The sequence below is a fragment of the Bufo gargarizans genome, chromosome 3 (assembly GCF_014858855.1).
Source record: "Bufo gargarizans isolate SCDJY-AF-19 chromosome 3, ASM1485885v1, whole genome shotgun sequence".
Lineage (NCBI taxonomy): Eukaryota > Metazoa > Chordata > Amphibia > Anura > Bufonidae > Bufo > Bufo gargarizans.
Window position 1 is genome coordinate 206,817,694 of NC_058082.1, and position 144,179 is coordinate 206,961,872.

The following is a 144,179-nucleotide window of genomic DNA, read 5'->3' on the forward strand; positions in this document are numbered from 1 at the left end:
ACACTAGACACGGAGGGAGTTAGGGTCACCTGGGATCCAGCAAACAGAGAATCACAAATAAATGTACAGCACTTATCTTGTAGAAGGCTGGAAAATAGGATCAGCATGCACACACACTCCAAGAAGTTGTATAAGCCGCACACTAATGCATTATGGGGAGGAATTTAAAGGGATGCAATCAGTCCAACTACATGACAGCTGAGAGAGGCTAACGAGATGAGGAACTGAAATTCAAAACAAAGAAAACTCAAGGAGGAGGTTCTGAAAGGCTTCTGTCAGAGCTTCTCAGCTGTCTGGTTGTGACAGTACCCCTCCCTCTACGAGTGGACTCCGGACACTCAGAGCCCACCTTCTCAGGATGGGACCTATGGAAAGCCCTGATGAGACGAGTGGCCTTAATGTCCGTCACTGGGACCCACATCCTCTCCTCAGGACCATAACCCTCCCAATGAATGAGGTACTGGAGAGAACCGCGGACAAGACGAGAATCCACAATCCTAGAGACCTGAAATTCAAGATTCCCATCAACCATAATCGGAGGAGGAGGCAAAGGCGAGGGTACAATGGGTTGAACATAAGGTTTCAATAAGGACTTATGAAAAACATTATGGATCTTCCAAGTCTGAGGAAGATCAAGACGGTAGGCAACAGGATTGATGACAGACAGGATTTTGTAAGGCTCAATAAACCTAGGACCCAACTTCCAGGAGGGAACCTTCAATTTGATATTCTTGGTAGACAACCACACCAGATCACCAACATTCAGGTCCGGACCAGGCACACGTCTCTTATCTGCCACACGCTTATATCTCTCACTCATGCTCTTTAGATTATCCTGAATCTTTTGCCAAATAGAAGACAAAGACGAGGAGAATCTGTCCTCATCAGGTAAACCAGAAGACCCCTCTCCCGAGAAAGTCCCAAACTGCGGATGAAACCCATATGCACCAAAAAATGGTGACTTATCAGAGGACTCCCGACGACGGTTATTTAAAGCAAACTCAGCAAGGGACAAAAAAGAACACCAATCCTCCTGATTCTCCGCCACAAAACAGCGCAGATATGTCTCCAGATTCTTATTGACGCGCTCTGTCTGGCCATTCGACTGAGGGTGGAAAGCAGAAGAGAATGACAACCGAACCCCCAAGCGAGAACAGAAAGCCTTCCAGAATCTGGAAACAAACTGTGTGCCCCTATTAGAGACTATGTCTGAAGGAATACCATGCAATTTGACAATGTGATCAATAAATGCCTGCGCCAGCGTCTTAGCATTGGGCAAACCAGGAAAAGGGATGAAATGCACCATTTTGCTAAAACGGTCCACCACCACCAGAATCACAGTCTTCCCCGAGGAACGAGGCAGGTCCGTTATGAAGTCCATGGACAGATGTGTCCAAGGACGGGAAGGAATGGGTAAGGGAAGGAGAGGACCTGATGGCCGTGAATGAGGGACTTTGGCATGAGAGCAAGTCTCGCAGGCTGCCACAAAACCCTCAACCGACTTACGAAGCGCAGGCCACCAGAATCTCCGAGCGATGAGATCCACTGTGGCTCTTGCCCCCGGGTGCCCAGCAAGGACCGTATCGTGGTGTTCCTTAAAAATCTTGTGTCTTAAAGCGAGAGGCACAAACAACCTCCCAGGAGGACAAAGATCAGGAGCCTCTGACTGGGCTGCCTGCACCTCTGCCTCCAATTCAGGAAAAAGAGCAGAGACCACCACACCTTCAGCCAAAATGGGACCCAGGTCTTCAAAATTCCCACCTCCAGGAAAACAACGTGACAGGGCATCTGCCTTCACATTCTTAACCCCAGGGCGGAACGTGACAACAAAATTAAACCTTGAAAAGAACAAAGACCATCTGGTCTGTCTCGGGTTCAGACGCTTGGCTGACTCCAAGTAGGCCAGATTTTTATGGTCAGTAAACACGGTAATAGGGTGTCTGGCTCCCTCTAGTCAATGGCGCCATTCCTCAAAAGCCAACTTGATGGCCAACAGTTCCCTATCTCTCACATCGTAATTTCTCTCTGCGGAGGAGAGTTTCTTCGAGAAAAAGGCACACGGTCGCCATTTGGCAGGAGAGGAACCCTGAGACAAGACCGCACCCACACCCACCTCAGAAGCATCAACCTCAACTATGAAGGGTAGAGAAATATCAGGTTGTACCAAGATGGGAGCGGAAGCAAAACTCTCCTTGATATTAGAAAAGGCCTTACGCGCCTCTACCGACCAGGAAGAAAAATCTACCCCCTTTCTGGTCATATCAGTGAGTGGTTTAACAATAGAGGAATAATTCAAAATAAACTTCCTGTAATAATTGGCAAAGCCCAAAAAATGCATCAGCGCCTTCTGATTCTCAGGAAGCTCCCACTCAAGCACAGCGCGGACCTTCTCGGGGTCCATGCGAAAACCAGAAGCGGAGAGAAGAAACCCCAGAAATTGAATTTCTGGAACCGCAAACACACATTTTTCCAGTTTCGCGTATAATTTATTCTCCCGCAGGATGAGCAAGACCTGACGTAAGTGTTCCTTATGAGTTTTGAAATCAGGAGAAAAAATCAAAATGTCATCCAAATACACTAATACAAATTTTCCCATTAAATGCTGAAAAACGGCTCAGGCATTCATCAAACCAATAGGCATAACCAAATTCTCAAAATGGCCCTCAGGGGTATTGAAGGTCGTCTTCCATTCGTCTCCTTCTCTGACCCTGACCAGGTTGTATGCCCCTCTTAGATCTAACTTGGAAAATACTTTAGCCCCAACAATCTGGTTAAACAGGTCTGGGATCAGAGGAAGCGGATAAGGGTCACGAATAGTGATACTGTTCAGCTCCCTGAAATCCAGATAAGGTCTTAAAGAACCATCTTTTTTCTTAACAAAGAAAAAACCAGCGGCAACAGGTGACTTCGAGGGTCGTATGTGTCCTTTTCTCAGACTCTCAGAGATATAAGCACGCATAGCGACCCTTTCAGGTTGGGAGAGGTTGTATAAACGAGATTTAGGCAGCTTGGCGCCTGGGATGAGATTAATAGGGCAATCATACTCCCTGTGCGGGGGCAAATCCTGAACTCCACTCTCAGAGAAGACATCCGAAAATTCAGAGAGAAAAGATGGTACAGTCTTAGTAGAAACCTCAGAAACAGATGTCGTGAGGCAATTCTCTCTGCAAAAGTCACTCCAACCATTTATTTGCCTCGCTTGCCAATCAATGGTGGGGTTATGTTTAGTGAGCCAGGGTAGCCCCAACACAAGAGGAGTAGGTAATCCGCTAAGGACGAAACATGACACATCCTCAACATGAGCATCACTCACAATTAAACGAATATTGTGAACTATGCCCTTTAATGATTTCTGAGAAAGTGGAGCGGAATCAATAGCAAAAACAGGAATATCCTTTCCCAAAGTGCACACCTGGAAACCATGAGTTATCGCAAAATGATTATCAATGAGATTGACAGCTGCTCCACAATCTACAAAAATCTCACAAAAAATGTTCTTGCTCTCTAGCGCCACCCTGGCAGGCAGGACAAAACGGGAACTACAAGCAAACGGAAAACCTTCAATTTCCGCCTCAACCCTGCCAATAGTAACAGATGGAACATTTTTAAAAGATTTTTTCCTTTTTGTTTCTTTATTACTCCCAGAAAACTGCCTGAATCTCCTAGAGGGACAAACATTTGCCAAATGGTTTATACCTCCACAACAAAAACAAACCTTCCCATGCGGGCTGAATCTTCTATTGTCAGAGGCAATCAACCCCAGCTGCATGGGCTCCTGCTCAGAAGGGGCTGACAGCGACTGAGACCCCTGCGCATAGAATGAGACCGCTGCACTGTCCTGGGACTGAGTATGACAGGAAGGAGAGATCTCTCCTCTCTCTCTAAGACGCCTGTCAATACGAACGGCCTGAGACATAGCACAGTCCAAGGAGATAGGCCTCTCATGAAAGGCAAATGCATCTTTCAATCCCTCTGAAAGACCATGGCAAAATTGACTTCGGAGTGCAGCATCATTCCAACCAGTATCAGCTGCCCATCTCCGAAATTCTGAGCAGTATATCTCTGCGGATTGTTTACCCTGGCATAACAGACGTATTCTAGACTCAGCCAAAGCAACACGATCCGGATCATCATATATCTGACCCAGGGCTAAAAAGAAATCATCCACTGAACGGAGGGGCCGTGCCCCCACCGGCAGCGAAAAGGCCCACGACTGAGAGTTACCCCTGAGCAGCGATATAATGATCCCCACCCTCCGTTCCTCATCACCAGAGGAATGGGGAAGAAGGCGAAAATGGAGTTTGCAAGCCTCTCTGAAACGCACAAAATTCTCACTACCCCCAGAGAACGTATTCGGGAGCGAGATCTTAGGCTCAGAACAAACTCCATGAACGCAAGCTGAACTGGTCACTAGAAACTGAGAAAGAGTCTTACGGAGATCAGCTACCTCCAATGAAAGACCCTGGAAACGTTCAGTCAAAAGTGAAACCGGATCCATGCTTGAGACGGTTTTGGCGGCTTATAATGTCACGGAAGGTGTACAGGAAACAAGACAATGCAAAATGAATATATGACTCACTGGAAATAAAACTAAGGAACAAAAGGGAGACCCCTACATCAGACCTGGCTCTCTCCCTGTCTGCTCAGCCTATGCGAAAATCCCAATGGTGGATGATCGCATATCCACGTACCTCGACTATATACCACCTGAACACCCTACAATAGTGAGGGGACATGACCACCGGCTCCCTACACTAGACACGGAGGGAGTCAGGGTCACCTGGGATCCAGCAAACAGAGAATCACAAATAAATGTACAGCACTTATCTTGTAGAAGGCTGGAAAATAGGATCAGCATGCACACACACTCCAAGAAGTTGTATAAGCCGCACACTAATGCATTATGGGGAGGAATTTAAAGGGATGCAATCAGTCCAACTACATGACAGCTGAGAGAGGCTAACGAGATGAGGAACTGAAATTCAAAACAAAGAAAACTCAAGGAGGAGGTTCTGAAAGGCTTCTGTCAGAGCTTCTCAGCTGTCTGGTTGTGACACCTGCCTTTTGACGCCACACCATTTTTTGTAGTTTGCTGCTAGATTGCACCATAACTTGGCAACACAGCATGTCAAGGGTATGAAAAAAATATGGGCTCTAGGGTGTAAATTCATTGTCCATTTCTTATTTCTAAATTGAGACTCACTAAATATTATTCAAGATTTTATTTTTGATATGTACATTGAACCCCTTTTGTCACCTTTCCTCCTTTCTACAATACAACAAAGGTAATATGATTGCACAAAAAGCATCTGTTCACAGGAGAACTCATTAGTGTCCATGACTGAAGAAAAGGCGGCATATATTGGAATCTGATTATCATTTATATCTACACTGTACCACAAACCTTGCACTCATTGCCTTTACTAAAGGAGAGTTTACACTGGCCAAGGAACAGCCAATTGTCGGGAAGGAAGCGTTCTAAAAGAGCTCTGTTGCAGACATAATAGCTGTCTGTATGGTCCACATGAGCCTGTTTAGATCAACCATCCAGATAGTCATATTGGTCTGACTGGCCTAAAACCCTTCATGTGTTTACGTAGCTTTATATACTGTGTTTCATGTAATAAATAGTACAGTACCGAAGCAACTATGGTTAAAGGGGTTATCCAATGTCTAAAACATGCCCCTCAATATAGATTATACCTACCAAGGGCATCAAAACATCCGGCGACGGGGACGAGCCTCCCTAGCATCACCCGTGATGCCATTGCACCCTATTATTGTTTTCATTATTTCCCTTTTTTCAACCTATCCATATTCTCTTCTGTGTACTGCAATGTAATAGTCAAGTCTCCCACATATAAGCATGTAGGCTTGTGTGAAATCAAATCAATATGTTAAGAGTACATACTAGCCTTGAATTTTTCATGTACCATGCAGGTAATTTAAAGAAAAAGTTTAATGTGTTAAAGTGTCAATCCATCTCTGGGTTTGGATTTGTTCATACAATTTCCTTTAGGGGTTTTTCCAGGACTTACCGTACATATTGATGACCTATCCTAAGGATAAGTTATTAATATCTGATTGGTAGCAGAGGCAGATGGCCCAAAGGACCTGGGCTGTTCTTCAAGTTCGGGCCCCACAAGTGTAAAAAAAAAAAGTGTACTGCACAGTATACCCCCCTCCCAGGCCCAATGCTAAAGACATATTTAGATGGACATTACATTCGGCACTACCAAACATACAGGAGAATACAACACTGCATATATATTACATCCAGTGACATCTCTAATATAGACATTGTTTCCTCATTTTCTCCAGAATGAAATCTTTCCGCCATGTCTCATCTCTGTACAGTTTGCCACAAGGAACTCCTAGATTTCTTACTTTTCTATCATCTTCCTTGTCCTGGTGCCCCACAAGTGGTGCCCCTACATTGCGACCAATAATGATAATGCTCCCAGAGGCTGCAATTAGTAGCAGTGCCCACTAATAATAATGCTTCTCACAGTACCCCTGGTAGTAATAATGCACCCAGAGTGCCCCCAGTAGTAACAAAGCCTCCCTACAGTGACCCTAGTAGTAATAAAGCCCTTTTATAAGGCATTGCTATAGAGCCGCAATAGTGATAAGGCCCCTCTATAGTGGCCACAGTACTAGTACAATAATGCCATCCATTGTGCCCCCAGCAGTTATAATGCTCCAAGAGTTATAATGCCCTATGCCCCCTGTAGTGCATCTAGTATTCATTATGCCCCTATGTACTACCCTCAGTAGCTTTAATGCCCCCATGTACTACCCTCAGTAGCTATAATGTCCCCCTATAAAGCTCCCGTATTTAAAATGCCCCCCTTATAGTGCCCCAGTAGCTATAGTGCCCTCAGTAGTTGTAAAAAATAATAATAACTCACTGCCTCTGTCTTCCGGCCTGTGGCTTGACATACCTGCATAGTGGCTTAGGCAGTCCCAATTACTTCAAGAGTAATAAGGCCCCTCTACAGTGGCCACAGTACTAATTATGCCATCCATTGTGCCGCCTGCAGTTATAATGCCCCCAAGAGTTATAATGCCCTCTAGCAACTCCAGTAGTTATGTGCCCCAGTATTTTTAATATGCACCATTACTTATAATTGGCCCCCTGTAGTGCATCTAGTATTGATAATGCCCCCATGTACAACCTTCAGTAGCTATAATGTCCCCCTATAAAGCTCCCGTATTTAAAATGCCCCCCTTATAGTGGCCTAGTAGCTAAGATGCCATCACTAGTTGTAAAAAATCATAATAACTCACTGCCTCTGTCTTCTGGCCTGTGGCTTGACATACCTGCAAACTGGCTCAGGTGGTCCCAACTCCTTCATAATGGCCTGTGAACGGTGGTGACAGGAGCCTTCAGCTCCCATACCCTGCCTCAGTATTCAAAAGCTGGGCATATGGGTAAAACATCCAGGGCCCAAGCCCCAGATATTTTAGCCTAGTGATGCCCAAAAACATTGATAGGAGTTCTTGTAATCTGCCTTGATTGGTGGGGGTCTGAATCTCTGCACCCTCGCAAGATTAATTGTTTGAAGGGGCACAGTACCAAGCACAAGGGACTGAGCTGCACAAAGGCCACATTATCAATGAACATGACAATCAAGGAAAGGCTGCAGAGCTTATTTGAGTACCACGGCCCCGTCCAGCAGCTAATAAGCTGTGGTGGCGGCTGTCAGAACCCCACTAATCCTAAAGGTAAGTCATGAATATTCAGTGCAAGTCCCAGAAAACCCTGATTTTAACTAGCATTCTGCATGTAAATATTTAAAAAAATGAATTAATCATGTAATGTTTTTGTCATGATGACATTCTAAGAAGCACTTTTGAGCCTGTTTACATACATAGAGTATACATACATAGAATTAAACTGTACACCTTTTCTCAGATTTACTAATGTGTCTGCACCAAAAATCTGTCTAAAAAAAGGGGCGCATATTGGCACAACTAGTGTTTCTACACTTTTTCCCAACATGCTCATCAAGGAGTGTGGCTTAGCAGACAATGAGTTGTACTTCAGGGAATAGGAGTGAACCTATTATGCACCATTTTGTGCCAAAATTTTGCTGCAATTTTGGCATAAAAAACTGTGTCAAAGTAAGTCAACCAATGGTTGGTGTAGTCAGAGGAAAGTGTGTATCCCTGCACCAGATTAATCATCCAGCCTGAGACCCTGTGATAGATCTGTTGCAGGTCTAGACGGTCTAAGCTTATGGCTTCTTTAAAGTGTAATGTATAGGGGCAATGATACTGACCATTTTTGTAAAATACTTTAATTACTGAAAACATACATTTCTATCAGAAAAATAGCACTAAAGTGTCTTCTGTTTACATAACACAGTCAGTGTTGGCAAGTCTCCACAGTTATGTAAACAGAAGAAAGAGGAGAGTTGCTAAGGCTCAAAATGGGCCACTTTAGTGCTATTTTTCTAATAGAAATGTACAATTTCAGTAATAAAGTAGATTATAAAAATGGTCAGTATCACTGCCCCTATACATTACACAAATAAAAATAGAATGGCAGTTACACTTTAAGATAAGTAAATTCAGGCCTTTGTTGTTTAGGTAGACTACAAGCAGACACTGGTATCTGCACAATGGAATGAAAAACACATAAAGAAACACAAAATGACAAACTATCAAATAAAAATTAACATAAAGGTTGGTGATAGTTAAAGCTGAATCTTATTCCAGTTATTTTTTGTAGTAGCAGAAATGCATGAAGTCAGCTAATTTCGAAGAAATGCACATAAAGCACTGTAAGAATTGTGTTCTGTGTAGTCCAAATAACGCAGTCCGATAGATTTGGTTATGATTTGGTGTCTATCTATGTAATTCATGTATTAGGGGAATAAACCTGGTATTTAAGTGCCCTCTCATGGGCATATTGTTAACTGCAGCTCAAAAGATTGAGATTTCTAAAGTCAAATGACAATCTACACAATAAGTTAGGGTCCAAAACAGAGGCATAGCTAGTGTAGGTGCCTTGACCCTGGGCCCGCTTGCATAGTGGGGCCTATCAGGGCAAGCACATCTCCCAACTTTATTGGCATCCACAAGATGCTGATACAGTTGAAGCCTTTGGTAGAACAGCTTCCATACCCAACCATTCTCCGTCTTGTAAGCCGCAAGGATGTCTATGAAAAGGATGTCAATTAGTGTTGATCGAGCATGCTCGGCCGAACACCAGTTCGGCTCGAGCATCGCAATGCTCGGCACATCGCTGTGTTCGGCCGAATACCGCGTGTGCTCGAGCTCGAGTCTCCTCTCCGCACGTTTGTTGGCTGCTACTCAGTGTAATGCTGTAGCCATGTTGGTTACTGGCATTACAGTGATTGGCTGGCCGGAACGCGTCATCGGGTGCTATAAAGCACCCGATGACACATGGTTCGGCTAGTCTTAGTCAGGGAGAGCTGTGTTTTAAGGACTTTTGTTGTATCAGGCAGCAATATATATGTTATTACCGTGACATCCAGTGTACTTTTTCCGTAGACGGTGTCCGCTGCAGACAGTGACATCACCTGCGCTACATCTCCTGTATAACGTTTGCGCATCCTAAAAATATCTGTGACATCCAGTGTACTTTTTCCGTAGATGCTGCGTCAGCGACATTATCTGCACTACATTTCCTGTATAATGTTTGCACATTTCAAATAGCTGTGACATTCCTTGTAATTTTTAATTAGTCGCTGGTGACAGCAGCAACATCACCTGCGCTACATCTCCTGTATAACATTTGCGCATACACTTACAAAACCTGCACTAGTGTACGTGTGACATACTTGCAAGCATATATATCATTTAATATGCACAAGGCGAGCAGTAAGGGACAGTGAAGTGGCCGTGCTGCTGATGGTGCACACAGAGGCCGTGGCCCTGGGCGCAGTGAAACTGTGCCTGCTGCCAGAGCACAATAAACACACTCATCCACAATACCTAGCTTCTTGTCCCAGTTTGCAGGGCGGTGCAGGACACCACTCTCGAGGTCTGACCAGTGCGACCAGGTGGTTGGTTGGATTGCAGCAGATAATGCTTCGAGTTGGTTAAGCAACACCCTGTCTTCCACAAAGTCCAGTCTCAGTAGCCAAGAGTCTGGTCAACACAATCCTCACCCTGATCCTCCTTCCTCCCACCATAGAGAGTCTTGCCAAACAAGTGATCCCACACTTGGATATTCCGAGGACATATTTCAACCTTCTCCATTAAATCTTATATAAATTGCAATACCACTGGGGTAATTTATGTTATCAGATGTACTCAGTGTGACCTCCTTTATGTGGGAAGTACTATAAGAAGGTTGAAGAATAGAATCCTCGAACATTTGAATTATGTCACAAATTCTTCTTATGTTAATATTTTCGAATGCTGCCAGACACTTTGTTTCGATGCATGGTAGGAGCTTACAAACTTTTTCTGCCTTTGGAATCGAGCGAGTTTTCCTTCTATTCGAGGGGGCGATTTCCAAAGGCGATTAATACAAAGGGAAGCCTTTCGGATTTTACTATTAAAAACAAGACATCCGAATGGTTTGAACTTAAGAAAGGAACTCATGTATCTCTATTAGGATTGGGTCCATTCCTGGTGTGCTTTTTCATATATAAATATATCATATACTTTGTGCTGTTTCATCCAGATCAGCAGCTATGAGGATACTTTCGCCATGCTTGATTTGCATTTTTCTGTTTTTAACATTGTGAAACACTATTCAGACCATGCGGTTTTTTCAAGAATTCGCACATTTTGTGTGTTTTTTATTAATGTCTCGTTCATCACTTAATTTTTCGGAGACTGGCACATTTTGTTATTCCTGATATAGAAGTCTGAATAGTATATATCTTATGTGCACTCACTTGGTTTTAAAGATGTTAAACTTGCACTAATGTTAATTTTAGTTGTTCGCATTGGCTGTGTTTTGGGCGTGCTGCAATCAGCTCCTTCCAGCTCTCACCTGGAGGTGGGAGGAGAGGTAGCAGCTAGCCTATATAAACATGGCCAGTTGGATATCTGATCGGTCACGACTAAGAACATGTTTGTTCGAAACGCTTAGACGTTCATTTGGAACATTGAGGTGATGCTGTCACTGAATGGATTTGTACTATACTAAATAAAGGAACCCACAATATTTTCTAAACTTCGATGCTGGATCCATCGCTTCATTTCTACTATTTCACGGTCTTACCAAGGTTTCCGTGCATCCAGGAAGTTGATACAAGAGATAGAGACAGCAGGTGAGCTGGACATTGTTTACAACAAGATATTCCGAGGAGCTCTTTTCATCGCCATTCCTTGATTTGGGCCTCTCGCCAAGCCCGCTTTAAGAGGGACTTGAGGAGATCGAGTGCACCGATGCCCAACTCTTGAGCATCCACAGTCACAAGAAGATAACAGTAGGGAACGGCAATTAGTGTTTCACGAGGTGGATGATAATGATGAGACACAGTTGCCAATAAGTCAACGGCAATTAATGTCTCAAGAGGTTATCAAAAAGTAAAGTTGTTCGGTCAACAAGTCAGGAGGATGACCAGAGTGAGGAAGTGGAAGAGGAGGTGGTGGACGATGAAATCACTAACCCAACCTGGAAAGGTGGCAAGCCGAGCGAGGACAGCAGTACAGAGGGGGAGGGATCCGCAGCACAGCAACAGGCTAGAAGAAGCAGTGGGGTGGCAAAAGGGAGAAGGAAGGCCACACCAAACAGGCCCACAACTGTTCTCCGGAGCACCCCCTTGCGGCAATCTCCCTTGCCAAGAGGTAGGTGTTCCGCAGTCTGGCGCTTTTTTGAGGAAAGTGCGGACGATAAAAGAATTGTCATTTGCAACCTGTGCCATACCAAAATGAGCAGGGGCATGAACACTAGCAACTTCACCACCACCATCATGATCCGCCACTTGGCATCAAAGCACCCTAAGAGGTGGGCAGAACGCCTGGGTCAACAATCAGTGTCTTTGGCTCCCACCACTGCCTCATTTTCCCCTGTGTTACGTGCTGGCCAATCCCCTGGCCAAGACGCAGGCCCGGATGCCTCCCACTCTACACCTGGATCTTCACAAGCACCATCAGCTAGCACATCCACTTCTGTGTCCAAGCTCAAAGTACAGATGTACATACCCCAGGCCTTAGAACGAAAGCGCAAATACCCAGCCACCCACCCACAGGCCATAGCACTAAATGCGCACCAAATTGCTGGCCCTGGAAATGTTGCCTTTAGGCTTGTGGACACTGAGGGTTTCCGCAGCCTGATGGCGGCGCAGGTCCCTCGTTACTCAGTCCCAAGCCGCCACTATTTTTACCAGTGTGCCGTCCCCGCCTTACACCAGCATGTGTCCCGTAACATCACCTGTGCCCTGACCAACACAGTTATTGGAAAGGTCCATTTGACGACTGACACATGGACAAGTGCTTGTGCCCAGGGATGCTAAATTTACCTTACGGCACAATGGGTGAACATTGTGGAGGCCGGGAGCGAGTCGTACCCTGGGATGGCACAGGTGCTACCGACGCCAACGATTGCGGGCCCTACTTCCATCAGGATTTTTCTGCTACCACCTACATTAGTGGCTGCAACCACGCCTTCTCCTCCTCCACCTCCACTTCCACCTCTGAATTCTCATCTTGCAGCATCAGTCAGCCATCAGTCAGTGGCTGAAAGCAGTGTAGCACTGCAGTGGGGAAGCGGAAACAGGCCGCGCTAAAAAGAATATGTTTAGGTGACAAACAGCACACCGCCGCAGATGGTGAGCGGCGATGCCGCTATTATCAGCTTAACGATCCCACTTCTGTGTCTACTGAAACGCTAGCTGCTCATAATGAAGGCGGACACTTTGCATGTGGAAGAGGTGGAATTGGGGGAAGATAGACCACCCTCAGTTCGTCTTCTCAGCGCAAATTGGATGAGGATGAGGAGGAGGAGGAGCAGGAGACGGTTGCCTCCGCTACAGAGGGTAGTACCCACAGCAGGTTTATTCCATCTGTTCAGTGTGGATGGGCCGAAGAGGAGGAAGAGGACGAGGAGATTAAAAGTCATCCTCCTGATGAGGACAGCAAAGTCTTGTCTGTTAGGACTCTGGCACAGATGGCTGACTTTATGTTATGCTGCCTTTCCCGTGACCCTCGCGTTATACGCATTTTGGCCAACACCGATTACTGGTTGTTTACACTTCTCGACCCCCGCTACAAAGACAACTTCTCATCTCTCATTCCTGTGGTGGAGAGGACAAGCAAAATGGTGCAATACCAGAAGGTCCTTGTAGAAAAATTGCTCAAAAAATTTCCAGCTGATAACGCTGGCAGCAGAGTACGTAGTTCCTTGGGCAACTGAGGAGGGGAGACAAGGGGAACACACAGCAGTTCCAGCAGAGGCAAGGCAACACTCTCCAAGGCCTGGGACAGTTTCATGACACCCTGCCAGAAACCTACCCCTGATGCGCGGCCTAGAGTCACAAGGACAGAAAAGTTTTGGAAGATGGTGAAGGAGTACGTAGCAGACTGTGTCAGCATCCTCAATGATCCCTCTGTGCCTTACAACTATTGGGTGTCCAAGCTGGACACGTGGCACGAACTGGCGCTCTTAGCCTTGGAGGTGCTGGCCTGCCGCCAGCGTTTTGTCAGAGCGGGTACTTAGTGCTGCTGGGGGCATAATAAATGATAAGTGCATCCGACTGTCAACTGAAAATGCTGACAGGTTGACTCTTATCAAAATGAACAAGGCCTGGATTGCCCCTGACCTCTACTCCACCAGAGGAAAGCGGCTGAACATAAAGGCACTTTAAATGTGGCTTTTATGGTGTATTGAATACACTGTATTTCCATGCACCCCTTCCACCACAAAAAATCCTTTTCTTGTCCTCCTCCTCCATCATATCAACATGCTTATTAGGCTGCCCTCGCTCCTAATGTTTTAGAGGGTCAGCTCAGCAGCAGGCCCTCAACCATCATTTTTTCAATGGTCAGCTCAGCAGCAGGCCCTCAACCATAATTTTTTCGATGGTCAGCTCAGCAGCAGGCCCTCAACCATAGTTTTTTCCATGGTCAGATCATCAGCAGGCCCTCGCCCCTAATGTTTTAGAGAGTCAGCTCACCAGCAGACCCTCAACCATAATTTTTTCGATAGTCAGCTCAGCAGCAGGTCTTCACCCCTAATACTTTAGATGGTCAGCTCAGCAGCAGACCCTCACCCCTAATGTTTTAGATGGTCAGATCAGCAGCAGGCCCTCGCCCTTAAAGTTTTAAAGGGTCACAAGCAGGCCCTTGCTCGTAATGTTTTTAAAGGGTCAACAGCAGGCCATCAATCATAATTTTACAAGGGTGTGTATGATTCCATCCTTTATGTGTAACAAAGGGTGTATTGTAGTGCCACTTCCTTGTAATTTTTGGCAGCCCTTTCACTTAGTGCATAGGCTTTATGAGTGTAGGAGTCCCACTACCTGAACAATTGTACCACAATGTGAATGAGGCCTTCCTTTATGTGATATACAGGTTGTATCGGAGGGCCTCTTCCTTGTAATTTTTGGCAGCACTTGCACTTTACATACAAGTAAATATACAGGAAAGAATGTTTCCTAACAATTTTTCCTCTAAAATCTATTTTATCTTTGGTTTTGTGCATATTATTGTCAGTCTGTAAAAATGGCATACTACTCGGACAACATCGTTCCCAGCAGTGACCTGGGAGTCCAAGATGCATGCAGACATCCTCCCCATGCTGTTCCTGAACCATTTCAGTGGTGTTTCCATCAATTTCTAATCTTTTCATGTGAACCAGACACCCTCCCCTCTTCAGAGCAGGGGGTGCCTGGTTTAAAGCTGGGGTTCTCCCAATGACTTCCATTGTGCTCGGGTGCTCGGTAGAGCACCCGAGCATCCCGATGTGTTCTACTCGAGCACCCGAGCACTTTGCTGCTCGATCCACACTAATGTCAATTTCTCAGTGCAGGCGGTGCAATAATGTCACAGCTTCCATACCCTACCATTCTCCGTCTTGTAAGCTGCAAGATTGTTCATGAAAAGGATATCAATGGCTCAGTACAGGCGGTGTAATAATGTCACTGCATCGCAACTGCCTCTGGGCTTGGATGATAACTATGCAAAAAAGGACTTATGGAGCTTGTTGGAGGATAGAGGTAAGGTAAGTGCAAGGTGTTTTTGTTTTTGTGGCAGTTGTAGCTTTATTATTTATTTAGAGTGACTGGGACATTATAATTTGTTCTGGGGTTACAGTGGGCATTAGTGTTTATTCAGGGGCCACAGGGGTCATTATTATATATTCAGGGTGCATAAAGGACATTACTGTTTATTCAGGAGGCATTTTTATTCATGGGGCACAGGCTCATTATTTATTCAGCATGTACAATGGGCATTTTTATTTTTTCAGGGGGCACAGTGGGCATTACTGTTTATTCAGGGGGTACAGAGTCATTATTATTTATTCAGGGAGCACAGGGACATTATTATTTCTTTAGAAGGCATAATTATTAAGGACACACATGGGGCATTATTACTTTTTGTGGGGAACTCAGGAGAGCATTATTACTTTGAAGTCGGCATTAAGGGGGGCATTATTTTTAGGACACACTCTTGGGACATTATTGCTTTGAAGGGGTATACATTGGGCATTTTAAATGTCTAGGAGGGAAAAGAAGGATCCATTACTTTCTAGGGCACTCACAGGATTTATTAGTGGATACAAAATGGTCATTATTACTAAGGGCACATAGTGGGTGTGAATACTATGTATAAGATATTGGTAGTGGTCCTGGTCTGGCATTACCTGGGTTGGAGGCTCGCTCAGGTAACGGATGTGTTATTTTCCACAAGAATCAAACCTAAAAATAGACTGTGCTGGACACTTTGACATATAATACATGTGTAGAATAAGGTGTAAATGTGGGGATTTTTGCAAATAAAAAGAAAATAAGTCAACAGAAGAGAATAGCACCTGTCAAATATCAAATGTTTAAGCATAAGTGAAAACTTGAAAATAGGATATTGGAGGAGATTTATCAAAACTGGCTTAGTTGCCCATAGCAACTAATCAGTCTCCACTTTTCATTATTCAGAGAACTTTTGGAAAATGTAAGGTGGAATCTGATTGGTTGCTATGGACCACTAAACCAGTTTTTCTTTACACCAGTTTTGATAAATCTTCCCCTTTGTGTATGAAGTTGCAGACTGACATACAGTCTAGACTCAAGACATGACTTAGTGCTTAAAAAAGGACATCTTTTCACATTGACAGTCACCTTTACATGGCTGTAGCCGCTCCACATATTTCAGAGATGTTCTTTTCTCTCCTAGTCCCCCAGTTTCTGTGCAATTGGTGTCATTAGTTTCAGCTCCTGATACTCTATTGTAACCATGTACTGTGAAAGGGATGCGATTCTCAATGGGCAGTGAAACAGAGCTCTGGTATGATGCTGGCTGCTCTGACTTGGCAGCGCGACAGCTCTGGGTCACTCCCTGTGGAGAATCACACACCCTTGACAGTGCATGGCCACAATAGCATATCAGTAAAACTAATGGCAAATAGGGTGCAAGAGAAGCCTGGGAAAAATAAAAAAAACAATGAGGGAGCCTGTGTATCCATAGCTATAGCCAGATGAAGGTGACTGTCGTCGTAAATCAGGTTGGTAACTGCAAAATTCATCTCTCCAAATGACTTGTGAACTGTGGACCTCTCATTCTGCATTGCTTAATCCACTTAGCTGGTTTAACAAAGTATCTGAATTTTTTTTATTTTTACAGAGTTTGTCATGTTTGGACAACCATTTGCCATATGTTGTGTTATGGGGCATATAAATGTAATAGAGGCGTGTCCCCTGCTTATGGTGATGGCACACAGTGAAGTTCTGACATGCATTCAGGATGCAGTTTTCAATTTAGCCAGTTTAGCAGCCTCATTAAACCCTGGTGTTCTGCATAGTGGAGTCATTTTCATTGTCCCATTGTGAGGCTAGGATACAGGTAAATTTCAACTTAAAATGGAAAATTTGCCAAATAATTGCTGTTTTGGCAGTTTTTATTACATTTTTTGGACCGTGTTCATCTGAGGGGTTAGTTCATGGGGTATTTTTATAGAGCAGATTCTTACGAACGCGGTGATACATAATATGTCTACTTTTTAAAACATTGGGAAATATAACCTGTGATAACCCCCTCCAGTCGTGCTAAACTCACTTCAAGATCTAAATAGTAGGCTGCGGATGCGATAGACGACTTGGGCATACGATATGCATGCGGTTGGATGACTAGTCTTTTCATTTTTGATGCAGGCTTTCTGGTGTGGTGCGGCTCTGGGGGTGGGGGAGGGGGAGGGTAACGTTTACCTGTTTATTGTTTTCCTATGCATCTCAGTCAGAGTACAATGCGATGTGGATGCTGTCTTCTAAGATACATGACTGTAATGTATTTGTAACACATGCACTATATCCTGTACAAGCTTGATTCATGGATTTTGTACTCCTTGTTTATTCCTTTTTTTTAAAGAAAAATTCATAATAAAAATGATTTGATTTAAAAAAAAAAATACGCTGAGAGGCTGATGAAAAAGATCCTGGTTCTCTTTGGAATGATTGGGTGCAGTCGGAGAAAGCCTGCATGTCAGTCCACTTGGTATATCTGATGTGCCTGTAGAGCAAAAGCACCTGGGTGAGCACAACTGGCTGATGTAAATGTGGCATAGGGAAAGGTGGATTGTGCAGAATGACTTTACTGTCATTACTGGTGAACTTCCCAGGGTGGAGATGAAGCCCCGGGAAGGAAGATTGAGCTTTTGGGAGGAATATGAAGCCCACTGTGGGGTAACTAGCCTACCACCGAGTCCTTGAGGGCCAGGCAGAAAGTTGGGTATCCCGGCCAATGGTCTTCAAATGAATTGAGATGGTAAGCTTAATAAATGTTTGCAAGACCCATTTAAACACAGTTTTAAACCTCTGGCCCAGGATGTATGGCCCCTGCTGGGATGGATCGGCAGTCTACCAACTGCTTTTTCCTTCCACAAACTCTAGGAGCCAAGATCCAGGCATTGGTAAAACCTCAGTTTGGAACCCGAGGCTGCAAAACTCTGGCCTAGACACAGCATCTGCTGATGCTCCATAAGGGAGCAATTTAAGATTTCCTCCTCCGATGGAAAATTCAAACCTTACCTCTTTGAGCTTGCTTTAAAAATCAACATGTGCCCTGCTATGAGGAGACGGTTCCCAAGCACCGTCCCCCTCCATGGTCCAATCCCCACCCGTTCGGGGTCAATGGGGGGAAAAGAGCCACTGGTTTCCGGAGACAAGGAACTCTGGTGTGGGCTCAGCGACTGCTAGGGTCCCATTACATTTCCAGGAGAAGATTACAGAGTTTGTGCAGAAGGAATATATTGATGACCTATCCTCAGGACAGGTCATTAATAACTGATGGGCGGGGTCTGACAACCCAGCTGATCAGCGGTTTGAAGAGGTAATGCTCCATGCGAGAGCTGCTTCCTCTTCATTACACTCAGCGGCGTCTCCTTTGCAGTGGTGGCATTCAAGTGAATAGAGCGAGTACTTGTGATTACACTTTACTTCCGAGACCACGGGTAGTGGAGCACCGTCTCCTCTTCAAACAGCTGATCGGTCGGGGTGTCTGGTGTCGGACCCCCACCGCTCAGATAGTGATGACCTATTCTGTGGTTAACTCATCAATGTATAGCACCTACTGCAGTACGCAGCCCTGGAGGGTGAGCGATGGTGAGGTCACAGGGTTAGTTACTAACCAAGGGAGTTTTTGGTACTCACAGTTTTTCATATACCCTGGGCAGGCGTACAGCAGTGATGGAGAGGCTGGCACAGGGATCCTCTGGGGAACTCTCTATGTATAGGGACCAGGCCAGGTGGTAGGTGAGGTGCCCTGGGTGTTGCAGGTTTAATGTGCCGGCGGCAAGATCCCTTTCAGTTCGTGACGCCAGTGCCGGAAACGGTGGCACACCGATTTATTGTAGTAATAATTGAGTTGGTTCCACATGTATAAGAGTGTAACAGGCAGGCTTTATATAAACGGCAGGCAAAGTCCTTGCAAGATACTCAGAGGGAATAACACTTACAGATCAGGCTGTATTGTCCTCAGTTCCTGTCTGGCTTTCTCCAAGGCCCGTATGCCCTATTGCTGGCTTTATCCTTGGGTAGGGAAACCTTCCTCTGGTATATGTCTCCTTGCTGTAGAATATCCTTCTGCCCTTCAGCTCTCTGTTTGGCTGGAATAAACTTGGCTCTGCACTGTACTTTTATATTAACCTCAGAAGGCAAACTCTTCCCCTGGATGCAACTTCTGAGCTTCTCTTGCTCAGGAAACTCAGGCAGGCTAGACTGCACTAACTAGCCTCCTGGACTATACTGCACTGCCTCTTTCCTGTCTGGGCCTAACTATATATACTAGGGGTTCCCTAGCTCCCTCTACTGTCTAGGAGGAGGAACTACCCCTAACAGGCCTGATACATGAGATAACAGGAAAAACACATAAAAACATCATATAAAATACAATGACAATGTTCCATAGGAGGTGGAGAATAACGTGGCCATATTGACCCTTGTGTAGTGCCACATTTACCTACACTACACAAACCCTTTAAGCCCCAGGTTGGAGAATGAAGCAGTCCTCTCGGCATGACTGACCTCTTTTGAGTTGGAGCTAACATCCTTTCACACCTCCAGTACCTGAGGTCCACGCAACAAGAGAATGGGAGGTCGGTACCTGGGGCCCTGGAACTGTGGTCAGGACACAATGAGCAGCCATGTCCGTTCAACTACCAGGGTTGATCATTATGCACTTACCTGGAAAATTAAGCCAAAGGCTCACAGTGTCAGGCACCTTGAGGACCACAGCCATCCTCACTACTCTCTCCTCTCTCCTCACCTGGTGCCTTTCCTATGAGCCAGGGCGCTGCTGAACTTTATCATGACACGAGTTTCTTTTTGATAAATTTGCCATCACTGAAAAGCTTGTCATCTCTGCTCCATCCTCTTGCTGCACAGGTTTAAAAACGCACCCCTGCATATCTGGCTTTGTCGCTATGCAATATTTAATGGACGCTCACTCCCAAGCAATACCACCCAAACCAAAGATTATGAAAGAAATGCACAAAACACTTAAATTGGGTGTTAAATAGAGAGAATTTATTTAACATCAAATGACTGTATTTTTATTCAGTGCCTCCAATTTATTTTCAGGCCAATCGTTATGAATAGGGCACCGAACATGGCACACCCCCGACTCACGAAGAGTCACCCTCCCCACACACACACTCAGGAGAGGAAAACCCCCTGTGGGGGAAACCTCTAGGGAACCATGGCTGGAGGGTTGCCCTTCCCTTGGGCATAGAAGGTTAATGCCAAAATGGAACAAGATATTTTATCAGAAGGTGTACATTTTCAATGAGACATGATAGAAGTTCATTAAAGATATGACAGAAAGGACATAAAATAGTCATACATGTTAAAGAGTTAAAGAAACAGATTAGTATGCAGTTACACAATATTAAACACTCTGTGCCAGCCTCTTACGGAGATAGCCAAATTCGACCACTCCTGGCCTTACACGTAAATTTTCAGCAGCTGGCGCTGGATGTGAGGGAGATCTGGCTGCAGCATCTGTCGACCCATTGATGGCTAGGGCTAATTTGGATGATCTGGCTGGCTAGGTGGATAGGGCTGATCTGACTGGCTAGGTGGATAGGGCTGATCTGACTGGCTAGGTGATAGGCCTGATCTGGCTGGCTAGGCGGGCGTCCCCTTCCTCCCTCTACAGATGGTAAAGCTCCAGGTCTCCAGACACATCAAGAATTGCTCTGCAAATGGCTGTTTGTCCATCTGACATGGAACCTTCATCTGTGGGTTCTTTATGTCATAGACTTATGCATCTATGACATCAGCAGCACAGTTGCCATAGTTACTACAGGGAGTTATTATTGATACCTACCTCATGCACTTTAACTGTGAAGTCAGCCACAGTGGTCCCAAGTATTAACCCTTTCTTGACTGACGACTCTACAATGTATTTGTCATTAGAAAGGCTCCTAATCACTATGGCATTTAAAAGCTGCCTAACAATAGTAAGTTAGGGAGTGTAATGACAGATTTGAGGTGTAATATGCACATCCATGCCCTCAAGTCCATTTGCTACATTTCCCTGCAACAGGTAAGGCAGTTAACACCTCCCATCCCTTTTATAAACCACCCAGTTCCACCCCCCCCTCCCCTTTAACTTAAACAGCTGGAAAAGAAGGGTGCAAATCCTCCAATCACCTTCTTTCCTTCTCCCCTGTAGTCCCTGGCCCTTTCATTAACCATATTATGGCCTTCTAGACTTTTCTTTTGGTGCCAATAAGTAGCGATCTACCAAACTATCACATTAACAAGATTTTAGTATAACCAGTTTCATATACATTGTCTTTGAAATGACCAATACCTCATCTAAGAAAAATCAGCATGGAAGCTTCCACAAAGAGTACACATTCAAAACGAACAGGAATCATGATTGGTACAGAGAAGAATTAAGGGGGTCATTTATCAAACTGGTGTAAAGTAGAACTGGCTTAGTTGCCCATAGCAACCAACCAGATTCCTCATTTCATTTTCCAAAAGAGTTGTCCAAAATAAAAGATAGAATCTAATTGGTTTAATTTATGCTACAGATTTCCACTGTATATTTCACCGTTTGCAATGCATAGAGTTAGATCTTTGGTAAATCCGCACCGAAATCCACTGTCGAATGTCAGCAAAATCTGCAGTAAAGTTTCCATGTTGGGCAATCTTCCCCATGTGTGTAATCTTCCCTCTCTCCTTTCACTTTAGTGGGGCTTAAGAAAATAGCCAAGTAGGCGAGCTCCGCTCTTTTCGGATGTGACATTTTATATATGGATATGCCGTTAATTATATTTTACCCCCCAGGGCAGGTTTTGTCTATCAATCTGAAACAGTTGGTTTCCAACCACATATTTACTGTGCTTTGAAAATGTAAATGGGCCGTTAGGGCTGTTCTCTTCCATGGACAGGACAGGAGGGGCGGAGCTTCTCCCTGGCTGCAGGCTGAAGGATGGCGATGACGGCCTGCTGCACATCTCCCCTCGCACCACAGCAGCCCCGTGACTCTCGGCGACTTGATCACGCGGGGGGACACCTTCCTCCCCAGGACAAGGTAAGGTGCACGCCGATCCTGGCCCGCATCCCTGCCAAATTCGAATGAAGTAGGTGACCAGGCCCGGCCACATCGTGGGCCCCGCCTGCAGGCTGGATTCCTCTCACGCCGGGTGGGTACGGGAGGAGGCTTTCCCTGCCGGCCCCCAATGTGAAGGGTCTTTGGAAGGGCTCTGTAGTTGGCGCTGAGCCCGGAGGGGAAGGGAACTGTGGGATAAAGCGCGCCGGCGGCCTGGTTCGCCGCGGCCGAGACACTAAGGGCTGAAGCGGTGTTGAGACCTCAGCCACCCCCCTGACGATCTGCTGCAGCTGCTCCTGGATCCAGCTGGGACCCCGAACCTACGCAGCCTCCCGCAGTCACCTGATGGTGTCCGCCAGCTGCTCCATCTGTAAGACTTAGCGTGGGCTGCTGACACTCTTGCTTCCCACCTAAAATGGCGCCCTTCTAATCTCTCTAGACCGCTCCCCTTTTACCAACTAACTTATCACCACCTCCAGGGGTCTCCCTGAGCCAACCCCCGTCATGCTGGCCTCCCCTAAGCTTTGCTCCCAGTCTGGCCATATTTTAAGAAAGCTACTGCTCAGACTAGGCTTGTAATATTATGAAAGTCTTACACTGGTCAAAACTCCGGCCTGATCCTAATCCTTGCTTAAAGGTGCTTTTCTGAATCCTGAAACTTCTATTCCAATGTTGTTCTGACAGTTGGCCTAACTGTCCTCAGGATTTGAACTGGAGGTGTGGATGCTTCATGCGGTCTCCTACACCTAGTACAAAGGTGCCTAATAAGTCCTCAGGTAATGACTAGCTTGCTAATCCTTTGTCTTGCATAAACGTAATAATTCCTTAAATACTTGGCTGCATCCAGTTTAGACATTGGTCACCCTGGAAGAGCGATCTATAGTAGTGGATTGCTCACCTCTAGGTAGAATAATTGCAGGCTTTAACCCTGGACTGTGAAGCCGACAGGGACAGAGCACAGAGGCTAGGAATATGCCTCCCTCCAGATATTCAGCTACATTGCTGTTTCTTTCTTGTAGGCGCATGAGAGAACTGCTTTGAACTGAACTCTCACTTGGATTGACCTGAGCTCATCTGAACTGGTTTGGATTGACCTCAACCAGCTACCAACTGAATTCAACTGGATAGAACTGCCTAACTTAGGTCTGAGCTGAGCTATTTATACACACTGCTCAATCTTGTGGAGAAACAAGTGTAGTGCACCCTGACTAGGCCTGTGTAAAGGATATTTGCATATAGAATCACATTGTGACATGGAGAATATGACAGGAGATAAAATACAAAATACAGGCATATCACATGACATTGATACATAATTTAAATACGTTTGCGGGGCCCACGGTCACGTGAGTGGGACACTGCATATGTAGATCGCTGAGTTAGATTCCAGTTATGAACAAAGATTCTCTCCTATTCTCTCCCTGGAATCACCAGCAGCATCCTCTCCCTACACTAGTAACAGCAGAGTGACGTGCAGCGCGTGTTCAGCCCAGGGGAATTGAGCATTAGACGAGATTTCACTTTTAACTGTAGATGGAATGTTTAGGCTAAGCATTTGTGATTTAAGCTGCATTACTGCAATTCCTTTTAATTTGCATTACTGAAATAAATGGACTTTTTCACGATATTAAATTTTTGGGAGTTTCACCTGTACATCCGTATATGTAGCATGGGGGAGTGTAGTGATGATCAGTTTCTGGAGGAATTTGGCCAAGTTGGGTGGTGATACGAATTTCGGAATGCTGCGGAATTTTACATTATTGCGGCGGTTGCGGTCTTTTAGGTCCGCCATTTTGGATTTGATGACCTCCATTTCCCCTGATAGGGTATTGTGAGCATCAACTAGTTAGTTGTGTGCCCCCATTTTTGTTTCTACAGTATATGGTCAATACGTTATACCAAGCCATCTACAGTGGCTGAGATGTTGGTGAGTGTTTGTGTAATGTCTTTTTGGATAGATTGCCTTAACGCTCTCATTGCGTTTATCGTGAAGGCCTCGGTGGCAGCCTGATTAGTAGTAGTAAAGGTGAGTTCATCCTCCTGCGTTTCAGTAGAGGCCCCCTCCTGATTACCTGTCACAGCAGAGAAGGATAATGTAGTCTCCCACCGTGCTTTTCTGTTTGATAGGGCTGGCGGTGGCCGGGGCAGGGGTAGGCGAGTCTTGCAATATAGCAAATCTGGACTCCTGTGACTCTAGCTGAGAAGATGGTGGACTGTTGGCACGTCTTCTGCTCCTTTTATGCCCCGTAGCAGGGGCCCTCACGGAGGAAGAGCAAGGAGAGGATCCCGGGCTTTGTATCCCTGAGCTGTGATCTGACCTTATGGGAGAAGAGGTACCGCATTGTTCTGTAGGACTGAGCTGTGCTTTCTCCCTCCTCTCTTGTTGCGGCTCGTCTCCATCGGGAGCGGCCTTTCTCGCGGTGGCGGGATTGCGAGCACCATTGTTCGCCGTCGGAAAAAAAGCTGTAAGAAGCTTAGGAGCTTCTTTCTTACACCGCTTGGGCATCTTTTGTGGAGTGGGGGCTTTTACAGGGGTTGATGTTTGCCAAGTTTTTGGTGAGCCACTGCTTTTTTGCAGGATGCCTGAAGGGAGCTCTTGAGCTAAGCAGCCATTGCGCTCCCAGTCTAGGCCCCCCCCATAAACATATATATATATAGAAAAAAAGTCCAGCTTCGTTTTTATATATATATATATATATATATATATATATCGTGTATAAATATATACTGTATATTTATAGTTCATGTGTATAAATATATACGTAGTATAAAATAATGGACTGTAAACTTTGTATTGTTTTAATAAATGTATTTAATCAAAATACGGTATACAGAGTTTTCAGTCACCGCCACTATAGTTTAGTACAGACACACAGTTCAGGAAGGTAAAGAAACAGAGAGATAGAGATAGGAAGTAGGCCGAGTCAGTAGTAATTGCCTATTTATTAATATTAATTATTAATATTAAATCACAAATATTAATAATTGATATGTCCTTTAACAGGGGCACTGGAGAGGGCTCTATTACTAATGAAGGAAATATTATTGGTGGCGCTTTGAGGAGCACAATTACTATAGGGGGAACTATCTCTTTGGCACTATTATTTCTTCTGGATAGTATTTGGGGGTATTGGGGAGCACAGAGAGCAGCAGGATAATACTTGTGGGACTTCAGGATGGGGAGAATAATAGAAAAGTGAGGAACCTAAGACGTCCATGTGTTAATCTCTGCAGAGATGAGGCACGGCTGAAATAAGTTGTCTAGGAGAAGATGAAAGAAAACATCTACATCAGAGTAGACGTCACCTGGGGGGCTCTGGAAGTGAGAAGTATGTGCTGCTGTATAGTCCTGTATGTTTGCAAGTAAAGCAATTGTGGTAGAAGGGTCCGGCAGGCTGTTCCAGCGGGGGAACAGCTTGCCGGATCCGTGCTAACACTAGGCCACCAAGTCTGCTCCGGCCCCAATCACTATAAAGCCTGCTGGACCCTGCTACCGCAAGTGTGAAAGTAGCCTAAAATGTCTTTAGTGCTAGTGCGAGCGGTGGGGTGTCAACTGGAGCCATATGTATTGGGGCTTGGGCCCTGGATCTTTTGAGACTCCAGCAATGCCCCTGATTGGTGGTGTTTTATAATTTGTATAAAATGTTTTATTTATTTTTTTACATTTCTTTCAATTGCTGATTTCTCCTGTAACAGAGGCCAACATATTAGCCCAACTAAGGGGGAATACTGCTTCTGCAGCTGCATGATGTCCTTGCAACTGCTAAGGCTACTTTCACATCTGCATTTTTGCTGGATCCGTCATGGATCAGCAAAAACGCTTCCGTCATGATAATACAACCTTCTGCATCCATTACGAACGGATCAGATTCTATTATCTCTAAAATAGCCATGACGGATCCGTCTCTAAAATCATTGTAAGTCAGTGGGGAACGGATCTTTTTTTTTTTTGTGTCAGAGAAAACGAATCTGTCACAATTGTGAGTCATGACAGATCCGTCTTGCTCTGCATCCCAGGACGCACTCAAAAGCTCTGCTTGCAGTGTTTTTGTGTGCGTCATTGGAACACAATGAAACGGAACGGATTGCATTTTGGTGCACTCTGTTACCTTCAGTTCTGTTTTGTCCCTATTGACAATGAATGGGGACAAAACTGAAGCGTTTTCCCCACTTTTGAGATCCTATGACGGATCTCAATAGCTGAAAGTGAAAGCGCAGATGTGAAAGTATCCTAACTCTGCAAGGATACTCAGAAATGTCCTTGTGGAGTTAAATGCAACACCCTCCCAGATGTATATAAATGGGCAGTCAACAACTGGTTAACATTGCCCAGTTTAATGAAGGCATTCTTCATAAGACAATTAACGCAATCATCTAGTTCAGGTAGAATTGCCTCTCCACTCATTTTAAGGGTCCCCGCAGGGGATTACATTAAAGTAATATGACAATATATTGTAAGATTACAATATAGTCACATACAGCATGCAAAGAGCATGTAGTATTGAACATGGTAAACAACTAATTAGAATGCGAGCAGTCATATTCCAGAGATATGTGTCCTTGTCTTCTGTCTTCTTGGAATATGGGGGTGTTGATGGTAGGCTTGATGGGTCCTCAAGATATGAGGTCTTCTTGTTTAAAAAGTTTTTATGCGTATATAAGTACAATTTTCTCAAGCACAACAGAATATATTATTGATATGAATGAAATTAGATTACAGGCAGGCAGGGTATCAGAAATAATTTATTTCTTTAATGTTTTTCACCATTTTGATCATTACATTATCACACATATGTTTTTTTCATTGATTTATTAGCTAACTATCTATCCTACCTGTCTAGAAAAGGCCCCTCAGACTGCCTGTACTGCATGAAGTATACAGATAAGCTGCATAGATCATGGGATGTTAGACATCCATTCCTGGCTGCCTCATAGTAGCCATTTCATCTGAACATACACACATCATTATAGAGTTGTTGACAACACACACACACACACACACACATAATTATCTACCTAAAAGGATGACGACAGCCAGCCAGAGGTGCATCCCAACACAAGGACCACCCCGGAGTAATCCCCGGTGAAATCACGCTTTTAGGGCATTGACTCTTCTTGTAAGAGTGGTGCTCAAACTGCTAGGGTGCATCTGTGGGACCCTCTTTCAGAGATGATGTCCTCCACCCAACTCTCAAAAAGCTGAGGGGTCTTCAGGAGAGATGGGCAGTCGAGCTGGGCTATCAGACGGTCAACTCTGTAGCTGTGATGTCATCCTTCCTACAAAATGAGCATATCCACGCCCTCAACAATATATAACATATTAATCATTTCCAGTCAATAATTGAATGTTATATCAATAGAGGAGAAGCAGGAAAGTGGAAAGAAACCAGACATGAGCCAAAACTCTGATAATGATGATACAAGAAATCAGAGTTAATTCTTTCACATTTTCTTCTCTTTTGATCATTACATTATCACTCATATATGCATTTCTCATTGATTTGTTAGCTAACTATGTGTCCTAGCTGTTTATAAAAGGCCCCTTAAATTGCATGTACTGCATAAAGTATCTAGATAAGCTGAATACATCATGGGATGTTAGATATCCCTTCCTGACCACCTCATAGTTGCCATTTCATCTGAACATTCCCGCTTCTTTATGGGGTTATTGACAGCACTCACTTCATTATCTACCTAAAAGGATGACGACAGCCAGCCAGAGGTGCATCCCAACACAAGGACCACCCTGGAGTAATCCCCGGTGAAATCACGCTTTTAGGGCATTGACTCTTCTTGTAAGAGTGGTGCTCAAACTGCTAGGGTGCATCTATGGGACCCTCTTTCAGAGATGATGTCCTCCACCCAACTCTCAAAAATCTGAGGGGTCTTCAGGAGAGGTGGGCAGTCGAGCTGGGCTATCAGACGGTCAACTCTGTAGCTGTGATGTCATCCTTCCTACAAAATGGACATATCCACGCCCTCAACTAGGAATATAACATATTAATCATTTCCAGTCAATAATTGATTGTTATATCAATAGAGGAGAAGCAGGAAAGTGGGAAAAAAAACAGACATAAACCAAAACTCTAATAATGATTTATACAAGAAATCAGAGTTAATTCTTTCCTGCCTCATTTTCTCCTCTTTTGATCATTACATTATCACTCATATATGCATTTCTCATTGATTTATTAGCTAACTATCTGTCCTAGCTGTCTAGAAAAGGCCCCTTAAACTGCATGTACTGCATGAAGTATTTAGGTAAGCTGTATACATCATGGGATGTTAGATATCCCTTCCTGACCACCTCATAGATGCCATTTCATCTGAACATTCCTGCTTCTTTATGGGGTTAGTGACAGCACTCACTTCATTATCTACCTAAAAGGATGACGACAGCCAGCCAGAGGTGCATCCCAACACAAGGACCACCCTGGAGTAATCCCCGGTGAAATCACGCTTTTAGGGCATTGACTCTTCTTGTAAGAGTGGTGCTCAAACTGCTAGGGTGCATCTGTGGGACCCTCTTTCAGAGATGATGTCCTCCACCCAACTCTCAAAAAGCTGAGGGGTCTTCAGGAGAGGTGGGCAGTCGAGCTGGGCTATCAGACGGTCAACTCTGTAGCTGTGATGTCATCCTTCCTACAAAATGGACATATCCACGCCCTCAACTAGGAATATAACATATTAATCATTTCCAGTCAATAATTGAATGTTATATCAATAGAGGAGAAGCAGGAAATTGGAAAGAAACCAGACATGAACCAAAACTCTGATAATGATTGATACAAGAAATTTCCTGCCACATTTTTCCTCTTTGAACATTACATAATCACTCATATATGCATTTCTCATTTGTTAGCTAACTATCTTTCCTACCTGTCCATAAATGGCCACTTAGACTTCCCGTACTGCATGAAGTATCCAGATAAGCTGCATAAATCATGGGATGTTAGACATCCATTCCTGGTTGTCTGATAGTAGCCATTTAATCTAAACATTCACAAATCTTTCCTATCTTATAGAATGATAATAGTCAGCCAGAGGTGCATCCCAACACAAGTACCACCCTGGAGTAATTCCCCAGTGAAATCACTCAGGGCATTGCCTCTTGTAGGAGTGGTGCTCAAACTGCTAGGATGCATCTGTGGGACCCTCTTTCAGAGATGATGTCCTCCACTCGACTGAGGGGGTCTTCAGGAGAGGTGGGCAGTCGAGCTAGGCTATCAGACGGTCGACTCTGTAGCTGTGATGTCATCCTTCCTACAAAATGGACATGTGCACACCTGCAAGGAAGAATACAACATATAAATAATTTCCAGGCAATTGTGGAGGCAATAGTGGAGAAATATAAAATTTTATGTAAACTAGAAATAAACCAAAACCCTGATAACTATCGATGCAAGAAATTATTGCAACTTCTAGAACAATGGTCTCCAACCTCTGGCTCAGCAAGTGCTGCTGTACAAATACAACTCCCATCATCCCATAATAGCCAGCAACTGTCAGAACATGTTTGAAGTTGTTTTCCACTCACCAAACATCTCAGGGGAAATGTATCAAGAGCAGAGGGGATGCATTTAATTTATCATGAAGTTCATGCCTGGTTACAAATTAAGTGCATCCTCTGACAGTCTATGCGCCCTGAATGAATTCCTAGCCAGCTCACAGCTGCCATAGATTTCGGTCATCATTTACAGCAGAAAACTGGCATACATTAAGTAAATCTTCTGGGGCTGATTTCCAAGCCCACCCCACCCCACCAACTACCAAAAGCAGTGGACTTAATAATTAGGCTACTTTTACACTCGGGTTTGGAGCGGATCCGTCATGGATCTGAATGAATAGATCCGTTCAGATAATACAACAGTCTGCATCCGTTCTGAACGGATCCGTTTGTATTATCTTTAACATAACCAAGGCCGATCCGTCTTGAACACCATTGAAAGTCAGTGGAGGATGAATCCATTTTCTATTGTGCCAGATTGTGTCATAGAAAATGGATCCGTCCCAATTGACTTACATTGTGGCTCAGTTTCGTCAGACGGACACCAAAGCGGAATGGAGACGCAACGAAGGAAAGCTGAGGCATACTGATGCATTCTGATCGGATCCTTTTCCATTCAGAATGCATTAGGGCAAAACTGATCAGTTTTGGACCGCTTGTGAGAGCCCACGGATCTCACAAACGGAAAGCCAAAACGCCAGTTTGAAAGTAGCCTTTATCATCGCCTCTCCTTACCTTGGTGTTATCATGGTTGCTGTTGTTTTTTTGATACCTTTTCTTCGCTCCAAAGAACCTGGCTGTTTGTGGTATTCATCATGAGTAGTAATAGGAGATGGCTGGATCCCGCAGCAGTGAATTAAGGGGTGGGGGGGGGGGGGTATAATGGGGTTAACTATGTGGATTGATGTATGATTATCTGTTATCTTTAAACTATGTGTAATGGAATTCACATTTTTTGGCTCAGAAAAACAATAAAGAAATTATATTAAAAAAAAAATAAAAAAAAGGGTGTTCATCCAAACTGGAAAACTCCCAACCACTCCAGGACCGCCGTACGCAGGATTGCGTCCTGCCGGCGGCCCTGCTCTTCTGGGTGGACGCATATACGCGTCCTCCCGCGAGAGCCGAGATTTCCTGTGAACGGAAGGTAAGAGAGTGGATCTCCAGCCTGCCAGCGGCGATCGTTCGCTGGCAGGCTGGAGATGTGATTTTTTAACCCCTAACAGGTATATTAGACGCTGTTTTGATAACAGCGTCTAATATACCTGCTACCTGGTCCTCTGGTGGTCTCTTTTGTTTGGATCGACCACCAGAGGACTCAGGCAGCTCACTAAAGTAGCACCAAACACCACTACACTACACCCCCCCCTGTCACTTATCAACCCTTTATGAACCACTGATCACCCCATATAGACTCCCTGATCACTTCCCTGTCATTGATCACCCCCCTGTCATTGATCACCCCCCTGTAAGGCTCCATTCAGACGTCCGTATGATTTTTACGGATCCACGGATACATGGATCGGATCCGCAAAGCGCATACGGACGTCTGAATGGAGCCTTACAGGTGGGTGATCAATGACAAGGGCGTGATCACCCATATAGACTTCCTGATCACCCCCCTGTCATTGATCACCCCCCTGTAAGGCTCCATTTAGACGTCCGCATGATTTTTACGGATCCATGGATACATGGATCGGATCCGCAAAACACATGCGGACGTCTGAATGGAGCCTTACAGGGGGGTGATCAATGACAGGGGGGTGATCACCCATATACACTCCCTGATCACCCCCTGTAAGGCTCCATTCAGATGTCCGCATGATTTTTACGGATCCATGGATACATGGATCGGATCCGCAAAACACATGCGGACGTCTGAATGGAGCCTTACAGGGGGGTGATCAATGACAGAGGGGTGATCACCCATATACACTCCCTGATCACCCCCTGTCATTGATCACCCCCTGTAAGGCTCCATTCAGACGTCCGCATGATTTTTACGGATCCATGGATCCATGGATCGGATCCGCAAAACACATGCGGACGTCTGAATGGAGCCTTACAGGGGGGTGATCAATGACAGAGGGGTGATCACCCATATACACTCCCTGATCACCCCCTGTCATTGATCACCCCCTGTAAAGCTCCATTCAGACGTCCGCATGATTTTTACGGATCCATGGATACATGGATCGGATCCGCAAAACACATGCGGACGTCTGAATGGAGCCTTACAGGGGGGTGATCAATGACAGGGGGGTGATCAATGACAGAGGGGTGATCACCCATATACACTCCCTGATCACCCCCTGTCATTGATCACCCCCCTGTAAGGCTCCATTCAGACGTCCGCATGTGTTTTGCGGATCCGATCCATGTATCCATGGATCCGTAAAAATCATACGGACGTCTGAATGGAGCCTTACAGGGGGGTGATCAATGACAGGGGGGTGATCAGGGAGTCTATATGGGTGATCACCCCCCTGTCATTGATCACCCCCCTGTCATTGATCACCCCCCCCCCCCCCCCTGTAAGGCTCCATTCAGACATTTTTTTGACCCAAGTTAGCGGAAATATATATATTTTTTTTGTTTGTTTTTTCTTACAAAGTCTCATATTCCACTAACTTGTGTCAAAAAATAAAATCTCACATGAACTCACCATACCCCTCACGGAATCCAAATGCGTAAAAATTTTTAGACATTTATATTCCAGACTTCTTCTCACGCTTTAGGGCCCCTAAAAAGCCAGGGCAGTATAAATACCCCACATGTGACCCCATTTCGGAAAGAAGACACCCCAAGGTATTCGCTGAGGGGCATATTGAGTCCATGAAAGATTGAAATTTTTGTCCTAAGTTAGCGGAAAGTGAGACTTTGTGAGAAAAAAACAAAAAAAAAAAATCAATTTCCGCTAACTTATGCAAAAAAAAAAAAAATTCTATGAACTCGCCAGGCCCCTCATTAAATACCTTGGGGTGTCTTCTTTCCAAAATGGGGTCATATGTGGGGTATTTATACTGCCCTGGCTTTTTAGGGGCCCTAAAGCGTGAGAAGAAGTCTGGGATCCAAATGTCAAAAAATGCCCTCCTAAAAGGAATTTGGGTTGCTTTGCGCATCTAGGCTACAAAAAAGTGTCACACATCTGGTATCGCCGTACTCAGGAGAAGTTGGGGAATGTGTTTTGGGCTGTCATTTTACATATACCCATGCTGGGTGAGAGAAATATCTTGGTCAAATGCCAACTTTGTATAAAAAAATTGGAAAAGTTGTCTTTTGCCAAGATATTTCTCTCACCCAGCATGGTTATATGTAAAATGACACCCCAAAACACATTCCCCAACTTCTTCTGAGTACGGCGATACCAGATGTGTGACACTTTTTTGCAGCCAAGGTGGGCAAAGGGGCACATATTCCAAAGTGCATCTTTCGGATTTCGCAGGCCATTTTTTACACATTTTGATTGCAAAGTACTTCTCACACATTTGGGTCCCTAGAATGCCAGGGCAGTATAACTACCCCACAAGTGACCCCATTTTGGAAAGAAGACACCCCAAGGTATTCCGTGAGGGGCATGGCAAGTTCCTCGAATTTTTTATTTTTTGTCGCAAATTAGTGGAATATGAGACTTTGTAAGAAAAAAAATAAATAAATAAAAATCATCATTTTCCGCTAACTTGTGACAAAAAATAAAAAGTTCTATGAACTCACTATGCCCATCAGCGAATACCTTAGGGTGTCTACTTTCCGAAATGGGGTCATTTGTGGGGTTTTTCTACTGTTTGGGCATTGTAGAACCTCAGGAAACATGACAGGTGCTCAGAAAGTCAGAGCTGCTTCAAAAAGCGGAAATTCAAATTTTTGTACCATAGTTTGTAAACGCTATAACTTTTACCCAAACCATATTTTTTGCCCAAATATTTTTTTTTTATCAAAGACATGTAGAACAATAAATTTAGCGAAAAATTTATATATGGATGTCGTTTTTTTTGCAAAATTTTACAGCTGAAAGTGAAAAATGTCATTTGTTTGCAAAAAAAACGTTACATTTCGATTAATAACAAAAAAAGTAAAAATGTCAGCAGCAATGAAATACCACCAAATGAAAGCTCTATTAGTGAGAAGAAAAGGAGGTAAAATTCATTTGGGTGGTAAGTTGCATGACCGAGCGATAAACGGTGAAAGGAGTGTAGTGCCGAAGTGTAAAAAGTGCTCTGGTCATGAAGGGGGTTTCAGCTAGCGGGGATGAAGTGGTTAAAGTAAATCTTCTTATTTTAACACTAACATTCTGTGATGATTGATTTCTTAACATGCTGAGGCATACTGATGCATTCTGATCGGATCCTTTTCCATTCAGAATGCATTAGGGCAAAATTGATCAGTTTTGGACCGCTTGTGAGAGCCCACGGATCTCACAAACGGAAAGCCAAAACGCCAGTTTGAAAGTAGCCTTTATCATCGCCTCTCCCTACCTTGGTGTTATCATGGTTGCTGTTGTTTTTTTTATACCTTTTGTGATGATTGATTTCTTAACATGCAGTTCTATAGCGGTTACAGCTCCGTTTTCCTGATACAGAACTCCAAACATAGAGTTAAATAATACAATTCTGACTGACTTCAGCCACCACTAGAGGGAGCTGACTGCATGCTGTTTATACAACTCAGTTGTGTAGATATATGCAGTAAGCTTCTAAGCTCCCTCTGGTGTTGGCTATAGGTAGTCAGAATTTTAGAATTGGAGCTCTGTTTCACAAAAGTGGATATCTGACTGGTATAAATATACATTACAAAATGAATTAACACATAACTTATTTCAATTTTAAAAAGCAAAAAGGTATTCAGGGTTTAGGGGTGGACATTCCCTTTAATTGCTGCAGATGCCTAATCAGGGCCTCAGGCTCAGATGCCAGTATCAATGACAGATGCCCCACTATTACAAACTCTCATAAGTCTCTGATGCAAAATCCCTGAAAATGCCTCAGGTTGAGATGCCTTGAGAGTGCCAGCCATAGAGGTACCCACATAGTGCCTATACTCCCAAAAAAAAGATAAGGCAGTGATCTGTAAATTAGGGTGGGAAGTGACCAGTATGATGAAGGGGGCAGTGAATAGATGAACCAAAGGCACTTTCCAAATGGTCTGAAAGCTGAAATCTTATTGGTTGCTATGAACAAGCTCCGCTTGTCTTATGCAGTGGTTTAGATGAACCTCTTCATACACATAAATCATCCCATACAGCTCCCTTGTACAGTAATGATCCCCCTCCTGCGATGTCTGACTGAGAACTTACCATGATCTAAAGAGGGGTCGCAGACGTCACTACAGACACACGGCTGCTTCTCTCTTGCAGACAGAGGGGGTGATGCAGCAAAGCTGGGAGACATCTTCCTCCTCCTGCAGCCGGCAACCAGGAATGACAGTTTGTAACAGCAGTTATCATTCATGTTTCTGAGGGGAAGTGCTGATTGGTTGATCAGATTCTAATCCACCAATCAGCAGCTCTCTGTTCTCTACAGCCTGGGACTGGAGGAGCATACAACAGCCCGAGCCCTGAGTGCAGCACAACTGATGTGTGCGACTGCCAGGTGGACTGCATTTTCTTGATTAAAGGACCAATTATTACCCCCATAGCAAAGTGATGGTAGGGTTGATGCAAATTACCTTTCTCATTAGTGTCCATACTTTTGCTCTTTTTCCCCTGAAATACTTCAACTTTTTTGTTTATAGCAGGGTACATATGGTTAAGGGAAAACATTTTTTATTTATTTCACTATGCCGTAAATAAGCATTATTATTAATCCCACTAGATGGGGTTTATCCCGTTATTTTTCACTTTCCTGACAGAGCCTAGTTTTAAAAATCTGTAACTTTGGGATGCTTTAATTATCCAAGCCTTTAAAAAAACTCTTTTTCAAAATTTTCAAATTTTTTATTTCTCTGCTTTTGTATTTCACTTTTTTTGCGATATGTTTAATTTAATTCTGTATTTGAGATAAAAGCGAAAATAAAAGAAAAAAGAAGAATATCCAGGAGGCTTCTGAAAAATGGAGAGATCTATTGCATGAGTTGGCAAATCTCCTGGGCATCACGGAAGCATTCTGGCACTTCCCGTACTACAGTCCTCCATGAACCTGTGTGTGGGATCAGATGCAGCTCTGGCACCCAAATGTACACTGAGGGGGCACATCAGGTATGTGACTCTGTTTCAGAGTACACCAGCCCCACTCCCGCTTATCTTGCGCTGCAAAGACATCACTGGTGTGATTCCGCTTGTGCCACATGTCTCTGCCGTCCTACATTACATTGGATCATGTATGCCCGCCCCTCTCTCTCTCCCCCACCGAAGTGTTCATAAGAATATAATGTGTAAATTACACAAACCTGCTATCTGACACTGTGTCACCATGTGTTCAATTATGAATTTAATCTGCCATTATTACTGCCTCGAATGGAACCATTCTTTATATAATCATGCATTACCAATTTTTTATATAATCTACCCAAATCATGTACTACCTAAATTATGTCTCAATCAGATTGCCGTCTAATCATGTGTCACGTGCTGTTATCTAATCATGTTTTATCTGTCATGAATTATGAACTGTTATTTCTCATGAGTTTTGCTTCAATCATGCTTGTTTTTTCTGATGCACATATGCGCAGGGAATAAATCCCCGTTCCCGCAACTCCTTTTCATGAATTGATGTATGCGGGCATTTCTCATATAGTCGTTTAATCATGCTAGTAATCTAGTACTTACATATGAACGATAGTCCTTTGAAGGATATGAATTATAAACGATTTATTGAGAAAATAGTGATACCATGGATGAAATTTCCATCTACTAATGAGCAATAATACAATATGATTCATGTGAATTGAGATGTATGTGTGTGTGTGTGTGTATGTATATATATATATGTATATGTGTGTGTATGTATGTATGTATATATATATGTTCTGAATTGTGAAGATATGAATTTTCTTCCTTTTGTTTTTAATATTGTCCTGTGTTTATTATTTTTTGCATTTATAGCTTGACAAAGGGCACCAAATGGGCCCGAAACGTTGCAGACAGCAATAAATGTCATTAAATAACTAGAGAATATACCACTGGTAAATAAAGATTGAATTGCAAACTACATTGGTGTGCTGTCTCTGAAAAATTCATTTAAAGCCATAATCTCACTCCGCGGGTGGAAGGGTAACAGGAGACGAGCACCCACAAAAGCCACTCAAGACGTGTGCTGAGGTGTCAGTACGACTAAGAACACTGAGGGGGCAGTGCCATGTCATGAAAAGGATGTGTGGCCTATTAGAATTGGGCATGGTCTGCAGAAAGGGGCTGTGCATTGTGCCTGTGTATACTATGAAGGGGGACATGGCAGACTCCAAGAAGTCAAGCACTGATGGCCTGACCTAAGGAAATGGCATCAGAATTAAAGTTGCAATGAAAACTTGCTCTGCTATATGGCTGCCCAACTGCGGTGCACAGTACATTACACACCAATCAGCCATAACATTGGAACCACATACCATAGGTGAACTGAATAACATTATATTGTGTCAATGTCAATTGTGGATTATACATATAAGGTGACAAGGGAACATTCAGTTCCTGAAGTTCCTCTGAATTAATTCAGAGCCAAACCAAGCGAAAAAATGTATTCTAACCTCTGACCAGAACCCTAAATTATTTCAGACCTCGTAGCAAACCCCTAAGTTAAAGGAGCTGTCACTCCTTCACTCCTTGTTCACTGAAAATGTGGCCGCTGGAGTCATCAGCTGATGTTCTCTCAACATCTCCAGAAAACAGCTGATTTTGCTGGGGGAGCCTTGACCATCCACATCCAGCCATGTATTTCATTTCAGATGAAAGGCTGTCCCTGTAATAGAAGGGTGACCTAAGTCTGACTGAGTCAGGGATGCTCATACAAAGCAGCTCTCAGTTTTAGCTCTTAGAGGGGAGTCCCAAGCCCTAATACAATGTCCTGATGCCAGATTTCTTTGCTACTCCAGAAGAACAGGAATTCCAGTCCCAAATACAACGTTCTGATACCAGTTTTTTTTTATAGTCAGGAAGACCGAACTGCAGCGTGTAACACCTATTAGTTGTGAGACACTGAGTAAGAGGATGGAATGCTGGCAGGGAGTGGGCCCCTGTGTTAGGTGTCAAGGTTGGGCTCCATCAAGCCTGGGAATTTAGGTGCGGGGCTATGCAGTGAACTGAATCTTTGTAAAGGAAAGCCTAATTATGATTCTGGAGTCTTGGATGAGGGTGACAGGGCAGACACGCATCTCTAGGCATGTTACTATACAAATCAGCATTGAAAACTATTGGTAGAACGATGGTTCTGCTGTCCTGTGGCCAAATGTGCTTGAAGTTTATAGTCAGGGAACAGCTCCTTCTGCTTACAGAGAAATGCCATTTTCTTTAGTTTTCAATCTTCTCTAAGTAAATGACACTGTTTATTGACTAATTCAAGACCGTTTACCCCCCTCCCTTCCCTAACAGACACATCTTTTAATTATTTAGTACATGTGTCTTTAAATGCCATAACTTTTCTTTTCCTATTTGGTCATTTAGATAATGTCTGCGTTTTTTTTAATGTTTTTTGTGGTAAGTGAGACATTTTATGCAATTTTTTGTTTTTGGGAAAATGAAGAAAGAAAAAAATAGTCTGTTTTCATATTTTCTTAAGTGTTTCTGTAAGTATTCCCAAGGTCCCAACCACCAGAGAGGCTGACACATTTCTTTGTTTGACTCCTGGGTCCCGCCGCCTATTAGGGCAGTGCCACTTTGTCACGCATTGTGCTGGGCCTTTTTGTCAGAGTAGTTCCCACTCAAAGAGGCGACCTTGGTGTGGTGAGTGGGCTTATGCTTTTTGATCAAAATGTACACTAATGCCTCTTGTACAGCATGTAGTATGGGGGCTGTACACTTCAATATGGTGCTGAGTAGCGAGTTTATTTAGATCAAAGCATAGCATTGTGGATGTGCGATATAGTTCTGTTTTCTCCCCCTGATATATTTATTATTTTTGTTTTTGGGAAAATGAAAAAAGATAAAATAGTCTGTTTTTATATTTTCTTAAGTGTTTCTGTAAGTATTTCCATGGTCCCAACCACCAGAGAGGCTGACACTTTTTCCTATGGTGTGCAAGCACGACCACCGCTGATGAATTGCAGGGTAGTCATGACGCCTTGATATGAGCAGTGTATAATGTGATTGAAACTTGAATCAAGCCAGCAAAGGAAACAATATAGACAATCACAATACACTAGTAAGTGCCTTTCAATAATTTTGTTTATGTGATATATGACATTTGTCATATTGAATAAAAAAACGTGAAAACAGACTATTTTTTTCTTTTTCCCCCTTTAACCCCTTATGGACCGGGCTTATTTTCACAGGCCATTTTTTGCAAATCTGACCAGTGTCACTTTATGTGTGAATAACTTTAAAACGCTTTTACTTATACAGGCCGCTCTGAGATTGTTTTTTCATCACATATTGTACTTTATGAAACTGGTAAAATGGAGTGAAAAAAAGACATAATTATTTTTTTTAAATAATCCAAAATTTACCCAAAAATTAAAAAAATTAGCTAATTTCCAAATTTCTATTTCTGTACTTCTATAATACATAGTAATACCTCCAAAATAGTTTTTAATTTACAATCCCCATATGTCTACTTTATGTTTGGATCATTTTGGGAATGCCATTTTATTTTTTGGGGACGTTACAAGGCTTAGAAGTTTAGAAGCAAATCTTGAAATTTTAACTTTTCAGGAACAGTTCAGGTCTGAAGTCACTTTGTGAGGCTTACATAATAAAAACCACCCAATAATGACCTCATTTAACAATCTATACCCCTCAAGGTATTCAAAACTGGTTTTACAAACTTTGTTAACCCTTTAGGTGTTCCACAAGAATTAATGGAAAACAGAGTTAACATTTTAAAATTTCACTTTTTTGGCAGATTTTCCATTTGAATCCATTTTTTCCAGTTATAAAGCAAGGGTTAACAGCCCAAAAAAATCTATATTTATGGCCCTGATTCTGTCGTTTACAGAAACACGCCATATGTGGTCGTAAACTGCTGTACGGGCACACGGCAGGACGCAGAAGGAAAGGAATGACATATGGTTTTTGGAAGGCAGATTTCACTGGACTAGTTTTTTGACACCATGTCCCATTTGAAGCCCCCCTGATGCACCCCTAGAGTAGAAACTCCAAAAAAGTGACCATATTTTGGAAACTACGGAATAGGGTGACAGTTATGTTGGTACTATTTTAGGGTAAATATGATTTTTGGTTGCTCTATATTACACTTTTTGTGAGGCAAGGTAACAAGAAATAGCTGTTTTGGCACTGTTTTTATTTTTTGTTATTTACAACATTCATCTGACAGGTTAGATCATGTGGTATTTTTATAGAGCAGGTTATTTCGAACGTGGCGATACCGAATATGTCTACATTTTTTCATTTATGTACGTCTTACACAATAATTTCATTTTTCAAACAAAATAAATCACGTTTTAGTGTCTCCATAGTCCGAGAGCCATATATTTTTAAGTTTTGGGGTGATAATCTTGAGTAGGGTATGATTTTTGCGCGATGAGATGACGGTTTTATTGGCACTATTTTGGGGTGCGTATGACTTTTTGATTGCTTGCTATTACACTTTTTGTGATGTAAGGTGACAAAAAAAGGCTTTTTTTACACTTTTTTTTAGGTCATGTGATATTTTTATAGAGCAGGTTATTACGGACGTGGCAATACCAAATATGTGCAGTGCATTTTATTTTTAGATCATTTTTAATCAGTAATAAATGTGTTTTGCATAGTAAACAGACTGCTGACGTGGAGGGGGGGGGGCTAAGCAGACAGATCGCTGATGGGGGGCGTGTCAGGGGTGGGATTAAAATTTTTAAGAACAGGTTCCCTACTCAACGGCGGACGCGGCGGCGTCATGACCCATACACCATATATAGCCAATACACATAAATACACCATATACATGGTACACATACATAAATACACTAAATATACAGCCCCAATGAATATGGCCCAATTCTATAAGTCCCCCCCCCCCTCATTTTGCTGTACTTGATATACAGCAGCACGTACCTCTCACATCCGGTGCCTCCCAGGTGATGTCTCCTCTAATGTAGATCTTCTCTGTCATCATCTTCTCCATTTGGTCCAGACACTTCTTTCAGCCGCTCCTCGTCTCTGCAGAGTGTGACACACAGACATCTTAGTGTCATCACTTTTCTATCAACATCCCCCAACCTGGAGTCCCATCCGTTCAGGATGCATCAGGATGTCTTCAGTTCAGTCTTTTTGACTGATCAGGCTTTTCAGGCGCCGTGTGTTCAGTCAAACCGGATCCGGCTTTTGCATGTTAAACCCGAAAAATTTGAAAAAAAGTTAAAGTCCATAAATGGCGGATCTGTTTTTTCCAATGCATTTTTTCATTGTGATCAAAATCTTGATCAGGATTCAAATGTAATCCGTTTTCACACGTTTTTCCGGATCCGGCGGGCAGTTGGGGTGTCGCAATTGAACGCCGAATTTAAACAACGCTAGTGTGAAAGTAGCCTTAGTGTAAAAAAAACCTGCCACAGTGCATTACACACACCGCTGATTTTGTCCCTCCCCTTTTCAAAAGTTGGGAGGTATGTGTCTGTAAACTTATAACCTGATCTGTACTTTATGGATTTGGTACAGAACTTTCTTTACTACACATTGGATATTGCGTAGTACATTCATAGGTCATGTTTAATTCTCTAGGGGTAAATTTCATCAGGGTGGTTTTGCTTGTACCACACAAAAGTATTTGTTTAGTTTTTCTTGGTATTTTGGATATGCTTCAGGGAACTAATCTTGCACTGCATTCTAAAAGAAAATGTTGTATTCCCACTTCACAGAGCCTCTCCCACATACACTGCTGCCCCTTTTATAGAGCACCTGTCATCTACTGTGCCCCCAACAGAGCTGCTTGCAGTTTGTGTCTCCGCTCACAGAACCCCTGCCGTGTTGTCTCAGCTCTCACCTGCCGTAGACCTCCCATGTCCCTTCTCCCCCCCCCCATCAAAGAACCCTAATATCATGTGTCCCCTCCCTGTCCTCACAGAGATAATTGCCACCTTGTGTCTCCCTACCTTACTAACAAGATCATCGATTACCAAGAGGAGGAAAATTTGTGGCACAGGAAACCATAGGAGAGAAACAGGCTGCATATTTATTTTATAACATTTACTGGGAACAGGGGAGTTTTTACTTAACTGAACAACCCCTTTATGGAAAAATGGTGGAAAGTCCTACCACATACAAGCCTCAGAATGCTCATGTACAGTAAATGTAGTACTATACTTAACCCCTCCCACACTGCGCCATATACGTATGGCACAGAAGGCATTTGTGCGACGAAAAATGAATTAATCACAGTGATAATATACAAAACTGGACAACACACTGTATATGAGAAATAATGTGCACAGCGCTGTGAAATACGTATGTCAGCACCATATACAAGCAACATGAGTACATGTGTTTTTATACTGAAGATTTCCCTGTAGCAAGGCTGGACATGGCACACGGCACATTATATAAGTGTCATTTTTTTAGTTTACAAATGAGGCTCTACAAAAAAATATATAATAATAATGGAAAACTATTTTTTTCTTTTATGAATAATATTTTATTCAATGATTTATAATCATAACCAGTTTTGACATTTATTTGACCACAGACATTATTTTTTAACAAACATATAATGAGACCATGATGAATACATTTACTACATTTTCTTGCTGGGAAAAAAAAATCCAATGAGAAAAATGCAATGCTACACTGATGAATGACATGGCCACCTTACAAGCTGTCAGCAGTGATTTCCTGTGTTTTCCAGGCTACACGGCAGACTCTGCTAAACCATGACCCAAACTCTCAGGACAAGGTCTTGCTGCTTCTTTATTTAAAGGGGATCTCCAGGAGTAAGATATTGATGATCTATCCTCAGGTTAGGTCATCAATATCTGGTTGACGGGGGTCGGACTCCCAGCAGCACTGCCGTTCAGCTGTTTGAAGAGTCTGCACTCACCGCACTCTTCCTAGGCTAGTGATTGCGTTCATTGGTCACAAGCCCTAAGCGCAGCTCAGTCCCATTTAAGAGAATGGGCCTGAGCTGTAATACCAAGCACAGCTGCCATACAATGAATGTAACAGTGCTTGGTATACTGTGAAGAGACCCCAGCTCTTACTGGAGTGCTGTGGCCTCTTAAATTGCGGATCTGTGGTGGTGCTGGGTGTCCGAACCCCACCAATCAGATATAGATGACCTATCATAAGGATAGGTGTTAAATATCATAAGGTGGCTTTAAACGGCCCAGACCAGGCGATTGTCGGGACGGAAGCGTTCCTTCCCTACAATTGCCTGCTCGTCAGTGGAGGTCAAGCACTGCATTTACATGCAGCTATCGCATCCACTGATGGCTACTACTATCGCTTGCCCCCATACTGATTCATTGTTCTGGGAAGCAGAAATCATGATAATGTGTCTGCACCAACAATCATTTCACCGAATGAATGAGCATTTTGCTCATCCATCAGGTTATCTGCAGCACCTTTACATTATCTGGAAAGAGCATTTATCCAAACGTTCATTCCAGACAATTTGCCCAAACATTGGGCTGTGTAAACCCACCTTTACACCTGGAAAACCATTTTAACTGCTGCATTTTGGAGGGTTCCCTTAATACTCTAGCAACACTGCAATGTAGGACGATACTTGCTGGGGCAATATCTGAAAAAGTGTGTGGTATAGCCTAAGGCCTATTGCACACGACCGTATGGCTTTTTCAGTGTTTTGCGGTCCGTTTTTCATGGATCCGTTGTTCCGTTTTTTGTTTCAGTTGTGTTTCTGTTTCTGTTCCGTTTTTCCGTATGGCATATACAGTATACAGTAAGTAAATAGATAAAATTGGGCTGGGCATAACATTTTCAATAGATGGTTCAGGAAAAAACGGAACGGAAACGGAAGACATACGGATGCATTTCCGTATGTGTTCCGTTTTTTTTGCGGATCCATTGACTTGAATGGAGCCACGGACTGTGATTTGCGGGCAATAATAGGACATGTTCTATGTTAAAACGGAACGGAAAAACGGAAATACGGAAAGCATACGGAGTACATTCCGTTTTTTTTTGCGGAACCATTGAAATGAATGGTTCCGTATACGGACCGTATACGGAACGCAAAAAACGGCCAGTAAACGGGAAAAAAAAACGGCCGTGTGCAATAGGCCTAAGCCTAAGTATGCAGTATCTCAGTGATCAATGCTGTAAGTTCACCATGTACCTCCATAATATAGTTGGGTTCCACCTGCAATTTTGCTGCAACTTATGGGATGCCAGGATCCTGTGACGCCAAAACCCAAAGCTCAATGTAACCAGTCGGGGAGGCTGTAAGATGTAAATGCTGGAGTCAACATCTAACATTAGATACCGGCTCAAGCGGTGACCAGCAAGTAAATGAACTATATTTTTGACATCTCATAGAAAAACCACATTGCATAAAAAGGTTGTATCTTCTAATCCTCCAAAGAAGGAATGTTCAAGAGCGTGATCCAACACGTGGACTACTGAGAATCAATACCTCTGTTAGGAGAAGCCCAAGTAGAATTATTCTTGATATAATAAATCGGACCCAAATTATGGAGTTTGCATAAACTGACATTTTTTTCCCCCCAAGAAATTAATTCCCCCCAAAAATGCTTTAGAAATGCAACCCTGAAAATTAACATAATTTCTGCTGACATAGGTGCGCAGTAAACATTGCGCTGTGCAAACGCTGGTGGAGTCTGGCTTGGTCTCACACTGCAGTCTGCATAAAAAAATAAAATTAAAGCAGCAGCCCAAAAATTGATAAAGCTCATCATCCACACAGGATGGAAACTGCAGATTTTTTTGCAGCAAATCCACAGTTTTTTACAGTACCCAAGTGTATTAAATGTGAAAAAATGTCATCCACATGCAGTGGAAAAAAACTGCAGCGCAATTTGACCTGCGGTGCAGATTTTAAATCAGTGGCATGTTAATTTAAAGGGTTTCTGTCATGGGAAAAATCATTATGTATCTGGCTGACATTAGTGATGGGCTGATGTCCGCAGTAAATAACAGTGCGCTTTATAACTCCCTGCCTGCCGCCGGTCTATAAAAAAATGACTTTTATAATATGCTAATGAAGCCTCTAGGTTGCTGCAGCACCTAGAGACTCGGTCTACTTACCTTTTGGCACACCCAGGTCCACTTGATTGACGCCCTTCTTCTCCGCATCGTCCTCATAATCCCGCGCCGTCCCGTTTAGTATTCGGCGCAGTGAGTGAAGGACACTCGGCTGCTGCCAGCTTCCTCACTGCGCCGATTACGTCACAGGCCTGCCGGGGAGGCCTGTGACGTAATCGGCGCACGCAGGAAGCTGGCAGTCAGCTACATAACGATTTTTCCCATGACAGAAACTCTTTAAATTGCGGATTTCCACAGTGAATGACACCTTTGTAATGCAGAGGGTCAAATCTATAGCAAATTCGCAATAAAATCTGCTTTAGGCTACTTTCACATCTGCGTTTTTGCTGGATCTGCCATGGGTTCAGCAAATACACATTTGGTATATAATACAACCATCTGCATCCGTTCAGAACGGATCCGGTTCTATTATATGCCAAATGAACAAGACGGATCTGTCACTAAATTCATTGTAAATTAATGGACGTCGGATTTGTTTTTTTTGTGTCAGAAAAAATGCATCCGTCACCATTGACTCACATTGTGTTTCATGACGGATCCATCTTGATCAGTATCCCATGGCGCACTCAAAAATGTTGCTTGCAGCGCTTTTGTGTGCATCATGGAAACGCAACGGGACAGAATGTATTCTGGTGCACTCCGTTCCATTCAGTTCTGTCACCATTCACTAAACTGAAGCGTTTTCCTCCACTTTTGAGATCCTATGACGTATCTCAATACCAGATAAGGCTACTTTCACACCTGCGTTTATGTGCCGATCCGTCTGGTATCTGCACAGACGGATCCGCACCTATAATGCAAACGCTGGTATCCGTTCAGAACGGATCCGTCTGCATTACTATGTAAAAAAAAAGTCAGTCAAATGGATCAAGTCAAATGGATCCGTCCTGACTTACACTGAAAGTCAATGGGGGACGGATCCGTTTACAATTGCACCATATTGTGTCAATGTAAACGGATCCGTCCCCATTGACTTACATTGTAAGTCAGGACGGATCCGTTTGGCTCCGCACGGCCAGGCGGACACCAAAACGATGCAAGCAGCGTTTTGGTGTCCGCCTCCAGAGAGGAATGGAGGCGGAACGGAGCCAAACATGCCTTCTGAACGGATCCTTATCCATTCAGAATGCATTGGGGCTAAACTGATCCGTTTGGGGCCTTGTGAGAGCCCTGAAACTGATCTCACAAGCAGACCCAGAAACGCTAGTGTGAAAGTAGCCTAAGAAAAACACCGATGTGAAAGAGGCCTGATTACATCCCATGGGGCCTTACCTCAACACAAGCTTTCTCCAATATCTTTTCCGATAGAAATAAATTTTCCCCATGCATACTAATTCAACTTGGATGTGACACTCATACCAGTTATGGTCAATTTAATGGTCAATGAATTAACATAGTTTGTAGGAGATTAGAAGAACAGGGCTGCTTTCTATCACAAACAGCCAACAGCTCTTGTTTATGGGCTGTGGACAGAGTTGAGCTGCAACACACAGACTATGGAAGAGGTGGTCATACAACACCATTTACATGCATGATTTAAACAGAAGCTTCAGTTAGAACTATCTCTTCACACCCTATCGTGCTGTTGATGCATGACAACTTATTTCTCTGCAGAGTAAGCTGCACCTTTAATTGGACCAGAAGCATTTGCAGTCCACAAACCGCGGATCCATGAAGTCATCTGTGTGCTTTCCGCTTCCATATTATGTCCTGCAAAAGACAGAACATGCCCTATACACCTGCACCAAGGCAGAGCTGTTCTCTTGTTAATGTAAAACGATTTTCTAGTCTGATGGGATGTATATCCATGACACATTATATGGACAAAAGTATTGAGAGATTCCATTGCCACAGGTGTATAAAATCCAGCTCCTAGCAATGCAGTCTGCCTTTACTAACATTTGGGAAAGAATGACTTGTTCTAAAGAGCTCAAGCGTAGTACTGTAATAGGATGCCTCTACTACAAGTCAATTCCTAAAATTTCTTCCCTGCTATATATCATGCATGCATTATTGCAAAGTGGAAGCATTTAACAATTACAGCAACTCAGCTTCAAAACAGCAGACCATGTAACGTTATAGAGGGGTCACCGAGTGCCGAGGTGCATAGCGCATAAAAGTCACCAACACTCTTCTGACTAAATGAGAAAAAGGTTACAGAGGCTCTACTGACAGCACAACACGGATTGGTGCTCTCTCCAATATGGCAGTACCAATTGCCATAATGTTAGATATAGTATAAATTTCACGGAATGGAGGGCACTCAAATGACTGGGTATATAGAAAAAACTGATTGCATATAAGGAATAACCTGTTTCTTTATTGTTTATAAAATTATACCCTTCAATGTGTCATTAAATCAATAAAATTCAATAAAATTCCACCATTCAATATGTCAATGGTATAATATAACTAGGATATTATGATATAGTGAATCAATGAAATTGCATCATACAGTGATATAATATATCGAGGATGGTATGATCCCTCTCAATATATCAAGTTATATCAAAATGAAGGTCCTTGTATAACTGAAGACATCCTAAAGTAAAAGAAAAAGAAAGGAGACCTACTTATGCATATAGGAAGACTGATCGCCTGCATAAGTAGGTCTCCTTTCTTTTTCTTTTACTTTAGGATGTCTTCAGTTATACAAGGACCTTCATTTTGATATAACTTGATATATTGAGAGGGATCATACCATCCTCGATATATTATATCACTGTATGATGCAATTTCATTGATTCACTATATCATAATATCCTAGTTATATTATACCATTGACATATTGAATGGTGGAATTTTATTGAATTTTATTGATTTAATGACACATTGAAAGGTATAATTTTATAAACAATAAAGAAACAGGTTATACCTTATATGCAATCAGTTTTTTCTATATACCCAGTCATTTGAGTGCCCTCCATTCCGTGAAATTTATACTCTTCTGACTAAATAACAGCAGATTATCAAACCTCATTAACATCAGCACAGAAACTGTATGCCGGGAGCTTCATGGCATGGGTTTCTATGGCCGATCATCTGCATGCAAGCCTTCCATCATCAAGCTCAATGTCAAGTGTTAGATAGAATGATGTAAAGCACACCACCACTGGACTCTGGATCAGGGAGCGACCAATCACACTCTATTTGGCAGTCTGATAGACGAGTCTGAGTTTGGCAAATGCCAGCTGTAAACTTTGGTGGAAGGTATTGGGTTGTTTTTCAGGGGTTGGCCTAGGCCCTTTATTTCCAGCGATGGGAAATCTTCATACTTCAGCATACAAAGACATTTTGGATAATTGTGTTTCCAAATTTAAGGGAACAGTTTGGGGAAGGCCTTTTTCTGTTTCATCATGACTGTGCCCCAGAGCACAAAGCAAAGTCCATAAACGCATGGTTGGCTGAGCTGTGGTGTGGAAGAACTTGACTGGCCCTCACAGAGCCCTGACCTCAACCAGATTACGAGCCAGGCCCTCTCGTCCAAAATCAGTGTCTGACCCCACAAATGCTCTTCAGGATGAATGGGGAAGAATTTCCCAGAGATACACTCCAAACTCTTGTAGAAAGCCTTCTCAGTAGAGGGGGAACCAACTCCATATTAATTCCTCTGGATTTAGAAGAGGATGTCATAAAAGCTCCCGTAAGGTGTAGGAGTCCCAATACTTTGGTCCATATAGTGCACATTTAAACATAAAATAGATTTTTTTTGTTTCATCCAAAGCACACAGCAGAGAAAACAAGATGAGGTCCAAGTACCGCACCAGAGCCATTGCTGTGGAAAACATCCACTCCAAGTGGAATACCTTGTCAGTGTCTTTCAGCATGAGTAACAATTTTCTCTAACATTGAAGGAAGTAAAACCAATGACAACCTACACAGTTCCTATTTTGCTCTTCTCTCTGAATATATGACTTGGAAGAAAACACAAATACATATTCCTACAGTACAGACATGGACGGAGGCTCAATCAACTTCAGCACAGGCACAGAGTGTGGTAAAATGCTGGTTTTCAGAAAGTACTTGAAGATTCTTTAGTCTTATAACACACCATCATCTTCAATGAAAAAACCTATTCAAAATCTAGAAAAGAAAATGGACACTACATCTTAAATTATAACATATGAATTAAGACACAAATGTGTTGTAAACTGAAGCAGTCAGTAGGTGTCATCCGTTCATCAGTGTGGCACGTCTGACCCTTTGTTGCGGATTACAGTAGTCAAACATGACCCAGAGCGCCAGTTTGTCATTGCTCCAATACTTCCAAATCTGTTCATGTGAGGCCGGATTCACATGAGTGCAGGCTGGATGGATTACCTGTGTGTGTCACCACTGGACCACAGGTTTAACTGACTCAAACTCACATTAACGTAGGGAACTACGATGCTATGAGTTCTGATCCATGACACACGTTATACAGTCAGTTAAAGGGGTTTTCTCATCTTAGACAATGGGGGCATATCGCTAGGATATGACCCCATTGTCTGATAGGTGCGGGTCCCACCACCTATATCGAGAATGGAGCCCCGAAAGTGAAGGAGGGCACACTGCGCATGCGCAGCCGACCTCCATTTATTTCTATGGGGCTGCCGAAAATAGCAGAGCCCTGGCTCGGCTATTTCCGTGGGCCTCATAGAAATGAATGGGAGCATGGGCCGCGCATGCGCGGTACGCTCCCATTCACTTCTATAGGAGAGGCGGGGATTAGCGCTTGGTGGTGGACGGACCCCGGGAAATCTGGGGTCCTCCAACCACAGCGCTCCCCACTCAGTTCTCGATATAGGTGCCTTTCCCAGCGGTGGGACCCGCACCTATCAGGAAATGGTGGCATATGCTAGCGATATGTCCCCATTGTCTATGATGGGAATACCCCTTTAATACATCCGGTATATACTCGTGTGAATCTAGCCATAAAGGGGTTTCCAGGATTTTGATATTGATAGTCTATCCTCAGGATTGGTCATCAATATCTGATTGGTGGTGGTGTTGGGAGTCGGCCCGTCGCCAGTCAACTGTTTGAAGAGGCCATGGCGCTCTGGTGAGAGCTGCAGCCTCTTCCTAGGCCATGTGACGTCACTTCCATCGGTCACATGGCAGCTCAGTTCCATTCAATTGAATGGACCTGAGCTGCAATACAAAGTACAGCTCCTATACAATGAATGGAGCCGTGCTTGGTAAGCTGCAGCCTCTTCAAACAGCTGATCAGGGATGCCCAGACCCACACCATTTAGTTATTGATGACCTATGCTAAGAATAGGCCATCAGTATCAAAATCCCAGATAACCCCTTTAAGGGAATGTCTATTTCAGAGGGAAATTTGCAGTGGTGGTTGGTAACACTGTAGCCATCAGGGGTCTTTATGAGTAGCCACTGGATGATTTGCTTTGGTGTAAAGTGTGCCTCCAGCTATAGACCTCTATTTTTTTAGGGGTAAGAGATTCATTATATTTAGACAAAGCACTAATAACACCTTCACAAATAACTTCACAAATAACAAAAAAAAATTGTCTGTCCGTCATCTCTAAGATTGTTGGTCCATATCAATGGAAGCAGTATACGATCCGCCTGCCAACATCCTACTGAATTAAATTCAGATCAGTGCCCCTATTTGCTATATGTGAAGGGAACTAAGGCAACAAAGCTTCGCATAAGCATAACTGACCCCTCACACCTAAAAGGATATGCTGCAAAACGCAGTAAAATAGTGGTACAGCGCATGTAAATAATCGACTGAAATATAATATGTCGTTTATAGCTGGATGTACGCTTGAAATGATCTTGAACCTGTGCACTACAATAGTTTCCAATATTGCCAGGTCTCCATGATCTCTTAAATATTTGGGTCTGAAAAGTAAGTAATAAGTGCACGTCGATCATAGTAATGTTGCTGCTATCACATAATTCTCTGTAAAGTTCCCTCAAATGTAATCATCCGAGAAGGAGAGACCAAACTCATAAGAGAAATCGTACCTAGTTGTCAATGGATGCGTGTTTCTAGCTAATAAGATAACCTGGTAAGGTAGTCTGAAGTGAAGCAGACCACAAAACCCAGATTTATTAGGTCTAAAGCTAGCCAAATATGCTAAAAAGTCTAGGCCGTGCTGAATGTCAAACCGAATACTCAGAGACTGCAGTAGGTAAGGAGTGGAATTGAAGACCTGAACGCGCGGTACCATTGAGAAGCCAAAGTCACAGTGATCTGGTGCTGCTTTTCAAATATTGATAGATATTTTCTGGTGTACCTTCATTAAAACTATTACAGGACATATACACTGATTTCTGCAGTCTTAATGGTATCAGACTACAAACAAACCTTTTAAATCTTGGATATGAGGGTCGGACAGAGGGTCTATCTTTGCTGAACAAAAATACTACTGCCATTCTTCCCAATTCACAAATGTTCGATATTGGGATTACCTCGCGGCAAATAGATATGCAAGTGAAATGGATAGTAACACACTGTGATGGAACATTTTTCAATGACTGGCCAGTTCTCACATGCCTTTATAAAGGAATTTGTATACATGTACTATGGGGCGTGTGGTTTGGAGGGAGGTTAAGAAAGTATATAGTTTTAAAAGTAGCCTCTGCACAACTATGGGTCAATGTACAGTATACTTTCAAGAGTCTGATTCGAGAAATAGATAAGGGTGAGGTCACATTGGGAGACAGTGACGTGGGCGCAATACAGTGCTTAAATTTATTGTTAAAGGACTGCATGATTTTGCCAGGCTGATTGTAATGGCAGGGTCATGGTGGTCTGAGATTTGTCGGTTCTACTAGAACAGTGATGGTGAACCTTTTACAGACAGAGTGCCCAAAACACACTTATCTATCGTGAAGTGCCAACACAGCAATTTAACCTGAATACTACAGGCCAATACAGTATATCTTCCATGTTTTTTATCATTTAGCTATAATATCCTGCCTACATTCAGTGCGCTGCCTGTGCTGTTCATAGTGCGCCCTGATGAATGGCAGGAAAAGTCTAAGGCATATTGGTACACCATAGATTTTTTCCAAGGGGTGGGTGCCCACAGAGAGGGCTCTGAGTGCCACCTCTGGCACCCGTGCCATATCTTCGCCACCACTGTACTAGATCATCTATGTAGAGAGTGGGAAAAATTTCATATTTTTTTTATAATACCTAAGGGAAATGGTCTTCATTTAGCTGATCCTGCAAAAGGACATGGTTGATTTAATAATTTAACATAAGTCTGGTTATAATTTGGTTTTTTATCACTTGTGGATTGGGAGGAATGGAGCTTATGGGTTGCAATCTTTTAGGTGTGCCAACTTATTAAATTTTTATTTTTGTGGTTTGATCTTTCAGTCATGTGTTTATTCAACTCCCTTCTAGAACTGTCTGTAAAAAAAAAAAAAAAAAAATGGGTGGAGAAGAAAGACAACACATGACTACAGGATCAGACTGCACACTGGGTTTATTTGTAGTCTGTAACTATGGCGACACAAAAGCCTGCACTGGAGCTGTATATGCCAAGCGCTAAGAACTTTTTAATGAAGACTATTTACAAAGCTGCTTTCTTTTTATGTTTATATTTATGCACTGAATCAAAGAGTGCATATGCTTTAGGGCTCATGCACACGAGGGTAACTGCTCAGTGCACGTGCTGTGGGCCACAAAGTGCATGTTAGAGCATGTGCGAAGACCCCACAGCTACGCTTCGTAGTGCTTCCGTAGGCTTCTGATCAGTGCCTCTGCTCCGCAAAATCTTGTTAGAAGAGTTAGGAATACTCCTTTTTAAATAAATAATTATATGTACTAAATATTTGATCGTTTTTTTATACTGGGATAAAATCTGCCTGTTGCATGCCCTAGTTAAGTACGTGGCTGTTGCACAGCTGCATAGTGGTCACTGTTTGGTCTCTCCCACCCTCAGTTTATGCATATTCCATACCTATTGTGTAATAGCAACACATTTGAAAATGCAGCAGAATGTGAAAATACATAGATAACATACAGTATACGGTAAGTTGCAAGATTTCATTTGTGTCCATACAAAGGCACTCCAGGTGATTGGTAGCCATCAAATGATCATCTGATGATAGTCAAACACCGGCAGAGTGCATGGAGGCGAGATAAACCAGGTAGCAATGTTGTTCATTCACTGCATGGTATTTTCACAGAAAGAGTTCAGATCAATTCCAAAACAAGGAATCTAAAAAAAAAGTGTTCCTCAGTGCAGAGAAAAAAAGGTTTAAAATAAAAAATATATTATTAATAATAATTTGATGAAGTCACAACATCAGACGAAAACTTCTGTCATCTGGGTCTTTTACGAGTAACAAATAATAAGACTCGTCTGATGGCCTGTAGGCGATCTTTCAAAGATGTCATGGCCAGGATTGTAAGCTGAGCCTTGTTTTCTAGGGGCAGCACTGCTAGCATCCACCAACACCAGGCCGGACCACTTGAGTTAGACTGCAATAAAAAAAATAAAAAGAAAGGGTATCACAATAAACGCCTGTCAGACAAAAACTGTAGAGTAGTCACATAACACTTCTCTTAATTAAAGAGCATGCTTTACTTTTAGGCTAGGTCCACACAGAATATTTTCAGCGCTGAAAAAAACACCAGATGTGAAATTCGCATAAGGTTTTTTCCCATGCACTTGTTTTCCTTGGTGTGCTTTCGGCAAGGATTCTAGATACAGATTCCATGTGAATGGGCATGACACTTCTTTTGCCAGCGGCGCAGCTCCTAAAACTGCAGGTGGGAAAAAAATAGCACCGCATGGATTAACATGCAGATTTCACATTGAAAGTAATGGGGAACATCTGCATGTGTTTTTGATCCGGAATCCACCCCAAAATCAGTGCCCAAAAAAAGTCTGTGTGAACTTAACCTTAACAACCCATGTTCATGTGTTTTTCTTATATAGTTTGAGGACTAAAACATCTTGGGACCAGTAGAATAAGGCAGGCAGTACTGTGATAATGCGTAGGTTACGGCACTATGCCTACAAGGGGGGAATAAAATTGCAGGATTGGCGTGGCCACATCTGTTATGTTTACCGATAGGAAAAAATTTACAACTTTCCAACCATTGCAAGAATCCAACCACGAGTGAGGCTTGGTTTAATTTTAAGAGGTTGTCTCATAACAAAAACTTATCTCCTAACGACAGGGGACAAGTGTTTGACCGGCAGGTGTCCCACTGCAAGAGGGATCATGAGAAAAGGGGCCTATGTTCCCGATGGTCAGACATGCGTGCATCCGCTACATTCAACTCTATGGGACTGCTAGTGACGTACAAGCATTGGGCTATTTGTGCCATAGAGATGCATGTGTGATCATCGTTCCATTCAAATTAAAGAACACAGGGCCCAGTTCTTGTGCTCAGCGGGGGTCCAACTGCTTGTGGATAGAGAGTAAGTCTCTGTAATAAGACAACCCCTTTAAAAGGTAGCCTGAACAGATAAGAGACTGCACATTAAAGGCATTTTTAAGGACATAAGTGTAGATGTTGAGACAATATAGGTAGGGTATATGTTGAAAGGTAAACTGCTTACCGAAATTGTAGCTCAAGGATGGAGCTACAGCAGTTGAAAGATTCAGGACCAGTAATACAAATCAAACCATTTAGATTACAGGCTCAGATGCACATATTGATTTTTTAGGTCAGTAAAAGTTTGTAGAAAGGCACAGTTTGCATGTTTTTATTCGCTTTTCCCAAAAATTTGGCACTTAAACCGGCATTATGAGAAAGTGTTGAGCATGTGACTACATTTTAGAAGGGCAGGGGAATTAATCACAGTGGAAAAGTTCAGGGGCCTTTAGGTTTTAGAGGGAGCTGAGCGCTTCTATGAGCAATCCTGGTCTACGAATGAACTGTAACTAACAGCTTTTTGGAGCAGTCTTCTGATCTACATCTAGGATGAGTGGTAACTTCAGTTCAACGGTAAAACCTTTGATGGCCACAGTCTGTGACCACAGCATGATCAAAGTGGATTTCCCCTTGATTCTGTCCCAGTTTTAAGCTCTCTGCAGGCAGCCATGGTGACCTACAAAGGACCTCAGGCCTGCAAGTTCAGTAATCCTGCTGTTAGGGCACACTAGTGTTGTCCTAGCCACAAACGGTGCCATGGAGTATAATTCATTAGGCTAAGTGTAGTTTTTTTTTAGCTTTAATGTAGCATATGTGCAATAAAATGTATTGTATGAAAAATAAGACGTTACGTATTATTTTTTGCAAGCTTTTTGTTTTTAATTTGCATGTTTTAATTACATTAGTTATTACTTTTTTTTAAATAATCCCATTAAGGAAGGAGCGTTACAAAATTATTTTATGCTTATAATGTATTAGCATACTCCTGTATGCTAGGGTTTCTATAATCCTACTGTTGTAATCGTACTGACCTGAAGCTTGAAGGTAACAGGTCACTTTTACCACAGAAAACACTGTAAAAACAAAATCCACAAAACTGTGGCGGAATTGTGTTTTTCTTATAATTCCACCCCATTTGGAATTTTTTCCCCACTTCGCACTACATTGTTATGCAACTTTAAATTGTGTCATTAGAAAATACAACTTGCCCTGCAAAAAAAAAGGCCTCATACAGCCATGTGAATGGAAAAATAAAAAAGTTATGGCCTTGGGAAGGTTGGGAGTAAAAAATGAAACCAGAAAATCGCCCGGTCTTGAACGGGTTAAACATAGAGAGGCAAAAACTGAAAAAATTACTTGGTAAGGGGTTAAATGTGACAGAATCTGAAAGGAGGTTCCAACGTAGATGTGAACAAAGCTGTACTGGTATTCTTTCTACTACTGTTCATAAATGTTCACAGTAATCATGTACTGACCTGAGGATCTGGATCTTTGCTCGGCATTGACCCAAAATGGTTGAGAATTTGTGCCCTCAGATTGTCCTTAAGAGAGGAAAACCAGGCCAGGGCTTGATCATACACAGAATTGTGTAATATGAGAAGCTCTTCATATTCTTGTCCTTCAACCTGAAGGAAAAGTAATTGAGAATACTTTACAAACAAAGCTAAGACAGTCAAGATCTAGAAATCTCCAGTTCATGAATCTGTCCATACACTGGAGTTTCACATACCAGATATAATGGAAGACCATTACATGTTTATACGTTCTTAGTGAAATATTGAGCTCTCACTGATGGTAGATATACAACTATTTCCATTTTTATTGTTATACCTTTTTATCTTCAAGATATTCAATATTTGCAGTGTTGTATCCATCTCTTTGTCCATGGCTCAAGACCTTAAACCTGCTCAGGCCTATTGTATCCACTACTGAACGGCCATCGGGGAAAAACTGGACATCTCTCACTTGTAACATGCAACCATAGTCCGCAAATCTGAAATAACAAAGAAATTAATTTCATTCTTCACTTTTCCTTTTCCTTTCCCCAATCCTAAAGCATTTAGTCCACAGTACTCATATTTTAGCCAAATAAAAAGTAATCGTACCAATAATCCATAATTTAATAAAACCACGGCACATATAACCTACTACAGTTTTTCCCATCTACATATTTGGGAACTCTAATTCCCACTGTATCTGAAGAGTTTGATAGCTTAACATGGAGGAGATAGCAATGTGTCTGGTAGCTGCACATTTATGGTACCCTGCAAGCATTTAAGGGGTTCTCACACAATGGATATTTAAATGTCTGATTCCTGAGGGCCCCACTCACTGCACGACCGCAGTGAGGGTGATTTTGAATGGAACGCCAGTCGAAGAGGCGCCCTGCCGCTCCATTCAATGTGCACACATGACTACTGCTACATTTGAAATCACCCTTAATGCAGTCATGCAGTGAAGAGAAAACTGGGGGCTTGGGACCCCAATCTAATGCTCATTGGGGCCCCCAGTAATCTGACATTTAAATGCCCATTGTGTGACAATCCTTTCAATACCTCGTAGTTAAAGACTCAAAGTATATGCTCCAGAGGTAAAATATAATTAGATTTTTTCTCCAATTCGGCATCCTTACTTTTTTTTTTTTTTTTTACACAAGGATTTTGTGGGAGAGAATCCCATATTCCTGGATGGGCACCATACTTGCCATATACAGCAATGAACTATGATTGCATGTAAAAGTAAAATGACTGTGCATAAACTAATAATAATCCTCTATCAAACATTGTAGAAATGTTTTAGCTGTGTTATCTATTACTATGTTTCATTCTGGACCTTACAGCCTTTAAGATTGGGATCCACTGTTGATTTTATTAGCCAAGAGAGTTCATCAAATATCCAACAGATCATAATTCATGCAAAATTTCTGCAGCTGCTGGTAATTCAGCTTAGTACCAAAACTTCAGAGATCCATCCTAATACCTTACAGAAGCAAGGTATACTACATATACGACATACACACCCTTTCAGTTCATCAGCTATGCACATCCCAAACTGCTTTGTTCCCGTCTCCATGCTTCTTCTTATCATTAGTCGATACCGAGGCTCAAACACATGCAGCGGGCAAGGAATTGTTGGGAAGGCCATGGTACACACAAATATTGGAACATCTTTATTCAAGCTGTTTTGAGACAAAAACACACAGGTCAATGTGATGGCTTTATGCTCGTTCACTTATTAGCATGGTCTCAGAATACTGCCACATGTTTTTGGTTTTCACATGTATTTCCACTGGAAAGAGTGTTGAAATAATCCATGTGTATGTCTACTGAGCAGTACTATACAGTACCACAGCTCTGACTAAACTTCTCCTGCACCAATTGTGGCACGGAGGAGCTAAAAGACTCAGTCAACCCATAAATACAGCAAACATTATCTACAAAAATGTTTTAACCCAAACATCAAACCTTTATATTGGTTTAGTTGTGCTCCTCAATGTGCAGATGATGCTTAAAGGGGTATCCCCTACAGCAGGCATCCTCAAACTGCGGCCCTCCAACTGTTGTAAAACTACAACTCCCACAATGCCCTGCTGTAGGCTGATACCTGTAGGCTGTTCAGGCATGCTGGGAGTTGTAGTTTTGCAACAGCTGGAGGGCCGCAGTTTGAGGATGCCTGCCCTACAGGATAGGGGATAACTAATAAACCCTACCGCTGGGACCCCCACCGATCACAAAAATGGTAGCCCCGTTCCCCCTGCAGCCCTCCTGATATGAACGGACTGGCCAGTCCCAGATGCGCGTGGCCGCTCCATTCATTTCTATGGGAATTCCGGAGATTGGTGGGCGCTGTGCTCGGCTACCTCTGGGACTCCCATAGAAATTAATAGAGCAGCCACAAGCATGTGCAAACGGCCGCTTTGTTCATTTCAGGGGGTACAGGGCCCCTGTTCTCGTGATTGGTGGGGGTTCCAGCAGTGGACAAATGCAAACTGATGGCATTTGTCATATGGATCAGGATCAGTCTCTGCGGTGTCATCCGGAAAAAAACGATCAGGCATTTATTTTTTTAAAATTTTTTGCGGTGTGAGCATGCGCAGACCGCGACGCCGGATCCGTTTTGCCGGAACACTCGGGGCTGGATCCGGCATTAATGCATGTCAATGGGAAAAAATGCCAGTGCAAGTGTTCCGGATTTTGGACGAAGATAAAACCGCAGCATGCTGCGGTATTATCTCCGTCCTGAAAAGGCAAAAAGACTGAACTGAAGACATCCTGATGCATTCTGAACGGAATGCTCTCCATTTAGAATGCATGGGGATAAAACTGATCAGTTCCGGTATTGAGCCCCTAGGACGGAACTCTATGCCAGAAAAGAATAACGCTAGTGTGAAAGTGCCCTAAGGCACACTTGTGCAATATTCATGCTGTCTAATCAGCACCTTGATATACCACACCTGTGAGGTGGGATGGATTATCTCGGCAAAGGAGAAGTGCTCACTAACACAGATTTAGACAGATTTGTGAACAATATTTGAGAGTAATGGGTCTTTTGTGTATGTAGAAAATGTTTCAGATCTTTGATTTCAGCTCATGCAAAATGGGAGCAAAACCGAAAGTGTTGCGTTTATATTTTTGCTCAGTGTAGTATACTGTTAGAATATCCACATTAATAAAATGGAGTAGTGGAATATTTATTATGTATCCCCGCTCAGAAGAGTAACAGTACATGTAAGAGCTGTAAAATTCAGTAAATTATAAAAAGAAAAACACTTTAAGGCCTCTTTCACACTACCGTTTTTTTTTCCGTTTTGCAGGCCGTTTTTTTGCGTTCCGTATATGGAACCATTCATTTCAATGGATCCGCAAAAAAAAACGGAATGTACTCTGTATGTATTCCGTTTCTGTATCTCCGTTCCGTGCAAAGATAGAACATGTCCTATATTTGGCCGCAAATCACGTTCTGTGGCTCCATGAAAGTCAATGGTTTTGCAAAAAAAAAACTGAATGCATACGGAAATGCATCCGTATGTCTTCCGTATCCGTTCTTTGCGGAACCATCTATTGAAAATGTTATGCCCAGCCCAATTTGTTCTATGTAATTACTGTATATGCCATATGGAAAAATGGAACAGAAACACAACGGAAACAAAAAAACGGAACAATGGATCCGTGAAAAACGGACCGCAAAACACTAAAATGGCCATATGGTAGTGTGAAAGAGGCCTAAGAGCAGGGTAAAAACCACGCTACACCTATGGAGTACTGCGCTCAAAACCACTAATTCTCTGACCAGAAGTTTTCTATCATACAGCTGCCATAGGCTTTACATCTTTCTTTCAACATTATGACTCACTGATAACACCTCCCACGTGAACAATGAAATCAGAAAATTAGATATAAATATATAAAATCCTAAGTTTTGTTCAATCTTTTCCCACAAAACTACCGTATATATCAATCTGATCAGCTCTTCCTGCTCTATAACATCCTGCCTGCAGCTCAGACTCCATTTTTAACATGACAGGTTACGTTTAACCCTTTCACTACCATTGCCGTACATGGGCAAACATAGCGCCCGCTCGGCCGTGCAGCGGGCCCCATTGCCGGCGGGTTTTCGCTGCTTCAAACAGCAGAGACCCGCGGCTAATGACCACGACTACTACATTGTATGTCAAATTAAACAGTGGCATTAGAAATGACAACTTGTCCTGAAAAAAAATAAAATAAATGACCCTCATACGGCTTTGCGAAACGAAAAATAAAAAAGTTATGGCTCAAGGAAGATGGGGAAGAAAAATGAAACCGCAAAAACTAAAAACCTCCGGTATCCTAAGGGTTAAGGTGGCCAAGTAGGTTTGCCATATTGTAGGTGTGCAGTTGAACACGCTGTTTTATTCTGTCTTACATGTTAGAGCAGCTCTGGTAGATAAAACGGAATTTAGATTGTATTTTCCTGGGCGCTTTCAGAGTTATTTAGAAGTATGTACAGCAATAACCATTGCTTTAAATAGAATCCATCATGTGGACATGACTGCATATAATCTTAAGACTGTAACATGGCGACTGTAGCACATAAAGTCCGACTGATATCTGTATAAAACGTTGAGTAGCTTTGTAAATCCATTGCTCTAATTATCTTGCACTCATCCTGAATCCTGAGGGCCCCTGAACCAGCAAAACATAAGTTACCCAATATATTTGCCAAATGTTTTTCCAAATATATTAAGAAAGCATTAAATGGTGTTATTTCAGTATGAGCTGCATAAAATTCTCTATATGTAGAGAAGTATGATAATAAAATATAACACGTTTTGGTGCCTTAGGGTGGGTTCACATCTGCGTTCTGGATTTTGTTATGGCTTTCCGTTATAACGGAAAATAACGGAATCCATAAGACTGAAGTCAAAACGGAAGCCTTTAAGAGGCATTCCGTTTTGATCCGTCTTAATAGAGGTCTATGGGAATCATAACGGATCCGCTTGGTTCCCGTTATGCAAGACAGAAAACAAAGTCCTGTCGACAGGGCTTTTTCTCCGTTCTTCATAATGGAAACGGGATGGATCCGTTATGATTCCCATAGACTTCTATTTTGACGGAAAGCACAACGGAATGCCTTTTAAAGGCTTCCGTTTTGGCATTCCGTCATAATACAAGTCTATGGGCAGCAAAAACTGATCCGTTGTGCTACCCGTAGACTTGTATTATGGATTATCAAAACGGAATGCCTCTTAAAGGCTTCCGTTTTGACTCCCGTCTTACGAATTCCGTTATTTTCTGTTATAACCATGTTATAACGGAAAGCCATAACAAAATCCAGAATGCAGATGTGAACCCACCCTTATTGACAAAGAATATTGCTAGAGGTAACTGTCCAATTCTAAAACGACTTACCTTTCCACACTACACATGCAGATACCTAGAGACAAAGTCCCCATCACTACAGTCCATACTGTAATCACATGGTATCAATGTCCTAGTCAGCCCATAATTCATAATCTCAACACCGGTTGCATGATTTATAAAAAAATTGATGAAACGCTTGGATAAAATCTATTCAAAGCATCTTACTTTGATAACTCTTTCATCTCCTCATCGTACAGTTTCTTTCGCTCACTTAGCTCTTCTGGTAGGTAACGTATAATTATCGCTTCTGTCAGAAATGTCTTCTTATAAGCTCTACTTGCGAGGTACTAGATAAAATAGATGCAGAAATTATAGCATTAGTAATAATGTCCTTAGAGCCAAATCTAAGTATATAGTAGTATCAAAATATACAGTCAATACTCTTGCATTGCACTTCAGTCAGTAAACAAATTGGGCTATGTTCACATTTGCGCAGGAGGCTTCCTTAGGGACCTGTCAGTTTCCGTTCATAATGTCTGACAAAGTAGTACAGAGGGCAGTGTTATTTTGTCCTCTTAGGTTACAGAAGAACTAAGTGTCCGAAGCAGATGTGAATGCACCCTTAAAGGGGCTGTGTCGCTACAGTAAATGGCATTTATCATGTAGAGAAGGTTAATACAAGGCACTTACTAATGTATTGTGATTGTCCATATTGCCTTCTTTGCTGGCTGCCTTTATTTTGTCCATCACATTATACATTGCTCGTTTCCATGGTTACGACCACCCTCCAATCCAGCAGCAGTGGCCGTACTTGCATACTATAAAAAAGCACTAGCCTATGTGTGCTCCCACGGTCCAGGTCACCAGACAGGCCGACACTTTTTCCTATAGTATGCAAGCATGAGCACTACCTCTGGATTGCAGGGTGGTCGTAACCATGGAAACGAGCAGTGTATAATTTGATGGAAAAATTACTCCAGCCAGCAAAGGAGGCAATATGGACAATCACAATACATTAGTGCCATGTATTAGCTTTCTCTACATGATAAATGCCATTTACTGAAGTGACAAAACCCCTTAAAGGGCTTTTTACACGGCCAGGAATCTTGGTAATTATAGGTAATAAGCACAAATACGAGCGCTCGTTTCCAATAACTGCCCCATGTAAAGGTGCCACTGATCACTTGACAAACAAGCAAACGATCATTCTTTAGGTGATCGCATATTTCATGAGGCGCGTACAATACAATCATCATTTTCCGGCTGCACATCGCCCTGTCTAAACAGGAATCTGCTGCTCGCAAACATTGAACCTATAAGGGGAAGAGCAATCGCAGTAGTGATTATGCCTCCCCTACAGAGGGGACAATTACTGCACGTGACTGCAGATCTTTCTTCTGAGAGGTATCAGTCAATAATCATGAGCAAATGGTTTGATCCCGATAATTGCCTGTGCATCTGCCATTGTAACAGGGCCATCAGTTGTTTAATTTAACATACAGTAGTCATTGCAAAATACTAATTTTCCTATCAGTTCTTGTGCACTGGTCTCAGATACTGTGGGGGAGATTTATCAAACTGGTGTAAAGTAGAACTGGTTTAGTTGCCCATAGCAACCAATCAGATTTTACCTTTCATTTTCCAAAGGGGCGTTGAAAAATGAAAGTTGGAATATGATTGGTTGCTATGGGTTACTAAGCCAGTTCTACTTTACACCAGTTTGATAAATCTCCCCCAGTGACTTGCAGAGGGGGCTGGTTACTGTCTATTAATGGTCATTCTTAGAGTCATTTAGGCAGGTATACTTTTATTTTAACCACTTGCATTTAGAAAAGAATACAGGGGCCAGTTGCCCATATTCCCTTGTATACCCAGTCTAATGACAGAAGTGCGGCCAGACACAGATCCGATCCATTATAAACCTATTTTACTACTTCAGGAACTGCCATTACTCCACTTTATCCAGTGTAAATACTGAACAAAGGGTGGTCAGAAAAGTATCAGATGGACATGGCTTTAAGTACACTCAAGGCATCTGTGTTGGTCCCATGTGCATATGTACCTGCACTGCTGAGAAAAATGACGTTTTGATATATGCAAATGAGCCTCTAGGAGCAACGGGGGCGTTACCATTACACCTAGAGGCTCTGCTCTCTCTGCAACTGCCACACACTCTGCACTTTGAGTGACTGGCCCAGGCAGAGAAAACGTCATCATGTGTGGCCCTGTCAAAGTGCAGAGGACGCGGCAGTTGTAGAGAGAGCAGAGAATCTAGGTGTAATGGCAACTCCCCCGTTGCTCCTAGAGGCTAATTTGCATATATTAAAACATCATTTTTCTCAGGAATGTGAGCACATATGAACATGGGACCAACACAGAGGCCTTCAGTTCCAAGAACACATGTAACAGGTCAGCCAGTGTCATAGGTACAAATCTGCTGACAGGTGCCTTTAATAACTTCTGCTAATGACAGTGTTAATTCTATGTATGCATATGTAATTGTGATAAACTTTAGCTTTGACGTTGATCTCTTTGCCGATTTACACTTTTACACTGGGCACAATATGAATTGGAATGATAACGGCACCATGTAAATGTAGTTTTAAAATGGTTTAGTCTTCAAGCGTCCACTTTCCATATATTCACTGTTGCATTATAGGACTATCCCTTCTTTAAAAGGGTTTTGCAGTTTTTTTAAACCCCGCTGTCGGACCCCCGCCGATCAGATGCTGATGATCTATCCAGAGGATAGATCATCAGTTTAAAAAAACTGCAGAACCCCTATAACTCTTCTTTCAGAGCACACATATTACTTTAAGGTAGTAATTTACATGGACTTAAAGAACCTCTTGCATTAGTATGCTTCAGGGCTGCTGTGGTGGAAGGATGGGATAAAGTCTACCTAATGGAAGCTGTGCACCAATGCCAATAGGTGCTAATACAAAAATAAAAGGTGATGTCTAAATAATGATGTACTCACCTGTGACAAATTTTCCTTGCAGAGGGGACAGTGAGGGTTGTGATCCAGGCAACGCTCAAGGCATTTGAGGCAGAATGTATGCCCACATGGAGTGGCTACAGGCTCATAAAATAACCTGAACAAACAAACAGAAGGATATATAAAATGTAAATGTACAAAAGTACATAAGTGAGGAAACAAGGGCTAAGGATCTCTTTTACAATTCTCAATGAACTTGTAGATTGTATGTCAATGATACGCCTTCATTGTCGTCGAAGAGGATTGGCCTACTTTTCACTAATCTCTTTTTTGATTTCCCGTCCCTGATAATCTCCCCAGTATCAACATGACACAGAACGCCTGCTGTGTTATTTAACAGATAAAAAAACATCTACTTTCTATCAGATGGTGGCGCTGTTGATTCAAAGCGATAGAGAATTCTACATCACAGGATTTGCTTAAAGGGGTTCTCCAGGTAGTAAGAAAATGAAAATACCGAAATATTACTTTATTATAAATATATTTCCAAATACCTTTCATTAGTTATAATGGCTCGTTTTGTCTAGGCAGCAATCAGGGAAAATAAAATCCTACTAGTACACATAAAACCTATCCAAATCACACAGCAGGACAATTTACTTAAGAACATGTCACAACCATATTTATGGCCGTGACTCCTTGGGAGCCGCATACAGTTGCCCGCGGTTTGGGTTGTAGTGTCAACCGCAGCTGGAGGCATAATGTTGTTAGCCTCAAGTGCGGTTGCCGCGGACAACAGCTATGTGTGCGGTTCCCTTGGAGTTGTGTGCGCGTTTGTATGCACTTTTGTATGTCTGTGTGCACTCTGTTTATGTTTGGTGTGCACTGACATCTTTCCTGCACTGTGGTTGCCCGTGGCAACGTTTGGTTGTATAGTGTACATGTGGTGGCAGTGTCCCAGCCTCCGGGCTGACTCCCAGGACACGGTTGCCACCCATGTCGTTGCCTGCGGCAACAGCCACAGTGTGTTTGTTGTATGGACACTTCCCCTTTAAGTTGTGTTTTCCCTTCTGTGGTTTTGGAAGGGTTAACTCCCTTTCTGTGTGTGTGAGTCACGGGGTGTGTCTGATTGTTGGGTGTGGCCTCTTGGCTCTATAAAGCCTCAGTTGTAGGCAGTAGCCAGAGAGGGTGCTTTAGCCATGCTGGCTGGAGACATCCTCCTGGTTACTTACCAACTGCCAGTGGGGGCCATCCTTTCTGGTCATAGCAAATATAATGTCGTTTGGTGTCTTGAAGATGTGTTTGGTTTTATGCTTGTTTATTGCACCTATGGTCCTGGGTTCTCGTGTGTTGTGTGTTGTGTGCTGTGTGCTGAGTCCTGTTGTCTGTGGGCTGTACTTCCACATGGGTTCCAGGCTTTGTCTGTGGCAGGTGAGAGTTCTGTTTGTGGCAAGTACCTGCCATTGCCATAGGTTGTATTTGTTCTCCCTTCCTTGCAGCTTGGCCAGTGAGACTCCTGTTCCTCCGTATCCAGAAGGAACAGGTTGTCTAACCCTGACTCCTAGTTCAGGGACCGGTCGGAGGGTGAGTTAGGGCTCCGAGGTTCCTGAGCATGGGTCCTCCTACCTTAAAGGTCGGCCCATGCAGCTAGGAGTTAGGGTCAGGTTAGGGACGCGATAGGAGGTGACCTGCTCCCTAATCCTGTCGTCCTGGTCAAGCAGCGACCATCTTCCACCATCGCACGGCTGAGGGTTTCCCCCATCCTCAGCCGTGACAGAACACTGAGCTAAAAAGCTGCCTCATCCTCTCTGTTTGTCAGGGATCTTCAGCTGAATCTCTGTGAGAATGGAGTTCACATGGAGACATGTTGTACAGAGAGGATGGACAGGACAGACTGTGGTAATGGAGACTACATAGAAGAGCTGCTGCTCATTATCCACATCCCCACCCTCCTCTCTGTACTTCATGTCTCCTCATGAACTCCATTCCTACAGAGATTCAGCTGAAGATTATATTAAACTGTATTCAGGATCATAATTCTTGACAAATTGAAGAGGAGGAGGCAGCTCTTTAGCTCACTGCTCTAAAGTAACTTGTCCTGCTGTGTGATTAGGACAGGTTTTGTGTGTACTAGTAGTATTTCTGCTGATGATTGCTCCCTAGGAAAAACAAGCCATTATAACTAATGAAAGGTAATTGGGACTATATTTATAATAAAGTAATATTTATGTATTTATTGTATACAGCTTTGTAATAATAAAGAGATTGTTCAGTTTTGGGGAATTAAAAACAAAACTGGCAACCTTTAGGGCCCATTTACACGGCAAATTGTGACTGCATTGTTCACTTTGAATACCGCGGACCTGCTTGCGGCTTAGATCCACTTAGCTTAGCTGCCCACACACTGTGCCAAGAACTGACAAGTCCCTCGTTGTCGCGGTCGCAGCTTTAACCCCCTAGTGACCAGTCTGTTTTGGGCCTTACTGACCCCAAGCATTTTTTTTCTTCCTTTTTCATTGTTGCATTTAAGAGCTATAACTTTTTTATTTTTCCGTCTATATAGCTTTATGAGGGCTTGTTTTTGCGGGACAAATTGTAGTTTTTCATGGCACCATAAAACGTAACTTTCTGATTAACTTTTATTAACTCTTTCTGGGAGGGAGATGGGAAAAACAGCAATACTGCCACTGCGTTTTTACGTTATAAATTTTATGGCGTTCATTTTTTTGCATAAATAACATAATATCTTTATTCTCTGGGTCAGTATGTTTACAGTGATACCAAATACATATAGTTTTACAACTTTTTTTGCAATAAAACCTTTTTTTTTCTTTTTTTTTAAGAATTTTTTTTTTTGCATTGCTGCTTCCCAAGACCCATAACTTTTTTATTTTTCTTTCTATGGAGTTGTGTGAGGGCTTGATTTTGCGGGACGACTTGTGTTTTTCATTGGTATCATTTTGGAGTAAATGGCGTTTTTTGATCGCTTGTTATTAAGTTTTTTCGGTGGCAACTAAGAATAAATTAGCAATTCTGTCTTTTTTTTTTTTTTTTTTTACGGTGTTCACCGTAGGGGATCATTTAAATGATATTTATGTAGTCCAGGTCGTTACAGACGTGGCAATACCAAACATATTGGGGAGATTTTTTTTTTTGCTATTTTTTTCATTGAAAAGCGTAATTTTTTTATGGAATTTTTATTTTTTTACCTCAAGGGGACTATAACAGACAGCTTTTTGATTGATTTTAAAATGCAATGCATTATCCCTATAGTGCATTGCATTTTAATGTCAGTGCTGTTCTTACTTGGCTTGCTAGAAATTACTCAAGGCTGGTCTGGGGCCTACATCAGACCACTGCCAGCCTTTACATACATCGGCACCCCTTCGATTGCATTTGTGGGGTGCCAATAGGAGACAAAGGGAGTCCACCTCCCTCTGTCAGCACTTTACATGCGGCGGGTGCCATTGCACGCGGCATGTAAAGTGTTAAATAGCCCAGATTGGCACTCCTGCTGGTCCGGGCTGTCTACTTCTGCCTGGCTGTGCCGCGATCCAATCACAGCGGAGAGCGTCACAGCCAGAGAGAAAAAAAAAAAACTCACCTTCTCCCTGGTTGTGACGCTCTCCGCTGTTATTGGATCGCAGCACAGCCAGGGAGAAGGAGATGCCCGGCAGCATCAGCGGGGGGTACCCCGCAAGTAAAGGTATTTATCTAGAATTAAAAATAAATTTTTTAAAAACATGAAAGGTCCTCTTTCAGCATATGCTCTGCCACTCTATTCTTTCTCTATGGTTGTCTATGTGTGATGACCAAACAGTAGTGGATTGTATTAAAACACTACAAACCCCTGTCCCCAGATGACAACCCATTCCTTATGTGAATTACCATAGTTTATATTGAAAATCTAGCATCATAATACCATAAATATGGTGTTTTTTTTTCCAATTCCACCCCTTCTCTGTTGGTGTCCCTCAAGGGTCTGTCCTGGGTCCCTTACTTTTCTCCTCTTATACAGAACATCCACAGCATGTCATCGATGTCTGTATTAAAGGCAAAGTTACAATAATTTGTAAAATAATACCTCATGCAGAGAGAACACTCAAAATCGGAAGAATCCAGCAAATCTTTGGGGATCTCTCTAACCAAGTGTGAGGTAGGCTCTTCCCACTGGGATTCGGCATCTGTGGAGTAAACACAATAGGTTTGTTCCTCTTCAGCCACACATATGCCATACAGGAATACATTAGACCCTACCACATATACCATGACACTGATTTAACATAAAGGGACCCTGGCAAGTTTTGTGGCAGGAGATTTCTCAGTCTTACCATTCCTGATGACTTTGGCAGGGAGCTCAATACTCTGAACATCTTCAGAGGTGCGGGCACGTTTTCTCTTCACACCTACTCCAGGAAGGCAAGAGAGGACGCTTCCAAGGGTCTTTGTTGCTTTGTCATCTGGCAGGTCACATATATCAGAACAGTCTACAACATTCTTCATTTCAAGAAGATCAGAATTTGGAAACGAGGCTTTGGTTAGTCTAAACACAAGGTCCTGTAAAATAGACAATACAGTGACGTGAGCAAAAGCTCATGTCAATCCTGCCAGGAATCAATCAGAAGTTGTACAAAATATTGAAGGAAATCTCTCTAAAACACCCCTCCTTCCTTTCCCAAACTACAGTAAGCGGCGTATAGTGTAAAAGAGTCAGTCCGATATTGTATCTTTACAGCGATTCGCATTCTGATGCTGTGCTCCTGAAAACAGGCAGTGAAATGCAAAGGGAGGACTCCCCCTAGCTGTTGAATGTGTATAGCCAGATTAAGGGTCCATTCACACATCCGCAAAATGGTTCCACATCCGCTCTGCAATTTTGCGGAACAGGTGTAGACGCATTCTTTTTCAACAGGGCCTCAAAAGATGCATCCGCACTTCCGTTCCGCGGCCCCGCAAAAAAAATAGAACATGTCCTATTCTTGTCCGCAGACACGGACAAGAAAAGGCCTTTCTATTATAGTGCCGGCCATGTGCAATGCGGAACGCACATGGCCGGTGTCCGTGTTTTGTGGATCTGCAAAACAGTTGCGGACGTGTGAATGGATCCTAAGATGGATGTGTACTGAACTGGTAGTTGGTTGAGCCTCTATAACATTGGTGGGGAACTATGGCACAAGTGCCAAAGGCATCCTGGAAAAAGTCTATGCTGTAACAATATTCCTTAGACTTTTCCTGCCGTTCTCCAGCGCAGGGCGCACTATGAACAGCACGGGAAGCGCACCGAATGTAGACAGGCTATTATAGCCAAGTGATAAAGAATATGGAAGATATACTATATTGGCCTGTAGTATTCAGGTTACATTGCCGTGTTGGCACTTTGCCATAAATAAGTGGGTATTGGGTTGCAGTTTGGGCACTCGATCTGTAGAAGGTTCACCATCACTGTTCTATAACATGCTTCTCTGTAGCATTTGCTTAATTTCATGGTGTTTTCTGATTTCACTATGTTCAGAGCATTACCTTTCTTGCAATAAAACGGATCCTATTGTGCATGTGCGGGAAATAAATTGTAAGCTCCAGCAGACAGCTTACAACTAGGAACACATACACATGATGATGATGGACAATGCTTAATATATTCCGGAAAGTCAATGCATTTTACCTTTGAGCCTCCTGGCAGAGGTACATCATCCACAGAAGGAGAGCTGTTTGGACCGTTTAAAGACACAGGCTTCAATCTATTATATGGGCCTGGAACGCGGGCAGTAAGACTGGCCTGGACATTCTCAAAGGCTGGAAACAGCATTTCACACATCAGCTGACGGAAAAGACAATGGAAATTATTTAAGGTTACGCCCAATTAAAGAATATGTTATCGTTGCGTGTGAAATCAATGTGAAAAATTGCGGAATGGATGCGGACCCAGAACTACGGACGTGTGAATGTACCCTTAGGGTGTTTTAAGAATACATATTTTCTACGTTTCAGTAGCTGATGATTTCCAGCAAAAGTAATACAGGCTGCAAACAAAGACCTCAATGTGAAATTTCCTAAAATACAGTCACGGTCACTAGTCACAAGGTATGCTGCAATTAAATAAAACTTGTCTAGAAATAGAGCAGATGTAGCTGAGCTGCCTTTATGTGTATTCCACTGAGCTGATTGCATGTTGATAAGGTCTGACAATTATTTAGGAAACCCATTATTGTGCCCATACTAGATGTCAGCCATCTTTCCATGGAGACTGTTCAAATAATATCAGCATCAATAACCACTCTGCATAGCAATGTACATGGATAGACCATTTTGAGTCTACAAAAAGTTGGGTGACAACCCATATGGGCGCTGTAAGTAGCAGTATTATATTTGGGTGGACTGGTAATGCATTTACCTACTTAAAAGAATCAGACACAATGAGAAACCTTGCAGAAAAAACTCTCTCTTCCACAGGTTTTGGGTGTACGGGTGAAAAAGGCTACAGCTGCACCTTCTGCATTTGTATGTTTGACTGCAAGATGCTCATTGATGGTGAGATCAGGTCCACTGGTCATCGGCGGAGATATAAATATGACTAGTGCTTCCAGACACAAGAGCTGGTGTTTTGTCTTCAGTTTATGCTTGGACCAGGGTTAGGAGGTTTCCAGATTTACTACATTTTACCATAAACCTGAAGCTGTATGGTTGACAGTGCTTATCAGTGCACACAAGGGTTTACGGCAGGCATCCTCAAACTGCGGCCCTCCAGCTGTTGCAAAACGACAACTCCCAGCATGCCCGAACAGCCTACAGCTATCAGCCTACAGCAGGGCATTGTGGGAGTTGTAGTTTTACAACAGCTGGAGGGCCGCAGTTTGAGGATGCCTGGTTTACGGTGTAGGCACCAGTCACAAGTGAATGAAATGAATCAGAAGGATAACTGAAGAAGATGCACAGATATGACATTCTCAGAGCTACCTTTTGTGCTTCCAACTTCACTAAACTCCATTCCGGGTTTAAGGCAACACAAAGCAGAAACTCCTTCAAAGCCTCCTCCGTCCTCCCCAGTGCGGAAAGCGCCTCTGCCTTGACATAATGTCCCTGCACACACAACAACGTGACATGCTTTAAAGGCGATTAACCAAGCATCTTGTACCACGCTTTCTAAAAATAATCCTACCCATTAAACTGGCACACAGGATTACATTAACAGCAAAGGACATGATGTTCTCCGGAGACAAGATAATGTATTAATGAGGTCTTGCTTCTCACAAAGATAAGGAGATGAGAAATATGTGATGGCAAATAGTCATGCTGCAGATGTTGAGGCCTAGCTTTTGTAGACATGGCCTTCTCAGCACCCTGGTCAGTTAATATCAGCGAGCAACCTTGAGGGATGTAGCTTGTGATGTTCTCCTGCAGGCCGGAGCGAGATGTGCCTAATTTATTAAGAGACAGTTGCCTTTTCATAAATTAAGAGCATCTCTGCCCCTCCGTGTACCAGAAACTCAAATGTAGAGGTGAGAAGTGTAGACGTGAGCTATAACTTACACCAATTTCTGGTGTAATTTATAGTAAATCCAGCAGGGCATGGGAAGCCTAGCCCCTTTCCTCACCACTTAGAAAGGAGACGCTCAAAAAGTTTCCAATTATGGCACAAATATGCCCTGAGCCATAATTGTAGACTTTTTTGTACCTCAAAATAGTGGTGTAAGACCTTTGATAAGCCCCCCCCCCCCCCCCTTCCCCTCAGTTGGACCAAGCAAAAGGTTACGAGAAAGAAAGGAGAGTCTGAATAACATTTAGAGGAATGTCTAACGCACATGGGAGACACATGACTCGCACAGTAAAATGGCATTTTTGCAATTCTGGAAAGGAAACTGCACTAAAATCAGATTAGATAAGCGACGTGAAGCTCAAGAAGTCACCTATTATGGCACAAATATGCCCTGTGCCATCATTTGTGATTTATGGAAACTGCAATAAAAATCAGATTACAATATTACATTTTCACCATAACCAGTTCTCTGTCCAGGATCTCCATACTGCTGTGAACCTACATCTAAAGTCAACTTTCAGAATATCTCTATCGCTTTGGGGCGACTGAAGCTGTTGTGTGACCCTTTTTGTTGCCTGAGCCTAGTCCTGTAAAATTCCTTTAATTAGGCACTTGATAGTCCAGAAATTCTGATAATTGGCAGAACGACTGCAAGATAACCTGGAATTTTACATGATCGGCGGTGATATGCCCATACACATAAGATGAAGACTATATTATGTGTAGGGGGATGGATCTATGATAGATATGATGGATCCATTATGATCAGCCATTTTCTTAAAGGGGTTTTCCGAGATTTTATCCTCAGGATAGGTCATCAATATCAGTGGAGGTCCAGCACCAAGGCTGATCAGCTGGTTGAAGAGAAGGCCATGCTCCGTGCCAGTGCAGCTTTCCCTTTATTATTTACCTGCTCACCGTCGACATTGCAGCGGTGAGCAGGTATAATTACAGGAAGCCATCCCGTTCACTACAATGGGATGACTCGTTCCTATACATGGCTTGTAATTACATCTGCTCACCGCTGCAATGTCGACGTTGAGCAGGTAAACAATGAAGGAAAGGTAGCACTCACCATGGAGCACGGCCTTCTCTTCAAACAGCTGATCGGCAGGGGCGCTGGGTGTCGGACCCCCACCAATCTGATATTGATGTCCTATCCCGGGGATAGGTCATCAGTATTAAAATCCTGGAAAACCCATTTAAGCTGCATTGACCTATAATGGGTTAGTCAGGTTTCTATCAGGTACACCGACATGAGACATTATACAGGTAATTTGGATTATCGGATGCACACAGAAAAGTATGTAATGTTCCTCTGAAAAGGAAGGGGGAGAAATTGGGCTTTTGGATTTCAAGATACTTGATCATTTGTTTTCAGAATCTATGATAGATATGATGCATCTATTATGATCAGTCGTTTTCTTAAAGAGGATTTCTGGGATTTTATCCCCAGGGTAGGTCATCAATATCAGATCGGTGGAGGTCAGACAACCCTGCCGATCAGCTGGTTGAAAAGCGGCTGATTGGCGGAGGTGCCAGGTGTTGGACCACCGTCAATCTGATACTGATGGATACTGAAGGAACCATCAGGGAGAAAGCCTCCCCCCGAAAAACTGCTTTCTAATTAGAGGAGTTTATTAGTTATTTAGGCCTCTGTGTCTGATCTTGTGAAATGCCTCATTTACTATACACAGGGGCATGTTCACATGGTGAATTTTTTAAATGAGGATCTTGGCGTATTTGCTGCTGAATGGGGAATGAGACAAAGCTGTGAGCAGATTCCCCAGCAGTGCAAACTGCAATAGAAATCATAGGGTCAGCTTCAGATTTCCGCTGCAGGTTTATGGCAAAAATACACGTCACATGTAGTTCAACCTTTATAATTTGAAGTTGTAGGGGCAGCCACTACGTATGTACCTTAGGCCAGAGAGGTTGTTTTCTGCAGACCATCTCAGCATCATTAAGGGCTTGCTTGAAGTTCTTCATGGCCGAGTAGAGCTGAGCTCTTTGCACTGTTAACAGGGAGTCACGGGGAGCTGAAGAGAAAAAAATAAAGAATGAGCTTCATTTTTGTAGGTCAACCACAGAAAAAGGTACTTAATATGCAGTGCTGGCACAAATCTGCCTATTAAAGGGGCTATACATGTTGGATAGGTGCATGACCTGCCCCTATGCGAAGAATGTGGGTCCCCCGACCTGCCTGGTGAGGTGGAGGCTGTATCCATGCAGAGACAGAATGGCGAGGTGATGATGCCTTTGCGGGGCTCTCTACCATGGTAAAGTGGGCTGTGCTGTTTTCTTTAACTGCCGTAGCATTATATGAGCTGCGACATTTCCCTTCATTTTCTGTCTGCATGAGGCGGCTGACTCACCAGGAGGGTCAGGGGACCCCCTGTTCTCCACATATCTGCAGGTATCAGAAGTGAGACCTGTATCAATCAGATATTAAAGGGGTTATCCCATGTTTAATGCACAAAATAAAAATCAGACATCATATAGGACATGACAATCTCTTTCTAACAAAGTTAGAACCAGCCCTGTACCTCACATGGATCCAGAGATCTCCCCATTCATTGCTCTGCTAGATTTATATCAATCTGACAGCTCAAGGAGAGTGTCCTCTCTGCTGCAGCTCATACGGTGTGTCCTCTCTGCAGCAGTTTTCTCCATATCAGTTGAAAAATGGAACTGAGCATGTGTGTCCACCTCAGCAAGGTGGACAGAGAAATAAAGACAAGAACAAACAGCAGGTGGCGCTATACAGATAAATTTAAGTAAACAATGCAGGGAATATATTAGATTTTTAATTATGTGCAATTGCAAAAGTATTCAGATCCAGGTTCTGGTTTGAAAATGGAAGAATATTTTTCATGGGACAACCCCTTTAATAGCATATCTTGTGGCAAATACCCTTTTAATCATGTTTAGAAAGGTTTCTTGTTAGAGTAGTAGTTTGAGACTTAAGAAATGTAGACTAAATATTTGGGGACTTACTTTAAGGGTTAAAGGGGTATTGCCATCACACACAAGCGGGTGTCTGACCTCTGGGAAAGCAGGCAATACAGAGAACAAAAGGACTGAGCTGTTCTCCTGCACTTCTGGCTACCTGCGGTGCAGGTGAATGTTCAACCTGACTCAGATTCTCAATAGAAATCAGACAATGGAGCTACGTGTATGCTGGTTAATCATAGCAAATAAATAGGTCACAAGAGCACAATCTAAACGCAATGCAAAATGCATTTTTCTGCTATTATTGTATACCAATTCATAGTCCATTTGCATGTGTAAATATATATATATATATATATACACACACACACACCAAGTCAGTATGTAAAGTTAGCCACAGCATTGACTAGTGTAACTTTATACAGCCTATTCTATATCAATGAGATTAAAATCGATTCAATGCGATTTCATGGGGTTACCTACGCAGTATTCCAGCTGTGACAAGTTATCCGCTATCTACAGAATAGAGAATAACTATAAGATTGCTGGGGATCCTATCGCTGGGATCCCCACCGATCACAAGAATGAAGACTTAATACCCCTCGGGGACTGCGAAAATGAATGGAGCTCCATTCAGCTCTATGGGAGTTCCAGAAATAGACGAACTCTGTACTCGACTGTCTGTGGAACTCCCATACAGATGAATGGGGCGACGGTGGGGTTTCTAGTGGTAGGACCTCCACCAATCTAATAGTTATTCTCTATGCCCTGTGGATAGAGGATAACTTAACAGGAACATCCGCCGATCAGCTGCTTAAGAAAGCAATGGCACGCATGAGAGCTCTGCAGCATTCTCGCAGCTTACCAAGCACAGCGCCATACGTAGTATAGCTGTGACGTCACAGGCACTAATGGGCGATCTTTAGAGCTGCTCTAGTCTGTAAAACAGCCTAGGGCAGCGCTAAAGACAGCCCTTTTGTGCTAGTGACGTCAAAGGGCTCACTGCTAGGCAGAAGCCTCCGCCTAGCATACCCATCAGATGCCCAGTACATCACTGGTAGTGAAGAAAAAGCCCTTGCCCTGCACAATGCAGCGTAAGGGCAAGGGGGAGCATCGGAGCAGGAAATGCCCCAATACTCCAGCCATAAATGAAGGGGTAAGTGAAGAGGAGCTTATGTCCGGGTTCAGAGCTGAACAGCCCCTTTAAACAGCTTAAAAAGTGTCAGAAGACATATATCCAGACACATGACAGTAAGGAAGAAGGGAATATGGGACACACAGAGATTTCCATTTTTTTTACTGAAATATAGGATCAATATAAATGAGATTAACAGAGGAGGTTCTGGAATATGCTATACCTTTATGAGCATTTTCTATGTTTAGTTTTCCTTTGTCTTCTATTTGTCACAGTTCCTTTCATTTCAAAGCATGGTTAGGAAACAATGTGTAATAGTGACACAGTTCACACACTTCTCTCCAGCTAAATATAGAGTCACGCTCCCCATTATGCGGAGCAGGCAGCAGAATGCAGCTATTCTTCAGAATCAATAGGCTCTCTGCAGGGCAGGCCGTCCTATATTTAGACAAGTAGGAACCCCGCACAGCAGCGGCAGCCTTACTTTCCACAAGAGCCTGCCAATAATTACACTGTCATTTAACAGGAGGTCAAACTATGTAACAAAATTGGTCATGTACATTGCTAGAAATAGTGGCTCGGTGTTTACCTGGCAATTAAATCCTGGAGGGGAAGCTTTTTTGGATGTGCTGGCTTATTTGCAATTTACAGAGGCTTATTTATAGCCTCTGTGGAAAATCCCACCCAGTGACCCATATTTTATGGTCCAGGCAAAAATTGGGGCACAGTCAGGGGGTGATGTAAAATTGCTAAATAAACATTACGTACCTGTTGAATCGCCCGCCGTTCCAGCGCTACCATTTGGGCTCTCCCTAGTAGTCTTTCTTTACAGGGCTGTACTGCTAACATCATATCAACAACACGTGGCTGCTGCAGCCAATCACTGCCTTCAAAAGGTACACTGTTGAAGCCAGAACCAGGTTGGCGTGGTCAAGTGTTGTCAGTACGGCATCAGTGCTGTGGCCCTGTAAGCAAAGACTGGCTGGAGGGACTCAAATAGCAGCACTGGAGGAGGGAGGGATTCAACAAGCGAAGTCATTTCTTCTTTGTCATTTTAGGCTTCAACTAACTGTGCCCTAATTTTTAGTAATCTCAAGCAACTCCTTTAAAGGGATTCTGTCACCAGGTTTCACCCCCTCCAGATAAAAATATGGTTATGTTCAGGGAGCTTTAACCATTCCTAATGTGGGCTTATAAATGTAATCTGTAGGCTCATTTTGCTAAAAATACGCTATTACTAACCTGTCATTCATAAAAATAAGTTGCCCAAGGGGATGTAAATGGATCCAAGCTGCCGCCCGCACCCGCCGCCGTTCATGCCCAGCTCCGCCTTTCCCGACCTCAGCGCCGCCTCATAATCTTCTGTGACGCCTCCCGCTCTCCCTCCCTCCCCCCTCCTCCTGCTGTAAGATCGCTGTGACGCCTCCCCCCTCCTCCTGCTGTAAGATCGCTGTGACGCCTCCCGCTCTCCCGTGTATTTCAAAGATTTCTTCATCATTAGAATAACAAACAAAAAAACCTCGTCAATGGTAAAACAATATTCCACACTCAAAAGCAGATGATGTGTATGATACATGCAGAAAAACACGAGCGAGCACATGCTGGAGAAATCTGGTTGGCAGTTATCACTGTGAAAACAAGTTACAGAGAGCGTTGTGACATGGAGCACATAAAGCATAGGAGTTAGCATTGGACAGCACATGACATGAAACCTTCTTCCCAGTGAAACTGCAAAATGCAAAAAAGCCGCCACTGTAATCTTCTCCAGTAAAGTGCTGAGCGTTATACAGTAGATTACAATAATATGCAGAACCCCACAGCTCATGCAAAGCCCTGGCCAGTGACTAAGACTCTTAAGAGGCTGTCTCTAGGTAACTAGGCCGAGGCAGTTCTCCTTTCTGAGGACACGTGTGGCAGATGGAGCAGCAGGATAACAAGCACGTTTCCAGTAAAAACGTGAATATCAAGCAATCATTTCAAGGGGAGGCAAAATACTATAGGAGGTTCTACTAGACGGGAAACGCACAAACGGATGAAAAAAGTAGAAGGTCAACCTCAAAGCCCTAGAAAGTAAACAGTCACAAAACTCATACAAAGTACAGGGTGTGATCCTGTCTCCGGCTGCCGCTGTTAGCCGGGTTTCAGCGGTGCACTGCGCAAAACATGTGCGATCCCGGCCGCACTGCAGCCTGTCAATCTAACAAAAGAGGGGACGGTTAGGGTACTTTTACACTAGCGGCAGGACGGATCCGACAAGCTGTTCACCCTGTTGGATCTGTCCTGCTGCTATTTTGCCGTGCCGCCACTCCATTCCCATTGACTATAATGGGGACGGGGCGGAGCTCCGGCGCAGCACGGCAGTGCACGGCGAGAGGCCGCCGGACTAAAAAGACGGACATTCAGTACTTTTAGTCTGGCGTCCTCTCACCGCACACTGCTGTGCTGCGCCAAAGCTTTGTCCCCGTTCCCATTATAGTCAATGGGGATGGAGCGGCGGTCCGGCGGCATGGCGAAATAGCGGCCGGATGGATCCGACAGAGTGAACAGCCTATCGGATCCGTTCTGCCGCTAGGGTGAAAGTAGCCTTAGTAGGCGTGCTTACCTTGGCTTCAAGCTGACTGGCAAGATAGCGCTTAAAACATTATTTGGAGCATCAGACTACCGGATCAAATGAGTATTACACTCACCGGTAATCCGGTTTCCTGGAAGTCTCCATGACAGCACAAACTGAGATTGCCTTCCTCTGATAGGACAGGAAAAAGCACACAAAGAGGTTAAAAACTCCACCCCCACCCCTCATCGCCAGTGTATTATAACAGGACTAGGACAAGGGGTAGAACATAACTAGTCAAAATAGTCTATTGAAAAAAAAACAAGGGCAGGACAAAGTTGTGCTGTCATGGAGACTTCCAGGAGACCAGATTACCGGTGAGTGCAATACTAATTACCCCAGTCGTCTCCATGACAGCACAAACTGAGAACTAACAAAGTAACTTAGGGGGGGGACTACAGCACCTAGAACCTTACGTCCAAAGGCCAAGTCCTCGTCAGCAAACACATCCACCCTATAATGCTTGGTGAAGGTGTGGGCCCTCTTCCAGGTGGCTGCCCTGCAGATTTGTTCTAACGAAGCAGAGGCTCTCTCAGCCCAAGAAGTGGAGACCGATCTAACTGAGTGGGCTCTAAGGGATGGAGGAGCCTCCTTACCGGAGGCTTTATAGGCCTTGGAGATGGTGCATCTAATCCAGCGGGACATAGAGCTCTTAGCTGCCTTCTTACCCCTATTTGGACCTGCAAACTGGATAAATAAATTTGTTGATACGCCACTCCTCCGTGTAAATAATGAAGAACTGAACGCCTAACGTCTAAATTGTGGAATCTAGATTCCTGCTCGTCTTTAGGGTTAGGAAAGAAAGACGGGATAACTAAATCTTGTGACCTGTGGAAGGAGGAGACCACTTTGGGGAGAAAACAGGAGTCTAATTTGAAAACAAGCTTGTCGTCCAGCACCTTGAGGAAGGTTTCCTATATGGACAGGGTCTGGAGCTCGCAAACCCTCCTTGCGGAGGATATGGCCACTAGGAAGATGGTTTTCAGAGTGAGCCACTTAATAGATAGGGAGAGAAGAGGCTCAAACGGTACATCCGACAGCCCCAAAAGGACGGTGTTAAGGTTCCATGGTGCTACCATATTCCTGACTTGGGGATTTAGTCAATCTGCCGCTTTCAGGAATCTTGCTACCCAGGGGACCTCATAAAGGCTGGTATTATAGAGAGCCCCCAAGGCGGACACCTGGACTTGCAGTGTGTTAGGAGCAAGGCCCAAATCCAACTCATCCTGGAGGAAATCCAGGATAAGAAGGATATTAGGGGTGGACTGGTTGAACCTGACTCCGCCCCAGGAGGCGAACTTCCTCCAAACTTTGAGGTACGCTTTGGAGGTGTTGGACTTCCTACTGAGTAAGAGGGTCTTAAGTACTCTTTCAGAGAGCCCTAACCCTAGCAAGAGGGATTGCTTAGAATCCAGGCGGACAGCTTGAGGAGGTTGGTATTGGGGTGCGGTATGGGACCCTGGGTTAGAAGACCCTCCTCCGGCAGGAATCGGATGGGATCTTCCGGGCTGAGGGACCTGAGGAGTCCGAACCAGCTTCTCCTGGGCCAGAATGGGACCATCAGAATCAGTCTGCACCTTTCGGACTGAAACCTTTGGAGCACTCTTGGGATTATTGGTATCGGGGGAAAGGCGTAGACTAGGCCTGTCGTCCAGCTCTGGGTAAAAGCATCTATTGCCACACATGGGTCTCTTTGGTTGAGGGAGAAGAAATCCTGAGCCTTGTGATTCTTTGCTGATGCGAACAGGTCTAGGATGGGACTCCCCCAATGATCACGAATCTGTTGGAAAGCGGTCTGGGACAAAGACCATTCGCCTGGACTGAGCTAATCCGCCTGGAGATTCAGGGATCCCTTCAGATGTACTCCGCAAGGGATTGTAGATTCTTTTCTGCCCAAAGGAAGATTCGGTCTGAGAGCCTCTGGAGGTGACCGTGTCTTGTTCCTCCCTGGTGCTGGATCAACGCCACAGCTGACCAGGACACGGGCCAGAACGTGGCAATTTTTGGCCTGTATTTGGATGGACCTGAGGCCCTCCCAAACCGCACGGAGTTCTCTGTAGTTGGAGGACATCCTTCTCTGGTCCTCTGACCAAATCCCCTGAAAAGTCTCTGAAGCCGTGAGGGCCCCCCAGCCCCAAGAGCTGGCGTCCATTGTGAGGGAAAGCACACCCTCCTGCCTCCATGGAACTCCCGTTTCCAGGTTCTTGGTCTTGAGCCACCAGCCCAGTGAAGCCTTCCCCTGCCGGGACACTGACAACCCTTTGTCCAGGGATGATCGAGACCTGTTTCATTGTTTAAGAATCAGCTTCTGTAAGGGTCTCATATGGAATTGGGCCCAGGCTACCGCAGGGATGCAGGAGGTGAGATAGCCCAGCATTTCCATGCCCTGACTTATTGAGCAACGGGACTGCTTGGTGAAGTGGAGGACCCTTGACTTCAGCTTCTGTACCTTTAGCGGAGGGAGAAAGGATTTTTGAAGAGCTGAATCCAAGAGGATAGCCAGGAATACCTTCCGATGGTCTGGGAACATGTCAGACTTCTCCCGGTTGACCAACCAGCCCAAGTTCTGGAGGCGCAAGAGAACCACTTGGATGTGTCTGTGAAGGAGATCTGAGGTTTCTGCTACTATTAGCAGGTCGTCTAGGTAAGGGACGATTATTATCCCCTCCTTGCTTAGGGAGGCTACAACCTCCGCCATAACGTTGGTGAATATGCGGGGTGCCGGCATTCCTTCCTTGACAGGACAGGAAAAAACACTGGCGATGAGGGGTGGGGGTGGGGTTTTTAACCTCTCTGTGTGCTTTTTCCTGTCCTCTCAGAGGAAGGCAATCTCAGTTTGTGCTGTCATGGAGATGACTGGGGAAACATATGATAATTAACAGACTGGGGGCTACTATGAGGTAATGCTGGTGGTTTTATATGCGTTTTTAAGGTGACAGGTTCCCTTTTTCACCATTATTTTGCATTTAATACCCTATAACAGTGGTGGCGAACCTATGGCACGGGTGTCAGAGGCGGCACTCAGAGCCCTCTCTGTGGGCACCCATGCCCCAGAAAAAGTCTATGGTGTACCGGGGCGCACTATAAATGGCACAGGCAGCGCACTAAATGTAGGCAGGTTATTATAGCTAAATGATAAAGTACCTGGAAGATATACTATATTGGACTGTAGTATTCAGGGTAAATTGCCATGTTGGCACTTTGCGATAAATCTGTGGGTTTTAGGGTGCAGTTTAGGCACTCGGTCTCTAAAAGGTCCGCCATCACTGCCCTATAATAACAAAGTTTAAAGGGGTTCTGCACTTAGATCATCAGCATCTGATCGGCGGGGGTCCGACACCTGGGACCCCCGCCGATCAGCTGCTTGAGAAGGCAGCGGTGCTCCAGCAGCGACGCGTCCTTCTCACTGTTTACCGCTGGCCGAGTGACGTCACGACTTGTATCACTGGCCTGGGCGCGGCTAAGCTCAGTGAGAAGGCCGCAGCGCTGCTGCCTTCTCAAACAGCTGATTGGCGGGAGGCCCAGGTGTCGGACCCCCGCCGATCAGAAGCCGATGATCTATCAGGAGGATAGATCATCAGTTTAAACAAAGTGCAGAACCCCTTTAAAACAGAAAGTTAAAAATCTTTTCTGATTTATTGAAAAAGGAAAAACTAAAATACTGCCTCACAACCTGGAATTAACATGGATTGTTTGAGCATTTGCATAATTTAATTTACATCCCACAACTTTAAAGATTTATTTTACTTTTATTGTGACGCAAACAACAAATAGGACAAAATAACAGGAAAAGTCAATGTGCATAACTATTCACCCCCCTAAAGTCAATACTTTTTAGATCCACCTTTTGCGGCAAATCACAGCTCCAAGTCGCTTTGGATAAGTCTCTATGAGTTTGCCACATCTTACCACTGGGATTTTTGCCCATTCCTCCTTGCAAAACTGCTCCAGCTCCTTCAAGTTGAATGGTTTGCGCTTGTGAACAGCAATCTTTAAAGGGATTCTGTCATGACATTTTAGTCCTATAACCTAAACATATGGCCAGGTCCGTACAAATAACATGAAGCCGAAACTGTACTTATTAAATCTGCCTGTGGCTCTATTAGCACATAAAACAGGTTTTTATAACCGGTCAATCGCCTACCTAAGGTGCCCAAGGGGACGTCAGTTAATACAGGGTGCTCAGCCGTCTGCTGCCCAGCGCCTCCTTCCCAGTTATAATCGCCGCCTTCCTCACCTCAGCACCGCCTCCGCCAGATCCGGTCGGCCCTCTGCTAGATCCAGCACCTGCGCACTATGCTCAGCCTGATGCGCCGCGGACTCCTGGCAGCGGCTTCGTTGAGATCTGGGCTTTGACTAGGCCATTCCAACACATTTACATGTTTCCACTTAAATCACTCAAGTGTTGCTTTGGCAGTGTGTTTGGGGTCATTGTCCTGCTGGAAGGTGGACCTCCGTCCTAGCCTCAAATCACGCACAGAGTGGTACAGGTTTTGCTCAAGAATATCCCTGTATTTAGCACCATCCATTCTTCCCTAAACTCTGACCAGTTTCCCAGTTCCGGCTAATGAAAACATCCCCACAGCATGATGCCTTTATGTTTTTAGCTGAAAGTTATGGCTTTCTTCTGGCCACTCTGCCATAAAACCCAACTCTCTGGAGCGTACGGCTTATTGTTGTCCTATGTACAGAAACTCCAGTCTCTGCTGTGGAACTCTGCAGCTCCTCTCTGTGCTGCCTCTCTGATTAATGCCCTCCTTGCCCGGTCCGTGAGTTTTGATGGGCGGCCGTCTCTTGGCAGGTTTGCTGTTGTGCCATTTTCTTTCCATTTGGTTATTTGATGGTGCTCCTGGGGATCATCAAAGATTTGGATTTTTTTTTTATAACCTAACCCTGACTTGTACTTCTCAACAACATTGTCCCTTACTTGTTTGGAGAGTTCTTTGGTCTTGATGGCAGTGTTAAGTTAGTAATTAGGGGCATTCTTTTTTGTAGTTCTGTCAGGTTGGATGGGAACCATCAGTGGACAGACAATTTAAGGTCTTACCAGAGAAGTTTGATTGGGTAAGTCAGGGCTCTGGCTTGTCCACTCAAGGACATTCACAGAATTGTCCCTAACCCGTCCCTGTGTTATGTTGGCTGTGTGGTTAGGGTCCTTGTCTTGTTGGAAGGTAAACCTTTGGCCCAGCCTGAGGTCCAGAGCACTCTAGATCAGGTTTTCATTAATAATAACTAGGTATTTTGCTCCACTGTAGGGATGATACTAGTCAGGTAATGAGCAGTGCCTGGTTTTATCCAGACATGATGCTTAGAACGGAGGCCAAAAAGATACATTTTGGTTTCATCAGACCAGACAATCTGGTCTGATAGAATTAAAAACCTAGTGTAGCCAGTAAGTCATTCAATAAAATGTATCTGTATGGCACGACCTGCTGTTTGATTTTTTTCCTTCTTTTTTGTCCATCTCACGAGCTGGTTGAACATGCTCAGTTTAAATCTTCAACTGTCACCAGCCATATGTTCTGTTAGAAGCTGTAGCAGTTAAAGGGAGAGAGCCGAGGCAGAAAGGACACATCCCCTGAGCTGTCAGGCTGAAGATAATCTAGCAGAGCAATTGGAGCAGTGAATGTGGAGATCTCTGGACCCTTGTGCAGTACATGCGCGGTATAGTCAATGGGGCCTGGTGGTGCTCCAGCCTTTTCTGGCTATGCCGGATACGATATCTTCTGGAAAAAGCCTTCAGCCTGCCGGAAGATTTTACCAATAGTGTGAAACTAGCCTAAAGGTGGAAGAAGGGAGGCAGCATCACAGCTGGTGAGCAAAGAGCCCTGTATTGTGCGCCGTCCACAGACCAAAAAGAGAACTGTCAGCTGACATCCCTATACATATGGACAACATCCAAGCTGTACTAGTCGTTTTATGACACACAAAAGGCACAACTTTTGTACATTAGCGCAAAACATTTGTCATAAATTACAACAGAAAAGGGTGTAAATTATAGCTGGTGCTAAATTCGGTTTGTGGTGCACGGGCAGCCAAATATGCGACCAGACTGTCTGCATAGCTCCGAAGCTGTGGTTCACCTGATTAAAATGCTGCTGTTCTTTTTTTGATCCGTGGCTCCATTCCATAGTTGTGATAATTTTTCTTAATATGCAAATTAAGGCTTTGGTGCAATGAGGGCGTTACTTTTGCTCTTAGTTGCAGCACCCAGGCTCTGCTCGTTTCTGTGGTCAGCCTCTCTCTAGCTGCTTTGATTGACACGGCCAGGCAGTGGCAAAACAGTGAGGGAGGGTCTGACCACAGAAATGAGTGGAGCGTGTGTGTAACAAGAGCAATGGTGATGCCCTCATTGCACCAATTTACATATTAAAAAAGTATCATCTCTCAGGAACGGAGCCTTGGACCAATAAGAGAAAATCAGTGTTCCATTTGATAGGGAGGTTGTCAGATTCCCTTTAAAGGGGTTGTGTCATGAAACAACCCTACAGTTTTCAAACCAGCACCCGGATCTGAATACTTATGTAACTGCATGTAATTAAAAACTTATTATAACTGCTGAGTTATTCAATAAAATGTATCTGTATAGTGCCACCTGCTGTTTGTTCTCTTCCTTATTTCTTGTCCACCTGAGGTGGTCGCACATGCTCAGTTTAAATCTTTAACTGCTACAAGCCATAAGTTCTGTTAGAAGCTGTGGCAGTTACAGGGGGAGAGCTGCAGCAGAAAGGACATGCCCCTGAGCTGTCAGGATAAAGATAATCTAGCAGCGCAATTGGAGCAGTGAATGTGGAGATCTCTGGACCCATGTGAGGTACAGGGCTGGTTCTAGCTTTGTTAGAAAGAGGTTGTCGATCTGATTTTCATTTTTTACATCAATGGTGGGATAACCCCTTTACTCGACATCCGGTGGAGTAAGATGCGCTGAATTTATTAAGACCGATGTATGAATAGCCAGTCTTAGTAATCATGCCCTGCTCTATCTTCATCTACTAATCACGCTTTATTTACAACTGCATCCTCTTCCTGGGACACATCTATTACAACCATTAGGACTACAATTCCCCGAGTGTGGCTTTTTATTTCTGCTCAGCATTCACTTTAGACTAAATTACTGCCGGTAATTATCTCAGCTGAATCACGCTCCCACGCCTCGCCAGCACTGAAGTTAGATTTTCCTCGGAGTCATTCTTCATGAGTATTCATTTCACCGACTAACCTGGATCTAAATTAGTGAACAATTGCTTCTTGTACCTGTCGCCCTGTGACGTACATAAACACAACGTGACTAATCACCAATAGATTTAAAGGGATTCTGTCACCTCCCCTCAGCCAAAAAACGATTTAAAAGCAGCCATGCAGCACAGCTTACCTGGATTAGGCTGTGCTGTTTTATCTTGAAATCCGTCCAGCAGTTACTTCAAAAAACGACTTTGATCAATAAGGAAATGCGTCCTGAAGGTGCCCAGAGGGGCGTTTTTTTCTTCCTAGTGAGCCCAGTACCGCCCCTCTTTCAGTGCCCAGCCCGCCTTCCTTGTATTTTCTAACCGCCGCCCCCAGCCTGCCACAGCCTCCCCTCCCTCTCCTCCCCCTCCCTCACGCCGAACGAAGTCTCGCACAGGCGCAGTACCCACTGAGGGCTGCGCCTGTGCGATCATCAGGAGACTGAGGGCGGCAGCTTCATCTTCGTCACTGGGCATGCGCCGAGCCCAGTGACGTCCGATGCTCGCTCTTCCCTCAGTCAGCAGGGAAGAGCGAGCATCGGACGTCACTGGGCTCGGCGCATGCCCAGTGACGAAGATGAAGCTGCCGCCCTCAGTCTCCTGATGATCGCACAGGCGCAGCCCTCAGTGGGTACTGCGCCTGTGCGAGACTTCGTTCGGCGTGAGGGAGGGGGAGGAGAGGGAGGGGAGGCTGTGGCAGGCTGGGGGCGGCGGTTAGAAAATACAAGGAAGGCGGGCTGGGCACTGAAAGAGGGGCGGTACTGGGCTCACTAGGAAGAAAAAAACGCCCCTCTGGGCACCTTCAGGACGCATTTCCTTATTGATCAAAGTCGTTTTTTGAAGTAACTGCTGGACGGATTTCAAGATAAAACAGCACAGCCTAATCCAGGTAAGCTGTGCTGCATGGCTGCTTTTAAATCGTTTTTTGGCTGAGGGGAGGTGACAGAATCCCTTTAAGGCTACTTTCACACTCGCGTTTGGTGCGGATCCGTTCAGATAATACAACGGCATGCATCCGTTCAGAACGGATCCGTTTGTATTATCTTTAACATAGCCAAAACGTATCCGTCTTGAACACCATTTAAAATGAATGGAGGACGGATCCGTTTTCTATTGTGCCAGATTGTGTCAGTGAAAACAGATCCGTCCCCATTGACTTACATTGTGTGCCAGGACTGATCTGTTTGGCTCAGTTTCGTCAGACGGACACCAAAACGCTGCAAACAGCGTTTTGGTGTCCGTCTTCTAAGCGGAATGGAGGCGGAACGGAGGCAAACTGATGCGTTCTGAGCGGATCCTTTTCCATTCAGAATGCATTAGAGTGCAAACTGATCCGTTTTGGACCGCTTGTGAGAGCCCTGAACGGATCTCACAAACGGAAAGCCAAAACGCCAGTGTGAAAGTTGCCCAATTCATTAGGAACTATGGAAACATTGCTCTGATATGTTTCCGTATGCATTCAGTCTAAGGGCCAGTTTACAAGGAGTTTCATGGCGCTGATTTTGGAGCATTTCTGCCCCAAAATCAGTCCCAAATCTTCTCCAAAAACGCTGCAAAACAGCCTCCCATTCATTTCAAGGAAGCAGCACTTGCTTTTTTTTTTTTTTTTTTTTTTACACATGTAAAAAAGAAGAGTGTAAAAAAGAAGCAGCGCTGATGTTCCCATACAAATGAATGGGAAGCAGAAAAAAAAAAAAAGCACCATTTGGGATATATGCACATGCGCAAATTTTTTCTTGCATAAACGTGCCAAAAACTGCTTGTGGGAAAAGTAATATGGAATTTAATAAAGTCAAAAATCTGGCAGAAAAATAACTTTACAAAAAAAAAAGTCAAAAAACAAGCATAAGGCCCCTTTCAGACGAGCGAGTTTTCAGCGCGGGTGCAATGCGTGATGCGAACGCATTGCGGCCGCACTGAATCCAAACCCATTTATGTGTACATGAGCGTTGTTTTTCACAAGTTTTTCACTTGCATGACTTTTGCGTTGCGTGAAAATCTCAGCATGTTCTATAGGCCTCCTGCACACGAACGTTTTTTTACACGGTCCGCAAAAACGGGGTCCGTAGGTCCGTGATCCGTGACCGTTTTTCCGTCCGTGGGTCTTCCTTGATTTTTGGAGGATCCACGGACATGAAAAAAAAGTCATTTTGGTGTCCGCCTGGCCGTGCGGAGCCAAACGGATCCGTCCTGAATTACAATGCAAGTCAATGGGGACGGATCCGTTTGATGTTGACACAATATGGTGCCATTTCAAACGGATCCGTCCCCATTGACTTTCAATGTAAAGTCTGGAGTTCTGTTATACCATCGGATTGGAGTTTTCTCCAATCCGATGGTATATTTTAACTTGTAGCGTCCCCATCACCATGGGAACGCCTCTATGTTAGAATATACTGTCGGATATGAGCTACATCGTGAAACTCATTTCCGACAGTATATTCTAACACAGAGGCGTTCCCATGGTGATGGAGACGCTTCAGGTTAGAATATACAAAAAACTGTGTACATGACTGCCCCCTGCTGCCTGGCAGGTGCTGCCAGGCAGCAGGGGGCAGACCCCCCCCCCTGTTTTTAACTCATTGGTGGCCAGTGGGCCCCCCCTCCCCTGTTGTTAACTGGTTGGTGGCCAGTGTGCGCACCCCCCTCCCTCCCTCTATTGTTTTAATACATTGGGGCCAGTGTGCGCGCGCCCCCCAACCCCCCCTCTATTATTTTAATACATTGGGGCCAGTGTGCGCGCGCCCCCCCAACCCCCCCCCCCTCCCTCCCTCTATTGTTTTAATACATTGGGGCCAGTGTGCGCGCGCCCCCCCAACCCCCCCTCCCTCCCTCTCTCTATTGTTTTAATACATTGGGGCCAGTGTGCGCACCCCCCCAACCCCCCCCCCCCCTCCCTCTATTGTAATCATCATCGGTGGCAGCGGAGTAGAAGATTTTCATACTTACCTGCTTCTTGCTGCTGCGATGTCTGCGTCCGGCCGGGAGCTCCTCCTACTGGTAAGTGACAGCAATGCGCCGCACAGACCTGTCACTTACCAGTAGGAGGAGCTCCCGGCCGGACGCAGACATCGCAGCAGCAAGAAGCAGGTAAGTATGAAAATCTTCTACTCCGCTGCCACCGATGATGATTACAATAGAGGGAGGGAGGGGGGGGGGGGTTGGGGGGGTGCGCACACTGGCCCCAATGTATTAAAACAATAGAGGGAGGGAGGGGGGGTTGGGGGGGGCGCGCGCACACTGGCCCCAATGTATTAAAACAATAGAGGGAGGGAGGGGGGGTGGGGGGGGGGGGCGCGCACACTGGCCCCAATGTATTAAAACAATAGAGGGAGGGAGGGAGGGGGGTGCGCACACTGGCCACCAACGAGTTAACAACAGGGGAGGGGGGGGGGCCGCACAATGATATTCAAACTGGGGAGGGGGGGGGGGTCTGCCCCCTGCTGCCTGGCAGCCCTGATCTCTTACAGGGGGATATGATGGGGTTAATTGTACTATCATATCCCCCTGTAAGAGATCGGGTGCTGCCAGGCAGCAGGGGGCAGTCTTGTACAAAGTTTGCAGTGTATTCTAACTAGAAGCGTCCCCATCACCATGGGAACGCTTCTGTGTTAGAATATACTGTCGGAAATGAGTTTTCACGAAGTGAAAACTTAGATCAGAAAAAGCTTTTATGCAGACGGATCTTCGGATCCGTCTGTATGAAACTAAAACCTACGGCCACGGATCACGGACACGGATGCCAATCTTGTGTGCATCCGTGTTCTTTCACGGACCCATTGACTTGAATGGGCCCGTGAACCGTTGGCCGTGAAAAAAATAGGACAGGTCATATTTTTTTCACGGCCAGGAAACACGGCTCACGGATGCGGCTGCCAAACGGTGCATTTTCCGATTTTTCCACGGACCCATTGAAAGTCAATGGGTCCGTGAAAAAAAACGGAAAACGGCACAACGGCCACGGATGCACACAACGTTCGTGTGCAGGAGGCCATATTCTGCTTTTTTCACATAGCCCTGGCCCCATAGAAGTGAATGGGGCTGCGTGAAAAACGCATCGCATCCGCAAGCAATCGCGGATGCGATGCGTTTTTCACCGATGGTTGCTAAGAGATGTTGTTTGTAAACCTTCTGTTTTTTTTTATCATGTGCGTGAAAAACACATCAATGCACATTTCACCCGCAATTAAAAAAAAAAAAAAACTGACTGAACTTGCTTGAGAAATGGTGCAAGTTTTCCTGAACGCACCTAATCCATATCATTCGTGTTCAAGAGGCCTAAATTTGAGGTGTAAAAATGTGCTTGGATTCAGCACAGATTTTTTACACGTGTATTTTTTTGCCGTGTGAACTGACACGGGTTGTATGGCTGGGTCATACTAATTGGACCAGTACTTTAAACACTTCCATATAAAATAAATTCTCGCCTATTAACAGCCCATATAGGAATATTCTATGTAATATTTAAAAAAAAAAAAACAGGTGGATGGTTTTCTTGATGTTTTTTGAAGTCACTCCATGTATTCAACTTCCTGTCTTGGCTCTTAAAAGGGTTGTCCATGTTCAGAGCTAAACCTGGACATATCCCCAATTCCACCCAGGCAGCCCCTCTGATGTGAGCATTGGATCATTTCATGCTCAGATGCTCTCCTTTGCCTTTAAAGATCCGGTGACGTACCAGGGAATGCTAGGCGAAGGCTTCTTCACTGGTTGCCCATCCACCACAGAATACAGTTCAAACTTCTCACCCTCACCCACAAAGCTCTCCACAGTGCAGCACCTCCATACATCTCATCCCTCATCTCCATCTACCACCCTACTCGCGCTCTCCGTTCTGTTAGCAACCTTAGATTAATAACCTCCATAATTCGTACCTCTCACTCCAGGTCTTCAAGATTTTTCTCGAGCTGCACCTACTCTCTGGAATACTCTGCCCCGGAATACTAGGTTAATTGACCACTTCTCCACCTTCAAATGTGCTTTAAAAACACAACTTTTCAGGCAGGCTTATCAAGCTACCTAAAATGACTTTTCCCAGACTAAACCTCTCCCCCACCAACTCCTCTGGCCTGAACTCAATCCTCTAGTAGTCCCAAACCCGAAGCAGATCGGCCGGCACCACTCCTGTCAGTTCAATAATGGCTCAAATCCTACTTATTACAATCAACTACCTTATTTGTCACCCCCAATTCCTCATAGATTGTAAGCTCTTGCGAGCAGGGCCCTGAATCCTAGTGTTTCAGTTGCATATTAGCCAGTTAGTTTTGTTTTGTACATGAACCCTATGAATTTGTAAAGCGCTGCAGAATATGGTGGCGCTATATAAATACATTTTATTATTATTATTGTGCCCAGCAGTGAGCCCAGTGATGTCAACGGCACTGATGGACAGGCTTTATCGCTGCCCTAGCCGTTTTAAAAGCTAGGGCAGAGCTGGTGACGTCACCGGCAACACTGCTAGGTGGAAGACTCCGCCGAGCAGTGTAAAAATATAATCTAAAAAGCCCTTGTCCTTTGTGATACAGCTGGGCAAGGGATAGCATTGGAGCATGAAACCCCTTTAATGTCCTCCTTCGTTTGGACTTTTAACACAGCAAACAACTTAGCTTAACTTTTTCAGGCAGACCATTCACTGCGGCCAAAGAGGGAAGAAGATGAGTTGCAAAACTAGAGCATCGCACATTACACTAATAAGTATAGTGCTCTTCTGTGGATATCTTCATCTAGGCCTATGAGAAGAACAATACAGCTGTCATACTGTTATCCAAAATCTACACCTACCATTAATAACTCTGATTACCTTGCAGATAACATAGTCCCTCCATAGCAGCAGTAAACTGACTATATATATTGTAAGGGATCGCTCTCTCTCGGGGTGGGGGGTCGCAATCACAGACTTCTCATCTGAGAACAGGGTTCAAGTCCAAATGGTGCTTTATTTTGTCACCACAGCACCAGCACAAACATAAACACAGCAAAAATAAACACCTGCCCGTCTGGGCTCTACCTAATACACTTGTTGTCTCTATCTCACCTATAGAGCGTAGTTCACAACATGGGATTACATCCTGCTTCCTCAGCCATATATGGTCCAGCAGCCTCCAGGCTGTGACCACACCAGCACCTTTGGGGGGAGATGGTCCAGAAGTCCTCCCAACTCTGACCGTGCGACTCTCTTTCCGTAGGCGTCGCAGGGCCCCCCAAACTTCAGGCTTTACAAAGCCTCCTGGCTGAGACCACACAGAGCCTCTCAGGCTTCCTCAGCCTTTCTCCCTCCAAGTCATACACAGAGGGTTATTTTATCCCTCCTTGATTACAGCAGTAGGCCTCACCTGCATCACCTCCGGCAAAAGACAATACATGTAGTGGAAGGGTGTGGGCTGGCAGATCCCACTACCAAACCTATCCCCCAGTCCGCATGAAATCCAGCTCCAGCCCAGAACAACATCTAGACAAAACTGTCTCAGCAAACTACACTTTGCTGAAACCACTGCAGCTTTCTGGATTTCAGTTATCTTACCCAGCTGGGGTATCTGGGTGGGATATACACACCTCCCAGCACTTATACTGTACACATCACCACAATATATATATATATATATATATATATATATATACACAAACCGGATACCAAAAAAGTTGGGACACTAAATAAATTGTGAATAAAAACTGAATGCAATGATGTGGAGATGGCAAATGTCAATATTTTATTTGTAATAGAACGTAGATGACAGATCAAACGTTTAATCCGAGTAAATGTATCATTTTAAAGGAAAAATACGTTGATTCAAATTTTCACGGTGTCAACAAATCCCCAAAAAGTTGGGACAAGTAGCAATAAGAGGCTGGAAAAAGTAAATTTGAGCATAACGAAGAGCTGGAAGACCAATTAACACTAATTAGGTCAATTGGCAACATGATTGGGTATAAAAAGAGCTTCTCAGAGTGGCAGTGTCTCTCAGAAGCCAAGATGGGTAGAGGATCACCAATTCCCACAATGTTGCGCAGAAAGATAGTGGAGCAATATGAGAAAGGTGTTACCCAGCGAAAAATTGCAAAGACTTTGCATCTATCATCATCAACTGTGCATAACATCATCCGAAGATTCAGAGAATCTGGAACAATCTCTGTGCGTAAGGGTCAAGGCCGTAAAACCATACTGGATGCCTGTGATCTCCGGGCCCTTAAACGACACTGCACCACAAACAGGAATGCTACTGTAAAGGAAATCACAGAATGGGCTCAGGAATACTTCCAGAAACCATTGTCAGTGAACACAATCCACCGTGCCATCCGCCGTTGCCAGCTGAAACTCTACAGTGCAAAGGAGAAGCCATTTCTAAGCAAGATCCACAAGCTCAGGCGTTTTCACTGGGCCAGGGATCATTTAAAATGGAGTGTGGCAGAATGGAAGACTGTTCTGTGGTCAGACGAGTCATGATTCGAAGTTCTTTTTGGAAATCTGGGACGCCATGTCATCCGGACCAAAGAGGACAAGGACAACCCAAGTTGTTATCAACGCTCAGTTCAGAAGCCTGCATCTCTGATGGTATGGGGTTGCATGAGTGCGTGTGGCATGGGCAGCTTGCATGTCTGGAAAGGCACCATCAATGCAGAAAAATATATTCAGGTTCTAGAACAACATATGCTCCCATCCAGACGTCATCTCTTTCAGGGAAGACCCTGCATTTTTCAACAAGATAATGCCAGACCACATTCTGCATCAATCACACCATCATGGCTGCGTAGGAGAAGGATCCGGGTACTGAAATGGCCAGTCTGAAGTCCAGATCTTTCACCTATAGAGAACATTTGGCGCATCATAAAGAGGAAGGTGCAACAAAGAAGGCCCAAGACGATTGAACAGTTAGAGGCCTGTATTAGACAAGAATGGGAGAGCATTCCTATTTCTAAATTTGAGAAACTGGTCTCCTCGGTCCCCAGACGTCTGTTGAGTGTTGTAAGAAGAAGGGGAGATGCCACACAGTGGTGAAAATGGCCTTGTCCCAACTTTTTGGGTATTTGTTGACACCATGAAATTCTGATTCAACATATTTTTCCCTTAAAATGGTACATTTTCTCAGTTTAAACGTTTGTTCCGTGATTTATGTTCTATTCTGAATAAAATATTAGAAGTTGGCACCTCCACATCATTGCATTCAGTTTTTATTCACGATTTGTATAGTGTCCCAACTGTTTTGGAATCCGGTTTGTATATATATATATATATATATATATAGTTGAATCATTTGTGTTGACTGCTACAGAAGGACTGACAAAAAGACAGAAGTTTCCCTTTAAATATTCCAAGAGCGAGCTCAGTTTGTACTACCCACATGTACAAACAGCAGTGTGAGTACACACCCAGCACACATTACGCAGAAGCGACAAACACTTTCTACAGGCAGTTGACCTAGATCTAATCGGTCTGCTTTGCTATGTTGTGTTTGTTTGGAGGGTTAAATTCTGTTATTCAGAGGGAATAGAATGTAAAACACAATGTCGTCATTTGCTTTAGAGCAATTAGTGTAATATACGTCGTTAATGTGGCAGCATATTTTATGCCAGTCACATAACTGACAGATGACTCTTCTGTTATCGTGCAATTGTAAAAAACCGCAGCGCTCTCCAGTCTTGATTTCCTCAACGGTTTATTCACCAACACTTTGCGACGTTTCGACCTGTGTGGTCTTTATCAAGCTTGGCTTGATAAAGACCACACAGGTCGAAACGTCGCAAAGTGTTGGTGAATAAACCTTTGAGGAAATCAAGACTGGAGAGCGCTGCGGTTTTTTACAATTGCATCTAAAAGTTGGGGGAGTACGAGACTGACTTCAGACACGGCAGGCACCACCACAAAAGGGACCGGTATTTACCCCTGTTTTCCGTTGTGCTGCTAGATTTAGTTTTTTTCTTCTGTTATCGTGTCACAACAACATAACAGCTTCAGAGCATGTTGCACTAGTACATAATAACCATACAAAGGCTTGCGACATCACTCTGACAAATCAGTCTGTTCTAGTACTTAACAGGAGCCTGTCTGGTCATTTCTACTGCCTTAGGCTGAATGCACACGGCCGTTGTTCACGGCCGTCAGCGGTCCGTGGAACCGCTGGATTCCTCCTGAGAGCAGGAGCGCACGCCGTCATTGGTTGCTATGACGCCGTACGCTCCCTGCTGCCGCCACAGTACAGTAACACACTGGTATAGATCATACCTCTCAGGAGGAATCCAGGCCGCGGTTCCACGGACCGCTGACGGCCGTGAACAACGGCCGTGTGCATTCGGCCTTAAGGACTTGGCACACAAACGTATGAACCCCCCCCACACCAGTGTCCATTCAGGTTTTTATGCGGAACCATTCATTTCAACAGGGTTGCAAAAAAACGAAAATGACTCCATGTGCATTCCGTGTCCATTTCGCTAAAAAATAGAACATGTCCTATTATTGTCCACATTATAGACAAGGATAGGACTGTTCTATTAAGGGCCGGTATTCCGTGAAATTTCCCTACCTGTGTCGCTTCCTGTTGTGACATGGCCGCACCGGACATGACGTTCCCAGCTTTGGAAGGAGGAGGGCCGCGCCGCGCAGGCGCACAGCAACGGGGTAGGGAAATTTCACACTAGAGTTGGGGAGAAGGGGCAATGTAAGGCGCTTGCGCCTTAACTCTCAGCTGGACACCGACACTGCGCATGCGCCGGGAGCCTTCAAAGCGGATAGAGGGTAGGGAAAAATTACGGACCAGTGCGCAATCGCGGCTAACTAATCCCGTCGAGATACACCGTGCCTGCGCACCAGCGGACAGGGAGATCTCTTATACCGAACATCCATCTGATCACCGCGCCTGCGCAGTGTGGGTGTAGGGAGATCTGATGGCCATTTGTTCTGTTAAATCTCCCTACCACTCACTGCATCTTTAGCCAGCTGTGGTGTGAAATTTCCCTACCCCGTCGTTGTGCGCCTGCGCAGCACACCTCCTTTCAAAGCTGGGAAAGCCATGTCCGGTGCGGCCACGTCACAACAGGAAGTGACGAGGGTAGGGAAATTTCACGGAACAGCGGCCCTTATCCTTGTCCTATCCACCTGCTTCCGTGGTGCTTCTTTCCGTTCCGCACCACAAAAATAATATGACATTTTTTTGGCGGTGCGGACAGACCACGGACCCATTCAAGTTGAATGGGTCCAGCCCGCTGCACGGATGTTGCCTGTGCATTGGGGACTGCAATTGCGGTCCCCAATGCACGGAACGGCAGCACAACGGCCGTGTGCGTGAGGCCTAAGTCTGAATTCACACTTCAGTTATTTAATCAGTTATATCCATCAGTTTTTGTGAGTCAAAACCAGTAGTGAAGCCTCTACAGAAAGGAAAGTTCTGCACTGGTTCTGTGTTTTTGACCCGAACCTGGTTTTGGCTCACAATAAGGGTCCATTCACACGTCCGTGTGCCTTTTGCAGGTCCACAAAACACGGACACTGGCAATGTGCGGTCCACATTTTGCGGACCGCACATCGCCGGCACTTAATAGAAAATGCCTAAGGGCTCTTTCACATCTGCGTTCTTTTCTTCCGGCATAGAGTTCCGTCGTCGGGGCTCTATGCCGGAAGAATACTGATCAGGATTATCCTAATGCATTCTGAATGGACAGTCCGTCCTTCAGGATGCATCAGGATGTCTTCCGTTCCGGAACGGAACGTTTTTTGGCCGCAGCAAATAGCGCAGCATGCTGCGCTTTTTGCTCCGGCCAAAAATCCGGAACACTTGCCGCAAGGCCGGATCCGGAATGAATGCCCATTGAAAGGCATTGATCCGGATCCGGCCTTAAGCTAAACGTTGTTTCGGCGCATTGCCGGATGCGACGTTTAGCTTTTTCTCAATGGTTACCATGGCTGCCGGGACGCTAAAGTCCTGGCAGCCATGGTAAAGTGTAGTGGGGAGCGGGGAGCAGCATACTTACCATCCGTGCGGCTCCCGGGGCGCTCCAGAGTGACGTCAGGGCGCCCCACGCGCATGGATGACGTGATCGCATGGATCACATGATCCATGCGCATGGGGCGCTCTGACGTCATTCTGGAGCGCCCGGGGAGCCGCACGGACTGTAAGTATACTGCTCGCCCGCTCCCCACTACTACTATGGCAACCAGGACTTTAATAGCGTCCTGGGTGCCATAGTAACACTGAAAGCATTTTGAAGACGGATCCGTCTTCAAATGCTTTCAGTTCACTTGCTTTTTTCTGGATCCGGCGTGTAATTCCGGCAAGTGGAGTACACGCCGGATCCGGACAACGCAAGTGTGAAAGAGGCCTAATCTTGTCCGCAAGATCTTGTCGGACAACAATAGGACATGTTCTATTTTTTTCAGGAACGGAATTGCGGACCCGGAAGTGAGGATCCGCAATTCCGGATCCGGGCAGCACATTGTGCGGCCCCATAGAAATGAATGTTCCAATTGCGGACGTGTGAATGGACCCTAAGACCCTGAATCCTGATGTAAACCTGCCAAACGTATGCCAAATTGTCTCCCTTTTGGCAATTCAGCCTATGGGCATGTTAGCAAATACTTTGGGTGATTTTCCCAGGGTATATGTCAAACATGCTCATGAACTAATCTGCCTGTGATAAAGTCACCACGGTTTCCGTGCAGAATGTCGCTTGCTGGCGAGAATTTAAATTCCATATGGGAAACAAAAATCTGCAGCCATATGAATAGCAATTTGAATGTCCACTGTAAATAATAGAGTGCGGTAATATTCGTAGGACCCAAGTTATAGCCCAAATTGGTGTTCATCACGATAGACATTGGGCCCTGGCCTCGTTGGAGTGGCCGTTTTTGATGAGGGTCATGGGGAGGTTCGGCTTTGGGCCTAGGTTCATGCAGTGGATCCGGATATTATATAGATGCCCTAGAGCTAACATCCTAGTGAATGGCACGACTTCAGCTTACTTTAACTTGCTGAGAGGTACGAGGCAGGGTTGCCCCCTCTCCCCCCTCTTGTTTGCCATTGCCATTGAACACTTGGCCATTCGGATCCGGCAAGATCTAATATATTCTGGAGTTAGTATGGATGGGAGGGAAGACAGAGTAGGCCTCTATGCGGATGACCTCATTCTATTTCTTGATAGACTGGACATCTCTCTACCACGGGCAATCACTATTATAGAAGTGTTTGGGAAGTATTCAGGGCTACTCATTAATTGGTCCAAGTCAGCACTAATGCCTTTGTGGAACTCTGACTGGCCTGATGTCTGGCATAACCTCAAGATAGTGGATCATTTTAAATATTTGGGGGTTTATATTACTAGAGAGCCGAGGGAGGCCTACACTAAAAATATTGCCCCGCTGGAACATGTCTTTTCTGGTAAATTTAAAATTTGGAGAACACTTCCTATATCGATCATGGGAAGAATCAATTTGATAAAGATGATCCTTTTACCTAAGGGGCTATACCTATTGGAACATGCTTGTACTCCAATACCGCGTAGTTTCTTTGACCGTCTTCACTCACTAATGGGTCAGTTCGTTTGGGGCAGAGCTAGACATAAACTTGCCTTGCACACTTTGCAGCGCTCTAATTTGCGGGGCGGTGCAGCGCTGCCAGACTTCCATTTATACTTCCTTGCAGGCCAGTTGAGATTTCTGGTTAACTGGGTGGATGGAAAGCCTCTGTTGAACATGGAATTTTACTTACAACAGTATTTGGGACAGTCGAGTCTATGGCCGGTGCTGGAGGGGGCTGAGTCTGTATCTGGGAAACTGCTGCAGATTCACAAGTTGGCACAGCAGGTCTGGAGAGATGCCAAATTGCGTCAATACCAGGACTGGCCGGATGATATCCCCTTATGGGATAATCCATTATTCCCGCACTTGCAGTCTATAGAAGGCACTCACACTTGGGTGTCTGCAGGTATAACTGCGCTAAGGGACTTGTATAAGGATGGCATCCTCTATTCCTTCTCCCAGGTTCAGGAGAAATTTGGGTTGGAGCGTACTCAATTCTTTAGATATCTGCAGATCAGACATGCCTTGCGCGAGCAATTTAGGGACCGGAACAGGGCCATTTCCTCCTATCCTTTGATCGGAGTCATTAAATCACAGGGACCAAAGGGCATAATCTCAGCTCTGTATACTTACCTGCTGGGGTTGCGGATGGCCTCACAGCCCATACTGGCTGAGACTAGATGGAAAGGGAACATTCCCCACCTCACTGCAGAAGAATGGGTGGATGCACTGGAGGCTGTGATTCGTGTGTCACCCTCGGTTAACAATAGGCTCATCCAATTGTTTATGCTGCACCGCAGTTACCTGACTCCTACCAGGCTGCATAAGATGGGCAGAATGTCCCAGCCGGATTGCCTTAGGTGTGCTCATAGCAATGCCGACTTCTGGCATATGATGTGGGAGTGCGGACACATCAGATCATATTGGCGTGATGTGCTTGCAATCTTATCATCCCTAGGAATGGGCCCTATACCTCTGTGTCCCAAGGTTTGCCTGCTGGGTATTTTGGATAATGATGGGTGGACTCACTATAATAAAATACTTCTGAGCGAATCCCTTTTTATGGCCCGCAAAGTGATTGCCATTAAGTGGATGGCGGAGGAATACCCTACAGTAGGCATATGGAAGAAACTTGTCAACCAGATTATACCGTATGAAAAAGTACTTTATGTGAACAGAAAATGTCCTGAGAAATTTCAAAAAGTGTGGGGTCTGTGGTGTGATTCTAACCTGACTACCTCGCCTGGTTCTGCAGTGTCTGTGGATTCTTGAGATGTTGCGCTGGGAATGATATGCGTTTTTCCTGAGCCTCATGGAATGTACTATTTATCAGGAATGTATGCAGGTCCTATATGACAAGTTTAGTACGGAATGATGTGCTCTGTTGTACCTATGCCAGATATAACTGATGTACCTGTCAATGTATGCTGCATGCAACATATTCTGTGTGCGTTTGTCTGTACCGTGTAAGTGCCTTGTTACTCTTTTTCAATAAAACGAGTTTAAAAAAAAATAATAGAGTGCGCATTTCACATGGATTTCAGCGTGGAGTACTCAGTGTGTAAAAAATGTGTTAATGGGATTTTCTGGGAGTTCGATATTGATGGCTTATCCTCAGGATAAGGCATCAATATCTGACCAGTGGAGGTCTGACTCCTGGCACCCTCACCGATCTACATTCAAAGAGCTGATCGACTGGGGTGCTGGGAGTTGGACCCCGGCCAATCTGATATTGATGACCTATCCTGAGGATAGGTCATCAATGCGAGAAAAACGTCTTCTGAGACTTTAATACTGATTACCCATCCTCTGGATAGATCATCAGTATCTGACGGGTGGGGGTCCGACACCCTGGAAGCCCACCGATCAGCTGTTTGAGAAGGCACGACTGCTTGCAATCTCTCAGTTTCCCTAGGCCAGAGACAATGTGGCCAAGGCACAGCTCAGCCCAACAGAAGTGAATGGGGCTGAGCTGTAATACCAAGCACAGCCTCTGTACAATGTACGGCGCTGTGCTTGGTAAGCATAGAGAACGCTGTGGAGCCGATGCCTTCTCAAACAGCTGATCGGGGACCTGGGTGTCGGACCCCCACCGATGAGGTACTGATGACCTATCCAGAGGTTATCCTTTGAAACCCTTTTTAATTATAAGAAAGTTAGGAAAACCCATGAACTAAATAACACTATCATTAACATGGATGCACTGTTGTCTTCATCAAGACTATCCCAAATTTGCTTGCCGTTCATTAACGTGACGCTTCTCAAGATTTGCCTCTAAATAGTTCCTATGATACTATTTTCAGCGTAATTCCTAGTAAACACCAGCTGCACTGACATTTAACACAGAGGATTTTTGACACTGTCAGAAAACGCTTTTGCTTCTCCTGATCATAGGTAGCAATCTTCTGCCTGTCAGGTATTTCTGGAGGAAACCACCCAAGGGTAGGCACGATGGTGACTTTTGATGCTGGCTTATGGCAGGTGCATAATTTATCATTATTTAAATATTAATACCTTGATTCTAAATCTCCAGCCCGCATGGTACCAATTCTAAACTTACAAAGAAAAAACACCTAAAAATACACTTTACCATTACGAGACTGCAGCCAAAGCCTTGACCTACCAGCTAAAAAGCAATGGAGTCAAGAGCTGTTTTCTCTGGGTTTAGCGCACTGCAAGGCATCTGAGCAGGTGGTAACCTTCACAGAACAATTACACTGAGTGCTACGCTTACATAATAATCCCAACATATCAGAAAACAAGTTCCCAATCTCTGTAGATAGCGGTTTTGTGTCTGTCACCTTTCCATTCTATTTTCTGACAGGTAATGGCCACTTGTATAGCAACACAATCCACATTTGTCTGCAGAGAACTTGTTCCATTCTTCAGCGCAGTTCTTCAACCTAGATTCAGATATGATTCATCACATAGCTCTAAATATGGAGACAAAGATTAACTGGATTCCTTTGGGTTGGCTATACATACACATTAGATGTACTGGCTGATAATGTGTACAGGGCCTCCCAACTCTCCTGCAATGACAGATGTCGGGAGAGGTAAGGACTGGGCAGTTGGATTTCCACTGGCTGATCCTTTTGTTCTCGGGGAGAAAAGCCAGAGGAGTCTGGCAGTGGCTCCCTTCCCTCTACCTTCACAGAGCACATGCGTGCGCTGCCGAGTCAAGCATGCAAGTGTATTGGGTGATCGGGGGTGATCTTAAATGTATGGCCAGCCTTTGTCATGTGCCCTGCATTTGCATCAAGGGCTGGTTTTAACTATTGATTATTGTTTTTATGAAGACACTAACTGAAGGGCTTCGCACGGGTATATTTAATCTATTTAATTTAATGTTTGTGTGTGTCGTTTAAAGATATCAACAGTATCCACTATAACAGTGACCTCCACGGCCCCCCACCCCTTAACACTGCCCCCCACCCCCACAGTGCCCCGTCTCCTTAAGGCCGGGTTCACACATAAGAGTACCCGATAAGCGCTGTTTACAAGCGTGCTTATCGGGCGTTTACATACATGCGAGTGGAACAAGCAAACGCCCATTGTCGCGCGTTCCCGCTAGGTCTATGTGCGGGAACACGCAACAATGCGCCCCAAAGAAGCTCCTGTACTTCTTGGGGCGTCGGGCGTTTTACAGCGCGATCGTACGCGCTGTAAAGCGCTCAGGTGAGAACCATGCCGATAGGGAAGCATTGGTTTTTGCTTGTTGAGCGTTTTACAGCGCGTAGGAACACACTGTAAAACGCTTGTGTGAACCCAGCCTCAAATGGGACCTCCACAGCAGCCCACCCCCTTAACTTTGACCTTTACAGCAGCCTGCCTCTTTAACAGTGAGTTACACAGCACCCCAACACCCTTGACAGTGACCTCTACAGCACCTGCCCCTTAACACTGACCATAGGCTACAGTCCCCTTAACTGACCTCCACCATTCCCGGCCCCCTTAACAGAGACCTTCACAGCGACTGCCCCTTCAACAGTGACAGCCACAGTACACCGCTCCCTTAACAGAGTGACCTCCACTGTACCCCTTTCCCTTAACAGTGACCTCACAGTACCCCGCTGCCCCTTTAACAGTGGCCTCAACAGTCCCTTCCTCCCTTAACAGTGACCTCCACAGCAGCCTGCCCCTTAACAGCAACATCCACAGCGCCCTCCACCGCGGCCGCCCCTTTATTAGTGACCTCCAGAGTACCCGGTCTCCTTAACATTGATTTCCTCATTAACCCGCCCCTTTAACAGTGACCTCCACAGAGCTCCGTTCCCTTAAAATGTGACTTCCACCTCACCCCACCCCCCCTTAACAGTGACCTCAACAGCACCCCGCTCCTTAACACTGACCTTAATAGCGGACTGTCCCCTTAACTGTGACCTCCACCATCTCCTGCCCCTTTAACAGTGACCTCCACAGCGGCCGCCCCTTTATTAGTAACCTCCACAGTACCCCATCTCCTTAACAGTGATTTCCACAACACCCCGTCCCCTTAACAGTGGCCTCTACAACAATCTGCCCCCTAACACTGACCTCCATAGCGGACCGTCCCCTCAACTGTGACCTCCACAGCAGCCTGCCCCTAGGGCAGCCAGAGGTCCGGTTTTAGGCCGGACAGTCCGGCTTTCAGACTCCCTGTAGGGAGAAATTCACCCTCCCTCCCACCCCTGCAGCTGACAGAAGTTGATTTTTACCTTCATTTTTTTCAATCCCCGTTGGCTGCGGAGTGGGAGGGGGCATGGCCTAACCGGGTCAAGGACGTAGCTTAGCGGGACCTGGGGGCGGGGTTTTTAAGTCCGTCTTTTGAGAGTGGCCTGAATGGCCACCCTACCTGCCCCCTTAACTGTGACCTACACAGCACTCCGCTCCCTTAACAAGGTCATCCATAGCGCCCTGCCCCTTTAAAGCTGACCTGCAGCAGTGAAGAGAAATGGCTGGGTTGTTATGGAAACCTGGTGTAAAACTGTGTGTATGTGGAGACTAAGGACCTGCGAGCTTCTATTGACTGTTAAAGGACATGTGACCGTGTGCATGGCAGTTGGTATATGAAGTTGGGATATGAAGAGAAAGATCTGCAGGCTTCTATTGGCTAATGTAAATCATTTGATGTGCCATATTTGCATTTGTTTGGGAATATCTCAGGAACGGTACGTGCTAGAGAGCTGAGACCCAGTCTAAAACCTTCCCGGACACCTGATGTACCTGTGTGCCAAATTTGTGATTGTAAACGCGACAGTGCGGATTCCTTTAGCGGACATACATACATACATACACTCAGCTTTATATATTAGCTAATGGTAATCTAGGCTCAATTAACATCTGCATCATAATTTGCACTCTCCACAAGGAGAAATATTACCCTTGCGGATCCCCGACAGAGGCCTCTCACCCAGCTAAGCCAGTTCTCTCTGCTCTACACTGATGATGGTAAATTACTCCAAAACAGCTGTCAACAGATAAGGTACTGGCTTAGCTATAGCCCTAAATTATGTCTTAAGTCCTGTTGTAAAAAGCTCAAAACACTGATTTATAGGACAGCGGCCTTCTAACTGGTGGGTGGCATAAGGGGCAAAGCTTTCTTTTCGGAAAAAGCTAATTTACATAGAGCATTGCATGGCTTATCAGACTCTTTATGCCTACTAAGCACTTTCCAGAAGGAGAAATAATACCCCCAATCCACAACAAAGCCCCCTCACCCAGCTAAGACTGTGTTTACATCCTATTTTTCCCCTACATTTAGAGTGTACGTCAGGAAACTACAGGGACTACGTTGTGCCCTCGGTCGGGCCCTAGGGATATAAATATTTAAAAATGGTCACAGGACCAACCAATGCCCACCTTTTTCTGAAATATTTTAATACTTTACTTTTATTCAAACTAATTAGATTACAAAATAAACAGGCCCAAATCAAAAAGGAATACTTTAAAATTAACAGTTGTTCAGCTTGGGTACGGCCTTTATATATGAGGGACTCAGCAGTACTTTTCGTAGGGGGAAACGTGTCTGTGGTCAGATGGAAAATCCACAGAAGATCCATCCTGTGAGGATTTTTCATTGATAATTCAACTCAGAAATAAACAAATTAACAAATATTTTTTTAAGGGAGTCTGTCAGCAGCTTTGATAATGCTAAACTGCTGACAGCACTAGGTAGGGGCTCGGGACAGCAGGACAAACATACCTATTGTTTAGCTTTTATTATTAAATCAGGAGTAGTGTAAATATGAACATTTAGTCTGCCAGGTTCTGCTTCTGCAAGTGCCCAGGAGCCAAACCTACAGTATGAAGTGCTTTCTGCACTGAACTGCTTCACAACCCCTCTCTTCTGCAGAGAGCACTTCTTTGTCTCCAGTACACTTGCAAGAGTAGAACCTGACAGAATAAAAGTTCATATTCACACTACTCCTAATAATAAGATTGTTTATACTGGTCTCCCCAGCCCCTACATAGTGCTGTCAGCAGTTTAGCATGGTCAAAACTTCTGACAGATTCCCTTTAAGCTTTATTATTAACCCTTTCAGATTAAAGAGGTGAACTGAGCTTTTTTCCGCTGAGAATTGCTCATGCAGATAGTAAGGTGCTTTCAGTGATCCCTTTATTATTTATGTAGTACATCTAAGGCTACTTTCACACTCGTGTTTTGGGCGGATCAGTCATGAATCTACAAAAACTGATCCGTTACAATAATACAGCCGCATGCATCCGTCATGAACGTATCCGTTTGTATTATCTGTAACATAGCCAAGACAGATCCGTCATGAACTCTATTGAAAGTCAATGGGAGATGGATTCGTTTTCTATTGTGCCAGATTGTGTCAGTGCAAACAGATCCGTCCCCATTGACTTACATTGTGTGCCAGGACGGATCCGTTTGGCTCAGTTTCGTCAAGTGGACAGCAAAACGCTGCAAGCATCGTTTTGGTGTCCGTCTCCGAAGCGGAATGGAGACTGATCGGAGACAAACTGATGCATTCTGAGGGGATCCTTTTCCATTCAGAATGCATTAGGGCAAAACTGATCCGTTTTGGACCGCTTGTGAGAACCCTGAACGGATCTCACAAACGGAAAGCCAAAACGCCAGTGTGAAAGTAGCCTAAAACTGATCGCAGTTGTTGCCAGACTTTCCAAGCTAACTGCACAAACAACAAACAACCAGCAGATTGTGATATTTACCCTACAGTAAGATAACGCTTAGAATCAGGTTAAAAGGTAAAAAAGTGTCAATGCACTGTAGCACAGTGGTCACATTATGTCGAGTGTACCTGATAGGGCCTTTTACATAGAGCGATGATCGGCCGAACGATCATTCATACGAATGTTCATTCATGATCACTGTCCGGTATAAAGGTGTCTAGCGACCAAACACTAAAACATGGGTTTCCAAAACTATTTTATTCAGCAGCACATTCACTTGTGCTGACACTTATGTAACTGTATGAGACGACAGGGGAATGAATGATCACACCAACACTCATTCGTTCAAACTTCTCGTGATAACGGGATCATGAAAATGAAAGTAAATGAGCACCAATAAACTTGCTATTGATAATCGGCGAACATTACTGGCTGTTTATCTGCCTGTATAAAAAGTCCCTTACACTAAAATTCTTACCAGAAGTGTCCTCTTACCCTTTGTTTCCCACTACAATGTCTTCCCTGCTAGAGATGCTCTAGTGAACTCTAAAAGGCCCCATATAAACTACTGTTGGCCAAACTTGTGTTTTTTCAGCGGGACTGGCTGACAGTCTAATGTGTAAGGGGAGCTTCGGACAAGAGAGAGGGATTGGGTCTTTTGATTTTCAGCACCCGATCCTTTTGTCTTGGGAGGTAAGCCACCAGAGGTGACTGGCAGAGGTTGTCTCCACTGAAAACACCTACACACTCAGTCAAGCTGAGAAGGCATGTGTATAGGGGAATCTGGAGAGATAGCTGTTGGATGAATGAGCATTCGGACGGCAGCTCTCTAATGTGTATGGGCCCCTTAGAAAACGCTGGACAGTAGTCTAGTTGGAGGCACACTGGCTGACGGAATGGGACTCGAGCAGGAATTATGTGATACATCTCTTCAGTTCTGTGACCTGCCCTTGTTGTGCAGTATGTCTTGCTTTGATCCCTTTGGAGACTGTCTGTGCTCCAGGTTAGAGTTCATATCTCAAGTTTGTGTCTGGACTGTTCTGCTTACGTCTGTCCGATTTCTGAACTATTGTAGTATGCCTTACCCTGTATACATTCTTTGTACTCCGTGTGCTTCACCTCGTCATGGATTGTATGTGCTCTGCTAGAGTTCTGCACCGCTGTATCTGAACTGTGTCCTTTAGTGACAGTGTGAGTGTCCTGTGCACCCTTCCGACTAGACTTCTTGACCACTGCTGTCCAGTATCCGCTAGGTTTGAATTAGTTCCTGTAGTCAGTCTTGCTAAGTTATTGCACATGTATTCACTATGTCTGACTGTTCCTGTAATCCGCATGACCGGGTTCCTGAAGTATGCCCGTCGGCAAGTGCTTCAAGTTTTGTCTCTTGCCTGTATTATGTGTTTGCTTTGGATTTTGCCTGTATTCTAACTGGTTTTGAATTTGTGCCAAGTCTGTGCCTCTGGTGCCTGGCACTAGTGTCTCTGACCCGTGTGTTTCAGCTACCAACTACACCGGGATCATCCCAGGAAGTAGAGGCCTGGTTGCTAACCCACAGCACACTCCACATCCCTGTATAGGGGTTAAAGGGTGAATACCTGGGAGGCTCCAGAAAAACGCCCTACGGTCGCCAAACCACTTAGCTGGCACAGTAATTCCACAACCATGTAGATGTATGCAGACCTTATCTGTGTGTATAGTGTCACTATCCTTATTTTCACCTCTAACAGTACAATAGAGATGTTACTAAAATCCCTGCCTCTGCTCACCCTGTGGTAGTCTACATAGATTTTTCTTTATATAGGCCCCTGATCATAAATTAGGTGCATCTTTCCGGCGGTCCATGTCCATGGAGTGAAATCTATTCTAGCACACAACATTTACTCCTGGAAACAGGTATAAATGCAAACTAATTTGCATGGGCCCATGGCCACTCCACAGTGTCGAGGATGGCATAAGAATGCCTGTGCGACAAAATATTGGCGTACCGCTGTTAGTAAATGACTCCCACTATTTCTAGAACTCTCCTCTTCCTCCTTAAAGGGAACCTGTCATCAACTTTATGCTACCCATACTAACAGCAGAATAAAGTAGAGACAGGTGAGATGATTTCAGGGGTCTGTCAATTAAAAGTTAAAAGTAAGTGGTTGCCGAGAACCAACATCACAATCATTGCAGACTGGGCCTGGAAAAGAGTCACGACCACCTGAGAAGAGTCATGGTTATTCATGAAGTCCTGCTCTCTGCTCACCTGCTGATGGCTGACAGTCTTCTACCTAGTTTTCTCGCTTTCTGTCTAGTAGAGAACTGCCAATCATCAGCAGATGGGTGAGAGAGCAGGAGATTAGGAATAACCATGACTCTTCTCAGGTAGATTTGACTCTTATTAAGGCCTCTGCTGCAATGATTAAGCAACCACTTACATTTAGGTCATGAGTGACACACCGCTGAGATCAGTATTTCTGTCAGTACTTTACTCTGTCCTCAGTGAGGTCAGCATAAAGTTGATGACACGTTCCCTTTAATCACACTCCTGCAAACGGCCTGGCTTTAGGATACTTTAATTATTTCCGCTACAGCATATTTTGCAGCTATAATGAGGATGACAGTACAGAGATTATTAGGTGCCATACTGAATATACATGCAGCCTGTAAGTGAACAAAAGCCTCCGAACAGCACAAAGCTGCCCTCACAGGCTGCGGATTTTGTTGAATAATTTTTCACGACTGAAAATCATTTCCTTTCACCTGAATAGTGCTTGCAGAAATCCATGTGCTTGCCGCCCCATTCATATGAATGGAACTGATTTTTAGTCGCGGACAATTCTGCAAAAAAATCTGCAGCGTGGGAAGACCCTGATAATATTAATAATAGGTCATCAATATCTGATCAGGGGGGTTCTGACTTCTGGCACCCTCAATAATCAACTGTTCCGGTAGCACTATGGCCTTTTCCTAGGCCACTGACGTTATGTTCATTGGTCACATCGCCTATATGCAGCTCAGTCCCATTCAACTGAATGTACGACGCCATGGTTGGTTTGCTGTGAGGATGCAGCAGCGCTCATGGAGTGCCGAAGCCTCTTCATTTAGCTAAACATCTGGTTTGATGCTGCTGCAGCCAATAACTGGCCACAGCAGTGACCTCCTCCCTTTGCGTCACGTCAAATGGTCAAATGACGTAAACGTAGCAGGTCACTGCTGCGGCCAGCAATTGGCTGCAGCGGCGTCAAACCAGAAGTTTATATCCAGGGACCTGAGTGGAGCAGCTGATGCTAGAGAGCACAGGAGCCAGTGTCGAGAAACAGGTAAGTATGCTTACCTTCGCAAGTCTTTCCAGGATGGGGGGGGGTTTACCATCCTCCCCTTAATAAATTAACCTCAAAGCATATTACTAAGCCGCATAGCTCTTCCTTATACAATACGTATAAGACTGTACACCCCTGTAATGTCTATAAGCTCTTTCCCACTGCAGCAGCCTGACCAGCCTGATGGAACATACAGCAGTATATAGTCAGCAGCACAGTCGGCAGGCAGAACATTTCCCCTTCCTGTATACGTGCAGGCCGAGTGGACACGCTGATCCCTCTTCTGATAACAGTTCTCTCTTCAGATAAAAGTTGTTTTTAAAGAGACTCTGACATTCCTGTTTTCATAGCTCCATGCATTCTCCATGTAATAACAATTCTGGAACATCTATTCTTATGGCTCTATGTTGTGCCATTCCTCTATTATTTCTGCTAGAAGTTATGAATCAATTGCTAGCAGTCGGCCCTGCAAAAAAGATAGAGCATGTCCTATTCTTGTCTGCAATTCTACGATAGCAGCGGCCTCGTGCGGTCTGCAAATTGCGGAATGCACACGGGCCGGTATCCGTGTTTTGCAGATCCGCAAAACACTACGGTTATGTAAATGTAGCCTTAGGGTGCATTCACACGACCCAAGAATAGGACATATATTTTCGGAACGGAATAACGGATGCGGCCAGCACACGGTGTGCTGTCTACATCTTTTGCAGCCCCATTGAAATAAATGGGTCCAATCCCATTCTGCAAAATTGCGGAACAGATGTGAACCAAGAATTCCGGTGGCGTGAATGCACCCTTACAGTGGGGTTTTAACAAACTCCACTCACAGATTCTCGACATGCTGCAGATTTCCAAATCCGCTCCATCCCTATATTTCGTGGAAATTCTGCACAATTTCATTCATTGCTATGCTGTAGCTGCATCCACATGGGACGTAAATTGAATGGAAAAATAAAAAAATCTGTTACAGATTCGCCACGGAATTTGAGACAAAATCTACTGGAAAAAAAATCCTGTCAAAAATTGCTGCAGATTTAGAATCCCCACTGCACATTGATTTCCACCCGTATAAGGCCTGTTTCACACTAGCATTCAGAGATGTGGCAAGCAGTTTCCGGCTCTCTGGATTTGGAATGGCCAGACGGTGCCAACCCCATAAACTATAATGGGGACCGGCGGAGATCCAGCCACAACTGGGCAAATATGCTGAGAATTGGCGGGACTAAAACTGCTGCGGGCATTGGTATTTGTCCGGCTGATTCTTGGCATATTTGTAGGGTTGGTCTAAGCTACAAGTCCCAGTCCAACCAACGGTCTGATGACCTGATCTGACTGCATCAAAAGGGATCTACAATACTGTCAGTGTGGGTCATTAGACCCATGGTCAGCCCGATGCTTCAGGCCATAATACAGGTTCACAAATGTGCCCATAGTGAACTGATGTGACTGAGGCCTTTCCAATGACGGTCTCTTATCTCACGGGATCTTGTGTCACACATATGAATGACGCGGCGGTCGAGCACAAGCCCTCCTACTCCATGCAGCTCTATAGGACTGCTGGATATAGACAAGCTCTTGGTTAGGTTCGGCTGTCCCACAGACTTTGAAAGGAGTGGTGGTGCGCATGTCTCAATCATCGCTCCATTCAATTGGGAGGCACAACACCCATGTTCTCATGACTGGTGAAGGTCCCAGTGTTCAGACCCCACTGATGGAACATCCCCCAGTGGATGACAATAACTTGCTACCTGATGCCCCCAGCCACCCACTGTGCACAGAGGTACAACACAACCTAACCCAATTAACTTGCATGCGCAGGAAAAACGCTAAAGGAATGCCCGTCCCTTTGTTCTCCAAACAGTTGGGGTCACACAGTACTATGCCATTTGGGTATATCCTTTTAATTGGCACAGTGGGACAGTGGGACTAGTAGCCTGGAGACTTGGCTCCTGGAGTCCGTTTAGATGTAGTCAACATGTGCGTTTAGATGTAGTCAACATGTGAGAGCTTTCTATTAGGCACAGAAGAGAGTACGGACTAGTGCTATGAGACCACTTACCCAGCTCCAAAGCCGTGTCGAATTTTTCTAATGCACCTATCAAGTCATTGTTCTCCCACAGTGCATCTCCTTCAGAGGACAATCTCCGTACATTGGTCTCCACGCTGAACCACTTCTCTATCAAGTTCCCCAAGACCACATCAACCCTCGGGTCCACACAGGGTGCTTTATACCCCTCCGCTTTGCGTTTTATTCTATTGGTGCAGCTGCTACATTCAGGTGATTTTCTGTCACACACGCATCTCTTACAAAAAGAATGGCCACAATTTAAAGTGACCGGATCCAGTAGTAGAAGCCCGCACACTGGGCAGGAGAAGAGGTCACATTCCGGGGATTGCTCAGGGTTTGGAGGGTTGCCTTTAGGGCAGGTGGGTTCTGTTCCTTGGTTCCCTTCATTCTCACTCTTCTTCTTGGCACATGGTAATTTTAGTTCTTTCTCTCTGATGTTCTGGGCGATGCTTTCTACCAGTATGCCAAGCTCCTCTGGACAAAGCTGGCGTAGAGATGCCGCCCTTGTGTAAGAGGCCAAAGCATCCGCAACTCGTCCAGCCAAAGCCAAAGCCTTTCCTTTCTTCAGATATAAAGATCTCTCCGGCTGGGGCAGCTCGTCTAGCTGAGACCCGTAGATCTCTGCTGCCAGTTCAAAGTTACCAGCCTTGAAGGCTTCTTCTGCCACCCCTAGCATCTCAGAAGAAAGGCCAGGGGGGTGAAGAGTAAAGGGGTCAGAAAGCTGCAAAGATCTTACCTCCATTTTTAGAGACTTGCCACCTCACCAGAGGTCAGTCAGGGGCTATTGTCCATCACAGGGGGCAGACTGGCACACGTACTCCTCAGGAAGGCCATTCTATGGTCACACAGCTTGGGTACTTCCAGTGGCACAGTCCTTTGTTTCCTGTGGAGGGCAATGATTACAGTGCCAGGGTACAGGAGTTTCCAGGATGTCCCGATGCCTCAATATCCATTGCAGCACATGGGCCATGCCCACCGGAGCTGCCAGCACCGTATCCAAGTTGGCACCACGCTGTCATTGCCTCAGTGCAGCACTCGCCTTCGGCTCTGAACAAGAAAAGGACGGTGATGCTCTATCCGTGCAGATATGGAAACCTTATCCCCAGGCCTGGTCCGGGCAGTGTATGGGCACTACTATGGTCTTTGTGCCCCGTCTAGCTCTCTGCCTACAAGTTCCCCTCCTGATTCTATCCCATAAGCAGTGACCTCATCACACGAGGTGGAGACTGGAGCGTGACGTCACAGCCCGGCCTCTTAAAGAGGCACCGGTTGGCGCTGTAGGCGGAAGTAGATATATGGTTACAGTGGTAGAAACGGATAGGAGGATTATTGCCTAATAGCAGGGCGGACGGTGTGGGCGACATCCAGAGCTCCTGTAAAATACCATTACTATTACTAATACTGCCTACACTGAAGTGAAGTCACGGCCATAGCTATAGTCGCCGAAGTGCTGCCCCCTTGTGGCTGGTAGCGGGACCGTCTTCTGGCGAGTTCGGGATAACACGTGAACCGTGCTCCCAGCCCCCACCCTGGAGTAGTTTATGTAACCAGCTGTGGGGTGGTATATAACGTCTGGCACACGTCAGGCCCGGGTCACCCGCTCCTCTACAGATTAGACCGAGGAGTGACGGGACAATGATATGTGTGCCCGTACATGGCACAGGGGAGAGGAGCCTGAGGGACATTTATCATTTGCTGCTGGTTTTTGTGTCAGTTTTAAGTCTGGCTTTGCTTTGTGTGTCTATTCCAAATTTATGAAATGGCACACCTTGGGGGTTCTCCGGGATTTTAAAGGGATTCTGTCATCAGATTTGTGCCCTATAAGCTAAACATATGGCCATGTCGGTGCTAATAACATGAATCCTAAACTGCCCTTATTAAACCTGCTTGTGGCTCTATTAGCCCAAAAAACAGGTTTTATAAGCTGTCACTCACGCTGGGCACTAGACGGCGAGGGGTGCAGGCGGGCACCCTGGATTAACCTAAAACCTCTTGGGCACCTTAGGTAGGTGAGTGACAGCTTATTAAAACCTGTTTTTTATAATGCAGATGATGGGATCCGTTCAGAACGGATCCGTCTGCATTATATTTCAGAAAAAATTCTAAGTGTAAAAGTAGCTCAGACGGATCCGTTCAGACTTTACATTGAAAGTCAATGGGGGACGGATCCGTTTGAAATTGAGCCATATTGTGTGAACTTCAAACGGATCCGTCCCCATTGACTTATATTGTAAGTCTGGACGGATCCGTTTGGCTCCGCACGGCCAGGAGGACACCCGAACGCTGCTTGCAGCGTTCGGGTGTCCGCCTGCTGAGCAGAGGCCAAACGGTGCCAGACTGATGCATTCTGAGCGGATCCGCACACAAGCGGAGCCCCGAACGCTAGTGTGAAAGTAGCCTTACTTTTAGCTCTTCTTCAACATAGAACACTGTAAGGCCTCTTTCACACTTGCATTGTCCGGATCCGGCGTGTACTCCACTTGCCGGAATTACACGCCGGATCCGGAAAAACGCAAGTGTACTGAAAGCATTTGAAGACTGATCCATCTTCAAAATGCTTTCAGTGTTACTATGGCAGCCAGGACGCTATTAAAGTCCTGGTTGCCATAGTAGTAGTGGGGAGCGGGGGAGCAGTATACTTACCGTCCGTGCGGCTCCCGGGGCGCTCCAGAATGACGTCAGAGCGCCCCATGCGCATGGATGACGTGCCATGCGATCACGTGATCGCGTCACTCTGGAGCGCCCCGGGAGCCGCACGGACGGTAAGTATGCTGCTCCCCCGCTCCCCGCTACACTTTACCATGGCTGCCAGGACTTTAGCGTCCCGGCAGCCATGGTAACCATTCAGAAAAAGCTAAACGTCGGATCCGGCAATGCGCCGAAACGACGTTTAGCTTAGGGCCGGATCCGGATCAATGCCTTTCAATGGGCATTAATTCCAGATCCGGCCTTGCGGCAAGTCTTCAGGATTTTTGGCCGGAGCAAAAAGCGCAGCATGCTGCAGTATTTTCTCCGGCCAAAAAAACTTTCCGATCCGGAACTGAAGACCTCCTGATGCATCCTGAACGGATTTCTCTCCATTCAGAATGCATGGGGATAATCCTGATCAGGATTCTTCCGGCATAGAGCCCCGACGACGGAACTCTATGCCGGAAGAAAAGAACGCAGATGTGAAAGAGCCCTTAAAGTAGTGAGGATCATGAAATGTTAGAAAAAGTGACTAAATGTTGCAGAAAACGGCAAAATTGCCATGACTTGCGACTTGAGTCACAAAACTCTGATTTAACCCTGTGTGTCAGCTGCACCGACTTATTTCTGTGGAAAGCGGAGTGACAGACAGGGGCAGATTGGCCATAGACCCTACAGGGAAATTTCCTGGTGGGCTGATGCCCAGGGGGCCACTCAGGCCAGGTACATGATCTGATGCTCAACGGCCGCAGGTGTCCTCCTGAACTCAACTGTATTACCATCCTCATGACCATGATACAGTTGGCTGTGGCTGGGGCGGAAGTATTTTGTGCTTCCCTGTGGTATTTGATTCCGTTGGGGCGGTGCTCTGTGCTGCACTATGGTATTGGAGGTCCTGCCTAGTACTTCTGTTGTCCCTACCTACTTGATTTGTCCCGTCTTCTGTTAATTTGGGCCCACCTACAACATGGGGCCACTTTTAGTTTTTTTTCCAGGCCTACTTTAAGTTCCCAATCCGCCTTGGGTGACAACCAATATGTCCGCAGCTTTCCCACAGTCCTGCATGCACCACCTCTGCCCTGTTAGGACCCCAACACACATGGCTTTGGTGTTTACCTGTGTAAAAAAAAAAAAAAAAAAACACACACCAGAATAAGAACTAATGATTTATTTATTTTTGGGTGGATTTTTTTTCTGCCTTTTTTTTTGGCATCCTCTGACCAAGATTCACTAATGAGTTTGCACCTAGAATCTGGAGAAAATGTTTCCGGATTTTGCATAGCTTGTAGTGTTGAGCGAATTGAGCTTCGGATCCAAGATTCGTTCAAAACTTCCTTTCAATGCTCTACAGAGATCTGTCTCCGTACAGCATTCAAATGTATGGGCTCCGCGTGATGAAATTCGTTATCACTTAGGTGAATAACTTCAGACTTAGATTTTTTTAACTAAAAACAATTTTAAAACTTGGATCTGAAGTCTTGTTTGGGACCAGCTGGTACCTTAGTACTGCAGCCGATTTCGGATCCAAGTTTTAAACTAGTTTACAAGTTTCAAAAGAAAGGGCATCATTATCATACCGGCAGGGGTCCAAATCCTGGCACCCCCACTGATCAGCTGTTTCAGCCAGCAGCCATGCTCACCAAAGCTCTGGTGAGCTCAGCAGACTCCAGGCAGCTTTCTGAGCACAGCGCCATACCTTGAATAGTGGCAGTGCTCGGTATTGCATCTCATTCCAATTTACTTCAATGGGGTTGAGCTGCAACTAGGCCATGTGACCAATGTACGGTGACATCACATGGCCTAGGAAAAGGGCACGGTGCTTATGGAGGATAGGGTAATATTAATTACTGGATAACCCCTTTAACAACATTCATTTGCAAACCATGCAGACCTAAACCGACCAAAAACATCCCTCCATATCACCAAAGAAATACATAGTCCCTATAACCAATATACAGTTAAAATAACAACAAACAATAAAAAGAGTATATGAGAATCAACTTTATTAGCGCATATACATATCAGTCTAGACAAATGGCCTTCACAATAATTAAAATCCTTAAAACCAACAAAACGTGGTTGGTCGCGCTATAATCTCACAGATAAAGAAGAACCATCAATCATGTGAGCAAGATTCAAATATACATCTCTTACTCTCCAGGGTTCTCACACATATCATGATAAATATGGGGGGAAAAACTAATCAAAAACAGATAATTCATAAAGTGCAAGTGCCATGGTAAAGGTCAGAAAGATAAAGTGCATAGAAAATTCAGAATAGGTAAAACCCTAAAGAACATATACAGACCCATCTTGTGGAGACGCAAAGGGACAGGTGGCTGCCACACCACAAAGTTACCTCGGCGCACATTTCATGGTCAACTTCCTCAAGGGGTAATTCTGACCTTTTGGTCAACTTTACTATGGCCCTTTGTGATTTATGACTTAATATATGTTTTTAATTAAGTTTGTCCATATTTATCATATGTGTGAGAATCAGATGTTAAAGAGGTTGTCTCATCATGGATAATAGGGGCATATCGCTAGGATATGCCCCCCATTGTCTTATAGGTGAGGGTTCCACCGCTGGGATCCGCACCTATATCGAGAACCGAGCCCGAAAGTGAAGGAGGGGGCACTGCGCATGTGCAGCCGCCCTCCATTCATTTTCTATGGGTTTGGCGAAAATAGCTGAGCGCTGGCTCGGCTATTTCCGTCAGCCTCCTATAAATGAATGGGAGCGGGGGACACGCATGCGTGGTACGCTCCTCTTCACTTCTGTGGGGAGCCAGGTTGGTGGTGGCCGGACCGGAGTCCTCCAGCCACCACCTTGGTGAGCTCCGTTCTCTATATAGGTGCGGGTCCCAACACCTATAAGACAATGGGGGCATCCCATTGTCCATGATGAGACAACCCCTTAAAATCCCTGGAGAGGGGGGGATATATATTTAAATCTTGCTCACATGAGTAATGATTCTTGTTCATCTATGGGATTATAGTGCTGCCAACCACATTTTGCACCATACAGATAGAGGTGAAGAGGAAATGCTGCACAATATTTGTCTCTTTTTCTTATATCACAGAAATAAAAATAAAATCTGATGCAGACCCTTCTGCTACCACTAGGGAGAGCACTCTGCATACTGAGCTCAATACTGGTTGTATAAATCAATATGCAGTTAGCTCCACCTAGTGGTAGCTGCATGTCATGTTAGAGCAGTGCTTCTCAATTATTTTCTGTCATGCCCCCCCTAGGAAGAAGAAAACATTTCGCGCCCCACGCGCGACTGTAAATAGTATCATTTGTCTATAAAATTGTTATAATTAATAAGTACACCTCTGCATAACACTGTATCCTTATTAACGTATAAGAGAATAAAAAAAGAAAGAAATGTGGATCAATTTACAACAAAAATATTTTTAACCAAAAGGTGTGCTTTTGGTGGGTTTGGAACTAATGGTGGTCTGTGGGTGGCACTATTACTGGGGATCTGTGGATGACGGACACTGTTATGGGGGATCTGTGGATGACGGACACTGTTATGGGGGATCTGTGGATGACGGACACTGTTATGGGGGGATCTGTGGATGACGGACACTGTTATGGGGGGATCTGTGGATGACGGACACTGTTATGGGGGGATCTGTGGATGACGGACACTGTTATGGGGGATCTGTGGATGACGGACACTGTTATGGGGGGATCTGTGGATGACGGACACTGTTATGGGGGGATCTGTGGATGACGGACACTGTTATGGGGGGGATCTGTGGATGACGGACACTGTTATGGGGGGGATCTGTGGATGACGGACACTGTTATGGGGGGATCTGTGGATGACGGACACTGTTATGGGGGGGATCTGTGGATGACGGACACTGTTATGGGGGGGATCTGTGGATGACGGACACTGTTATGGGGGGGATCTGTGGATGACGGACACTGTTATGGGGGGGATCTGTGGATGACGGACACTGTTACAGGGGGATCTGTGGATGGCACTGTTACAGGGGGGATCTGTGGGTGGCACTGTTACAGGGGGGATCTGTGGATGGCACTGTTATGGGGTGGGGGATCTGTGGCTGGCACTGTTATATATGTGCCATCCACAGACCCCCCACCCCATAACAGTGGCATCCACAGACCCCCCGCCCCATAACAGTGGCATCCACAGCCCCCCCCTTAACTGTGCCATCCACGGATCAGCCTAAACCCCCCCCCCCCGCCGCCCCCCAGTATTCAAATATAAAATGTCTTATTCAATTAAAATGTATTAGATATGCCCCCTCACTCCTAAATTCCTAATAGTACCTTACATCCTATTCCTAGGTTCTGTACAATTGCGGCAGGCCGGGCGGGCGGCCGGCGCGTCACTCACTGACGTCACTTGCCTGCGCCGCCTGCTTCATTCATAAAGTAGGCGGCGCAGGCACGTGACACCAGGGAGTTACGCTGCCGCCCACCCGACCTGCCGGCATTACAGAACCTAGGAATAGGATGTAAGGTACTAGGAATTTAGGAGTGAGCGGGCATATCTAATACATTTTAATTGAATAAGATATTTTATATTGCTATACCGGAGCGGCGGGGCGGGTCTATAGTACACTGACTGCACCGCCCCTCCGCTATTCCCGGCCCCCAGCTCCTCCTCCCAGTCCCTCAGCGCCTGCGCCGGCCTCTGATCAGAGAAAGGGAGATGAGCGCTTCCACAATGGAAGCGCTCATCTCCCTGCCGCATATTACATTGCGAGCCCCCCTTTACGGAGCCTGGCGTGATGATTTTGGCATACAGCTCATGAAAACCCAAATTTCCTATCTAAAAAAATTAGCATATTTCATCCGACCAATAAAAGAAAAGTGTTTTTAATACAAAAAAAGTCAACCTTCAAATAATTATGTTCAGTTATACACTCAATACTTGGTCGGGAATCCTTTTGCAGAAATGACTGCTTCAATGCGGCGTGGCATGGAGGCAATCAGACTGTGGCACTGCTGAGGTGTTATGGAGGCCCAGGATGCTTCGATAGCGGCCTTAAGCTCATCCAGAGTGTTGGGTCTTGCGTCTCTCAACTTTCTCTTCCCAATATCCCACAGATTCTCTATGGGGTTCAGGTCAGGAGAGTTGGCAGGCCAATTGAGCACAGTAATACCATGGTCAGTAAACCATTTACCAGTGGTTTTGGCACTGTGAGCAGGTGCCAGGTCGTGCTGAAAAATGAAATCTTCATCTCCATAAAGCTTTTCAGCAGATGGAAGCATGAAGTGCTCCAAAATCTCCTGATAGCTAGCTGCATTGACCCTGCCCTTGATAAAACACAGTGGACCAACACCAGCAGCTGACATGGCATCCCAGACTATCACTGACTGTGGGTACTTGACACTGGACTTCAGGCATTTTGGCATTTCCCTCTCCCCAGTCTTCCTCCAGACTCTGGCACCTTGATTTCCGAATGACATGCAACAGTCCAGTGCTGCTTCTCTGTAGCCCAGGTCAGGCGCTTCTGCCGCAGACTTTTCAAAAATGAAATTAGTCATAAATGAGTCCTTATCAGACTGGAACGGATTACATGGAGTCCAGGAGAAATGGGACTACTTAAAAGGTGCATTATTGAAGGCAACAGAAAATTCAATTAGACTTGTCAGTAAAAGCAAAAAAAGGAAGAGACCACTGTGGTACTCGGCAGAAGTGGCCCAAATCATTAAAAATAAAAAGCTAGCATTTTGTAATTATAAAAAAACCCAGAGCAATGAAGATAAGGAAATCTACAAGATTAGGCAGAAAGAGGCCAAGCAAGTTATAAGAACTTCTAAAGCGCAGGCAGAAGAAAAACTAGCTCAGTCTATGAAAAAAGGGGATAAGACATTCTTCAGATATATAAATGAAAAAAGGAAATTAAAACAAGGAATAACTAAATTAAAAACAAAGGACGGAAGGTATGTAGAAGAGAATAAAGGGCTAGCCGACTGCCTTAATGAATACTTCTGTTCAGTTTTTACAAAAGAAAAAGAAGGAGAAGGACCTCCACTAGAAAGGATGACTAATAAATCGTTTGATGCATGTGTCTTTACAGAGGAAGATGTTCTAAGTTTGCTGTCTAAAGTGAAGACAAATAAGTCCCAGGGGCCTGATGGGATACACCCAAAATTATTAAAAGAGCTTAGTGGTGAGCTGGCAAAACCGTTAACAGATTTATTTAACCAATCATTAGTAACAGGAGTCATCCCGGAAGATTGGAAATTGGCAAATGTCGTGCCCATTCACAAGAAAGGTAGTAGGGAGGAATCGAGCAACTATAGACCAGTGAGTCTGACATCAATAGTAGGCAAATTAATGGAAACCCTATTAAAGGATAGGATTGTGGAACATCTAAAATCCCATGGATTGCAAGATGAAAAACAGCATGGGTTTACTTCAGGGAGATCATGTCAAACAAATCTTATAGATTTTTTTGACTGGGTGACTAAAATAATAGACGGTGGAGGTGCAGTAGACATCGCATATCTAGATTTTAGTAAGGCTTTTGACACTGTCCCACATAGAAGACTTATCAATAAACTGCAGTCATTGAGCATGGACTCCCATATTGTTGAGTGGATTAGGCAGTGGCTGAGTGACAGGCAACAGAGGGTTGTAGTCAATGGAGAACATTCAAAACAAGGTCATGTTACCAGTGGGGTTCCACAGGGATCTGTACTGGGACCAATTTTGTTTAATATCTTCATAAGTGATATTGCAAAAGGCCTCGATGGTAAGGTTTGTCTTTTTGCTGATGACACAAAGATATGTAACAGGGTTGATGTTCCTGGAGGGAAACGCCAAATGGAAAAGGATTTAGGAAAACTAGAAGAATGGTCAGAACTCTGGCAACTGAAATTTAATGTGGATAAGTGCAAGATAATGCACCTGGGGCGTAAAAACCCAAGGGCAGAATATAGAATATTCGACACAGTCCTGACCTCAGTATCTGAGGAAAGGGATTTAGGAGTAATTATTTCAGAAGACTTAAAGGTGGGAAGACAATGTAATAAAGCAGCACGAAATGCAAGCAGAATGCTTGGATGTATAGGGAGAGGTATAAGCAGTAGAAAGAGTGAAGTGCTTATGCCGCTGTACAGAACACTGGTGAGACCTCACTTGGAGTATTGTGCGCAGTACTGGAGGCCATATCTCCAGAAGGATATAGATACTCTAGAGAGAGTTCAGAGAAGAGCTACTAAACTGGTCCATGGATTGCAGGATAAAACTTACCAGGAAAGGTTAAAAGACCTTAATATGTATAGCTTGGAAGAAAGAAGAGACCGAGGGGATATGATAGAAACTTTTAAATACATAAAGGGAATCAACTCGGTAAAGGAGGAGAGCATATTTAAAAGAAGAAAAACTACCACAAGAGGACACAGTTTTAAATTAGAGGGGCAAAGGTTTAAAAGTAATATAAGGAAGTATTACTTTACTGAGAGGGTAGTGGATGCATGGAATAGCCTTCCTGCAGAAGTGGTAGCTGCAAATACAGTGAAGGAGTTTAAGCATGCATGGGATAGGCATAAGGCCATCCTTCATATAAGATAGGGCCGGGGCTATTCATAGGATTCAGATATATTGGGCAGACTAGATGGGCCAAATGGTTCTTATCTGCCGACACATTCTATGTTTCTATGTTTCTATGTTTCTGGTTCAAAAGTGGCTTGACCTGGGGAATGCGGCACCTGTAGCCCATTTCCTGCACACGCCTGTACACGGTGGCTCTGGATGTTTCTACTCCAGACTCAGTCCACTGCTTCCGCAGGTCCCCCAAGGTCTGGAATCGGTCCTTCTCCACAATCTTCCTCAGGGTCCAGTCACCTCTTCTCGTTGTGCAGCGTTTTCTGCCACACTTTTTCCTTACCACAGACTTCCCACTGAGGTGCCTTGATACAGCACTCTGGGAACATCCTATTCGTTCAGAAATTTCTTTCTGTGTCTTACCCTCTTGCTTGAGGGTGTCAATGATGGCCTTCTGGACAGCAGTCAGGTCGGCAGTCTTACCCATGATTGCGGTTTTGAGTAATGAACCAGGCTGGGAGTTTTTAAAAGCCTCAGGAATCTTTTGCAGGTGTTTAGAGTTAATTAGTTGATTCAGATGATTAGGTTAATAGCTCGTTTAGAGAACCTTTTCATGATATGCTAATTTTTTTAGATAGGAATTTTGGGTTTTCATGAGCTGTATGCCAAAATCATCAATATCAAAACAATAAAAGGCTTGAACTACTTCAGTTGGTGTGTAATGAATCTAAAATATATGAAAGTCTAGCGTTTTTCAGTACATTACAGAAAATAATGAACTTTATCACAATATGCTAATTTTTTGAGAAGGACCGGTATATTACAGGGATGCCCATTCATTTGTAGGTGCCTCAATCTTCTCAAGTTAAAAGCTGATCACTGAATGTTTCAACAGTATTGTGAACGAGGGTTATCAAGCTGGAACACTGTTTTTAAAGCAGGGAGGTCTTGCTCTGCTGTCCCACTTCAGACCAGGTTAGATACCATTCCACTGTAGTCACATTTATTGCTTTCACATACATTTAACCCAACTACACGTTATGCAATGCCTTTATGGTCTACAAAGCTTTAATAATGCAAACTAGCATTTGACCTTCTTTCCTCCCAGCTTGGACATCAGATCCATTTGATAGTGGTCACTCATGAGTGCAAGTTCATACAGTATCTCACAAAAGTGGTTACACCCCTCACATTTTTTGTAAATATTTTACTATATCTTTTCATGGGACAACACTGAAGATATGACACTTTGATACAATGTAAAGTAGTCAGTGTACAGCTTGTATAACAGTGTAAATGTAGTGTGCCCTCAAAGTAACTCAACACACAGCCATTAATGTCTAAACCGCTGGCAACAAAAGTGAGTACACCCCTAAGTGAAAATAGCCACCATTATTTACCAGCACTGCCTTAACTCTCTTGGGCATGGAGTTCTCTAGAGCTTCACAGGTTACGACTGGAATCCTCTTCCGCTCCTCCATGACGACATCACGAAGCTGGTGGATGTTAGAGACCTTGTGCTCCGCTACCTTCCGTTTGAGGATGCCCCACAGATGTTCAATAGGGCTTAGGTCTGGAGACATGCTTGGCCAGTCCAGCACCTTTACCCTCATTTTCTTTAGCATTTTCTTTAGCAAAGGTGTTGTAATCCCCATTTAGTATGTGTTGCACAATTTACAACGCAGTCCAGTGCACATCTTGCATGATGTATGCAGTCCTGGAACAGGAGTTCAAGGGTGCATATCTTTGTTCTAGATGTGAGCAAATAACCCGTTTGGAATCGCAAATCGAGTCTCTAAACGGGCAAGTTGCAACACTGAGAGGCATTGATAATTTGCAAAAGAGTTTGCTTCTCACCGAGCAAGCACTCTTTGGGGTAGATGAGGGGGAGGGTGACAGAGAGGAGGCTGAGGAAAGTGAGGTAGCTAGCTGGGTAACATTAGAAAGCGGGGTAGAGGGAAGAGTGTCAGGGAGGCTAGCCCTGATCTGACACACCCCAACAAGTTTGCACGTTTGGCAGATGAGGGGGATGTCAGTCCGGGGACGGCACTGCTGCAGCCGGACACTTCCTCTGCCAGTCAGGGGAATGTCAGCTCCAGTAAGCAGGGAACCAGGAGAGCAGGGCAGGCCAGACAGGTGCTGGTAGTGGGCGACTCCATTATTAGGGGAACAGATAGGGAAATCTGTCACAAAGACCGTGATCGCCGAACAGTGTGCTGTCTTCCTGGCGCTAGAGTTCGACACATCGCGGATCGGGTTGACAGATTACTGGGAGGGGCTGGAGAAGATCCAGCGGTCATGGTCCATATCGGAACCAATGACAAAGTTAGAGGTAGGTGGAGAGTCCTTAAAAATGATTTCAGGGATTTAGGTCAAAAGCTGAGGGCAAGGACCTCAAAGGTAGTATTTTCCGAAATACTGCCTGTACCACGAGCCACACAAGAAAGGCAACGGGAGATTAGGGAGATTAACAAGTGGCTCAAGAACTGGTGTAGGAAGGAGGGGTTTGGGTTCCTGGAGAACTGGGCCGATTTTTCTATCGGCTACAGGCTCTATCGTAGGGACGGGCTGCACCTCAATGGGGAAGGGGCAGCTGTGCTGGGGAGAAAGATGGCTAGAAGGTTGGAGGAGTGTTTAAACTAGGGACTGGGGGGGAGGGTAATTACGTTATAGGACGGGAAGATAGCGCAGATAGAGACCGGGGGCAAGGTAATGGGACTGGGGGAGGAATGGAAGGAGGGACTAGAACAGTTCAGAAGGAAAGGTGTAGGGTAAAAAATATACATAAACCTCTCAAATGTATGTATACTAATGCCAGAAGTCCTGACTAATAAAACTGGTGAACTGGAATTAGTGATGTGTGAGGAGAACTATGACATAGTGGGAATAACTGAGACATGGCTGGATGATAGCTATGACTGGGCGGTTAATGTACAAGGTTACAGTCTGTTTAGAAAGGATCGTCAAAACCGGAGAGGGGGAGGGGTCTGCCTTTATGTAAAGTCCGGTCTAAAGCCCACACTCCGCGAAGATATAAGTGAGGGACATGAACATGTGGAGTCAGTGTGGGTAGAGATACATGGAGCTAAAAACAACAATAAATTACTAATAGGAGTTTACTATAAACCACCTAATATACCAGAGTCCACAGAAAATCTATTACTAAACGAGATAGACGAGGCGGCAAATCATAATGAGGTGGTTATTATGGGGGACTTCAACTACCCAGATATAGACTGGGAAACTGAAACTTGTATATCTCATAAAGGAAACAGGTTCTTGGCAATAACCAAAGACAATTACCTCTCCCAACTGGTTCAGGACCCGACTAGAGGGACGGCCATACTGGACTTAGTATTAACCAATAGGCCGGACAGAACAACAGACGTGCAGGTTGGGGGACACCTGGGAAATAGTGACCACAAAGTAATAACCTTCCAATTATCATTCAAAAGAGCGTTTCTACAGGGAGGAACAAAAATACCAAACTTCAAAAAAGCTAAATTTAGCCAACTAAGAGAGGCCATAGGCCAAACTAACTGGGACAAAGTCCTCAAAAATAAAAATACAGCCACAAAATGGGATATCTTTAAAAACATCCTAAAATCTCATTGTGAGAGGTACATACCGTATGGTAATAAAAGGTTAAGGAACAAAAAGAAACCAATGTGGATAAATAGAACTGTAAAGAAAGCAATAAATGACAAAAAGAAAGCATATCATTCACTGAAACAGGAGGGGAGCACGGAAGCACTGAAAAACTATAAGGAAAAAAATAGAACATGTAAAATACAAATAAAAGCGGCCAAACTAGAGACCGAGAGATTAATTGCCAAAGAGAGTAAAACTAACCCTAAAATGTTCTTCAATTATATAAATGTTAAAAAGTATAAATCTGAAGGTGTCGGCCCTCTAAAGAGTAATGAGGGGGAAGTCGCAGAGAGCGATGAGGAGAAAGCAAAGCTGTTAAATATTTTTTTCTCCAATGTATTCACTGAGGAAAATAAATTGTCAGATGACATGCAGAATGCAAAAATAAATTCCCCATTAAAAGTGTCCTGTCTGACCCAGGAAGAAGTACATCAGCGACTTAAAAAGATTAAAATAGACAAATCGCCAGGACCGGATGACATACACCCCCGTATCCTAAAGGAATTAAGTAATGTCATAGCCAGACCCTTATTTCTGATATTTGCAGACTCTATACTGACAGGGAATGTCCCACAGGATTGGCGCATGGCATATGTGGTGCCAATATTCAAAAAGGGGCCAAAAACAGAGCCTGGAAACTATAGGCCGGTAAGTTTAACATCTGTTGTGGGTAAACTGTTTGAAGGTTTTCTGAGAGATGCTATATTAGAGCATCTCAACAGAAATAAGCAAATAACGCCATATCAGCATGGCTTCGTGAGGGATCGGTCATGTCAGACTAATTTAATCAGTTTCTATGAGGAGGTAAGTTCTAGACTTGACAGCGGCGAATCAATGGATGTCGTATATCTGGACTTCTCCAAAGCATTTGACACTGTACCACATAAAAGGTTAGTATATAAAATGAGAATGCTCGGACTGGGAGAAAACGTCTGTATGTGGGTAAGTAACTGGCTCAGTGATAGAAAACAGAGGGTGGTTATTAACGGTACACACTCAGATTGGGTCACTGTCACTAGTGGGGTACCTCAGGGGTCAGTATTGGGCCCTATTCTCTTCAATATATTTATTAATGATCTTGTAGAAGGCTTGCATAGTAAAGTATCAATTTTCGCAGATGACACTAAACTGTGTAAAGTAATTACACTGAAGAGGACAGTATACTACTACAGAGGGATCTGGATAGACTTGGAGGCTTGGGCAGATAAGTGGCAGATGGGGTTTAACACTGATAAATGTAAAGTTATGCACATGGGAAGGAAAAATGCAAGTCACCCGTACATACTAAATGGTAAAACACTCGGTAACACTGACATGGAAAAGGATCTAGGAATTTTAATAAACAGCAAACTAAGCTGCAAAAACCAGTGTCAGGCAGCTGCTGCCAAGGCCAACAAGATAATGGGTTGCATCAGAAGGGGCATAGATTCCCGTGATAAGAACATAGTCCTACCACTTTACAAATCGCTAGTCAGACCACACATGGAGTACTGTGTACAGTTCTGGGCTCCTGTAAACAAGGCAGACATAGCAGAGCTGGAGAAGGTCCAGAGGAGGGCATCTAAAGTAATAACTGGAATGGGGCAACTACAGTACCCTGAAAGATTATCAAAATTAGGGTTATTCACTTTAGAAAAAAGACGACTGAGGGGAGATCTAATTAATATGTATAAATATATCAGGGGTCAGTACAGAGATCTATCCCAGCAGCTATTTATCCCCAGGACTGTGACTGGAACGAGGGGACATCCTCTGCGTCTGGAGGAAAGAAGGTTTGTACACAAACATAGAAAAGGATTCTTTACGGTAAGAGCAGTGAGACTATGGAACTCTCTGCCTGAGGAGGTGGTGATGGTGAGTACAATAAAGGAATTCAAGAGGGGCCTGGATGTATTTCTGGAGTGTAATAATATTACAGGCTATAGCTACTAGAGAGGAGTCTTCCTCTGGATCAACTTGCGGGATAACAGGCCGAACTGGATGGACAAATGTCTTTTTTCGGCCTTATGTACTATGTTACTATGTTACTATGTTAAGGCAGGGGTCGTCTTGGAGGTGTGTTTGGGGATATCATGTTGGAATACTGCCCTGCGGCCCAATTTCCGAAGGGAGGGGATCATGCTCTGCTTCGGTATGTCACAGTACATGTTGGTATTCATGGTTCCCTCAATGAACCTGTTATAGAAATATTAATAGTAGAAATCCGCTCGCATCAGACTTTGTGTAAGGAAAGGTAAATCTCTTCACGACACAGTCAGACAAAGGTGTTACCATCTTGAGTTCTTGCTGAGCACTCTTCCTCTTCCCAGTCTGTTCACTTTTATTTAGTCACAAAAGAGTCTAACAATAGAAAAGGGACCGGACCATCACCCGACCACTTACTTTTTTTTTTTTTTTTTCTTTTTTTTTTTTTTTTTTATTGTTATAATACAAAACTTTATATCCATATTACTTTGCAATATTATAAAATTCATAAACCCGTCAATTCTTTTGGGTGACATTAATTTCGCTTCCCCAACCCCCCACCCAACCCCACTTTGCAGGAAGAAAAAAATAAATAAATAAATAAATAAATAAAAAATCCTTTATAGAGAGCCTAGGGGGGAAGAAGGTTCTGATTAATTAACCCTATTCCAATCTTTCCAGAGTTTTTCCCACTTCAAGTAAGATCCTCTTTGTTTGTACAAATTTTTTTCATAAGTTTTCACTTTCTTGACCAGGCCCAACCAGTTGTTATACTCTGGAGCAGAAGGGGAAAACCATAGTCTAGTGATCAGGAGCCTAGCCAAAAACATAACCTTGATCAGCAGTTGACGTTTTATAGGCTGGCAATTAAGCTCCGATAAGTCTCCCAGGACCCATATCCTGGGTGACAAAGGGATGGAGATGTTGAGTTTATGAGCCAGATTGTTTTGGACCAGGCTCCAGTATCTACTCACCGTTGGGCAGTCCCAGAGCAGGTGTAAATGATCTGCCCCGGGATCGCCACAGCGTGGGCAATCGGAAGAGGCCCTAAGGCCTCTTTTGTATAACCATGTGGGTGTCACATAAATTTTGTGCAAAATATTAAATTGTACAACAATGTGATTAAAATTGTGTGAAACCAACTTTAAACTATCCCCCATGTTCTCCCAACTTGGAGAACCCACCTCTGAAAGTAAAGAAGACCAGGCTCTCTGTCCTGGAGATAGAACATCCGCAAAAAAGTTATTCATTAAGTGTTTATAGCAATGTGATATTTTAATTCTCGTGACAGTTTTCTTACAAATTAAATCGTGTAGAAATAAAGGGGTATCAATAAAAAATTGGCTATCCGACGTGCAAGATAGTGCTGACCTCAGTTGGAAATATGGAAACCAAACCACCTCACCTAAATTTGCCCTTTGTTTTAGTTCCATGAGGGGCAATATTTGTCCCTCACTGACCACTTGGTGTAGATACTGAACATTTTTGTTCCTCCAATACTGGCAGCAGTTTAAGTCATTTAACCACCTCCGGACCGCCTAACGCACATGTGCGTTCCGGAGGTGGCAGCGCTGCGCACAGTCACGCATATACGCGTCATCTCGCGAGACGCGAGATTTCCTGTGAACGCGCGCACACAGGCGCGCGCGCTCACAGGAACGGAAGGTAAGCGAGTGGATCTCCAGCATGCCAGCGGCGATCGTTCGCTGGCAGGCTGGAGATCCGAATTTTTTAACCCCTAACAGGTATATTAGACGCTGTTTTCATAACAGCGTCTAATATACCTCCTACCTGGTCCTCTGGTGGTCCCTTTTGTTAGGATCGACCACCAGAGGACTCAGGTAGGTCAGTACAGTCGCACCAAACACCACACTACACTACACCCCCCCCCCCCGTCACTTATTAACCCCTTATAAACCCCTGATCACCCATGATCACCCCATATAAACTCCCTGATCACCCCCCTGTCATTGATCACCGCCCTGTCATTGATCACCCCCCTGTCAGGCTCCGTTCAGACGTCCGTATGATTTTTACGGATCCACGGATACATGGATCGGATCCGCAAAACGCATACGGACGTCTAAATGGAGCCTTACAGGGGGGTGATCAATGACAGGCGGGTGATCACCCATATACACTCCCTGATCACCCCCTGTCATTGATCACCCCCCTGTCACTGATCACCCCCCTGTAAGGCTCCATTCAGACGTCCGCATGATTTTTACGGATCCATGGATACATGGATCGGATCCGCAAAACACATGCGGACGTCTGAATGGAGCCTTACAGGGGGGTGATCACCCATATACACTCCCTGATCACCCCCTGTCATTGATCACCCCCCTGTAAGGCTCCATTCAGACGTCCGCATGTTTTTTGTGGATCCGATCCATGTATCCATGGATCCGTAAAAAATCATGCGGATGTCTGAATGGAGCCTTACAGGGGGGGTGATCCGTGACAGGGGGGTGATCACCCTGATTACCCTGATCACCCCCTGTCATTGATAACCCCCCTGTAAGGCTCCATTCAGACGTCCGCATGCGTTCTGTGGATCCGATCCATGTATCCATGGATCCGTAAAAAATCATGCGGATGTCTGAATGGAGCCTTACAGGGGGGGTGATCCGTGACAGGGGGGTGATCACCCTGATTACCCTGATCACCCCCTGTCATTGATAACCCCCCTGTAAGGCTCCATTCAGACGTCCGCATGTTTTTTGTGGATCCGATCCATGTATCCATGGATCCGTAAAAAATCATGCGGATGTCTGAATGGAGCCTTACAGGGGGGGTGATCCGTGACAGGGGGGTGATCACCCTGATTACCCTGATCACCCCCTGTCATTGATAACCCCCCTGTAAGGCTCCATTCAGACGTCCGCATGTTTTTTGTGGATCCGATCCATGTATCCATGGATCCGTAAAAAATCATGCGGATGTCTGAATGGAGCCTTACAGGGGGGGTGATCCGTGACAGGGGGGTGATCACCCTGATTACCCTGATCACCCCCTGTCATTGATAACCCCCCTGTAAGGCTCCATTCAGACGTCCGCATGCGTTCTGTGGATCCGATCCATGTATCCATGGATCCGTAAAAAATCATGCGGATGTCTGAATGGAGCCTTACAGGGGGGGTGATCCGTGACAGGGGGGTGATCACCCTGATTACCCTGATCACCCCCTGTCATTGATAACCCCCCTGTAAGGCTCCATTCAGACGTCCGCATGTTTTTTGTGGATCCGATCCATGTATCCATGGATCCGTAAAAAATCATGCGGATGTCTGAATGGAGCCTTACAGGGGGGGTGATCCGTGACAGGGGGGTGATCACCCTGATTACCCTGATCACCCCCTGTCATTGATAACCCCCCTGTAAGGCTCCATTCAGACGTCCGCATGTTTTTTGTGGATCCGATCCATGTATCCATGGATCCGTAAAAAATCATGCGGATGTCTGAATGGAGCCTTACAGGGGGGGTGATCCGTGACAGGGGGGTGATCACCCTGATTACCCTGATCACCCCCTGTCATTGATAACCCCCCTGTAAGGCTCCATTCAGACGTCCGCATGTTTTTTGTGGATCCGATCCATGTATCCATGGATCCGTAAAAAATCATGCGGATGTCTGAATGGAGCCTTACAGGGGGGGTGATCCGTGACAGGGGGGTGATCACCCTGATCACCCCCTGTCATTGATAACCCCCCTGTAAGGCTCCATTCAGACGTCCGCATGTTTTTTGTGGATCCGATCCATGTATCCATGGATCCGTAAAAAATCATGCGGATGTCTGAATGGAGCCTTACAGGGGGGGTGATCCGTGACAGGGGGGTGATCACCCTGATTACCCTGATCACCCCCTGTCATTGATAACCCCCCTGTAAGGCTCCATTCAGACGTCCGCATGTTTTTTGTGGATCCGATCCATGTATCCATGGATCCGTAAAAAATCATGCGGATGTCTGAATGGAGCCTTACAGGGGGGGTGATCCGTGACAGGGGGGTGATCACCCTGATTACCCTGATCACCCCCTGTCATTGATAACCCCCCTGTAAGGCTCCATTCAGACGTCCGCATGTTTTTTGTGGATCCGATCCATGTATCCATGGATCCGTAAAAAATCATGCGGATGTCTGAATGGAGCCTTACAGGGGGGGTGATCCGTGACAGGGGGGTGATCACCCTGATTACCCTGATCACCCCCTGTCATTGATAACCCCCCTGTAAGGCTCCATTCAGACGTCCGCATGTTTTTTGTGGATCCGATCCATGTATCCATGGATCCGTAAAAAATCATGCGGATGTCTGAATGGAGCCTTACAGGGGGGGTGATCCGTGACAGGGGGGTGATCACCCTGATTACCCTGATCACCCCCTGTCATTGATAACCCCCCTGTAAGGCTCCATTCAGACGTCCGCATGTTTTTTGTGGATCCGATCCATGTATCCATGGATCCGTAAAAAATCATGCGGATGTCTGAATGGAGCCTTACAGGGGGGGTGATCCGTGACAGGGGGGTGATCACCCTGATCACCCCCTGTCATTGATAACCCCCCTGTAAGGCTCCATTCAGACGTCCGCATGTTTTTTGTGGATCCGATCCATGTATCCATGGATCCGTAAAAAATCATGCGGATGTCTGAATGGAGCCTTACAGGGGGGGTGATCCGTGACAGGGGGGTGATCACCCTGATTACCCTGATCACCCCCTGTCATTGATAACCCCCCTGTAAGGCTCCATTCAGACGTCCGCATGTTTTTTGTGGATCCGATCCATGTATCCATGGATCCGTAAAAATCATGCGGATGTCTGAATGGAGCCTTACAGGGGGGGTGATCCGTGACAGGGGGGTGATCACCCTGATTACCCTGATCACCCCCTGTCATTGATAACCCCCCTGTAAGGCTCCATTCAGACGTCCGCATGTTTTTTGTGGATCCGATCCATGTATCCATGGATCCGTAAAAAATCATGCGGATGTCTGAATGGAGCCTTACAGGGGGGGTGATCCGTGACAGGGGGGTGATCACCCTGATCACCCCCTGTCATTGATAACCCCCCTGTAAGGCTCCATTCAGACGTCCGCATGTGTTTTGCGGATCCGATCCATGGATCCGTAAAAATTATACGGACGTCTGAATGGAGCCTTACCAGGGGGGTGATCAATGACAGGGGGGTGATCCGGGAGTCTATATGGGTGATTACCCCCCTGTCATTGATCACCCCCCTGTCATTGATCACCCCCCCTGTCATTGATCACCCCCCCTGTCATTGATCACCCCCCCCTGTAAGGCTCCATTCAGACATTTTTTTTGGCACAAGTTAGCGGAAATTTTTTGTTTGTTTTTGTTTTTTCTTACTAAGTCTCATATTCCACTAACTTGTGTCAAAAAATAAAATCTCCCATGAACTCACCATACCCCTCACGGAATCCAAATGCGTAAACATTTTTAGACATTTATATTCCAGACTTCTTCTCACGCTTTAGGGCCCCTAAAAAGCCAGGGCAGTATAAATACCCCACATGTGACCCCATTTCGGAAAGAAGACACCCCAAGGTATTCGCTGAGGGGCATATTGAGTCCATGAAAGATTGAAATTTTTGTCCTAAGTTAGCGGAAAGTGAGACTTTGTGAGAAAAAAACCAAAAAAATCAATTTCCGCTAACATATGCAAAAAATAAAAAATTTCTAGGAACTCGCCAGGCCCCTCATTGAATACCTTGGGGTGTCTTCTTTCCAAAGTGGGGTCACATGTGGGGTATTTATACTGCCCTGGCTTTTTAGGGGCCCGAAAGTGTGAGAAGAAGTCTGGGATCCAAATGTCTAAAAATGCCCTCCTAAAAGGAATTTGGGCCCCTTTGCGCATCTAGGCTGCAAAAAAGTGTGACACATCTGGTATCGCCGTACTCAGGAGAAGTTGGGGAATGTGTTTTGGGGTGTCATTTTACATATACCCATGCTGGGTGAGAGAAATATCTTGGTCAAATGCCAACTTTGTATAAAAAAATAGGAAAAGTTGTCTTTTGCCAAGATATTTCTATCACCCAGCATGGGTATATGTAAAATGACACCCCAAAACACATTCCCCAACTTCTCCTGAGTACGGCGATACCAGATGTGTGACACTTTTTTGCAGCCAAGGTGGGCAAAGGGGCACATATTCCAAAGTGCACCTTTCAGATTTCACAGGCCATTTTTTACAGATTTTGATTGCAAGGTACTTCTCACACATTTGGGCCCCTAAATTGCCAGGGCAGTATAACTACGCCACAAGTGACCCCATTTTGGAAAGAAGACACCCCAAGGTATTCCGTGAGGGGCATGGCGAGTTCCTAGAATTTTTTATTTTTTGTCACAAGTTAGCGGAAAATGATGATTTTTCTTTTTTTTTTCTTTTTTCCTTACAAAGTCTCATATTCCACTAACTTGCGACAAAAAAAAATAAATTCTAGGAACTCGCCATGCCCCTCACAGAATGGGGTCACTTGTGGCGTAGTTATACTGCCCTGGCAATTTAGGGGCCCAAATGTGTGAGAAGAACTTTGCAATCAAAATGTGTAAAAAATGACCGGTGAAATCCGAAAGGTGCACTTTGGAATATGTACCCCTTTGCCCACCTTGGCAGCAAAAAAGTGTGACACATCTGGTATCGCCGTACTCAGGAGAAGTTGGGGAATGTGTTTTGGGGTGCCATTTTACATATAACCATGCTGGGTGAGAGAAATATCTTGGCAAAAGACAACTTTTCCCATTTTTTTATACAAAGTTGGCATTTGACCAAGATATTTTTCTCACCCAGCATGGGTATATGTAAAATGACACCCCAAAACACATTCCCCAACTTCTCCTGAGTACGGCAATACCAGATGTGTCACACTTTTTTGCTGCCAAGGTGGGCAAAGGGGCACATATTCCAAAGTGCACCTTTTGGATTTCACCGGTCATTTTTTACACATTTTGATTGCAAAGTTCTTCTCACACATTTGGGCCCCTAAATTGCCAGGGCAGTATAACTACCCCACAAGTGACCCCATTTTGGAAAGAAGACACCCCAAGGTATTCCGTGAGGGGCATGGCGAGTTCCTAGAATTTTTTATTTTTTGTCGCAAGTTAGTGGAATATGAGACTTTGTAAGAAAAAAAAAAAAAAAAAAATCATCATCATTTTCCGCTAACTTGTGACAAAAAATAAAAAGTTCTATGAACTCACTATGCCCATCAGCGAATACCTTAGGGTGTCTACTTTCCGAAATGGGGTCATTTGTGGGGTTTTTCTACTGTTTGGGCATTGTAGAACCTCAGGAATCATGACAGGTGCTCAGAAAGTCAGAGCTGCTTCAAAAAGCGGAAATTCACATTTTTGTACCATAGTTTGTAAATGCTATAACTTTTACCCAAACCATTTTTTTTTTTTGCCCAAACATTTTTTTTTTATCAAAGACATGTAGAACAATAAATTTGGCGAAAAATTTATATATGGATGTCGTTTTTTTTTGCAAAATTTTACAGCTGAAAGTGAAAAATGTCATTTTTTTGCAAAAAAAATCGTTACATTTTGATTAATAACAAAAAAAGTAAAAATGCCAGCAGCAATGAAATACCACCAAATGAAAGCTCTATTAGTGAGAAGAAAAGGAGGTAAAATTCATTTGTATGGTAAGTTGCATGACCGAGCGATAAACGGTGAAAGGAGTGTAGTGCCGAAGTGTAAAAAGTGCTCTGGTCATGAAGGGGGTTTCACCTAGCGGGGCTGAAGTGGTTAAATTAAGGAGCTTAGAGTTGTGCCACAGTGGGGTACAAATAAGTGACGCCTTAACTCCACAACATCTCCTTATGGCCAACCAAGTCCTCATAGCCATTTTGCAGAACAGTGTGTACCCACTCGGTGTGTTTACTAGATAATCAGACTCCAATACAGTGAAGAAATCCGAGAATCCTGAGTCTTTCACCACTCTACTGCAGAAAGGGCTATTTTCCCAGTCATTAAAAAGACATAGTTGGGAGGCCATAAAGTAACCCCTAAAATAGGGGAGGTTGAGACCTCCCCGCTCATAGGGCATAGAAAAATAGAGTGCCTTTAGTCTCACACGCTTCCTCCCCCATATTAAATCATTGAATATCCGGTCTATCAATCTGAAGTACTTATCTGCAATCCATACAGGCGAGTTGCGCAGAATATAAAGAACCTGGGGCAGTACTACCATTTTTATTAATGAGATTCTGTCCGCTCTAGAGAGCAGGATTTTTTGCCATACCTTAATTTTAGCCCTCACCTTAGTCAACAGCGGAATCAGATTTAATTGTAGATATTCATGCGGTTTGGCAGAAACTGTTATCCCCAGGTATTTTATTGACTCAGAGATCGTCAACTGATTATCCCATTCGCCACGCAACTCGTCTATAGGAAGGAGGACGGTCTTATCCCAGTTGATCTCCAAGACCGGATGGATCAGAGAAGAGACCAACCAGCTCCATTATACGAGGGAGAGTAGTGTCTGTTTGATGCATAAAAACCAGGATGTCATCTGCATAGAGTGAAACACGATCATACTCCCCATTTATGCCGAAGCCGGCCACCTTTGAGTCCTGCCTTATAGCTAGTTGCTAAAGGTTCGATGTAAATATTGAATAGCAGGGGGGAGAGGGGACAGCCTTGACGGGTACCTCTTCCCAGGATGAAACTCTCTGTCACTGTCCCATTAATCCTGATCCTAGCAACTGGGGAATTGTATAAGCAGCTGAATCATTGCCATAAATTTTGGTCCAAAACGCATTTTCTTCATTACCTCCCAGAGGAAAGTCCACTCCACCCTGTCGAAGGCTTTAGTAGCGTCCAACGACAGGATGGAGCGGGCACCACCTTCCGGGGACTGAATATTCGTAAATAATCTATGCAAGTTATGCTGAGTACCCCTTTTTGGCATAAAGCCATTTTGATCTGGATGGATAATGGTGGATATGACCCGCGACAGCCTTCTAGCCAGAGCTTTGGATAGTATCTTAGCATCCGTGTTTAATAAGGAGATTGGTCTGTAAGAGCTCAATTCTGCCGGGTCCTTATCCTTTTTTAAGATTAAGACAATGAGCGCCTCCATCATGGAGTTTGGTAGTCCCCCTCCCTGTGTTGCTTGGGAAAAAACCTCGAGCAGCTGAGGAAGAATCACATCACTATACTTACGGTAAACCTCAGTATGGCAGGCCATCCAAGCCTGGCGATGAGTTCCCCGAAATAGACCCAAGGGCCTCCTGCAGCTCTGAGAGAGACAATTCCTCTTCCAGATATTTTATTTGAGCTTCATTTAAGGTGCAGAGTGGAATTTTCTCCAAGAACCGCATCGCCAGTTCAGATGTCAAGCCAGAGGAGGATTTATATATCTGAGCAAAGTAATACAGAAAAGTATTCCTGATTCCTTCTGAATCTATTATAATTTCCCCCTCTGTATTCCGGATCAAGGTAATAGATTGATTTTTCTTATCTTGTTGTGAGATTATTCTAGGCTAGAAGCTTACCCGGTCGTCCAGACTCGGAAAAATAATTTAACCCCTTAAAAAATACCCTATGGTTTGCCTTCTCTGTTACACAACTCTCCAGGAGGACAGCTGGCCTTCTGCATCTCTTCCCTGTTGTGCTCAGTGGGTTGCCTGATGAATCGCTCAGTTGTAGATGCCGCAGTCTTAGCCAATTCCTCCTCCTTCCTTTTAAATGTTCTCTTTAGTGCAGCAATCTCACTTATAAAGGTCCCCCTCAAGTATGCTTTCAAGGCATCCCATACCATATTGATGTTTGCAGAGGGTAGATTCACCTCCCAAAAGGAAGAAATCAGCAGTTTAATAACCTGATGATTATCCATAATAGTGAGCCAATATGGATTCAGCTTAAATCCCAGCCCCCTAATATCCTTGTTCTCCCCAGTGCAAACCTCAATCAAAACGGGCGAATGGTCTGAAATTGTTCTTACTCCATATCGCATCTTGCGGATATTACTCAAGTTACACTCATTAGTAAGTGCTAAATCGATCCTAGACATTGCTCTACCGCCCCTGCTGACACAGGAATACACTCTCTTTCCTCCGCCAAGATGTTCCCATATATCCACCAGCCCTACTTCCAAACAAAACTGAGACAGCGGGGAGTTACAAGAATTCCTCCGCCTTTCTGTATCTGATGAAAATCTATCTCTGTTAGGGTCCATGACCGCATTAAAGTCTCCCATCAAGATCAACCGAGATTCTGGTCTCCTTTCAGAAAAGAGCATCAACTGGGTCAGTGGATACATTGAAAATGGCGGGGGTATATAAAAAAAAGCGAGGATATAGCTGCATCCAGACAGCTCGCCATGAAGGAAGATGAATCTACCCTGATCATCTATATGGGATTTTATAAGGGTGAAATCTATAGAATTATGGATAAGAACTGAAACCCCCCTGGCAGAACTGCTGAAAGTAGAATGATAAGATTGGGAATACCATCCCGTTGTCAGGCGAGACACGGTTTCTTTAGTTAGATGGGTTTCTACTATGCAGATGATTGCTGGGAGATATCTTTTTACTGCATCCATAATAGCCTGTCTTTTTACCTTTTCCCCCAGCCCTCTGACATTCCAGGATACCATTCTAATAGACATCAATTACAACAAAAAAAAAAAAATAAAAAAAAGAAAACCCCCTGCCTGCAAAGTGGGTAATCATCCCCCCCTTCCCTCCCCCCCCCCTTCTCCGTTGATTCGCCCGGTCTATTCAGCGAACCTCTAACCTCCGGCCGTTCTCCCCCATTCTAGCCCCGCCCCCCTCCCAACCCTCCGGTAATGAAAGTACACAATGTCAGATGCCCTTTTGATCCATCCACTCTAGCACTTGTTGCGGTGTCTCAAAGAAAAGGGGAGTCCCATTGTGAATCACTCTCAGTTTCGCTGGGTACTGTAGAGAATATTTAATCTCCTTGGATGCCAGGCGTTTCTTTATCTCTGTGAAATTTCTTCTTTTTTCCTGAGTTTGCCGAGCAAAATCAGGAAAGAAGAGCAGCCTAGTGCCCTGATATTCAATGGGTGTCAATTCTCTTGCTCTTCTCAGTATCATATCTCTGTCAGAGGACAATAATAGTTTCATTATAATTGCACGCGGGGGCCTCCCTGGAATAGGTTTCCCTCCTGGGATTCGATGAGCTCTTTCAATTTGAAATCCCGATGAGAAGTTATCGCTACCTAGGCTATGCAGAACCGCGTCTTTAAGTTGTTCCTCTAAGTGTCGACCTTCCACTCCTTCTGGGAAGCCAATTATTCGGACATTATTTCGCCTTGACCTATTTTCAAGGTCCTCTAACTTATTTTGAAGTGCTTGATTTTCTGAGGCGAGAAGCATAGTTTTAGATTTTAGCATGTCCGTGTCAGTTTGCAGAGAGGCAACTGTTTTTTCCATATGCAGAACTCGATCACGGATCTTTGCTAGGTCATCTCTTATTAAGGATATGTCGATCTGCATTGACCCCAATTGAGCGGACATCCCTTGTACTAAGCTGCCGTTGTTTTCCACGGCGCCAAGGATTTTGTCCAAGAGAGATGGATCGTATTCAGTTTGTGTTTGTGCAAGGAGGCCTTCCTCCCCCGTCTCCTGGTCTGCGTCCTCTAATCCGTCCTCAGACTGATCAACTTTTTGGGGAATTTTAGCGAATTTTCTCAAATTAGCAGAGGGATTAGTTTTTACTGAGTTCTTTTCGAATGGGAGAGGTGATTTCAGAAATTTATCAATTCTGTTTTCTGGAGTTTTAGACCCCACCTTGATTACAGAGGAATCGACTGAACGTCGCTTTGGGGCCATTCTTTCATAAGAAGAAAATGTATTCTCTTTTTTTTTTTTCTTTCTCTCCTTTTTTCCCTCTTTTCTTCCCCCTTTATCCTTGTCCTCTTTTTCTCTTCCTTTTTTTTTTTTTTCCTTTTCCTTATTCCTTTTCTTTATTGCCTCTCCCCCTTTTCTTTCGCCTTCTTATCCTCTTCGGCCTTTTCTCTATCTTCTCTTTCTCTTTTCTTATCCTTTTATTTATTTATTTATTTATTCTTTTTCTTCCCCCCCCTTTTTATCCTTTCACCCCTACCTCTTCCTTCCCTTATTCCCTTCCTCCCCCCCTTATGCTCCCCCCCCCTCACCGGGGACGAGAAAAGGAAGGAGAGAGCGGGTAAGCAAAGAGAAAACACTTCCAATCAGAAAGAGGGGGGCTATCTCCTCCGTGTGGCAATCTGAGGGAGAAAAAAAACCTGCACACCAGGGATGGAAAGGCTCAGAGAAACTTAGAAGAGTCAAAAATAGGCTATATATATATATTTTTTTTTTTTCTCACGTGTCCAGAGAGGAAGTCCTACTCATAGGGCACTCCACAGCTGATATCCAAATATCGAGGGCAGACGAGAGGGATGGCAACAGTTCAAAGTAGAGGGCACCAACAAAGTGGGGACCGAGGTGACAGACAGTCCACAGCAAGCAAGCAGCAGGTGGAGAGACGACCCAGCAGCACACAATCCGGACGATCAATCAGCTGAAGCCCGCCTCCGGAGCAGAGCCAGACGGTCCGGTGACAATGCAGAGCAGAGCAAGCAGCAGGGAAAGGAGCGGAGGATCCCACCGCACATCAGCTGACAAGCGATGAAAAGCAACGCACCAGGCAGCCGGACCCAGAGTGCAGGAGGTAAAAGCCTACAGCGGAGAGAGGAGATAGCGCCGGGTCGCAGCACTATCCATCAGCTGTTCAGCATCAGCTATTCGGATAGACGCGAGAGCCTGGGAGGAGGAGGCCGGTGGAGGGGGAGAACGAGACGCGACGTATTCACGTCATCACGCCGTTCCAATCACGCCGTTCCACTTACTTCATGTAACAAGGATACAGGAAGTGATGACATAGGAAGATAAGCATTTAAAATAACATAGCCAGCTAACAAACACATGTATACCATAACCTCCCATAACCTATACTATGACCTCCTATAACCACTAGAGTTAACTTTATCCAGCCTTGCTCAGTGATCAATGCCAGATAAAGTTACAATGGTCCTCATGCATATTTATTTACAGGACAGCGCCATTATCTCCAGCGGCTGATCAGGCGCACTAGAGACAACAAACGCACGTTCCTTTCATATATTGTTCTCTTAACAAATGCATCCACGCCAAGCCAATAAACCGCGTCTTGCGTGAGGGGCCCTAGCCGGCGTCCATACATTAGCCAACAAAACACTGCTCTGCTGAACACATCAGTCTCCCCTGGCCCACAGCCCAGGGCTTAGCCCATGGACCATTCGCCAACGGAGACCTCTGCGCCCAGCAGCTGTGACAGGACATACACAGGAAGATATCCACTCCAATGGTTTACCCTGACACTGAGAGACATGATGACAATACACAATATATTAGAAACACATCCTAATAAAATTTCCACAACAGTCCCTCTTCTTTGTCATATGCTCCCCAGTGTCCCTCGACGAATCTCGATCTTCTTCTTTGAAAAAAACTGTCTTGTCTACAAAAAGTTGGGTAAACACTATAGCGGCTCACCTGAAACACTCCTATGAGTATGGTGCACTCCTCAGGAATCACCCAACTCCAAAGGTAAAGATATCAAAAGTAAAAGGAGGGGCACTCAAGTATCTGAGTACTCTGGACAACAATAACAGATGTAATAGATGTGATTTATTTGGTATAGTTAAAATAACAATAGAATAAATACTATATGATGTCAGTGGGATGTCGTAAAATTAGCACCATACAATCTTCAATACGATACAGTATATAAATGGTACATATAACTAAATAACTGTCCCAATGGATGTACAAGCGGCTAATCAATATCTAGTTGGGAGCAGGGTAGACTGTCAGGTAGACCTGTAGGGTAAAATTCCGTTGGTATCACTTATAACAATGTCAAATCTTCAGGTGGTGCACTCCATATTAGATAGGTATACAATATAGCAATGTAATGGATAGTTGGTACGTTACCACCCAGCTAATAGGCGTCTGTTCGGCTTGTTGCTCTGCCGCCCGGACCTACCACGGTGTCCCGTGTGGTCTCGCGGTCGTAATGCAGCATCTCACGTGACCGTGTGATGACCACGTGATGTCACCACCAGACATCTGAGAAGCTCTGACAGATGCCTTTCAGAACCTCCTCCTTGAGCTTCCTTTTGTTTTGCTTTCATTTTCTCATCTCGTTAGCCTCTCTCAGCTGTCATGTAGTTGCACTGATTGCATCCCTTTAAATCCCTTCCCAGACTGCTTCACTTTGCGGTTTATATTCCTTCCTGGAGTGTGTGCATGCTGATCCTACTTCTGAGTCTTCTACAGATAAGTTTTGTTCATTCATTTGTGTTTTTCTGTTTGCTGGATCCCAGGTTACCCTGACTTCCTCCATGTCAAGTGTAGGGAGCCGGTGGCCGTGTCCCCTCACTATTATAGGGTATTCAGGTGTTATACAGTCGAGGTACGAGGATATGCGATCATCTACCATTGGGATTTTCGCATAGGCTGAGCAGATGACAACTACTACCATAGGCAAGACCAAAGAGCTGTCAAAAGACAACAGAGACAAAATTGTGGACTTCCATAAGGCTGGAATGGGCTACGGGGCAATTGACAAGCAGCTTGGGGAAAATAGATCAACTGTTGGAGCAATTGTTAGAAAATGGAAGAGGCTAAAGACGACTGTCAGTCTCCCTCGAACTGGGGCTCCATGTAAGATCTCACCTCGTTGGGTATCACTGATGATAAGAAAGGTGAGGAATCAGCCCAGAACTACAAGGGAGGAGCTGGTCAATGACATGAAGAGAGCTGGGACCACAGTTTGAAAGGTCACTGTCGGTAGAACACTACGCCCTCATGGTTTCAAATCATGCATTGCACGGAAGATTTCCCTGCTCAAGTCATCAGATGTCCAGGCCTGTCTGAAGTTTGCCAATGACCATCTGAATGATCCAGAGGAGGCATGGGAGAAAGTCATGTGGTAAGATGAGACCAAAGTAGAACTTTTTCGTCTAAACTTCACTCGTCGTGTTTGGAGGAAAAAGAAGGATGGGTTGCATCCCAAGAACACCATCCCTACTGTGAAGCATAGGGGTGGTAATATCATGCTTTGGGGGTGCTTTTCTGCAAAGGGGACAGGGTGACTGCACTGTATTAAGGAGAGGATGAATGGGGCCATTTATTGTGATATTTTGAGCAACAACCTCCTTCCCTCAGTCCGAGCATTGAAGATGGGTCGTGGCTGGGTTTTTCAACATGTCAACGACCCGAAGCACACAGCCAGGATAACCAAGGAGTGGCTCCGTAAGAAGCATATCAAGGTTCTGGAGTGGCCTAGCCAGTATCCAGACCTAAATCCAATAGAACATCTTTGGAGGGAGCTGAAACTCTGTGTTGCTCAACGACAGCCCCAAAACCTGTCAGATCTAGAGGAGATCTGTGTGGAGGATTGGGCCCAAATCCCTTTTGCAATGTGTGCAAACCTGGTCAAGAACTACAGGAAACGTTTGACCTCTGTAATTGCAAACAAAGGCTTCTGTACCAATATTAACACTTATTTTCTCAGGTGTTTAAATACTTATGTTCAGCAGTGCAAGACAAATACATTCTTTAAAAATCATACAATGTTATTTCCAGATTATTTTTTTTATTCTGTCTCTCAGAGTGGGAATGCACCTACAATGTGAATTACGGACCCCTCCATGATTTCTAAGTGGGGGAACTTGCAAACTCGCAGGGTGTTCAAATACTTCTGTTCCTCACTGTATATATATATATATATATATATATATACAGTACAGACCAAAAGTTTGGAGACACCTTCTTATTCAAAGAGTTTTCTTTATTTTCATGACTATGAAAATTGTAGATTCACACTGAAGGCATTAAACCTATGAATTAACACATGTGGAATTATATACATAACAAAAAAGTGTGAAACAACTGAAAATATGTCATATTCTAGGTTCTTCAAAGTAGCCACCTTTTGCTTTGATTACTGCTTTGCACACTCTTGGCATTCTCTTGATGAGCTTCAAGAGGTAGTCATCTGAAATGGTCTTCCAACAGTCTTGAAGGAGTTCCCAGAGATGCTTAGCACTTGTTGGCCCTTTTGCCTTCACTCTGCGGTCCAGCTCATACCAAACCATCTCAATTGGGTTCAGGTCCGGTGACTGTGGAGGCCAGGTCATCTGGCGCAGCACCCCATCACTCTCCTTCATGGTCAAATAGCCCTTACACAGCCTGGGGTCATTGTCCTGTTGAAAAATAAATGATGGTCCAACTAAACGCAAACCGGATGGAATAGCATGCCGCTGCAAGATGCTGTGGTAGCCATGCTGGTTCAGTATGCCTTCAATTTTGAATAAATCCCCAACAGTGTCACCAGCAAAGCACCCCCACACCATCACACCTCCTCCTCCATGCTTCACGGTGGGAACCAGGCATGTAGAGTCCATCCATTCACCTTTTCTGCGTTGCACAAAGACACGGTGGTTGGAACCAAAGATCTCAAATTTGGACTCATCAGACCAAAGCGCAGATTTCCACTGGTCTAATGTCCATTCCTTGTGTTCTTTAGCCCAAACAAGTCTCTTCTGCTTGTTGCCTGTCCTTAGCAGTGGTTTCCTAGAAGATATTCTACCATGAAGGCCTGATTCACACAGTCTCCTCTTAACAGTTGTTCTAGAGATGTGTCTGCTGCTAGAACTCTGTGTGGCATTGACCTGGTCTCTAATCTGAGCTGCTGTTAACCTGCGATTTCTGAGGCTGGTGACTCGGATGAACTTATCCTCCGCAGCAGAGGTGACTCTTGGTATTCCTTTCCTGGGGCGGTCCGCATGTGAGCCAGTTTCTTTGTAGCGCTTGATGGTTTTTGTGACTGCACTTGGGGACACTTTCAAAGTTTTCCCAATTTTTCGGACTGACTGACCTTCATTTCTTAAATGTATGTCCACTCGTTTTTCTTTACTTAGCTGCTTTTTTCTTGCCATAATACAAATTCTAACAGACTATTCAGTAGGACTATCAGCTGTGTATCCACCTGACTTCTCCACAACGCAACTGATGGTCCCAACCCCATTTATAAGGCAAGAAATCCCACTTATTAAACCTGACAGGGCACACCTGTAAAGTGAAAACCATTTCAGGTGACCTGAAGCTCATCAAGAGAATGCCAAGAGTGTGCAAAGCAGTAATCAAAGCAAAAGGTGGCTACTTTGAAGAACCTAGAATATAACATATTTTCAGTTGTTTCACACTTTTTTGTTATGTATATAATTCCACATGTGTTAATTCATAGGTTTGATGCCTTCAGTGTGAATCTACAATTTTCATAGTCATGAAAATAAAGAAAACTCTTTGAATGAGAAGGTGTGTCCAAACTTTTGGTCTGTACTGTATATAATATATATATTTATATATATATATATATGTGTATATATATTTTTTTATATATATATATATTGTGTTCTATTCTTTGAGTTTTTCATTATTTACTATTTATTATTTGGGCAGATTTACTACAAAAAAGGCTCCAGAATTCTGTTGCAGTTTGCAGCTAAAAACTTAGCGTTTCTAGCACCACATTTATAATTTAGGACACTTTTTCTGCCTCGCCCAACCAAGTGGCCTGACTTAGAGAAAAAGAGATGTTATCTTTTCTCAACTTAAGATCACCCTGGGAACATCTATCAGT

General features: G+C 44.4%; 1 protein-coding gene across 1 annotated transcript; it reads right to left on the reverse strand.

The window, feature by feature from the left end:
- Nucleotides 1–51,981: 51,981 nt before the first annotated feature.
- LONRF2 (LON peptidase N-terminal domain and ring finger 2) lies at nucleotides 51,982–111,764 on the reverse strand. Its single transcript, XM_044285560.1, has 12 exons — nucleotides 110,617–111,764; nucleotides 73,613–73,731; nucleotides 71,113–71,235; nucleotides 69,821–69,976; nucleotides 68,490–68,715; nucleotides 68,243–68,342; nucleotides 64,201–64,315; nucleotides 61,446–61,567; nucleotides 57,398–57,556; nucleotides 56,209–56,371; nucleotides 55,854–56,003; nucleotides 51,982–53,472 (listed from the first exon to the last, which is right to left on the reverse strand). Exons 1-12 carry the CDS (start codon nucleotides 111,365–111,367, stop codon nucleotides 53,314–53,316), a joined length of 2,343 nt encoding a protein of 780 aa, XP_044141495.1. The 5' UTR covers nucleotides 111,368–111,764; the 3' UTR covers nucleotides 51,982–53,313.
- Between the last annotated feature and the right edge of the window lie 32,415 nt (nucleotides 111,765–144,179).

What these genes read in the sequence shown, in the direction of transcription:
- LONRF2 (XM_044285560.1), bottom strand. Translation starts at nt 111,367, where the DNA reads ATGGAGGTAAGATCTTTGCAGCTTTCTGACCCCTTTACTCTTCACCCC. An exon ending in TGCCAAAGTCATCAGGAATG is followed by an intron (nt 68,343 to 68,489) that starts GTAAGACTGAGA and finishes TTTACTCCACAG; the next exon opens with ATGCCGAATCCCAGTGGGAA. An exon ending in GCAAAGATCCAGATCCTCAG is followed by an intron (nt 53,473 to 55,853) that starts GTCAGTACATGA and finishes TTTTTATTGCAG; the next exon opens with TCTAACTCAAGTGGTCCGGC.